The sequence below is a fragment of the Dipodomys spectabilis genome, unplaced genomic scaffold (assembly GCF_019054845.1).
Source record: "Dipodomys spectabilis isolate Male_0828 unplaced genomic scaffold, ASM1905484v1 ptg000095l, whole genome shotgun sequence".
NCBI classification, from domain to species: domain Eukaryota; kingdom Metazoa; phylum Chordata; class Mammalia; order Rodentia; family Heteromyidae; genus Dipodomys; species Dipodomys spectabilis.
The window spans coordinates 25,537,321-25,662,823 of record NW_024870772.1 but is presented as its reverse complement, the minus strand read 5'-3'; the positions used below and the strand labels follow the sequence as shown (position 1 = coordinate 25,662,823).

Sequence of the window (125,503 nt, the reverse complement as noted above, 5' to 3'; positions counted from 1 at the left end):
CCCAGTCAGACTCTGAGGTCACCTCCAAATCCATATGGCTACTCCTCCTCCCATCCTCTCCATATATTAACCTCAATCCTGCCATAAGTTGCTCCTTCCCTTGCCCTCCCTTCCTTTCCTTCTCTGTGAGCCTTCTACCACGTGCAGGCTGGCAATATGCTTTCCCCCCAATAAACTCTTTTCTGCTTGAACCAGGTGGCAGTTTCCTTTTGGCTAAACCTTACAAGATACAGATAGACAAACACACAAAATGAGCTAGAGAAAGAGTGCTGTTTATATATGTATATGAGCATACCTATGCTTTTAGGTGGATCAACAAACTCTGATGGAGGAGTTTTGTAAGAAAGGTTACCTGTAGTTAATCAAGAACTTGTACATGTTCGACTCAGTCCCCACAATGGCTGCCAACCATATCATGATCAAAATGGGGGAAAGAGAAGACACTGAGCCAAGTAGAGTTACCTCCCTTATCTACAAAGGATATGTGCTGCAAGTTCTCTTCAGGCTCTTCTTTCATTCAGGAATTCCACAGAAAGATGGCAGACAAAATGGGGGTGGAGGTTCTGTTTAGTTAAAGCTCTCTATCCACAAATTCACCACCAGATGAAACAACTTATAACAGCACACCATTCACTCATCATTGACAACACAGACTGAAAAGTAGCACCAGCTTCATTTTGTTCACATTTAGTCCAGCAGTACAACCTGTATTGCTATTCTATTCCCCAGTAATAGCACCTGTCACACAGTCTTCAAAGGAAAGTTAATCATTGAACTCTCCTCCAGTGGCAGCACACAGTGATATGCAGTCCAACAGTGGGGCTGCTTAAACACTCTAGACAACAGTGGTATCTGGCTGAGGATGGCCACATCTGGCCACTCAAGGCCACACGTGGACAGTCTCATTACACGGATACACTGAGCCAGCACTCACGGTCCTTGGGAAAAGACAGTTCTGCTCCTTTGCACAACCACTTGGCATTGGTTCCAAATAAACAGGCACTCCTAGACTCCTTTGAACTGGTTAGTTCAACTGTCTAGTTCCCTCTTCTAAATAACTTAAAACCTTTAACATGTGCTGTTTGTCTCTCTGAGAGTCACCATTTTTAGCTCATTAAAAAATAAATCCTTGCACAAAAAAGGGAAAGCAAGCCATCTTTACTCCTTGTTTCGGGGTATGTTCATTTTTTCTTTGCCACTACTAGGGATGGAACTCAGGGATTGGGTATGGTCCCCTTGCTTTATGAGCTCAAGGCTACAGATTGACTCACACCTCTATTCTTTGTTGGTTAATTGGAGATTAAGAGTCTCAGAGACTTTCCTGCCTGAGCTGGCTTTGAACCACAATTCTCTGATCTCAGCCACCTGAGTAGCTAGGATTACAGGTGTGAGCCATCATACACAACTTTCAGGAATATTCTGAGTCCTTTCTCATATTTACTGTTACTAAGTTGAATCAATATTCCATTCTCTGAGCCCTGCCTGCTTGTCTTCTGTTTACACACTCGCTTCATTTATGCTAATTTTTTTTGTGCTTCAGACCAGCCCTCAGCTGGTTCCTTTCCATCTAGGCCCATCCTACTTCCCAAAGCTCCCCTCAGACACTGAGCCCAGTTTGGGTGGTGTTTATCTTCTTGGTCCAAAGATTCTAAGATAAAAATGCCATGAAAATCTAAAGTATAAACCTGATTGGCTTTAGTAGACAAAAGCTCCCTTTAACGAAGTTGTAAAAGTCAATTGAGTTCGTGGACTAAAGCATTTTAGTCCACGAACTTATTTCAGGTTTGATTGTGTGGTGGTGGTGGCTGACATTGTATTTACAAAATGACATGTCTTCCTCCTGCTTCTGTCCTTGCAACAAATTAAACACCTGCAAGGAATAAGTACTATGTATACTATAGTGGAACTGGCCTTTGTAGAGAGAATGATTCACCTGCAATGAATGCTTACCAGAAAGCATGTGGACCAAGGGCAGCATAGAACACAGGCAACAAGAGGTACACAGTGCTATGAGTATTTAGGGAGACTTCTCTGGGCAGGTTACAGAAAAGGACATATCAAGGGGTCAGTGTTAGGTCTGCCCAGCTGAACAGCCCCCTCTCCCCTTCCTCTTCATGAAAGACAGCACATAGCCTTACCAGAAATCACCCGCTCAAAACCAGTAATCACCTCACTTATCAATCACTTGACTGTGAGGAGTTCACAGAGGATCCCAGGCTCTGAGGTCACTTCCATATCCACTGAGGTCACTTCCTGAACTTCCCTGGTCTTGCCTCCTTCAGCTAATGAAAGATTCCCTAGGCTCTGAGATCACTTCCACATCCTCTGTGATCATACCTCCCGCCTTGCCCTATATAATGCCTCTCAACCATAAGTCCCTCCCTCTTCTCGTCCTCCTCTTCTCCCTGTCTTTTTCTTCTCTCTTTGCATGCTCCATCTCATTTAGGCTAGCAGTTTGCTCTCCCCCCCAATAAATTCTTTTCTTCCTGAACTATGTGGCAGTCTCCTTTCTGTGAACCTTATAGCCAGGCACAAAGATGTAGGACTTCAATAATGGGAGTGAGGAAGATGAAGAAGCAAAGGCCAGAGATGTGCTCAGATAGGTCACAATGTAAGCTGGCTCTCTTCAAGGCAAAGTTGCTATAGGGCAGAGACCCCTCAAGGTCTAGCATACCAACTGGTTATCCAAGTTATAGTATCTATTGACTTAACCCATACAGACAAAAATAAGATTATCTATGAAACAAAACTAGTTAGGGGCCACATCAGAGATCTGCACAAAGTTACCTGATACTAAGTTGATGTTATGCTGAATACACAGATAGTTAGAAAGGGGTTTTGGAAACAGAGACAAAGAAAAGGGACAAGCCTTCAGAACTTGGCCCCCCAGCCCTATCAAGGGTTCTGGTTCTGTAAAATGCAAAATCAGAGATTATTGATTATTAAAAAATAGGGCAAAGCATTTAAGGTAGAACCTCTTTGTAGAGAGAAACTCCAGGTTAATTATTAAAGGGAAATTCCAGAGGTAAAGACCCAAAGTGAATTAGGGAATGAAATAATAAGTTAAACATCAGATTCCTGAAATGTGGTAAATAACAGCAGAATTCAGGAAAAACCCAGAAACCCAGAAGGTGGTTTTGCTTTAGGCTTGGTAAATAGGAAGTTTGGAATGTGTGAAATATGTCTTGCTTAATAGGAAGCTTGGGACAAGTTGTGGTAAACATCATTTAAACCCCTGACAAAGGGAAAATCCGGAATGTGGTCTTTGCTTCCGACTTACTGCTTTGTTTATTAGAAATTGCTATTTGTGATTATTGACTGCTGATTCTGCTTCTGTCACATATACCGCCACCTGCGTGTGGCCCTTTTCCTTTTATAAGCCATGCTGTGGGAGAGCTTGGCTGCTAAACTCCACTACCCAATGAGTGGGGTGTAGTCACTGCATAGCTAATAAAGACTCCTTGCCCTTTTTTCTGAGTCGGTGGATGTTTTTGCAGGAACCAGGATTCTAGAGTCCCACTGAGTCATGAGAATGAGAATGTTGTCCTCTTCTTTTGGCATTAGGCATATCTGGTCCTTAGTCTAGTTATATAGCCACATCTATTTACACTATATCCACACTCATTAGACTTCTAACACAACAGGAAGAAGGCCTGGATGGAGGATGATGGGAGAAGGTTCCTCATTCCTTTGGCAATGAATGAGCTGGCCTTTGCATTGAGGAAAAGAAAGGGGAACTGCACTTGGCAGAGACTATGTGGCCCTTCCCAGCACTTTTGTTCCTATAATGCCACAGGCTCCTTGATGCCCTGGGTGTTCACTCAACCAACAAAGAGTCAGCGGAGGGGTGGTGTATGTACAAGCCATCAAGCAATCAGCACCAAGTCCTAGGGAGGAAATTTGGAAGAAGCCTCATATTAAAAAAAAAAAAAAATGACCCAAAGAGGACTCCATTGGATTCTTCTTTGGGCTCCTCTCCACACAAGAGTCTGCTTTCAAGGTTTTCCTTTAAATTCTCAATAAACTTGCTTTGTCTTCATTACTTTCTTACCCTTTGTTTATTTAAATTTAGTTAATAGTTTCCTATCTTTTAATTATTTAATAATTTAAAAACTATTAATTATCAATTATTTAAATGATTGTTTAATTATCTCCTAGACAGCATCAGTTTTACCCAACTGAGCCTCCTTGAGCCCTGTCACAATGGATTCTTTCTCTGTGAAAATGTTCCCTTCCCTCAGAGAAGATTCCCCTCCCCTCAAGCAGAACCACTGTCGTTCTTTCAAATGTCCATGGGGAGGAAGCAAAGCTGATTCCATGGACAGGTAGGTCGGGGGTGGGGGGAGGGGCTGCAAGATGACAATCCAGTAGGCAACTAAGGGTAGAACACTGACCTTCTGAAGACTCATGAGGAAGCCAGTTGAATATGTCAAGTGCCTAGAAAGTTCCCAGAGCCTTCCAATAGCTCACAAAGTGCTTGCCAACACCACAGGAACATCCTACACCCTCACATTGCCCCACAAAGCACTTCACCATGGGCCTTGACACACAAGTCTAGGCCCCATCCCTCAGAAAGCCAAGCAGACACCAGGTACAACTTTCCTGCTTGCTACTCAGTAGCTAGGATGACAGGCTTAAGCCACTGGCTTCTAGTTAGACTGTAGATTTTTATCAAAGCTACTAAATTCATCTGTGGTCACACAAAGTTAACTTGCAACCTCAAAAAAGAGAGAAGTGGTGAGAGGGAAAAACTGGGAGAGAGCATGAGGGAAAGGGTGACATTCTTCAAAAAGGAATGCACTCTTATTTAACTGAAACCCCTCGGGACGTCACCTTTATGATAACAAAAAAAGAGACAATATGGGAGGGAAAAACTGGGAGTGAAGGAAAGGGTGACAATGTCCAAGAAAAAACATATTCTTTACTTGACTTATATAGCTTGTAACCCCTCTGTATAACATCTTTATAATAACATTTTTTTAAGGAGACAAATGGAGATGTAGCTCAAATAGTAGGCTGCAAGCTTTGAGTGAAAAAGCTAAGGAACAGTACCCAGGCACGGAGTTCAAGTCCCAGTACTGACACAAAAGAGAGGGGGGAGGGGAAGAGGAGAGGAGAGGAGAGGAGAGGAGAGAAGAGAGGAGAGTAAGGTGCTGGTGGCTCATGCCTATAATCCTAGCTACTCAGGAGGCTGGTATCTGAGAATCACAGTTTGAAGCCAGCCTGGGCAGGAAGTCTGACAGACTCAAATTTCCAACTAACCAACAAAAAGCCAAAAGTGGAGCTGTGGCTCATGTGGCAGAGTACTAGCTTTGAGCAAATTAGTCAAGGGACAGCCCCAGGCTGTGATTCCAACGCCTCAGTACTGACACACTGACACACACACACACACACACACACACACACACACACACACACACACACCACAGAATTAGAGCCAAGTCTTCAGTGAAAAAGCTAAGGGAGAGAGAGTTCCGGGAAGATGGCGGAGGAGAAGCTGGAATCTGAACAAGCTCTCGCATAGAAAGCAGTTTTAGAGTTCCAGTGAACAGTCCTAAGCCAGAGAATCACACCAAGTGTGCCATCACAGGACAGAGAGTTAGTCAAGAGAGGGGAAAGCAAGGCAAAGAGACACATCTGAGCGCCTGCCAGCAACTGCCGCGGCGGCGGCAGGGTCATGGCGGCGGCAGGGTCCGGGACACAGAGAGTCCAGGACGAAGGGGCCAGACGGAGCGGACGAGCGGATTCTACTCAACACTAGCAAGAACCGACAAGGAGCGGACATCTTCATCCTGCAGTTTGCAGACCAGAGACGACCCAGGATCCAAGACTCGGCGTGAGTAGAAGCCCGACATCCTCACTCCTTCTCAGGGAGCAGAGGAGGGAAGGCCACCCCTCCCCCCACCCAGCACCGGTGATCTCCATCTTGGATACCGACAAAGCTCGGAGGAGCGGCTAGCTCCAGCTCAGGCCTTGGAATAAAACGAGTCATTTAGCAGGTCACAAGAACTTAACGGCGAAGTGACCTCACAGACTCAGTTCCATCCAGGGAAAAGTCACCCAGCTCAGGCGCCAGCCATTGGAGTGGCTCTCCTCACTGGGTAACCAGAGCCAGAGGCTGCCCCTCCCTCTAGCAGCCTCCACAATCAATTGAAAAACAGAAACCCTGAGAATGGCTCCAGGCTGGGCTCTGTGAGTTTTTTCACAAAATAGCCCCAGGGAAAAGCTATTGATTGTTGAAAGGCCTCAATTCTACCCAGAACCTAGCCTCACCACTGCATCCCCCTCTTTTGTGATTCTCAAAGCAGATCACCCTCCCATTAAACTAATCTGGGAGGGGGATCTCAAAATCTTGGGTAAAGCAGAGATTTTTCTGCCTGTTCGAACAAACTGACTTAAGAAACCAATCAAGCCACAGGACCTCAAGCTGACCAGAGACTCCAACAAGAGGCTGGTTACAGACAAAAGGGAGATACAGGATTCTTCCCACCCCTCCCCCCCCAAAAAAAAAATCAAAGAACTTTTTTTTTTCTTCTTCTTCTTCTTTTTTCTTTCTTTCTTTTTTTTTTTTTTTGGTACCTTATATATATAAAAATTTTTTTTCCTTTTCTAAAACTTTTATTAATCTTTAATTTTTGCCTCTTTTGGAAAAAATAATTGTTTTCCAGTAACTTTTTTTTTTCCTCTTAAAATTTTTATTTTAGGAATACGTGAATGTGCGCTTTCCTTTCTTGTCTTCTTTCTCTTTTTCTTTCTTTCTTATCTTTTTGTTTTTTGTCTAGCTCTACTGAACTTCTGATCTTTTCTTCTCCCTTTCCTATCCGTTTCACCTTTTCCTCTCTTTTGTTCTTCTTAATGTGACTTAACTCTTGTCCTGCACATCCTCAGATAAACCCGTCGTTAACTAGTAGACCCTATCCCCCATTGTATACACACTTAATCCACAAATTTATTACTCAATTCAAACCCTCTGAGACTTAAATTCCTTAATAGCAGTACTACCTCTTCATACCTATATAATATTTTAAGCATTTCTTTAAGTTTTTCACATCTCCTCTATGTCCCTCCCCATCTCTCAATATATTCACATTCCTCTCTAAATAGATGGTCTTTTAATCTCTATAATAAACATTAATTTTTACGTTTCTATTTTTTTTTTCTGGTCTCTTTCCATTTCCCTTTCCCTTTCTTCTTTCTCTCTTTCTCTCTACTTGCATCCTACCCAACCTATTTCCTGCATTGTGATTAGGACATAGTTAACTCTCCCTGTGCCTCCCCACACCAATCTATCCCTATTTTTTACCCACATCTCTCCCTAACCCTAATAATTTCTGGTTTTCCAAATTCTTCTCTGCGGTTCGAAGTCCATTAACATATAGTTGTTTGATGTTGAATAGATGTATCTGTTGAACTAGATTGTATCTGTAGACTATTGACTGTACAAATGCAAACTTTGGTTGATGGTTGCCTTAAGATAGTGTTCTAGCACAAAACTGGTGCTATCTTCATCTCAAATGGGCAGAGTAAGCCAGAAAAACACAAGAAAAATGGCAAATTTGGGTATCTCAATTCCCAATCTTGATAATCAGGGGTCAGAACAGATAATGAATAATCCAGAGGAGAGTTCCCAAATAGCTCTACAAACACTACTGGCAAACATGATAAATGAGAAGTTTGACAACTTACAAAGGACTCTGTATGAGCGTGATAGGGAGAGAGAGGAGGCATCCCAGAAGTTTATACAGGAATATAATAAGCGTGAGGAAGCTACTCAAAAACTGATACAGGATTTGCGTGAACAACAAGAGATTACTCAAAGAGAAAGGGAGGAATGGCGTGAGCAGGCTGAGAACACTCAAAGAGAACTGCAGAAATCCCACGAACGGGAGGAAAGAGAACTGCAGGAATCCCACGAACGGGAGGAAGCTAATCAAAGAGTAATACAGGAATTGAGAGACCAGATAGAGAACACACAAAGATCACTAAAGGCATTCATGGAATCCATTAACAAAGAGCTGAAGGAAGTCAGGGAGATCACAAAGGGAATGCTGAATGGAACCCAACAGAAGGAATGGGAGTCCAAAGAAACCATAACCAATCAACTAAGTGATTTGAGAACAAACACTGAACACCAAATTAAGGAAGTAAAGAAACTCATACAAGACCTAAAACAGAGCTTCAACAAAGAACTTGAAGCCATCAAAGCTGACCAATTAGAAGGAAAAGAGATAAAAAACAAAGTAGAGTCTTGACAGCAGGTTAGACCATGCAGAAGATCGAATCTCAGGGATTGAAGACAGCCTAGATATTATAGAGAAAGAACATACAACCATCCAAGACAAGTCCAAGAAATATGATAGATCTATCCAACACCTGGAAGACACCATCAGAAGGCCTAACCTAAGGATAATGGGTGTAGAGGAGCACCTAGAAACAGAAGTTAATGGTCTAGGAAATTTGTTTAACAGGATCCTAGCAGAGAACTTCCCAAACATGCAAAAAGATAGGCCTATTCAGATACAAGAATCCTTTAGAACCCCAAATAGACCAGACCAGAATAGGACATCCCACTGTCACATTATAATCCACACAGGATCAACTCAGACCAAGGAAAAGATCCTTAAAGCTGTCAAGGAGAAAAGGGTAATCACCTATAAAGGGAAACCAATTAGAATCACCTCAGATTTCTCAGCAGAGACAATCAAAGCAAGAAGAGCCTGGAATGATGTATGCCATGCCCTAAAAACAAACAACTATCAACCAAGAATACTGTACCCAGCTAAACTCTCCTTCATAACTGAAGGCCAAATAAAAACCTTCCATAGCAAAGAAAAATTGAAACAATACATCTCCACCAAACCAGCCCTACAAAAGATTCTTAAAGATGTCCTACACATAGAAAACCAACAAGACCGCAATAAAGGCCAAGAAACTGCACCCAAACTGAGAATCCAAGAACCATAGGAAGAACCCAGTTTTCGCAGCCCCTAAGAAGGTGGATAACATGGCAGGAACTCTCAAATACCTCTCAGTCCTATCTCTTAACGTTAACAGACTGAACTCTCCAATTAAGCGACATAGACTATCTAGTTGGATTAAAAAACAAGACCCTTCTATCTGCTGCCTGCAGGAGTCAGATCTTGCCCGAAAAAACAAACACATTTTCAATGTTAAATGCTGGAACAAAATCTACCAAGCAAATGGCCCCCATAAACAGGTGGGAGTTGCAATCCTAATATCGGATAAAATAGACTTCAAATTAAAATTCGTGAGAAGAGATAAAGAAGGTCGCTACATACTAATTAAAGGATCTCTCCTTCAGGAGGATATTACAATTCTAAATATCTATTCGCCAAACAATGGAGCACCCAAATTTATCAAAGAAACACTACTTTCCCTCAAATCCCATATAGATCCAAAGACATTAATTGTTGGGGATTTTAACACACCACTCTCCCCACTAGATAGATTAACTCAGCAAAAACTCAACAGAGAAACCGCAGATCTAAACAGCTGCATAGATCAACTAGACTTAACAGACATCTACCGAACATTTCACCCAGCAGCATCAGAATACACGTTTTTCTCAGCAGCACATGGAACGTTTTCTAAAATAGACCACATTTTAGGCCACAAAGCAAACTTGTCTAAATTCAGAAACATTGAAGTTATACCTTGCATTCTCTCTGACCACAAGGGAATAAAATTAGAACTCAACACCAAAAGCCACCAAAGAAAGTCCGGTATCACATGGAGGCTGAACAACACACTGCTGAATCATGAGTGGGTCATGGAAGAGATTAGAAAGGAAATTCAAATGTTCATGCTATTCAACGAAAATGAACACACAAATTACCAGCTCCTCTGGGACACAGCAAAGGCAGTACTCAGAGGCAAGTTTATAGCTCTGAGCTCCTACATCAACAAATTGGAGAGATCTGAAACTAACAATTTAATGACACATCTAAACCTCCTTGAAAAAGAACAGCAAGATAAACCCCAATCCAGTAGATGGAAAGAAATAATCAAAATTAAATCAGAACTAAATGAATTAGAATCCAAAAAAACTATAGAAAGAATCAACAAAACAAAGAGTTGGTTCTTCGAAAAACTTAACAAAATTGACAGACCTTTAGCTAATCTTATCAGAAAAAGAAGAGAACACACCCAAATTAATAAACTCAGAGATGAGAAAGGAAACATCACCACGGAAACAACCAAGATTCAGAACATTATAAGGGAATACTTCTCAAAACTTTATGCTAATAAGTTTGAGAACTTGACAGAAATGGACCTCTTCCTAGCAAATATTGACATGCCAAAACTAAACCAAGAGGAGTTAAACTATCTTAACAGGCCCATATCAAGCATTGAAATAGAAACAGCAATAAGAGACCTCCCAGCTAAGAAAAGTCCAGGACCAGACGGTTTTACAGCGGAATTTTACAAGGCCTTCAAAGCAGAGCTCACACCAATTCTCCTCCAACTCTTCAATGAAATTGAAAGAGAAAGCTCACTACCGAACACATTCTATGAAGCCATCATAACCCTCATCTCAAAACCAGGCAGGGACTCATCAAAGAAAGAGAACTATAGACCCATTTCTTTGATGAACATTGATGCAAAACTTCTCAACAAAATTTTGGCCAATTGACTTCAACAATTCATCCAAAAAATCATACACCACGATCAAACAGGATTCATTTCAGGGATGCAAAGCTGGTTCAATATACGCAAATCAATTAATATTATTCATCACATCAACAGGAGCAAGAATAAGAACCACATGGTTATCTTAATAGATGCAGAAAAAGCATTCGACAAGATCCAACACCCCTTTATGATGAAGGTTTTGGAAAAATTAGGAATCCATGGAACATTCCTCAATACAATAAAGGCTGTATATGACAAACCTACAGCCAGCATTATACTCAATGGTGAAAAACTAAAGCCATTTCCTCTTAACTCAGGAACAAGACAAGGATGCCCACTCTCTCTACTTCTCTTCAATCTAGTATTAGAATGCCTAGCTACAGCAATAAGACAAGATGCAGACATAAAGGGGATCCAAATAGGGATCTTGTACTTAAAGAATCCCATAGACTCCACTCCCAAATTACTCAAGCTGATTCAAAACTTTGGCAAAGTAGCAGGTTATAAAATTAACCCCCAAAAATCAATGGCTTTTCTGTATGCCAACAATGAGAAAAGTGTGGCTGAAATCAGGAAAGCAACTCCATTTGTAATAGCATCACAAAAAATAAAATACCTAGGAATTAACTAAAGAAGTGAAGGACCTCTATGATGAAAACTTTAAAATCTTGAAAAAGGAAATCAACACAGAACTTAAAAAATGGCAAAACCTCCCATGCTCCTGGATTGGAAAGATTAACATCGTGAAAATGGCAATACTTCCCAAGGCTATCTACAAATTCAACGCAATACCTATCAAAATTCCACCCTCATTCTTCAAGGAAATAGAAGAGGCAATCCAAAAATTCATATGGAACAATAAAAGACCCCGAATAGCAAAAACGCTCCTCAACGGAAAGAACACTGCTGGAGGAATATCAATACCAAACTTCAAACTCTACTATAAAGCCATAGTAATCAAAACAGCTTGGTATTGGCATAAGAACAGACCTCAGGACCAATGGAATAGAATTGAAAACCCAGAAATGAACCTACAGACCTATAGCCATCTAATCTTCGATAAGGGAGCTAAAACAATAGAATGGAAGAAAGACAGCCTCTTCAGTAAATGGTGCTTGCAAAATTGGTTAACTACATGTAGAAAACTAAAGCTAGATCCTTATATATCACCCTGCACCAGAATCAACTCCAAATGGATCAAAGATCTTGAACTCAAAGCAGACACTCTGAAAACATTACAGGATGGAATAGGAGAAACCCTAGGTCTCCTTGGCTCAGGCCAAAATTTTCTGAATAGAGACCCGGAAACACAACAAATCAAAGAAAGGTTGGACAAATGGGATTGCATAAAGTTGCAGAGCTTCTGCAGGGCAAATGACATAGCTAGCAAGATGAATAGAAAGCCCACGGATTGGGAGAAGATCTTTACTAGCCATACAACAGACAAGGGTCTCATATCTAAAATATACTTGGAACTCAAAAAATTAAACCCCCCAACAGCAAATCCTCAAAGAAACAACTGCCCAATAAATAAGTGGGCGAAAGACTTAAAGAGAAACTTCTCTGAAGAAGAAAGAAGGATGGCCAATAGACACATGAAGAAATGTTCAACATCCCTAGCCATAAAAGAAATGCAAATCAAAACAACATTGATATATCACCTCACTCCAGTTAGAATGGCAAAAATCAAGAACTCTAACAACAACAGATGCTGGAGGGGATGTGGACAGAAGGGAACCTTACTGCATTGTTGGTGGGAGTGTAAACTTGTTCAACCACTTTGGAAAGCAGTATGGAGGTTCCTCAAAAGACTTCACATAGAACTCCCCTATGACCCAGCAATCCCACTTTTGGGCATTTACCCAAATGTTTACAAACAAGACCACACTAAAGCTACCAGCACAACTATGTTTATTGCAGCATTATTTACCATAGCTAAGATATGGAACCAACCCAGATGCCCCTCAGTAGATGAATGGATCAAGAAAATGTGGTATATATACACAATGGAATTCTATGCCTCCATCAGAAAGAATGACATTTCCCCATTTGTTAGGAAATGGAAAGGCTTGGAAAAAATTATATTAAGTGAAGTAAGCCAGGCCCAAAGAAACATAGGTCCCATGGTTTCCCTTATTTGCAATATCTAGTATATGTATGAGTCAAGTGGAAAAGGTCAGATAATGTGATGTTAGGAAAACGAACCCTTAAATATGTATTTTAATGTTTTTTTTCTTTCATGCATGTGTTTCTAACTCATTTATAAGATTATTTCTTTGTTGCTTTGTATGTCCCTCCCCCACAGTGTAACCCCCGCTTTCACTATATTAGATGTCAATATAACTTGTGGAGGAGATGGGGACAAACACGTCGTTTAAGGATTCAGGTGGACCTGTTGCAACAAAGAGAAGTACAAAATGTCATGTCAAAAACGAGCTTTACAATGTCGGTGTGGGGGGGGAGGGGGGAAGGATTGGGTGGGGGGGAGGGGGGAGGTTGGGAAGGGAGATGAAGGATAAACAAAGGAGGAGGCTGCAATGCTTGGTAAGAAATGTATGCATTATCCTGCCCATGTAATTGTAACCCCTCTGTACAGTATGTTCTCAAATAAAATAAAATTAAATTTAAAAAAAAAAAAAAAAAGCTAAGGGACGATTCCCAGGTCCTGAGTTCAAGCCCCAGTACACACACAGATACACACACACACACACATACACACAACTAGAGCCAAGACAGTCTTTTTTTTTTTTTCAATTTTGTCCTCTCAAGAAACAGCTAACAGGGCAGTATTTGTGTAGACTTGTATTAGGAAAGTCCTTTAGCAGCTTTGACAAGAAAGTTAATAGATAAAGCACAATCCTGCAATGGGGCTAAGGATGCCAGGGAGGCCGGGCGCTGGTGGCTCACGCCTGTAATCCTAGCTACTCAGGAGGCTGAGATCTGAGGATCAAGGTTCAAAGCCAGCCCGGGCAGGAGAGACTGTGAGACTCCTATCTCCAATAAACCACCAGAAAACCGGAAGTGGCGCTGTAGCTCAAGTGGTAGAGCGCTCGCCTTGAGCTGAAGAGCTGAGGGACAGCGCCCAGACCCAGAGTTCAAGCCCCACGACCGACAAAAAAACAAAAAAAAAAGAATAAGCACTAATGCAAATCACTGTGGACTGATAGTTGACTAAAACTCCCATAGGATCTTCTATAGTCATATAATTTATCATCCACACTGAAGTACTTTTGAAAATAAAATAGAACAATCCTAAATAATTATTCTGAGAGAAGAGATATAAACGAGAATGCTTGGGCCAACCAGCATGCATGGCCATCCTGTGTATTACGTAGCATGGCCTCACATGGAAGTCTAAGCTCTGCCACCCAGGACCCATGGTTCCAACTTATACATGAACCACTGATTGCCTCATTCTATGAATAATTTTCTCTCAATTATAAGGTAACAATGATAATTACTTCATCTTATAAAAGTAACTTAAGAAGAGGTACAAAGCAGCAGAGATGTGGAAAGTAGTTCAGTATCTTACTATTACTTGTTTAAACCATCTTCCATCCAGTAGGATATTATTTCTAACATTATTTAACATCATCTACAAAGGTTGTAAGAATCTGGCTTCTAAATAAATTTCTAAGAAAGGGATTTATTATCAGAATCAGCAACCTCTGTTATCCACCACAGCCAAAGTAGAAAGACAGAACTGTTTCTCAGTGAAATCTCAGTTCACCTCATGAAACAGATTTCTATGAGGGCAAATCCAATAAACTGCTAGAATCTTCATATACGTTCAAGCTATCACTAGCATAACTCGATCCCCAAATATGTGGCCTGACTCCAAGAACAGTATTATTTTCTCATCTACAAATGAAAGATTCAGGATTTTTACAGGGCAAATTTATAAATGAGTAATGAGTTGACTGGATTCTCCAAAAGCTAATGCTTATAGCCATTCCATTCACATGCTAGTACATTCAGTTAGCAGCTCTTTCTGAGTTTTTGTTTTAATGACAGTACTGGGGCTTGAACCCAGGGTCTGGGCACTATCCCTTAGCTTTTATGCTCAAAGCTGGTGTTTTACCACTTGAGCCACACCTTTACTTTAGCTTTTTGGTAATTAATGGGGAATAGGAATTTCATGGACTTTTCTGCCTAGGCTGGCTTCCAACCACAATCCTCAGATCTCAGCTTCCTGAGTAGTTAAGACTACAGGAGTTAATCACCAGCACCTAGCTATAAATAAATATTTTTTTAATCTAATTTGCCATGTGAGGACAGGGCTATGAGGCTAAGCATGTTATAATAGGCTGGACTACCTGCTGTTCCATGACCTATTTCTATAATTCTCAAATCTCCTTTATCCAAGAAAGCTTAAACACTCCTTTCATCATCTTTTCTCTGAAACCACTGTTAGGAAAATGGAGGAGAAAGTACAAGCCAGACTCATCTCAATACGCCAGGACTGGTTATTGAGGAACAGCAAGGGGCAGCAGCCTTCCCACAGAATAGGGGGTTGTGTGAGGTGGTGGGGCTGGAGTTATGCTTTTATGGGGTCTGAGCAAGGAGAATGAAGTTATTGAAAAGGCTATTGAGGCTTGGGAGGCAGGGACTATCTGTTAGGCCCACAATGGAATGTTCATGGCCAAGCTTAGGTCAGATGGTCCTGCCTGCACATCAAGCACATCCGTACATACCTGGGTTTTTGCCTGATGTCCCTACGTACCTGGGATAATAGGGTGGGGGTCAATCCTTCAGCCACCATAACAGCTGATGCCAGGCCTTATCAGAATCCTAGACAGAGCTGGTGTAATGCATTAAATGGCACATCTGACTAGAACCTGAACCTGGGAGGCCAGGACAGCATTTAGAAGCAAAGAAAAATGACCTCAACAAAATACTGAGATGCTATGAGAGCCCAGGAAAGATTTACTTCTTGAGTAGTTCAGGGAAGTGTTTTCATTCTTTTATGGCAATGGAGAGTCTTCCCTCCACAGACTAGGTCAGAGTTTGGCAAGGTGAGAAGATCAGTGGCAAGTAGGTGTTTATCTCCCCACTAGGTGTGTATGCTCAGCTCTGGGACACTCCTACGGGTTGGAATGCTGGGCAGTCAAAAGCTATCCAATCAGAGACAATATGCAAGCATTTGAGGCTGACTGGAAAAAAAAAGGCTATGTTTTTCTATTAAAAGTCAACACAGGCAGAGGCTGGTGGCTCACATCTGTAATCCTAGCTACTCAGAAGGCTAAGATCTAAGGATTGCCAGCCAAGGCAGGAAAATCCATGAGACTCTTATCTCTTAACTACCAAAAAGCCAGAAGTAGAGATGTAGTTCAAGTGGTAGAGTACTGTTCCCTTTGTTTTTTTGGGTTTTGTTTTTGTTTTTTTGCCAGTCCTGGGGCTTGAACTCTGGACCTGGGCACTATCCCTGGGTTTCCTTTTACTTAAGGCTAGAACTCTACCCCTTAAATCACAGCACTACTTCTGACTTTTTCTGTGATCAATTGGAGATAAGAATATCACAGACTTTCCTGTCCAAGCTTGCTTTGAACCACTATCCTCAGATCTCAGCCTCCTGAGTAGCTAGGATTACAGCTATGAGCCCAGCTTAGAGCACCATTCTTGAGCAAAAAAGCTAAAGGACAGCACCCAGGCCCTGAGTTCAATCCCCAGTACTGATACACACATACAAAGTCAGCCCCAAGTATCCTTTTCTTCATCCAATAACAGAAAAGATGTAGGGCCTGTGCTTGAACTCATCCCACCCTTTTAAGGTTTCCTAATAGTAATAACTTGCCTCACTCTGGACACTTATGGTAAGTCTGATTCACTGCAAGCAGCAGTAAATGAAATGGAAGGAACTAAAGAAATGGATGTGGACCACACATGTGCAGGAAGAAACCTTACACTGTAAGGCAGAACTAGCTCACTGCAGGGCAGACACGAGTGACACCCAGTACCAGAACGGCTGCTAAAGGACACAACCTCAAGACTCAATCCCCAAGCTCCAAAATCAGAACCTCTGAGGCTCAGGCTCAGGCTCAGACACTGGTAACAGGCATTCTTAAGTAAACAGGGATTCTGTGTGTGTGTGTGTGTGTGTGCACGCGCGCATGCTGGAACTAGGGCTTGAACTCAGGGCCTGGGCACTGTCTCTTAGCTTTTACACTCCAGGCTGGAACTCTACCACTTGACTCAGCTCCACTTCCAGCTTTTACGGGGTTAACTGGAAAGCAGAGTCTCATAGACTTTTCTGCCTAGGCTGGCTTCAAATCTCAATCCTCAGATCTCAGCCTCCTCTATAGGTAGAATAACAAGAGTGAGCCACCAGCACCTGGTTTCAACAGGTATTCTTAAGCATACCAAAATCGAGAGCTGGGAGTTAGCTACTCTGCTGCTAAGTTCAAGCTACAGTCATCTCTTTTTTTTTTTTTTTTGTCAGTTATGGGGCTTGAACTCGGGGCTTGGGCTCTGTCTCTGAGCTCTTCTGCTCAAGGCTAGTGCTCTACCACTTTGAGCCACAGTGCCACTTCTGGTTTTTGAGTGGTTCATTGGAGATGAGTGTCACAGGGACTTTTCTGCCCAGGCTAACTTTGAACCGCAATCCTCAGATTTCAGCCTCCTGAGTAGCTAGAATTACAGGTGTGAGCCATTGGGTGCCTGGCTTGAAGTTGTCTTTACTTCTCTTTCTATCATACAGCCATGACAAATAAAGATAGAAGGCTCAAAGAATGTGTGACTATTCAGTGAAAGGACCAGTAATGACTGGGATGTTGGGATTCTGAAGGAGTATGGAGAAGAGCATGAGTAGACATCAGCGCCCTGTTGCTCTGTAGGGAGGCTCACAAAGGAATATGTTGTCAGGCCTTGCAGGTTACTCAAGTTCTAGTTAGAACTTCTTGGAGCTCAACGTAGGGCTATTTCTCAAGAAGGGACATTGCAGAGCTTGGTTCTGTCTACTAATCCCCTGGAGCCCTAAGGTTATAATTGCCTGATTGCTACAAAAGGATGTGCCTTAAAGCAGCAATACCATATTCCCTTACCTCAAATTCCCTATTTTCGTATTTCATCTCTGTTGTAATTCTCAAGCAAGGGTTTTCTGGGATTGAGCTTGAAAATTAGTGGAATAAATTGCTGGAACACAGTTGGAAGTCAAAGGGTCAAAAGAGTCCACAGGGTTCCTGCTTGGACCCAAGAAAGGTGAAGTGGTTTTGAGGTCCAGCTTCCTTATCCTAAACAAAAATGATCAGGGGAAAATTAGGAAATTACCAAAAAAAAGTCCTTCCTACTCCACTCCTAATTTCCAAGGAAAAAGCCATCTACTTCCTGAATAACTTGGGTACTCTGCTTCTTCCAGGATAAATAGCTCTTTGAAAGCAAAGTAACAATGATCTGAAAACTGCTTCCCAAAATGAACAACAAAAACTCAAAGCAGAAATATGATATGGGTCTGGCGCCATCTGGTGTGTTTGAGACCAATATGATGGTACATTCTACTATATGGTGACACATAGAAGACAATGTGTGAGCATTACAATAGCATCAAATTACCACTGCTGTCTATGCTGCCAATTTTGGAGCTGGGTACCAGTAGTTTATGCCTGTAATTCTAGCTACTCAGGAAGCTGAACTCTGAGGATCACAGTTTGAAGCCAGCCTGGGCAGGAAAGTCCATGAGAATCTTATCTCCAATTAAACACCATAAAACAGCAAAATACATACTAAAGCTGGAAGTGGAGATGTGGCTCAAGTGGTAAAGCAGGAGCATTGAGTGAAAAAGTTAAAGGATAGTGCCAAGGCCCTAAGGTCAACCTCTAGTGCTGATTATTTTAATTGCCACTTACTATTTTTATGGCTTTTTTTTTTTTTTTTTTTTAGAGCTGAGGACCGAACTCAGGGCCTTGCGCTTGCCAGGCAGGTACTCTTCCACTGAGCTAAACCCTCAGCCCCAACCACTAACTATTTTTAGTAAATATATATATATGTGTGTGTATATATATATATATATATATATATATATAGCATTGTATGTATATATATATATATAGCATGCACAAGGTTTTATTAAAACAAAAAAACAAAAAACAAACAGTTAAAATACACACAATCCTTTCTTAAAGGCATAATGAAATTCTATCATGAAACATTTTTATCTATCTGTAAATGACATTGTACCAATATATAAAGGGTAAACCAAAGTTTCCAATACCATTTACCCAAATTACTAGGCTCCTGTGTTCTCACTTTCTGGTACTTTCTCTCATGAAAATAGCACAACAAAGCTGAACTCAAAAGAGAAATGAAAAACTTACGGACAATATTAAAGTGGAAAATATTTAAGGAATAAATATGGCTTGAAATTGGAATAAATTGTAGAAAATAAATAAGATGAATGCTTTGGAAGATGTTTCTTAAATAATATACAAAATCTTAATAAAAATGGAAAATACTGATGAAAAGTAAACATCTTTGAACAGAAAGAGATTTAAAAACAGCCTGGAAGTATACACATGTGATAGAATTTAGAATAAGTAAAAAATATCTGCAAATCTGTAAGAAACAATCCCAAAGATAAAAATACAACGTTACCAATTAGGGAAACATAAAAAAGCCCACCAAGAAGCTTTAAGGTACATTTACTGTGTTACCAAAAAATAAAAAATAAGACAGCTGCTAATCCTAGTGTTTTCATAGGATCATACACTTCAGGCAGAAGTAAATAGAACACAAGACTCTCCTGATAATCTAAAACAGAAATTTTCTTTCAGGTAGTCTTGGGACTTGAAAAATAAACTTTGAATAGTCAGGTAAAATACAGACCAAGAAGTTAAAATAATTGTAAATTCAGTGTCTTAGGGCATCAAGAAGAAGAAAAAAAAGAAGTCTGGAAAAACTAATCCCTAACATATGCCTCAAAAAGTTGCTATACATAATGAAAGGTAGTAAACATTAAAACTTGCAGAAATCAATGACTCAGGAATGTAGGTTATATAAACAATAAGTGACTTTAAAGTATCAGAGTAAAAGATAAAATAGAAAATATGAGAAAAAAGATCAGGAAAATTTGAAAATTAAAAAAAATGTGATCAGTGAAGTTTTAAAATCAATAGTCATATTAAACAGTAGATTAGATCCAGCAGAAAAGAGTATTAACTGGAACATATATTGCAAAAAATTAGTCAAAAGACAGCACAGAGAAACAGAATAAGAAAAAGAGGTGGCCAGTGACTCACAACTATAAACCCTTGCTACTTTAGGGACTGGATGGAAAGATTATGGTCCAAAGCCAGCCGAGGCAGAAAAGTCTACAAGAGTACATCTCAGTAGAAGAAGCTGGGCATAATGGTGCATGTCTGTCTTTCTAGCTATAACGGAGGCTGAAAATAATGAGATATATCCCCAGGCACATGCCCAGGTAGGGAGTAAAACCAAATGTCAATAATAAGCAGAGCAATAAAGAACTGAAGGTATGGAAGGTACAGCGCATGCCTAGCAAGTGTGAGGACCTGAATTCAAACCTTAGGACTGAAAGAAGGGAAGAGGGAAAGAGAGAGGGGGAAAGAAAAGGAAGGAGAGAAAGAGAAAGGGAGGGAAGGAAAGAGGAAAAAAGGAAGCAAACTAGAAAAGAAAAAATATTTAGAAAATGAAAATGAATACAATACAGAACAACGGAGTCCTTTTTCTAAGAAGAAAGTAACAAAGAAAGAGATAATGGAAGCTGGGCTCCGGTGTCTCATGACTGTAATCCTAGTTATTCAGGAGGCTGAGATACGAAGATCATGGTTTGAAGCCAGTCTGGGCAGGACAACCTTTGAGACTCTTATCTCCACTTAACCAGAATACAACTTGAAGTAGTGGTATTGTTCAAATGGAAGAGTGCCAACCCTTGAAAAGAGAAAGCTAAGAGAGCACCCAGGCTTGAGTTCAAGCCCAGTACCAGTGCATATGAGCACACACAAATGCACACACACACACAATAGATAACTCTAGAAGCTGAGAATGATGCTATACACCAGTGTTCCCAGTCACTGTAGAAGCTGAGGGAAAAGGTCCCTTGAATCCAGGAATTTGAAATCAACTTAGGGAAGATAAAATCTTAATTCAAAAAGCAAAACAAACAAAAAGTATGAGAGATACCGTGCTGGAAAAGAATATTGGTGCTACATGCTACTAAAGTAGCACAAGCAGAGATATCTCTGCATATTGGGGTGTTACATAGGAAGAACATCAACACTAAAGGCAAAATTTTTACTTTTGCAGAAAGACATCCTACTCATAGGAAGCCAAGTAAGCAAATGTACTACCAGGCTTTATTCCTGCTACTGCCTTCATTATGATTGGTCACAAATTAGGTTCACAATCTTGCATGATTGGCTAGTTTGTAAGGGGTCAAAAGTGTATGTATCTAGGCCATTAACCAAAACCAGGACACCTGATCAATGCAGGCACTGGTCAGAAAAACAATTCTTACTCATCTCACTCTTACGACTTAAACCACGTGTCCAGCCCTTAGAAAAACAATTCATATAACAGATATGACTTAACAAAATAGCTTCTTATAAAATGGCAGCTACTCTTAAATGGCAGTGCTTATGTCAAGCAACACACTTTTACAAGAAAGATTCTAATTCCTACAAGGAGAAATGAGAAGGTTTCAAAATTAGAAAGCTGACTCACGCAGGATAAAGAGAATACAGGTTGATGAAAAGGTAGGACTGGACTTTGCAAGTAAGAGGAACAGGGAATAGTACGTACACACTAAACTGTAGAATAGAATAGTCAACACATTACGTGGAATATTGTCTTAACAAATGTACAAGAACTTTTTTTTTAAGCAGGGATAAGCAAAGGTTTTCATTGTGATTTCTATGCATACATTTAGTGTACTTAGATCAAATTCACCTGTTCTGTGATCCATCTCATTATTGTTACAGTTTTAGTGGATTTCATTATTCTATTTTCACCCATACATATAAAATACTTGATCACATAGGAGTAAGCCTTTGAACAGAAAACCTTTTGTTATTTTCTGAACCCAGAGTTAAGCAGGTAGGTGCTATGCCACTTAAGACACATGCCTTAACCCCTTTTGTTCCCTTTTTGACACATTTACACGGTACAAACACAAAGTATATAGGGAACAAAAGAAAATTCTACTCTCCATTTATTCTGAGCAGCTGAAGGCCATCTTGCACCATCTGGTGCTTTTTAGGGAATACACCTGACAGTTTGCTGCCAAATGACTTCCTCGTTCACACAACTATCCCTGCATTCCACTGCTTTAAAGGGCAAAGTCCAAATTCCATAGCTCAACAGTTAAGCCTTCAAAATTCTTCCCCAATATACCTCTCCAAAAATTCTGAAGAAGCCACAGCATCTCCTACCTATAGTTCCTCCTCCCTTGTATATTCTTTTACCCTGGAATGCTTTATTTTCTGCTTATTTCTATAATGGTAATAGTGATATTACATAATTTAATAATATAATAAAAATATTATGTCCATATAATAGTTGTATTGTTCTTGTGCTGGTACTGGGGCTTGAAATCTGATCCTTGATGACATCCTCTAGCTTTTTTGCTCAAAGTTAGTGCTCTACCACTTGATACACAGCTTCTCTTTTGGCTTTCTGGTAGTTAATTGGAGATGAGTCTCATGGACTTTTCTGCCCAGGCTGGTTTAAAACCAAAATGCTTACATCTCAGCCTCCTAAGTGGAATTATAGGCGTGACTTACAGGTGTGAGTCACCAGCCCCAAATTTCCTACAGTTTTTAGATACAGTGTAAACCCTATACGTGTAACAGAAGCCTTTTCATACCGCTGGAGACCATATTCACTGCATCTCTTCAAGTTACGGTAATTCTTACTGCTTCTAAGACGCGTGGGGTACTTACACGAGCTGCCTCTGAAGTACACAGCTGCATGTCTTTCAAGCAGAAATCTTTCACTGATAAAGTCTTAGTGTCCCCCCAGCCCCAGCTCACTACCTTCATAAATTAGGTTCAGCAAGGGTTACCAGTGATGATCTCCTCTTCGCTAGAAATTGTTCACTGGATCAACCCAAAAGGTAGCTCCAGATTGCCTCTCCCACACTGACTACCATTAGTCAAGCTCTCAATACCACAAACCCAGGGTTTATGATGGCCCCCCACATATACTGGTGAAGGGGGGCTGCTTCCATAGAAAGGATTGTTCGCTGCTTTTGAACTCACCTACGGTTTAAGAAATAATACAGAAAACCTGAGTTTAATGAACCACGCAAGGTGAAGGCGATCTGGTTAAAGACTGGAAATAGTCAATGGTCCGGGGTCTGCCCCAGGGCATCCTTCCTGGAACCCGGCCCCCCTCCCCCACTCCCGCCTCCGCCCCCCCAGAACCAAACTGAAAACAGCTCGGACGTCATCGCAGAGCCCACGCGCTCTCCTCGGCCCCACCCTCAAGGCGGGCTCTCACCTCCTGGCCTGGTGATTGGCTACCTGTGTCCACGAGCCTCCAATGATTGATCACTGCCGCCAGGGCCGCTGGGATTTGCACACGGCGCAGGTCCTCACCTCAAAAGGAGTGATGGCGGCAGAAGCCTCGAGGGCTCGGCTTGCCTTGACTCCCTACCAGCAGGTTGGATGTAAGAGTCACCCGTGGAGTGCAGCTGAGATCCAGTGCACAGGGTGTGGAAGAAGGGTGTCCAGTGCTTCTGGTGAGGTGCCCCAGGCTTGCTGTGTGTTCCCTCCCCTGGGCAGGCTGCCCCCCCTCCGCATGGTAGCTTGGCCTCTTTGAGGGCGGGGGGAGGGGGGGGCGAGAGATCCGCGTGCCCTGAGGTCCAAGGAAAGTGCAGCGTAGGCCCAGAGCCACAGCCCAACCCTGAAAGGGCTTCTGGGACACCCCACTCGGCCCATAGCTTCCCCCGCTGCTCCGGCATCCAGGCCAGGAGTGCTCACTGGGCCTGCATCGACCCTTCTCAGGACTATCTCAAAACTGAGGCAGGCAGGTCTGTAGCTTCGTGGTGTAAGAACATTCCGAATCCACTCTTCTTTAGAGATGTAGGAGGTGTTAAGCAGACAATAATAGGACACGGGAATTTATAGCTCTCCGTTTTTGGTGGGGATTTTGATCACACAGCTGCTGCTACATAGAAAAGGTAAATGAGGGAATAACAGACTAAAGTTCTTAAACATGACCTAAAAACCAATGATTCTTCCATACTCAGGGATTACAGTTTTTAGAAATACTCAGTTGGAAGATTAGGAGTTTATATAGAATTATGAAAGCGCTTTGCAAGCTAAGTATACCATAGGTTATTTCAGCTTGTATAGCATAGAAGATTTTATAAAAGTTTTGAATTTTGATTTGTTTGCTAATATCTCTGGAGTTTAAATAGAGGTGTAAAAGACAGCATGGTTGTAAGCACATTTCAGTTAGTTACTAGGAAAATTACAATGCTTTTTAAAAAAATCAAATTGGTGCAATTATTGTTACTCAATAGAAACTAAACTTTTTGCTAGTAAAAATGACTGATTTTTTTTTTGGTTTCCTTTTCTCTTGCCAAAAAAAAAAAAAACAGTCTTTAAAATGCAGTAGTTTGAAGTTATATAACTAAAACATGTTATATTCAACTTCGAATTCTGCTTGGTATTTTTTATATCTTGAGAATAGATTTGCAACCAAGGTTTTGGTATTTCTTTCCACAAACAGTAGGTTTGTGAAAATGATCTTATGTGGGTTCTATATGTATGGTAATATTTGGTTTGTCTTTCCAAATGTGTTAGATTATTATTAAAAGAGCATTCATGCAAGTGTTTCATATTGACTTTTCCCTAACCACTTTACAAGATGGAAATCACAAAGTAGTCAAAGGTAGTAAGATTAAATTGAAAAAAGGCTGGAGTTGGAAACAGAAGTTTGCAATCTGTGTCACACCGCTTAATTAGCCAAATCACCATGTTCTCTCTCTCTCCTCTCTTCTCTCTCCTCTCTTTTTGCTGGTCATGGGGCCTGAACTCTGGACCTGACACTGTCTCTCAGCTCTTCAGCTCAAGGCTAGCACTCTACCATTTGAGCCACAGCACCACTTCCAGCTTTTTCTGCTTATGTGGTGCTGAGAAATCGAACCCAGGGCCTCATGTATGCAAGGCAAGCACTCTACCACTGAGCTGCCTTCCCAGCCCGTTTTCTCATCTTTAAGATGGATATAATAATCTCAACCTACTTAGTTGTGATACTTACAAAAGTAGATGAAATATGTTAGAGCACTTCGTAAGATTATAAAATATGGCAAATTCATAGTAGTACAGATACAAAATAACTGACTTAATAATAATCTGCAGAGCTCTGCCTGATTTGCTTGTTGACTTTTCCTCTTCCTGCTGACTTTGTAGCTTTCTCTTTGAATTTTCTGTTTAAAATTAATCTATTTCTTTCAAGTGCTGGTGGCTCATGCTGACTTGAGAAACATGGTTCAAAGGGAGCCCAGGAAGAAAGTCTTGAGACTGTCTCCAATTAACCACTCCCTCTCCCCCCAAAAAAGCCAGAAATAGAGCCATGGCTCAGGTGGGTAGAGTGTGGCTTAAGTGGTAGAACACTAACCTGGAGCAAAAAAAACCCAGAAAAACCGCTCAGGGACTGTGCCCGGTAGCCCCTGAGTTTAAGCACCAAAACAAGCACACACACAAAACCCACAAAAAAGTCACATATTTCTAACTAAAGTAGGTATCTTTTCCTAGAAAATAGAATTCTTTGGGAATTTGTCCTAAGATCATTACCTGCCATTCATATTCACAAGCTGTGGAAAAGTTTAATTGATGATAGAATTTCATCAACAGGTCGCCACCATGATCTTCAGTGTGGACATGCTTTTTGTGAACTGTGCTTATTAGTAACTGAAGAATACAACACAGTTAAATGTCCCGATTGTGAGGTAAGGTCATATTGAATATTACAGCCTAATTTTAAAGGTAAAAGTGTTAAGTAAAACATTTCTTCTAGTTAGAACCTAACTAGAGTAGCACTTTGGTTGTTCAGTAGATTCGGTGGTTCAGTCTCTAAGCAAAGTAGCCTAACAAGATAAAAGTTTACCCTTATATTTTAGAACATCTCAAAGTGGGGAGGAAAGGAATGGTAGGGGAAAAACAAAGGAGGGGTAACAATGCTCGATAGGAAATGTACTCATTACCTTGCTGATGTAATTGTAACCCCTCTGTACAGTATCTTTACAATAATATATATATATATATACATATATATATATATATATATAAAAACTTCAATAAACTTTTAACCAAAAAAAAATTGAGGTCATATCATGTACACATTTTGCCTCTACACTATGTGGAAAAATTACCTTATTTCAATGGAACATACTCCTTTCAGAAACCTTATTCCTATCTGTCTTTTCCACACCAATTCTATAAAAGCCAGTTTTGAGCCCTTCTCTTGCAATCTTTGTGTATCATCAAATTTACATTTGTAGAAATGTCATACTATTAAAAACCAGGAGGGGTGACACTGTCCAAAAAGAAATGTGCTCATTTACCTGACATATGCAACTATAATCTCTCTGTGTATCACCCCTATAATAGCAATTAAAAAATTAACATATTTCACTGTTGAAAAGATAAAAAACAGGGAAACAAGACAACTGCCTAATGTTAATATTTACTTCAGAGATACTAAATACAAATACTTTCATGAGCACTAAAATGTATTGACCAGTAAGAATGAGAACAAATTAATAATCTATTATTTGGAGTTTGGAGTCTTTTTGTGTGCACTTGGGTTTGAACTCTGGGCCTTAAGCTTGCTAGGAAGGCACTCTGCCATTTGAGCTACGTTCCTACCCTTTTTCAATTGTTTTTCCAGATAAGTTCTTGTGTTTTTGTCTGGAGCTAGCCTCAGACCTGATTATCCTACCTATGTATTCTAGTAGCTAGGATTCAAGTGCATGCCACCATACCTTGATGGTTGGTTGAGATGGAGGTCTCATTAACATTTTACCTGGGCTGACCTGGAAATTCTGTCATCTCAATTGCTACCCCCTGTGTAGCTAAGATTTACAGGCATGAGCCACCTTGCCCAACTCAAAGCTGTAATCCTAGCTAGTTAGGAGGCTGGGATCTGAGGATCACAGTTTGAAGCCAGCCCAGGCTGAAAAGTCCTTGTGAGACTTATCTCCAGTTAACCACCAGAAAACTGGAAGTGGTGCTATGGCTCAGTGTGATATCCTTAAGCACAAGAGCTAAGGGACAGTACCCTGGTCTTGAGTTCAAACCCCACGACCAACAAGAAAAAAAAAATTAAGCTGGGCACCAGTGGCTCATGCCTATAATCCTAGCTACACAGTAGCCTGAGATCTGAGGACCACAGTTGGAAGAAAGCCCATGAAACTCTTATCTCCAGTTAAGCACCAGAAAACCAGAAGTGGCACTGTGGATCCAAAGTGGTAGTGCTATCCTTGAATGTAAAAGTCCAGGGACAGCACCTAGGCCTTGAATTCAAGCCCCACGACCAACACAACAACAACAAAATTAGCAAGGCATAGTATCTTATACATGTATTTGAGATTGGGAAAAATCAAAGTTTAAGGCTAGCCTGGGCAGAAAAATTCTCAGCATTCCTTTTCAACTGAGAGCAGGTGCAGGGATGCATACTTGTTATTCTGCTTACACCAAGAAGCCTAAAATAGGTATCATGTCACAGGCACGCCCCCAAGCAAAATTCAAGGCTGTGGGGGGAAGGGGGGAGGAGGTGGGGAGGGAAGTGATGGTAGGGGGAAAATAAAGGAGGAGGTAACAATGCTGGCTATAAAATGTACTCATTACCCTACTCATGTAACTGTAACCCCTCTGTACAACATTTTTACAATAAAAAATAATAATAAATTGAGACTATGTCCAAAATAACCAGTGCTGAAGGTCTGACTCAGTGGTAGAGTATCTGCCTAGCAAGTTTGAGTCCCTGAGTTCAAACTTCAGTACTGCCACCACAACCAAAAAATGCTTTAAAAAATTTACTAGATAGATCGGCATTTATTACAAATATAAATGTTGTTAATATGTTCCTGGAAAGTTGACTTTGTCTCTCAGTTCTTTGTCTGTAAACCACAAACAATTGCTTTCAATGCCAATACAGTAGACAATATGGAGGCATAAGACCTAGAATACTGTTCTTGTTTTGTCAGTGTCCTCATTTGTAATAGAGATAACACCTGCTCTAATAATTGAATATGATGTAAAGAGTAAAATAAAAGTTCTCTACAATCTTCCCAACCACTAAAAATAACCCTTCATTATTTAGTTGTGGATTAATTGGTTTACAGGGTAGACATAGAAAAAATACTGTAATTTATGAAATGTTTCTTTGTTTCTTGTGTGTGTGTGTTTTTTTTGAATTCAAAGCCGTGAACTTGTTAGGCAAGTTCCCTACACCTTCAGACAAAGTCAGCCTAAACATACATTCTGTTTTGAGTTTTTTTAAGTTTTAATGACAACAAAAATGTACATATTAGATGACTATTTTGAAATTACAGGTTACATCTTTTGTTTTGGGAAATTCCTATATCCTTCCCTTTTTTTTAACATGGGGTTCCTCAGATGTAACAGGTTAAATACTTAAGAGAAAGCCCTCCTATAATTGTGATGGTAGCCCCTGACAGATTCAATGTTGTGGTGAGGGAAGAATAAGCTAAAAGGAAGAAGAAATCCTCTGGGACCATCTCTGCTCATGTCCATCCTGTTCTGATGTTCAAAAAGTAAATTTTATGATAACCTTTTTTTTTGCCTTTTGTGCTAGATGGTTTCATGTTTCGTGATTGCAAATCATATTTCTTAAAGGCTTCAGATAAAATCAGTTTCTATTTATAGATCAAGGTTTTTATTTTAGGGTTTTGGTAAGTCTGTTTTACTATTTTGACTAGTCTTATTCTAGCTCTTTGGGAAGTGGGCTTATTCTTCCCTTCTCCACCCCAACTCCACGTGATCGGCATGTAACTATATCTAGATTATTCAAATGCACTTGCTGGTCACTATTTAAAAGTCGTTCAAGAAACTTTGAAATTGTTACCATTCTTATTGTAAGTCCTGGTGTGTGTGTGTGTGTGTGTGTGTGTGTGTGTGTGTGTGTGTGTGTGTGTGTGTGTGTGTGTGTGTGTGTGTGTGTGTGTGTGTGTGTGTGTGTGTGTGTGTGTGTGTGTGTGTGTGTGTGTGTGTGTGTGTGTGTGTGTGTGTGTGTGACTGACTAGGGTTTGACTGGAGGGGAGAGAGAGAGACTAGGGTTTGACTGGAGGACTTGGGCTTTTAGGCAGGTGCTCTACCACTTGGACCAATCTTAGCCCTCTTTTACTTTAGTTAGTCTTAGTATAGGATCCCCTATTTCTGCCTGCGACCAGTCTTAGACCTCAATGTAAGATCACAAATGCAAAACACAGTGCCTGGCTTTACTGTTGAAAAGGGAGTCTTCCAGGCTGGCCTTGGTATCCACTGATCTTTGCCTGTTGAGTAGCTATGAGTAAAGGTATGAGCCTTTGCTTGACTTTGTTTACTCTTTTAAAGTTTAGATTCTTAGGGAATGATAAGTAATGATTAGATTTTTATTTTGAGAATATAGTATAGAGAAAAGCGGAAGAATCTAGTCCAAATTAGTTAACAATTTAAATTTAAGGAATGTAATTGATTTTGCATGATACGTGTCCTCTAAAAAGTGAGATTTAGAAACTTTTGCATATGATTTATTTGTAATGTATCTTTAATGTGGAATGCTTAACCTAGGTGGTACTATATATATATTTTTTGCCAGTCCTGGGCCTTGTACTCAGGGCCTGGGCACTGTCCCTGATCTTCTTTTGCTCAAGGCTTGTACTCTACCACTTGAGCCACAGTGCCATTTCCTAGGTAGTACTATTTATTTCAAACTTGAGCCAAAAGTTCAAGATTAATAGAAGTACTTTTGTTACTCGGGTTTGGTAAATGTGGATTTGTTAGCCAATCTTTATTTTTTCTAGTTATATGTTTTTTGATGACCTTCTTGTTTATTATATTAATGGTTAATAATAACCACTCTAACTTTATACAGCAAAATGGCAGCTTTTGTTCTGTGATAGGATCATGCTAACATCTCTGATTTTTCCTTTTTTTAAATCTGATTACGAGAGTAAAAGATAATTCTTTCGACCAATAGACAACACATATTATTAAAATCCCATGAGAAATACTACTACATAAAATTTGCAACCTATAAAGTAGAAGAAATCATAATCCTATGATGTTGGATGGTAAAGCCTTGTAAAGCATATCATTAAGTCAGACCAATAGACAAAACATTTATTAAATTTGGAATGTAGAGGAGGAAAAAAGATGTGAATGTGGAAGAGGGACATTTTGAGAATGGAAAGATTAAGGGAAGAAAAGAAAAGGGAATAAGGGAGAATTATAGGTGTTTGAATATGACCAAAGTATATATAAGTATTAAAATGTCACAATGAAACTATTATACAATTAATGGACACTAATAAAAATGACCACATATAAATGACAAGGTGTAAGGAATAGAATTGTTTTACAAGTCCTAAGGCTTGAATTCAGGGTCCTGAGCTTTTGTGCTCAAGGCTAGCATTCTACCACTTGAGTCATAGATCCACTTCCAACTTTCCTTAGTGTGGTTAGTTGGAAATAAGAGTCAAATGGACTTTCCTGCCCAGGCTGGTTTCAAGCCATGACCCTCAGCTTTTACCCACCTAAGTAGCTAGGAGATTACAGGTATGAGCCATCAGAACCTGGCCTCATATAATTTTAACTGAAATTTGTTCAGTCATTTATATTTAATATTTTCTTAAGCTATCTTGAAGAAACATATCAAATATGCTTGCAGGAACATTAGACTATACTATGAAATGCTAAGCCAAAAGGGGATTAACTAGAGGTGTAAATTTTGTAATTAGAAATTTTAATATAATTTGTGTTTAGTCCCTAATTTTGTGGGAGTGTGCTTAAAAATACTGTCCATTATGATTTATTAAAAGTAAAACTTTAAGGTAACACAGCTAGCACATCAAAGTTGTGAAATAACATTTTGTTCCCCACTAAAAATGTATATTTCCTAAAATTTAGTAAAATTTCCTAATATTTAGTAACTGCCTTTCAACATTCACTATAAGATTGTAATGGCTATATAATAAACCTTTACATATAAATGCAATAATTTTCTTAACTGATACAGTAATCCCTTCATGAATACACATTTAGTTAACTTTAAAATCTTTTTCACTATAATTTTTCACATTTCTCAAACCCTTCCAAAACCAAAAAAAAGTTATCAGTAAGGTTGTCATTTATAGATCCAAAAGAAATCCATGCTTGGACTTGTCCTATTCTTTTCATATAGTAATTTGATGGATAAGAAAAAATGACTTGTTTTAAATTGTAATTCATGTACTACTACTGAAATTATGAAGTGTTTTATATATCTGACTTACAGATTTTTAAGTTATTTTTTGCTTTATATATATTTTATTCTTAAATAGTTGTACAAAGGAGTTACAATTCCATAAGTCAGGTTATGAGTACAATGTTTCTTAGTATTACCCCTTCCTTAGTTCTCCATTTTCTCCCTCCTGTCCCTACTCTGAAGTTACATAGTTTAATTTTTACATAATATTAGTACCTTGAATATTTTACATAATATTAGTACCTTGAATATAATGACTACATTTACTCACCCTTCCTCCTCCAATTCCTGTGCCTATTCACCCAAAACATGTTTCCACTTCTTGGTATTTATATTGATAAACAGTACCTTAGTTGTTCAGGGTGTGTTTAATTGTGTGTGTGTGTGTGTGTTACTGGGGTTTAAACTTAGGGCCTTATGTTTGTTTGTCTTGTTCTGACTGGAACTGTAGGTTTGAATTTGGGCCTGGGCTCTGCCCTTAGCCCTTTTGTTCAAGGCTAGTATTCTACACTTTGAGCCACTTCTGGTTTTCTGGTGGTTAATTGGAGACGAATCTCACAGATTTTCCTGCCAGGCTGGCCTCAAACCATGATCCTCAGATCTCAACTTCCTGAGTAGCTAGCATTTCAGGCATGAGCCACTAGTGCCCAGCTTTGACTGGAACTCTTTTTCACTTAAGCCATGTCTCAAGGCCTGAAATTTGCTAGCTTTTTTTTTAGAAACAATATCACAGACTTAAGTAGTGATCCACTGGGTAATTAGGATTAGAGTAATGAACCACTAGAGCCTGGCTCTTTTGTATTTTATATATTGGAATGTGAGTGTATAGCTGTTTTTTAGAATGATCACCTGACTTTCCCATACCACTTAATAATCCTTCCACTTAATTGAATGGACACTAGTATTGAAATGACACTTATATTCCATATTAAGTTCCCATAGGTAAGCCTTTTTAAAGACTTTATTCTGCTAATTATGCCAGTGAAACTTTAGTGCTTTAATTACAGTAGCTTTATAATAGTCAATAGAAATAAATAGGGATAAATCTCTATTGTTGTACATTAAAAATCTTATGACAGGCTGGGTATCGGTGGCTCATGCCTGTAATCCTAGCTACTCATGAGGCTGAGATAAGAGGATTGAAGTTCTTAACCAGCTCTATGAAACACATATCCAAATAACTACCAAAAAAGCCAGAAGTAGAGGTATGGCTCATAGGTAGATTACTAGCGTTAAGCACAAAAGCTCAGGGACAGTTAAATGCCCAGGCTGAGTTCGAGCCTAGGACCAGCACACATACATCCACATCTTAAAATAGCACGTTTTCTTATGTAAACTTAATAGAACTATATAATGTATTAGATGCAATTTAGGATATTAAGTCTACAGAAACCTGCGTGATTCCCTTATTTATTCAGTTCCTGGAAGTGGAGGAGTGTTAAGTGGTAGAGTACCAGCCTTGAGCAGAAGAAAACAAGCAAGAGCACAAGGCCCTATGACCAAGCCATAGTACCTGGAAAATTTTTGTTTTATGACCTCCAATAAATTACTATTAAAGTTTATACTAGTTATTTCTAGAAAATTTGTAGTTTTGAATATGTAACAATGTTATTGGATACTTTTATAGTAAATTTTAAAGTATTTTACAGGTATTTATTTCCCTTAGAATTGTAGAGGAATGAAATAGTTTATTTTTAATATTTGACAGGATACTGATTTTTAGATATTAAAATGGGGTAAAAATATCTTGAATACATACTTTTTCCTTTGATTTAAAGGAGATTTCATGATGTATAAGGTTATCAGTTTTATCTTTGAATGGCACACTGAACATAGTTGTTTGAATTATTAATAAATGGGATTTATTGAATACCTTTGTGCTTATTTTTATTTTTAAATCTTTTGTTCCAAGGTTGCTACAACAGTAAATACAAGACAAGGATACTACCCAACAGACGGTAGTAAAGAAGATTCTTCTATGGACAAAGTACAACCCAAAATGTATGTTCTTGTGTGCATTTATTTTATATTTAAAGTTCAAAATATTTCTGAAATAATTTTAGAATTACTGGTAAAATGTCATTTTTAGATAAGTATGTCTAATCTATTATGTGTACCATGTTATATAAATTCATAATTTGTGGTTCTTCAAGAAGCAACATTAGTTTATTTACAGTGAAGAAAAAAAGATTTGCTACATCCAAATGAGAAGCTCAGAAAACATTACTAGCAAAAACCTTTTACTGAATGATGAAAGTAATTGACAGAAAAAAAAAAATACTTATTTTTCTGTTGGTCTAAAGAGTGGTGATGTATAGAAAGGACATAACTTTGGGATTCTTTTATTCATTTTTCCATCTTTTCATAAGAATTTGGAACATGTAAAGATTAATGTTCTCTTCGAATTAGTAATAGAGATTGTTTTTAAGAAAACAGTACCTGGGCTAGAGACAACCATTATGTTTCTTTGTAGTGTATTTAGTTGTTTATATTTGTTTCTCCCTTCATAGTCGGCCCATTTCTCTATCCCTGGTACAAGATACAGAGTAATCATGTATCTTGTAATCATGTAACAGGTTTGTGAGATGATAAAAACATAGTATTTTGACACATGGTATTTTAATATTTGCCATAGTTTTTCTGAAATCGCATAATCTAAATTTACCTTTAGAGATGGCTCTGGGCTGAAATATGGTATCAAAATGGTAGAATTTAATTTTGTAACTTTTTTTTTTTGCTGCTATTGAGGCTTGAACTTACAGCCTGGCACAGGGCCTGAGCACTGCCCCTTAACCTTTTTCACTCAAAATTTGTACTCTACCACTTGAACCACTTTCTGTAATTTATTTTTTATGACAGTAGAGGGACTTGAGCTCTTCCTTGGCCTCTTAAAAAATTTTTTCGTTACTAAATAGTTGTACAAAGAGGTTACAATTCCATAAGTCAGGTTATGAGTGCAGTGCATCTTGATCAATGTCACCCTTCCATTGTTCTGCACCATAGATGGTATTTTAATGTATGTTTAATGTCATTACTATGCTGGGAATAAAAAATATAGCATCTTCCAAGGAACAATCTCATTTGAAACTTCCTAATTGTATAAAAGATACAAAGTGACGCATCCCAACTCCTCACATTGCAATTCATTTTATCTCTTACAGATTCTCTCATAACATCTTCTATTTTATAACCTGTCTTCTGTTATTACCAGATCATTCTCTTGTTCTGTTTTGTTTCTTTACCATTTCTAGACTCTTCTTTGTGATATATCTATTTCTTCATTGTTTACCCAATTAAAATCTCAAATTCTTTAAACTAGAATTTTTGGCTTTTCACATGAAGACCACAGTTTTTCTCTTTTCAGACTGCAATAGGTGCTTAGGAAGGAATCAAAAAAGCTGGGTTACATCTATAGTCCTAGTTTCTCAGGAGGCTGAGATCTGAGGATCTCGTCTAAAGACAAATTTAGAAGCTCTCATTTCTAGCAGAAAACAAGTACTAAATGTGTGGCTGAGAGTGTGAGGTCCTGAGTTAGGCCTCAGTGTTGGCATACAAAAAGGAGAGAGGAGCTTGGTGCCAGTGGTTCACGCCTGTAATCCTACTTCAGGAGGCTGAGATTTGAAGATAGTGGTTCGAAGACAGCCCAGGCTGGAAAGTCCATGAGACTCACTCCAATAAACTACTCAGAAAAAGCTAGATTGGTGCTGTGGCTTAAGTAGTAGAGTGCTAACCTTGAGTACAAAGAAGCTTACGGACAGTGCCCAGGCCCTGAGTTTTCAAGCCCCAGGACTGGCAAAAAAAAGGAGCCAGGGAGGGAAAGAAGAATGATTTATAGTTCTTTGAATTGAAAAATCACTTAGCTAAGATTGGCCACTGGTATTGACGGAACCAGATTAAGAACTTAGGTATATTGAATGGCACTACTTCTTGCCAATTATATTAATATATTTTATCAGTTAAATTCTTCCATGAGCTTTGTGCCAGTGATTAGAATAACCTTTATTAATCCTAGCTCTTTGTGAGTCATTGGACATAGGTCTTGATACCATGAAGTAGATTCTTTTTTTTGTCAGTCGTGGGGCTTGAACTCTGGGCATGAGCGCTGTCCCTCAGCTCTTCAGCTCAAGGCAAGTGCTCTACCACTAGAGCTACAGCACCACTTCCGGTTTTCTGGTAGTTTATTGGACGTAAGAGTTTTACGGACTTTCCTGTCAGGGCTGGCTTTGAACCGCGATCCTCATATCTCAGCCTCCTGAGTAGCTAGGATTACAGGTGTGAGCCACCAGCACCCCACAGTAGATATTTTTAAATCAATTATAGGGCTTCCAAATTGAATACTTGCAAAAGTCAAGCAGATGACCCCTAAGTAACATAGACTGAGTTTAAACAGTAAATAGTAAGTAGTGTGAAAGAGGAAGAAGGTTTATCCTCAACAGAGGTGGCATGCAGCCTCTATACTAGCCAATTGTTGGTATGTATAAAGACCAATCCAATCTTCTTTGCTTCCCCTAAGACAAACAAGATGCAAGCCAAATCAGATAGTACTCTTGTCTAAGTACCTGTGTTAGCACTTTTAGAAGTAGATGAGTTTAACCAGAAAGTCTCCAAATTTGTTTCACATTGCCACTTTTAAAATTAAATTCTCCGTGCATATTTAATTAGTGAAAATTCTAGTTTTTAATGAAATTTGACTTAAAAGTTTATGTATTTTTAAATTGCATTATTTTTCAACTGATTCATCTTTAAATTTTGAAATCAAAATTAAATAAGAGTAAGTACTCAAATATGATTTCAAAACATGAATATTACCAGGAATGGTAGTAGACACCTGTAATCTCTGTGCTTGCAATAGTGTAGAAAGTTGGAGAGTTGGAGGCTGGCTCAGGGTACTTAGTAGTAAGACTCTGTTGCAAAAATACAACAGAAAACAAAAACATAAATATTTACTTTAAAAAATAATAGAACGTTTTAAAATTATTTGGTCTCGTATTTCTCTTTATAAGAAAAAAATACTATACTTCCATAAATTATATGTTTATTAATTTATGATTATGATTAACAGACACTTTTTCTTGCCGGTAGAGATAAGATATAAAGATAAAAATTGGGAAAATTGGCTTCTGTAGAAAGGAGAATTTACTTTTCTTTACAATTAACATTTAACATTATGTGTTTATAAATCATTGAAGCATATCAGTATACATGTAAAACCTATTTCGATATTTTAGTTTGTGTGTATGTCTTATTTTAATTGAGCTTAAGATACTTCATTATTGATATTGCTACCAAAACAGGTTAAAGAGATGACTATGACATTAAAATACAATATATAACTTCAAGCCATTATGTTTAGGAATTGGTTAAGAAATTGAATTCCTAATTAAAATTAAGTTTATATGAAAGCATACTTATTCTTGAATTCTCTAAAAGATAATCAGAAATCTGTTGTTGTATATGCCGTATGAATTTTTGATAGACAATGAAAAAGCCGATTTAAACATGTTAACATTCCTGATAGCATTTCAAATAATGTGCTTGACTTTTCACAGACTAAAAAATTGCTCTCCAGACATAAAGAAGGCCGATAATCAGCTAAATATTGGTGTAGAACAATCAGCCTCCATACAAAAGACTTTTTTGAACTCAGCCATGATATCGGTATGAAAAATGGTGATCATGAAGTACAATGAATCAAACATTTGGCTCTATCTTTGGTAGCTTTACTTTTTCTTCAGGTTTCTGTAATTGTAGATTCTTGGACATTTAAGGAGAATAGAGGTAAACCAACTCTTTGCTTTGCCCATTGTTTTTCTCTCCAATTGCACAAATCCTAACCTATGCTTAAACATTCCTCTTTTCTTCTGTGGCAGCCCTTTGACTCTTCTGTTTTTTTTAACTACTTGAATGTATCATCTTCCCTTTAAACTTAAGTTACCAAATTCGGATTTTATGAAAACTATGTACCAAGTACAAGTTTCTAAATTCTAAATGTAGTTTTGCAGTTATTCTAATGGCAGTCTAAAGGCTTTATTGCATTTGTTGTTGATATCATTGTTACTGGAGAGTGAATTTTACCTGTTCTTGATAAATTTTCTTTTTTTTTTTTTGTCGGTCGTGGGGCTTGAACTCTGGGCCTGGGCGCTGTCCCTCAGCTTTGTAGCTCATGGCGAGCGCTCTACCTCTTGAGCTACAGCGCCACTTCCGGTTTTCTGGTGGTTTATTGGAGATAGGAGTCTCACGGTCTCTCCTTCCCGGGCTGGCTTTGAACCTGGATCCTCAGATCTCAACCTCCTGAGTAGCTAGGATTACAGGCGTGAGCCACCAGCGCCCGGCTTAAATTTTCATACTATATTAATTTGAGATTAGAAATACAACAGACTCTAAAATGCAACTGAATAACTTGGAAGTTTTTGTTACGATTATTAAGGAGTTGGGAAAGTGGAGTTGCTCTTAATCTTGGTTTATTTTAGTTCCAGTTTAAATCTTCACAGAGCCACTATAATTTTCGTATGTGTACATTAATTGACATGGTGTGTCTAAGATAATTTTTAGTTTAAAAACTGGATACAAAGCATATTCCCCAAAATAGTTAAAGGTCAGATATGGTGAGCAACTGAGGCAAGAGAAACACAAGTTAAGGCTAACCTGGACTACATAGCGAGGCTCTTGCTTAAAAAAGTGTGTGTATATTCAAAAAGTATATGTATATTTTTAAGGTATGTGTTTCATACATGTATTCAAAAAATATGCTTGCTCTCTGTATATGGTCATAAAAGTATGTATATAGATATATGTAGGTAGGTTGAAAATCTTTTTAGGAAAACAATCTAATATGCTATAATCAAAGGTGTGAAATGTGAATGGTTTGTAGTTCTAGATAAGCAAGATTAGGATTGTCATTGTTGTTGCTTGTTTTCAGAATTTGCAGTGACTCTGTATTGGGCTTATAATACCAAATGGTAGCTTGGAGGTTTTGTAACTATAATATATTGTATCTGAACATCTATCTTATGTAATTGTTATAAAGGCGGTGTACAAAGGGGTTTACACTTACATAAGTCAGGTAAAGAGTGCATTTCTTTTTGGACAGTGTCGCCCCTTTTCTCTCAGTTTTTCTCTCCCACCTCCACCCACAATTATATTTTCTAAATACCTATTTTTACATTTTGTATATGGTTCCCTCTTAGGAAACTAAAACTACAGAAGAAATTGATGAAGCATTGAAAATAGCAGGCTGTAATTTTGAGCAATTAAATATTTCTATAAAAGTAAGTATTTTGGATGATTAAGATTCATCATAAAGTGAAGCATTGTAATCCGTTTGAATGTGTTACCACTGATGTTAGAATTTAGCATTGATAATCTAATAATAAACATACAAAAGAATGGAAAACTCCCCTTGTGGACTGCCAAAATTAGATAGTTGTTCATTAAGAGCCTAAAAAAATTGGAGATTATTAAGGAACCATGAAGTTTACTTTTCTGTGAGCTGAATGTTGTTCTTAGAAGCATCACAGATAAATCTTTCTAGCATTTGTTCATTGTCATTATGAGCCTTTTCTAACTGGCAAAAGATAGTTACTGACAAAGAACAAGCTCTTAAACACCCAGCAATGATCATAGAGCTTGAACTCATGGCCTGGATGCTGTCTCTGAGCTTTTTCACCCAAGGCTAGCACACTGTCACTTGAGCCAAAGCTCCACTTCCGGCTTGTTTAGGTGGTTCATTGTAGATAAGAGTCTCACAGAGCAGGCACCAGTGGCTCATGCCTATAATCCTAGCTACTCAGGAGGCTAAGATCTGAGGATTGCAATTCAAAGCCAGCTTGGGCAGGAAAGTCTGTGAGATACTTAATGCTAACCACCAGAAAACTGGAAATGGTTCAAGTAGTAGAGTGCTAGCCTTGAATAAAAGAGCCCAGAGGCAGTGCCTAGACCCTAAGTTCAAGCCCCATAACTGACAAAAAGTAAAACATCTCTCAGAATTTCCTGCCTGAGATGGCTTTGAACCACCATCAGATGTTAGCCTCCTAAATAAGCCAAGATTATAGGCATAAGCCACCAATGCCTGACTGGACAAGACATTTTGATTAGCTAATAGTCACTATAAATAGTCAGGTTTCTAAACAGAAATGAAAGGAACTTGAGGCAAGCGTCAAGTAGTAGAGTTCCAGTCATGAGTAAGAAAGCTAAATGAGAGCACAGACCTTGAACTTGTCTCAGTATCAGCACCACAAAAAGAAATATGAAAAGAGGACAGAGAATTGTAAGAAAAACATTGAGAAAAAGGAAAAAAATGAATGCTACGTGTGATGAAAAGCAGTTATAAGGTAATAAAATACTTAGTGTAATAAGAAAAGCAAATTTGGTACATGAACTGGGATAAGACTTTTAACATCTGAATTTGGAAGGGGTACAATTCAGCCCCAAACAGGCTACCTTCTTCCCCTTTCTTTTTCAAAGAGAAATTGATTTATCCCATCCCAACTTTCTCACAGTCTTAATACTTGTTCCAGCATCAACTATGAATCTAAAGTCTCATCTAAACATCTAAATCAGAAGAGAATCAGGGTGGTACTCAGTATGATTCATGGGCAAAATTCCTTTTCAGCTATAAATCTGAATTCAGCCAAGTTCATCTGTTTCTAAACCACATTAGTCAGGCCAGTGATGTAGCTCAGAGGTAGAGTACTTGCCTAACATGCTCAAGGCTTTGGGTTTGATTCCTAGCACTAGAAAGAAAAAAAAGTATAAAATAGAGGGGTTATTAATCCCAAGCAAGTTTTAAAGTTTTTAAAAGAAGTGCAAAGAAACGTGGAATAAGGTAGCATTTTAATTTAAGTGTTTCTAAGTTGTCTTTGGATGTATATATGTAGAATTCTGCCACAAAGAAAGTCAGTAGTACAAAATTACTTATGTCCTGTGATGAAAAAAGTTCAAAAATCTCTCCAGTGGATATTTTAGTGGGAGAGATTACCAATAAAAATACAGAAAGATGTCATGCTGGTAAGTAGAGGACACGAAGTTGAACTTTAACTTATTTTGTTTATTGTTGCATCACCTATTGTGCAGTAATTTTGAAATGTCTAGAAGTTGTTTTTAACTTTCAAAATCACACTGTAACTTCTACAAAAAGGAAAAAGTACCAAAATTTAGATCTTCGAATTATTTTCCTAGGTGCTTGAACAAACACAAAGCCAAACAAAGAAGGAGACCAATCATCTTATCGAGGTTGTTGAGAAACAGTTTGATAAGCTTTTTGCTTCTCTTGATTCTAGGTAATGTAACTGGAGTTTTAAACATTGACTTGTTATTCTATTCATTTGTTCATATTGAAATAAGTAACTTTTAAACAATTTGTACTTTCAAATTTTTGGTTGTTTACCTACCCAAAGCTAAATAAATGACTTCAGAGTAAACTACTTACTTAAAGCCATTAGTACTGAAAAACATTTTTCAAAACCTAGCTTATGTTTTAGAATTCAGTCTATCTGAAACAATACAAACATTATTACTACTACTTAGGTCTATCATTTTCTCATGTGCTTATTTGCATAAAGCCTTTCTGACAGGCAACACTAAATGGCATCATTGGTTTTTTTCAAAGCTCTTTGATAAATATTATTTTAAAACACATTGTGGATTCTCTCCATTAGGCATTTCAAGGAACAGGCTCATAAGACTTGTGACATATTCAGATAGTACATAGTAATGTTACTTGTCCATTTACCTATTAGATAAATACTTAATTTCTAAGTACTCTGAAGGCTGAAGCAGAAAATCACAAGTTCAAGACTAGACTAGGCTTGAAACCTGTCTCAAAACAAGAACAAAAAAACCCTCCTTATGGTGCTGGCACATAGGCTTAATCTGTAATGCATAAATGTTATTGAACAAACCCACAGTTGGGTTTTCTTAGCAAGTGCTATTCACAAAGTTATAGCTATAGCCCTTGGTTGAAAGATTAATAGTATCTTACATTTATTCTTTAATTATTTACACATTCAAGTGATAATATTCAAGTCTTCTAATCTCTAATCCCCATACATCATGTACAGGAGTCATTTTTTTGCCTTTTAATGGAAAAATATGCACAAAATTTATACTTCTAATCACTTTCTTCCTTTGAGCCATAATTACATTTCTTTGAAACTATTTTTAAATGTGACAGTACCAAGGCTTAAACTCAGGGCCTGTATTCTCATTTTCTTGCTCAGGCTAGTGCTCTACCACTTAAGCCATACTTCCAGTACAGCATTTTGCTTGTTAATTGGAGGTGGAGTGCCATAGTCTCTTATACCTAGGTTGGTTTTGAACAGCCAATCCTCCAGGTTTCAGCCTCTAGAATTATAGTATGAGGCTCCAGAGCTTGGTATCAAACCACTTTTAAGGGTACAGGTTAGTGGCATGTGGTAATTCTGTGTTTTAAACTTTCTGAAGAACTGCTAAACTTTCCCATGGTGGCTATATGTACCATTTTACTTTTCCCTCTAGTATTACACAAAAATTCCAATTTCTTTCATTATCCTTTCCCCCCTCCCCCAGTTCTGGGGCTTGAACTCAAGCCCCTGAGCTTTTTGCTCAAGGCTAGTGCTTTACCATTTGAACCACAACACCACTTCCAGCTTTTTTAAAACAGTTTATTGGAGATAAGTCTCATGGACTTCCCTGTCTGGGCTGGCTTTGAACTGCAATCCTCCTATCTCAGACTTATCTTTTTCTTTTTTTTGTCGGTCTTGGGGCTTGAACTCTGGGCTTGGGCGCTGTTCCTACGCTCTCAAGGCCACAGCGCCACTTTCATATCTCAGACTTCTGAGTTACTAGGCTGAGAGGTGTGAGGCACAGTGCCCAGCTCCTTACCCTTTTTTTTTTTTTTTTTCTGGTACTTGGACTTCACCTCAGCTTGAAGACTTTTTTTTGTGGGGCTCAGTTATGAGTACAATGCATCTTGATCAATGTCATCCCTTCCATCAGTCTTCCTCCATCTCTCCCAGCTGGCAATTTCAGTGATTGTATCTTCAAGTTGGCTGATGTGTCCCCCTTTCTCTCTCCTCCCTCTTTCCTCTAGCACAAGCTACCTTTAAATCCACAGTAATCCTGAGTAAGAGTGCTAGGATTACGCCCAAGCATCACCATGCCTGGGTGATTCTTCTTCTGCCTATTCAGACATGTAGTTGAGCCACTCTAGTAGGTTGGGTTTGCGTTTTTTGGGGTTTTTTTGCTTCAGTTATTATTCTTTTCAATATAAAATGTAGTCTGTCTGGATCCTTTTTTCTTTCTATATTAAAAACATATTCTTACCATTTTATGCCATTTTTCTCATTTTTTCAGTTCATTGTTACGTTTTCCTTTAACTTTGGGATTATTAAGACTATGATTTTGCATCTCTTTACTAAATCTAATGGCCGTGCTTCTTCAGGAAAATTTCCACCATAGCTTCTTCCTTTAAATGGGCTTATTTGTTCTTGTTATTATTCTTGTTCCTTTGTATTCTGGTGATGATTGTACTGAAACTTGGACATTGGAAAACTAGCAACCTTCTCTTTACAGTGTGGGTTTTTTTCTAAAGTGTTTCTCCATTTGAATAGCTGCATACTCAGCCTATTTATGTTAGCCCAAAGTGAAGGCTTAATGTATTCTCAGATCTTTGCTTTGCTTTTTTTTTTTTTTTTTAGTGGTACTGAATTGGAACTCAGGGCCTTGGACTTGCTAGGCAGGTTCTCTTACAACTTAAGCCTTGCTCCCAAGCCTTGCTCATGCCCTTATGCTTGCCCATAGTCCTTCCCCTCTGTCCTCAAGCACTTTTTTGGTATATATTTTTTATTATAAAGATACTGTACAGAGGGGTTACAGTTACATGAGTAAGGTAATGAGTACATTTCCTATTGAGCATTGTTACCTCCTTTGTTTTTCCCCTACCATCCCTTCCTCCCCAACTCCTCCCTCCCCCACTAAGTTGTGAAGTTCCTTTTCAACATAGCACTTTTCCCCCCTTTGTCTTTCCCTTATTACTCCCCCTTCCTCTCCCCATTTTCCTCCCCCTCTCCCTCTCCTTCTTCCTCACCCTCTTCCTCCTCCTCTCTCTTTCCCTTCCCTTTCCCTTCTCCTTCCATTTTCTGTAGTTAATTTCAAATAAGTTGCTGCAGTTTTTGCACTGATCACCCTGGGACTTTGATCCTCTTTCTTTCAGGCTTCCAAATAGATTGGATTTTGGTGATAGATCACAACATTGGGCTTGTTGATTAAGATGGCACCTCACTTTTGCCCAAGCTAGCCTAAAACTTCCATTGTCTCCATCTGTGCCTCCTGAATGGTTGGACTTACTGTGTGAGGCACTACACCTGGCCTTTTCTCACGTGTGTCTGAGCATGTGTCTTTCTGGACCTAAATACAGCTTTTTTTTTTTTTTTGGGTCCGGTCGTGGGGCCTGAACTCTGGGCCTGGGTGCTGTCCCTCAGCTCTTCAGCTCAAGGCTAGTGCTCTACCACTTGAGCCACAGCGCCACTTCCACCTTCTTTTTCCCTGCTTATGTGGTGCTGAGGAATCGAACCCAGGGCCTCAAGCATGCAAGGCGAGCACTCTACCACTGAGCCACCTTCCCAGCCCACAGCTTTTTTTAAAAAAATAAGTTTTTTATTGCAAAAATACAGAGGGGTTACAGTTACATGAGCAAGATAATGAGTACATTTTTGGGGGGGGAGGGGTCCGGTCATGGGGCCTGAACTCTAGGCCTGGGTGCTGTCCCTCAGCTCTTCAGCTCAAGGCTAGCACTCTACCACTTGAGCCACAGCACCACTTCCGGCTTTTTTTTCTGCTTATGTGGTGCTGAGGAATCGAACCCAGGGCCTCATGCATGCAAGGCAAGCACTCTACTCACTGTGCTACTTTCCCAGCCCCAATGAGTACATTTCTTACCAAGCGTTGTTGCCTCCTCCTTTGTTTTTCCCCTACCACCATCCCTTCTCTCCCATCTCCACAACTACACCCCCCCTACTGCGACTCCCCCCCCCCCCCCGACTAAATTGTAAAGTTCATTTTTCGATATAGCATCTTGTACATCTCATGTTGCAGTGGGTCAACCTGTATCCCTATTTAAACAATTTTTTCCCTTCCACTCCTCAAATTATACCAACAGCAAATGCAGTGAAAACGGGTTATACCCTGGGGGAGGGACATACAAAGCAACAAAAAAAAATCACGTGGTACCTTATAAATATGTTAGAAACAATAGCAAGAAAGAAAAAACCACTTGTGTCCTTATCTTGGGGTTCATTTCACTTAACATCATCTTATCTGACCTTTTCTGCTTGTCTCAGACATATACTAAATGAATGGATCAAGAAAATGTGATATCTATGCACAATGGAGTTCTATGCCTCCATCAGAAAGAATGACATTACCCCATTTGTTAGGAAATGGAAAGACTTGGAAAAAATACCATTAAATGAAGTAAGCCAGGCCCAAAGAAACATGGTCCCATGGTTTCCCTATTTGCAATAAATACAGCTTTTAAAATTACCCTGTATACACAGTGACTTTGACCTTTGCAGTTTTGCAGTGAGTTTTTTTCAAGCTTCTCTGAGGCTTCAAGTGTGTCTTTACATGTAATCTCTTGCCCAGGCATCTGCCCTGCCTTTTCTGAGCAGTACTTACTGTTCTTCCCTGCCTGACACCTAAAACAAATACCAGTCCTTTCAGGCATTGCCACACCTGTTAAAACGTTGGCAATCAGGTAGCAACTGTCTACTCCTAACAGACTGAAAAAGGAGACAAGTAAAAATGCCACTGAATTTCTTGCCATTTTGATTGTGGCCTTCGTTTTGTTTTTGTTTTGTAATGGTGCTTGAACTCAGGATCTGGCTGCTGTCCTTGAGCTCTTTTTGCTCAAGGCTAGCATTCTACCACATTAAGACATAACTCCACTTCTGTTTTTTTGTTTTTTTTGGTTTTTTTTTTGGTTGGTCATGGGGCTTGAACTCTGGGCTTGGGCGCTACCCCTGTGCTCTTGAGCTCAAGGCAAGCACTCTACCACTTGAGCCACAGCACCACTTCCAGTTTTCTTGTGGTTAATTGGAGATAAGAGTCTCATGGACTTTTCTGCCCAGGCTGGCTTTAAACCATGATCCTCAGATCTCAGCCTCCTCAGTAGCTAGGATTACAGACGTGAGCCACCAACGACGGGCTCCACTTCCATTTTTAGGTGGCTAATTGGAGATAAGAATCTCAAGGACTTTTCTTACTCTGGATGACTTCAAACTGTGATCCTTAGATCTTAGCCTCCTGAGTAGCTAGGATTATAGGCATGACCCATGAGTGTATGTCTTGTTTTGAGCATTTTCTTTAAAAAATTTTTTTAAAATATAAATAGGGATACAAGTAGACCCATTGCAACAATGAGATGTACAAATCGTTATGTCGAAAAATGAACTTTACAACTTTGAGGGGGGGTTTTGGGGGGGAGGGAGGAGATGGGAAGGGATGGGAAGGGGAAACAGGAGGAGGCAACAATGCTTGATAAGAAATGTACTCATTATCTTGCCCATGTAATTGTAACCCCTCTGTATGGTACTTTCACAATAAAAAAAAACATTGTTATTGTAAAGGTGATGTACAGAGAGGTTACAGTTACATAAGTCAGGTAATGAGTACATTTTTTAACAGTGTCACCTCTTCCCTCATTTCCTCCCAGTTTTTCCCTCCCATCCCCCTTAGGCAAGTTGTATAGTTCATTTGCAACATAGTATCTAGTGAATATCATTACTGCATCTGTTTACCCTTTGTCACACTATTTCTGTGTTCCCCTTACCAGTCTCAAAACCCACCAAAGTCTCATACAAGACAAAAGGTACAGAAATTTAAAAAAAAATGACAAAGAGGAAAAATAAGAAGCAAAATAGCACAAAACATCTTGTTTCCATTTCTTGGAGTTCATTTCGATAAACATTTTATATGATCATATTCCCATAGCTATTGAACCTTTGTGTTTCACTCCTAAGAATATCCTTCTTTGGTTTCACTGTGTGAATGTATAAAGTTTCTATCATTTATCATGTTCAAGTGAATTTTTCATTTTTAACCAAGTAGTGTGTTTACTTGTACATTTATAGAAACTTTCTAGTTACAACAAATGAGTAAAACCATGCAGCCTTGTTTCTTTGGGTCTAGCTTACTTCACTAAATATAATTTTTCCAAGTCCTTCTACTTCCTTATGAATGGTGCAAAATCATTCTTTCTGATGGAAGCATAGAATTTCATCATATATATATATATATATATATATATATACATATATATATACACCATTTTTCTTGATCCATTGATCTATAAATCTACTGAGGGTGTCTGGATTAATTCCATATCTTGGCTATGGTAAACAATGCTACAATGAACAGTGATGGCAGCTTTAGTGTAGCCTTGTTTGTGGTCTTTAGGATAAATGCCCAGGAGTAGAATTGCTGGGTCACAGGGAAGCTCTGTCTCTAGTCTTTTGAGGACCCTTCATCCTGCTTTCCAAAGTGGTTGAACAAGTTCACGTTCCCACCAATAGTGTAGTAGAGTTCCTTGTTGGCCACATCCCTGCCAGCATCTGTATTGTTAGTTTTCTTGATAATGAGTTTTCTTGATAATGACCATTCTAGCTGGGTACAATCTCAATGTTGCTTTGATTTGCATTTTTCATGGCCAGAGATTCTGAACATTTCTTATTCTAGTAACCATTCTTCTTCTTAGAAGTCTCTTTAAGTCTTTAGCCCATGTATTCATTGGGTTGTTGTTTCTTTGAGGGTTTATTTTGGGGGGCTTAATTTTTTGAGCTCTATTTTTTAGCTCCATATTTTAGGTATGAAGTCCTTTTCTGATGTATCACTAGAAAGCCCGTTCTGTGGGCTGTCTTGCTAGCTGTGAAGAAACTCTTCAGTTTAATGCAATCCCATTTATCCAGTATTTCTTTTTTTCTAATGTGATTCTGGATCTTAGGAAGTTTTGACCTGTGCCTAGGAGCGCTAGTGTTTTCCCTACCCCTTCCTGTAATATTTCCATGGTGTCTGATCTTATATGGAAGTCTTTGATCCATTTTGAATTGATTCTGGTGCAGGATGAGATTTGAGGACCTAGCTTCAATTTTCTGCATGTGCATAGCCAATTCTGCCAAAACCATTTGTTGAAAGGCTGTTTTTCTTCCATTCTGTGTTTTTGGTTCCCTTATCAAATATTAGATGACAGTAGGTCTGAGGGTTTATTTCTGGGTCTTCTATTTGGTTCCATTTGTCCTCAGGCCTATACTTGTGCCAGTACCAAGATGTTTTTATTACTATAGCTTTGTAATAGAGTTTGAAGTTTGGTATTGATATTCCTCCAACACTTTTTCCTACTAAGGATTGTTTTTGCTATTAAGGGTCTTTTATTATTCTATATGAATTTTCAGATTGCTTTTTCTATGATACTTAAGAATGTTGGGATTTTGATGGGTATTGCATTAAATTTGTAAATAGCTTTGGACACTATGGCCATTTTCACAATGTTAATCCTTCCAATCCAGGAGCCTGGAAGGTTTTTCCAGTTCCTCAAAGCTGCTTCAGTTTCTTTGTTCAGATTTTTAAAGTTTTCATCATAGAGGTCCTTCACATCTTTGCTTAATTACCAGGTATTTTTTGAGGCTATTACAAATGGATTTGCTTTCCTAGTTTCAGCTTCACTCTTCTCATTGTTGGCATACAGAAAAGCTACTGATTTTTATGGATTAATTTTATATTCTACTACTTTGCCAAAGTTTTGGATCAGTTCAAGCAATTTGGAGAAGGAATCTACAGGGTTCTTTAAATACAGGATCATGTCATCTGCAAAGAGGGATAACTTCGTCTTTCTCTGTTTGGATCCCCTTTATATTTATTTCTCACCTTATTGGTCTTGCTAAGAATTCCAGTAGTATATTGAAGAGGAGTGGAGAGAGTGGACATCCTTGTTTCATTCCTGACTTTAGAGAAAATGGTTTTAAATTTTCACCATTAAGTGTAATTATTATGTTGAAGAAAGTTCCATGGATTCCTAGCTTCTCCAGAGTGCTTTTCATAAAAGGGCGTCGAATCTTGTCTTAATTCTTTTTGTATATCTATTGAGATGATATGTGGTTCTTGTACTTGCTACTGTTGGTGTATTTAAGTACATTGACTTATGTATATTGAATCCTCTTTTCATCCCTGGAATAAAACCCATTTGATCATAGTGTATGATTTTTTTTGGTTAGTTGTTGAATTAGATTGGCCGGAATTTTATTGAGAAGTTTTGCATCAATGTTCATCAAAGAGATGGATCAATAATTCTGTTTTTTTGATGAGTCCCTATCTGGTTTGGGGATGTAGGTTATACTAGCTTCATAGAATGAGTTTGGTAGTGATCATTCTCTTCCAGTTTCATTGAAGAGTTTGAGAAGTATTGCCGTGAGTTTTTATTTGAAGGACTTAGAAAATTCAGCTGAGAATTCATCTTGTCCTCGGTTTTTCTTGGATAGGAGGTCATTTATTGCCATATCAATTTCATTACTTGTTATGGGCCCATCTAGTTGGTTTAAATCTTCTTGGTTCAATTGAGGTATAATTATTCACTAGGAATTCTCCCATTTGTTACAGATTCTCCAGTTTGTTGGCAAAAAGGTTTGCAAAGTATTCCCTTACATTCTGAATTTGCTTGTTTCTATCATGATGTTCCCATTTTTGTCTCTTAATTTTATTTATTTGTGAAGGTTCTCTATAATTTTTTTGGTCAGATTTACTAAGTTTCTGTCAATTTTGTTAATTCTTTCCAAATAATCAACTTTGTTTTGTTCTATGTTTTTTTACATCTATAATTCATTTATATCTGACTTAATTTTTATTATTTCCATCTATTGGTTTGGGGTTTGGCTTGTTCTTTGTTTTTCAAAGAGCTTGAAGTGCATCATTAAAATGTGGAATTGAAATTTCTCTAATTTGTTAATGTAGGCACTCAGAGCTATAAATTTTCCTCTGAGTACTGTCTTTGCTGTGTCCCAAAGGAGCTAGTATCTTCCATGTTCATTTTTGTTAAATTCCATAAATGTTTGAGTTTTAATTCTAATCTCTTCAATGACCCACTGGTCATTCAGCAATGTGTAGGTTACTCTCCCTGAGTTAGAGAATTTTCTGTGATGACTTTGCTGTTGAGTTCTAATTTTATTCCATTATGGTTATGGTTGACAGGATACAAGGAATAATTTCACTTGTTTTGAATTTGCAGATTTGCTTTGTGACCTAAAATATGATCTATTTTGGAGAATGTTCCATGGACTGCAGAGAAGAATGTATATTCTAATACTAATGGGTGAAATATTCTGTAGATATCTGTGAAATCTAGCTGGTCTGTGACTTAACATTTCTTTGATTAATTTTTGCCTGGAAGATCATCTATCCAGGGGTGACAGTGATGTGTTGAATTCACCAACAATCACTGTATTTGGATCTATGTATATTTTTAGGTTAAGTAGCAGTTATTTGATGAAGTGGGTGCTCCAGCATTTGGTGTATGGAATTGTTATCTCCTCCTTTAGGAAAGTTCCCTTTATCAGTAGGTAATGTCCTTTTTTCCCTTCTTACTAATTTTAGTTTGAAGTCTATTTTATCTGATATTATTATAGCTACTCCAGCCTGCTTATGGGGGACATTTTCTTGAAAGATTTTATTCCAGCTTTTCACTTTGAGAATATGTTTTTGTCAATAAGATGTGTTTCTTGTAGACAGAAGATGGATGGGTTATGCTTTTAAATCCCACTAGCCAATCTTATGTTGTTAATTGGAGAGTTAAGTCCATTAGTATTGAGAGTTAGGACTGTGAAGTGTTTTCTAACTCTTGCCAAGTTATCTGCCTTCTTAGGGATATGCCTATTCTTCTCTCACTATATTTATCTGGTTCTCTGGTAAGGGGCATTTTCTCTGCCAATATCATGTTCTTGTTGTCTTGTTCTTTGTTTTCTCATTAATCATTATTTATCAGCAATCTTTTTAAAGCATTTTGAGAACTGTCTTCTATGTCCTTGAATGTTTGCTCTGTTGCCTGGTTATTTCTGTGGGAATTAAGCTTCTTGACTTGCCATTTTTCTTGTTTTTTTAGTTTTGTCTGCCCTTTTAGAAACCCTTTTGGTTTTAATTTGGTGGGTGAGGCTGTGCTCTAATAGGTTGGTAGATTAACTGGCCTATGGTTTGATACTCTGTTGGGATTTGGTTTTCTGGAATCAGATGTTGTTGAGAGCGGTAAGGGAAGGCTTAGAGTTTAGTTGTGTTGAGATGCTGTGATGTTAACACTTGTCTGAATGAGACATTTGCTCACATCACAAGTACAGAGTTCACTTTTACAGGTTCTGTGACACAGGGAGCCACATCAGGAATGACAGGAACACTAGAGGAAGCAGTACATAGTGTTATTTCATGATTCTTGAAGAAGCTGATTGGTAACTCTAGGAAGCATGGCTGCAGCACTGTGAGGCTCTTGGTCCCCAGGTGGTTGGCTGAACCTGGGGCTTATCACAGTAGCATTGCATCCAAGTCAGGCTGCACTTCCACCAGACCTTTTCGTAGTTCATATAATCATTGACGGTTTTACAGAGTTCCTGCAAGATTGTATTAGCTAGTTTTGTATGGTAAATGAACATTTTGAATTTAGTTTTCAATATAGATTAATTTCTGTGTTAAAGTAATTCCATATGTTACAGAAAAGATTTTTAGTTAGAAGTAATGCTGTAACAGTATAACTTTTCTAAAGGAATATTTTAGCAATTACAGTTAGTTGGAATCTTAAGTTCAGATATGGTGATATCTGTTTTTAACTCTCATTAAATCTATTTAATAAACATTTGCTAATGGAAATTTTAAAATCAAAAGTAAATCTTTGTAAAATGTGATTACAGATGTGTATCTGTAAAGGAATAAGAAACTTTAGGATAGACCCAGTGGCTTATGTCCTATGATATGATAGCTTTTCAGGTGGCCAAGATGTGAGGATAGATGTTTAAAGCCAATCTAGGAAGACAAATCTGAGAGACTCTTCTCTCCAGAAGTAGAGATGTTGCTCAAGTGGCAGAGCTCTAGCCATACACCTGTGAGGGGGAAAAAAATCTAAGAGCAAGTGAGAGGCCCTGAGTTCAAGACACAGTAATGGGACTTAAGAAACACAGCCAAGCAAAACAAAGCAAAGCATAGCAAACAGGATAAATAGAGCCAGCATTTTTCTTGATGTTATGTATAATGGCCTAGAGTTACATTTACCTCTAATTCTGTGACAATTACTTGTGATACAACTGTATTACTTTACAAATTTGGTGTTTCTCTAATTATAAATACATAGATGTAAACTATAAAACAGTTCTGTTCAATGATCAAGTGAAAATACCATGTGATAATTTACTGAATTGCTTTCAGTTACTACTTAGTTAATATGACTCATTTAACCATTTTAATTTATTAACTAATGATATTACTATTTCAAATACTGTTCAGTCATTATAAATACATATTTATACATATGTTTACAAAACACTGCAAAATAACTTTCATGTCTTAAAGGAAAAAGATCTTGTGTGAAGAACTTGTAAGAACTACAGATGATTATTTATCAAATTTAGTATTGACTAAAAACTACCTTGAAGAGAAAAAAAATGATTTGGATGCAGCTATGAAAATAGCAAGAGAATTGAAATCAGCACCTTCTCTGAGAACATACTGTGACCTCACTCAGGTAATTTTAATAGTTCATGATGTTAAATTAGTTCAGTGGGAGCTCATTTCATAAACTTTTGAGTATGACATTTAGGACTTAATGAAAAATTTGTTTTCCAGACTAACCTATGTAGATACTTCATGACTTATGATAGAATATGTCTCAAGAAACCCATTGTAAGTTGAAAATACTATTAAGTCAAAAGGACACTTAACATAACTAAACCAAATATAGCAGCAACACAGTACACTGTAGAGTATAGGTTGGTTATTCTCACAATTAAAGGGTTCTTTGCGACAGCCCAGCATTGTGAATGGGGGTCATAACACATATCAATAGCCCAGGGAAAAGATCCAAATTCAAAAATCACAGTATGGTTTCTACTGATTATATTGCTTTTACATTCATGTAAATTTGAAAAATCATAAGGTAAACTATCATAACTCAGGGATCATCTATGTTCACATTTATAGAGTTTTTGTATATTTGAATTCTGGGACAAACTATTAAATTTGGTCTTTGTTTTTATTGCCACTAAGGAAATGGTGCAATATGTGATCTGAGGGCCAGTTGGATGACACCGAGGTGAAAGTAGGTTTTATATTAGTCAGTTTTCTATCACTAGAACAAATACCTGAGAATATCAACTTCTAAAGAAAGAAGCTTTATTTTGGCTGTTTTGAAGGTTTCAGTCCGTGGTTGGGTGGCTCCTTTGCTTTGGGTCTATGGTGCCAAATCATGGTGGGAATGTTTAGTGAAGTCAGAAGCATTAACCTCAATAATTAGGAAGCAAAAGGGGGAAGGAGCTGAGGACCCACTGTCCCCTTCAAGGGCACTCCCCCCTTACCTGAGTCCTCCCACTGGACCCCACATCTGAAAGATTTTTGTCACCTCCCAAGCACATGTTGGGGATTAAGCATTTACCATGTGGATCTTTGGGGAATTCTAAAGGTCCAAAATATAGGACATGAATTTTTAAAAAAAGAGGATAATGAGACTAGCAAACCAAATAAAATTCTACTTTTTCTCATAAGTAATTTTAACCTAAAATTTCAAGATTCCATTCAGGCTTTTCTCTCCTTACATTTCCCAGAATGTACACTTCAGAAGACAAGTTGATTGGTCTATCTTCTATCATCTAATCTTGTACCTAGGAGATAGAATTGGGAAAAGTTGAAATTTCTTTTTTTTTTTGGCAGTACTGGGATTTGGTCTCAGAGCCTCTTACTTCTTGGCAGGAATTACACTGCTGAGCAATACTTCCAGTGCAAAACTTCTTTCTTATAAGACAATTTGGCTGGTCAAGACTAGCCATAGATTCTCTGGATTTCTGCTTTATCATCTAGTATAGATACTGCTTTATTGAACTTTGAATTTTCAGAGTCCTGTTTTCCAAAGACAATGAAATATGTGCACTAGACTGAAGTAAAACATTTGAAGTCATTTCTTTAACTGCCGTCAATGTCTTAGCTTTAAATGAAAAGTATAGAACTTTCTTAGTTGGTCTTGTCTTGATCCAGCTCCGTTGTGGATGTTATAACCTATGAGACACTGGAAAGAAGGTAAAGGTGATAAAGTTTCATCTTCTAGTTTAGTTAGGAAGATGAGGCAAAGAAAAGAGATAGAAGGGCTGGGAAGCTGGCTCAGTGGTAGAGCGCTTATCTCACATGCATGAGGCCCTGGGTTTGATCCCTCACCACCACATAAGCAGAAAAAAGCCAGAAGTGGCTCTGTGGCTCAAGTGGTAGGGCACTAGCCTTGAGCTGATGAGCTGAGAGACAGCGCCCAGGCCCAGAGTTAAGCCACTATGACAAAAAGAAAAGAGAGATAGCATTTGAAAAGAGTAACACAGGCACTAGATGAATCTAAGAATTTTCTCTGATGGAATAGTTATACCCATTCATTAGCTCTTACCTGTTGCTTTCCAGAACACATTACTTCATTTTTATTGTTATTATAAAGGTGATGTACAGAGGGGTTACAATGTTACATAAGTCAGGTAATGAGTACATTTCTTTTTGGACAATGTCACCTCTTCCCTCGCTCTCTCCTAATTTTTCCCTTCCATTCTACCCACAAGTTGTATAGTTCATTTTCAACATAGTGTCTGAGTACCATTGCTGCATTTGTTCATCCTTTGTCCCTCCATTTCTGTGTCCCCCTGTACCTTCCCAAAGATGGATAAACAAGAAAAAAGAAAAAAAAAACCTCTTATTTCTATTTCCTGGAGTTCATTTCAGTTTTACTTAAACTTCTTTAGGATAAAAAGTCATGAACATTGATTTGTTTGCAATCAGTCCTTAAATTTGAGTACCCAAAATTAAGCCTTAAATTCATTAATGAAAGAAGTAACCGAAGATAGTTTTTCTTCCTCTTTCAGCAATATTTGTGAAAAAGGAAAATTTATGTATAAATAACACATCTCTTTTAATTATAGATTATTCGAACTCTGAAATTAACGTTTGAGAGTGAATTATCACAAGTCAATTCTCTTAAGCCAAGGAACCCTCCCAGGTGAGTAAGTCATAATTCAGGCAACCATAGCAAGTAGAAAACGATTTCATCCTGAGTTTATTAAGATAGCAAGCAATATAATTTAAAATTTGGAATCATAAATGTTTCTCAAGATAGCAACTAAATTAAAAAATTACAATTTATGATAAATTAGAACATTTTCTATTTATTTTTTGTGCCGGTACTGGAACATGTACTCAGGGCCTCGGCTCTATCCCTCAGCTTTTTTGCTGAGGGGTAGCACTCTACCACTTGAGCCACAGCTCTATTTCCAGCTTTTTTAGTGATTAATTGGAAGTAAAGTCTTAAGACTTTCTTGCCCAGACTAGCTGTAAATCTTGATGTTCAGATCTAAGCCTCCTGAATAGCTAGGATTATAGGCACAAGCCACTGGCACCCAGCTCATGTTTTATTTTTAATAAGCTGTTTTGATATCAGCAGATGATTTTTGTTTAATCAGTAACTTACAAGATCAGTTATATGCCAATGTTTTATTTTAGGTTGAATATGAATTGCAGTGAAATTATCTGCATGTTCAGTAATATGGGAAAAATTGAATTTGAGGCCCCAACAAAGTAAGTATTTATAAATTTTTATACAAATGACAATATGTGAGTTGGAGCTTGATTTAAGTTGTAGAGCACTAGCCATGAGTGGGGGAAAAACGCCAAGTGAGAGCATGAATCCCTGAGTTCAAGCCTCAGTACCAGCACACAAAAATGGTATATTCATGTATGGTAATTTCCACAAGGAAACACCCTATTACGAATTCTGTTAACTCAAAAATAAAATTAAAGAATGACAATATGTATCTGACAGTACTTGTGTTATACGAAAGACAAATTGATTGTTATTTACAAGTTGAGAAATAATTGAGTTTACATAAGTAACTTCTCCATGCAGTTTTGGTGGGGGTTTTAGTTTTGGTTGGATGGTTAGTTTTTTGTTTGTTTTCTGATCATAGGGCTTGAACTGAGGGCTTGGGTGCTGTCTTTGAGCTTATTTTGCTCAAGGTTAATGTTCTACCACTTTGGGCCACAGCTCCACTTGCAGTTTTTAGATGGTTAATTGGAAAAGAGTCTCATGGACTTTCCTGCCCAGACTTTCTTTGAGCCATGATCATAATCCTCAGATCTCAGCCCCTTAAGTCGCTAGGATTATAGGTAGAAGCCACAAGCACCTGGTTATATACAGTGTTTTTAAAGGGCCTAGAAGGGATCACTATATAATGGTATACATGTTGAAACTCAGTCAACAAACACTGAACACTGATTTTTGTACTAGAAAATAACATCCTAGATTAACATATAAAAATAAAATGCAACTGGATATGATTGTTGACACCTATACTTAGTTCTACTGGTTATACTTACACTGGTTCACACCAGTACTTAGGAAGCTGAGGCAGGAAGATCTTGAATTCAAGACCTGCTTGGACTACCTAGTAAGATCTTACCTCAAAATGCCAAAAACATAACTAAAAAAGATGTGTAATTGCTGTTGTAGTATAAACAGAAATTGTGCTGAAAAGAAGGGCTGATGAGTTGTTGGTGTAGAGGAGAACTGGAAAGATATTTTCCCTTATCCGTGAAAATAACTAGCAAGTTTAAAGGACAAAAAGAGAATGGAGATAGACATCCATAAGAAAAATACATAGGCAGTGAAATAGAATGTTACATTCTGAATTTTTCCATGCAAAACTAGGAGCTAATTCTTTTTTTTTTTTTTTTTTTTAATTTTTTGGGTCCGGTCGTGGGGCCTGAACTCTGGGCCTGGGAGCTGTCCCTCAGCTCTTCAGCTCAAGGATAGCGCTCTACCACTTGAGCCACAGCGCCACTTCCGGCTTTTTTCTTTTTGCTTATGTGGTGCTGAGGAATAGAACCCAGGGCCTCAGGCATACAAGGCAAGCACTCTACCACTGAGCCACCTTCCCAGCCCCTAGAAGCTAATTTTTAAGACTTTGTATGCTTTGTGATTGTGTTGAAACTTTTATATCCTAGGTATGTTCTATTTGATATGGTCTTCTTTTTGTGCAGCTATAACAAAATACATGAAAGTAGATAACTTAAAAGAATAGGAATCTATTCACTCACAGTACTGGAAACCAATTAAATGACAATGTTCTGGAACTGTCCAGATAGGTGAAGTAGATATGGAGTAAAATGAACAAATAATTGGTTAGCTATGGGCTAGTGGTTACTGAATAAATACATCCAATGGATTCAGATTAATAGGATTATTAGTAGTCTCAAATAAGCTTTTCAGTGCTTTGTACTCTACATTTTTTTACACTTTATTTTTAAGGTGCTGAACAATCTTTAGTGTGTGTCACAAATGAACTATCATGTGGGAAATTTTCTTGCAGATAAATATTAAAGTAGCCAAACTCTGTTTTGTTTGGTGTTATTTGTGGTTTATTTTTGTTCTAGTCTTGGGTCTTGAACTTGGGACTTGGATGCTGTCTCTGAGCTTCTTTTGTCAAGACTAGTGCTTTACCACTTGATCCACAACCCCACTGTCAACTTTTTTGGTAGTTTATTGGAAGTAAGAGTCTCATAGACTTTCCTATCTGTGCTGGCTTTGAACTGCAATCCTCAGATTCCAGCTTCTTGAGTAGCTAAGAATACAGGCATAAGCCACTAGCTCGTAGCATAGATATTTTCACCAAGAAAATGAAGTTGGAGAATAGTCAGAAGAAATTAATAAAAGTGGACCTTGTGATACCTACTCATCACACTAGAAAAGGAAAAAAACTGACATGTCTATCCTTACCAGTGATGCCTCTGCACTTCCTTTGCAAATGGAGACCAGTGACATATATTCAGAAGAGAAAAACATTCCGCCACAGGAAGAAATGGTTACAGTGACATCTCCCAAAACAGTTGCTGTGCTCCCTCAAATAGGATCTACCCCTGATGTAATAATTGAAGAAATCATTGAAGAAAATATAGAATGTAAGTGAAGATATAAAAGTGGGGGAATTTTTTATCTGTAGTGGAGTTAATTGGTTGCTTTGTTTCATGAATTTAACAGAAACATACTGCCGTGGTAATTTATAGTAATTATATGCATTACGAACTAGAATTTGTGGATTCCATACCCTACTTAACATTTATCAAAGATACATTTTTAATTTTGATGTATTAGCTAACTTCTGGGGTACAAATTCAATATTTGGTTTAATTGGGGGTATTTGACTTTATAAATGAGATGATTTATGAAAGCAGTTTCACCAGTTCTTGAGTTAAGGACAGCTTGTCTTAATCTTGGTTCTGATGAACTATCATGAATATAATTTTATAACATTTAAACATATCACAGTTTGACAAGTTGTTAGTATTTTGCCAGTTAACACAGGAGTGAGAAAATACGTAGTTCTCTACTAACAATCTACTTTAGAGTAATTTTTTTTATCATTTTTTGTTTTATGCAGAATGACTTTTCCTCCCACTGTTTGGGTTTGAGCACTCTGCCTGTTGATCTACATTTCCAGCCCTCAGAATGACATTTTGATTACTAAAACAGGAATATCTTATTATTACTAATACTTTAATACTTAGGATAACCTGTTATACTTTATTCTTAACAAGGGGTCTTGCCTTTCTAGTATTTTTGTCAATTCAAGTATAGTTTTTTAGAAATTAGTGTGTCACTGGCAACATTAACAAAATTAGCATAATTACCTTTATTTCTTATTTTGGTAAAGCATGCTTCACAGATAATTTTGTGGAGACTAATAGCTATTCAAAAGAGCCTCACTGGAAAGAGTCACCTATTCCTGTTGGATCCAAAGCAGGTATTGTTAAAGCAGGTACTGTAATATCTGTCTGAGCTTGATGTAGTAGAGTTTAATATTTTGAGTAACTGGTTTTTTGTTGTTGTTGTTTTTTGTTTTGTCGGTCACAGTGCTTGAACTCTGGGCCTGGGCACTGTCCCTCAGCTCTTCAGCTCAAGGCTGTTGCTTTACCACTTGAGCCACAGCGCCACTTCAGTAGAGTTTCATATTTGTATGGTAACTTTTACCTAGTTGTAGTCAGTAGGCAAAACGCATGTTAAACCTCTTACCTTTTATATTTTTAATTTTTACTTTGTTGCTGTAACGGTGATGTTCAAAAGGGTTATAGTTATTTAAGTCAGGACATGAAAACACTTCTTTTTGGACAATGTCAACCCTTACCTTGCTCTCTCCCAGTTTTTCCACAAGTTGTATAGTTCATTTTCAGGATAGTGTAAAACCTCTTCCCTTTTAATGTCCAAAGTTTTGACCCTGATAGAATTACTTTCAAATTTATTTATATAGTATTTCTTGTAGCTGCAACTTGAGCTATGCATATTTTACCCCATTTTCAGAATGGATTATATTCTTTGTAGTCTATATTAACTAGATAGTTAAAATGATTCTGTCATTATCTATACTTGGCTGTATTCAACTCCGTGCCTTAAATACATATCAAAATACTCTGAATTGGGGCTGGGAAGGTGGCTCAGTGGTAGAGCGCTTGCCTTGCATGCATGAGGTCCTGGGTTCGATTCCTCAGCACCACATAAGCAAAAAGAAAAAAGCCGGAAGTGGCGCTGTGGCTCAAGAGGTAGAGCACTAGCCTTGAGCTGAAGAGCTGAGGGACAGCGCCCGGGCCCAGAGTTCAGGCCTCACGACCAGACCCCCCCCCCAAAAAAAAAGAAAAAGAAAAAAAAACAAAATGCTCTGAATTTGCCAGGCGCCAGTGGCTCACACCTTTGATTCTAGCTATTCAGGGGGCTGAGATTTAAGGATTGCAGTTTGAAGCCAGTCCTGGCAAAGAATGTATGTTAGACTCCTATCTCCAATTAACCACCAAAAAGTAGGAAAGTAAAACTATGACTTAAGTGGTAGAGCACTAGCCTTAAACATAAAAGCTTAGGGATAGCACCCAGGTCTTGAGTTGAAGACCCAGGAGAGGGGAAAGAGGGAGAGGGGGAGAATGAGGAGGAAGGGAGAGAACCATCCACATCCCCATCCAAAATGTCCCATATGTGCTGGCAGCATAGCCCAAAGTAGATCACTTGCCTAGCATTAGCTCAAAGGAGAGCAATTGTTTAGCATACATAAGCCCTGAATTCTATCCTTAGCACTACAAAAAAACAAATTGTTTTAGGATTGGGCTCTCTCATAGTGCTTAAGTATGCTAGAATTTCATTTCCACAAGCAACTTAGGGAATATTACAATTGCTCACCTTTCCTGAATTATTTCCTAGATCATTGTTTTAATAATATGGTTTAAATATCGATTCCTGTCCAGGTTATCCCGAGCTAGTTTTTGTAAGCCATGTAATAAATCCTTGCCACTTCTACATTCGGAAGTATTCACAAATAAAAGATGCAACAGTATTGGAAAAGAAAGTGAATCAAATCTGCACTACAAGTTTACACCTTGATCCTTCTGATATCTTGGAGCTAGGTAATAAATTATTACTCAAAGTTAAAGTATCAAGTTTATATAAATATTGTAATATTTGACCAGTCTCATAGACTTGCTATAATACAGATTTTTTTTCTTGCAGTCAAAACATAAATACAAAAGTAAGAATTATTTAACACTGGTTAAATTATTTAGCTAAGTTTTAAAATTGAATATTGGTACATCTTTAGAAAGATAAACACAAAATTTCCAGTATGGATTGGAGTGAATTGTTTTTTAAATTACAAAACTTAAGACAAATTATGTAGGCCCCACCTCTTGTCTCCAGAATGATTCCTTTGTGTCACTCTAGTCTCTTGCTTTCCTCATGTACATGTTGAACACTTTAGAGAAACTTAATGGTACCCATTCCTAGGGCCCTTTGGAGGGTAATTCATCAACACCATCTCTGTTCATTCTAAGGGTATGCACTTACAATGCCTTGGATTTTTAAATTAAGTATTACCTTAATACTATTTTTTAATTTATACCCCAAATCAATAAAAACTCAATTTTTAGTTTTATTATCATTTTCTGTAATGTGATGAAGCAATGATTTATTTAAGGGAGTATTTTTCTGAATGCATATATATATATATATATATATATATATATATATATATACACACACACACGTGTATGTGTGTGTGTGTATATATCTAATAATGAAGTATTGCCTATTTCTGATAGTTGTTTAAAGGAGTAGTTAACTCTTATTTATGTAGCATTTCAGAATATCAGAGGACTAAGATCTATATAAACCTCTTGACAAAAATTTTTGTCTGAAAAAAATTTGGGGGCTGGGAAGGTGGTTTAGTGGCTTAGTGGCCTAGCATGCATGAAGCCCTGGGTTTGATTCCTCAGTACCACATAAACAGAAAAAACCAGAAGTGGCACTGTGACTCAGGTGGTAGAGAGTGCTAGCCTTAGGCAAAAGAAGGTCAGGGACAGCGCCCAGACCCTGAGTTCAAGCCTCAGGATTGGCACACAAAATTTTTTTTTTTTAGTTTTCTGTATCTAAGAGGAGGGAAATGTACTATTAAACATATTACAAATGCTTTTCTGAAAATTAATATATATACAGAATGCAGTTTAAGTTCAGAGAACATTCTAAGCCATACTCATTGTTTTAAGTTGCTAATGCTAATTGTTCACAAAATAATTATAGCTGATTTAAATACTTTTTTGTTGGTGGTGATCATGAGGTGCTGTCCCTGAGCTCTTCAGCTCAAGGCGAGTACTCTACCACTTGAGCCACAGTGCCACTTTGGTTTTCTAGTGGTTAATTGGAGATAAGAGTCTCACAGACTTTCCTGCCCAAGCTGGCTTTGAACCATGATCCTCAAATCTCAGCCTCCAGAGTAGCTAGGATTACAGGCATGAGCCACCAGCGCCCGGCTTAAATGCTTTTTTATATTTGGAGAAATACATGACAAGCGAAGGAAGATGATGGTGCTTTATGGAGAGAAGAGGTCCTTTGTATTTGAAGAATAAGAAATAGCTTCAACAGACTTTACCAACTGCATGAAAGAAAGTAAAATTAAGAGAATATTGGTTCCATAGAGCATGAAAACAAGAAGGGATAATTCTAACCAGAAAACCACCTAAATTCTCAGTTTTTTTTGTGTCTGTATGCTGGTCCTAGGGCTTGAACTCAGGGCCTGGGTATTGTCCTAGGCTTTTTTGTTCAAGACTAGCACTCTATCACTTGAGTCATGGCTCCACTTCCAGCTTTTTAAAAAAAGTTTGGAGATGAGTCTCATGGGCTTTCCTGCCTGGCTTAGCTTCAAACCATGATCCTCAGATATCATCCTCCTGAGTAGGTAGGATTATATGAATTCTTACTTTTTAACTTAGGCCCAAGATCTGTAAAGATGAAGATGGATCAAGACGGCAGCTGTGGAATAAAAATGCTGTCTTCCCTGTGGCATATCTTTTCTTTCTCTGCCATATTTCTTTTCTAATAAACTTTTCTATCATACTTAAAAAAATGTAAAGGCTGAGAAGGCCATATGTGCTAGTAAACAATGAGAATTAAAAGGGCCTGCAATGTACTTTTCAACCATCCTGCTTTTATTACATTTAGAGGGGATTGTACAGTATCCTGTATTTAGTCAGTGGTCAGGGCTTACGGCATTTCTCTCCAATGCATGGCTTGGGTAAGAGGATGAATTTCAAGGTAACAAGTGTTTTCTTGCTACCTCTTAGACATATGCATATGGCTGGAGCTACATTTGCAAATACAGCTTCTTGCCTTTGTTGAGATAAAAAAGGGGGATGTGCCGGGCGCTGGTGGCTCACGCCTGTAATCCTAGCTACTCAGGAGGCTGAGAGCTGAGGATCGCGGTTCAAAGCCAGCCCGGGCAGGAGAGACCATGAGACTCCTATCTCCAGTAAACCACCAGAAAACCGGAAGTGGTGCTGTAGCTCAAGCAGTAGAGCGCTCGCCTTAAGCTGAGGAGCTGAGGGACAGCGCCCAGGCCCAGAGTTCAAGCCCCACTACTGACAAAAAAAAAAAGGGGGGGATGTTCCCTTTTTTGCCATCATAGAACTCATGGTTGACACCCTTGTAACAAAAATCAATACTTCAGGAAAAATGCATAATAAAGTTTAAGAGAAGGAGTAAGAGTAAGATTAATTAGTACATTGTATGCGTGTATCGAAATGTCACAAGAATGTACAATTATACATTCATGTATGCTAACAAAAGTCTTAAAAACTTTGGAGAGAGAGCCTCTCTCTGAACTTGAAAGAGAAACAAGTGAAGGTGAGAGAAAAATTGGTTCTGAGAGTATATCTTTAGCTCAGCATGTCACTTAATGTAGTTATCAATTTTGGGGGCCCCACATTTCATTAGTGTTACTGTGAAAATGGGAGCATTGACAATTTATAAGAAGTTTCATATCCAAGCCTTTTTGTTAGCTTAAAAAAAGGTTTATTTAACAAAGAGAAAACAAACACTGCTCAGGATAAACAGCAGGTCCAGAAACTGGTTGTCCCTAGGCCTCTTCTTTAATCTTTTTTCTCCTAATTAATTTGTAATCTGTCTAGTCCCACCATAAATTATTACTCTTAACACTAAGTCCTTAGTTTGTTTTCCCCTCTCTGAATGTTAAATTTGGCATTTCACATGCTGCCTTTCATTTTGTTATTCTTTCCTTTGCTAAAGAAGAAAATTGTTTCTTATAATTAGTGTATACCCAGAGTGGTATGGTTGGGTGTGCACATACATCTACAAGGCTAGATGATCTTTAGTGTCCCAAATACAATATAGTACAGAATTTTATATGCCTTTATTCCTTGATAGTTTTTTGTTTTGTTTTTTTGGCCAGTCCTGGGGCTTAAACTCGGTGCCTGGGCACTGTCCCTGACCTTCTTTTGCTCAAGGCGACCACTCTACCACTTGAGCCACAGCACTACTTCTAGCTTTTTCTGTTTATGTGGTACTGAGGAATCAAACCCAGGGCTTCATGCATGCTAGGCAAACACTGTACTACTTGGCCACATTCTCAGCCTGCCTTGATAGTGTTAATATCAAACAGTCTTTTTTATCTAAAGAAAGCATGAAGCATAGTTCCTCACTGAGTAGTGACTATGTTCTTTGTGCGTTTATCTCCTCAGTTAGCTTGCAGATTTTTGGTGTAACCGTTTTAATAGTAATCTTCAATTGTTATAGCGTTAGTATTATTTCACCAGTGAAAATGTCAAGGCTTAGTTGGAGAGCTATACTATGTGTTTTTGTAAATTAGAACATTATTAGATGTTTTTCTTCATAAACATTGATAATAATTTGTCTCCCACGTTATTTAGGTGCAAGAATATTTGTCAACAGTATTGAAAATGGAATGTGGTGTCGAGGAACTATCACTGAATTAATTCCAATAAAAAGTAAAAATACTAGAAAACCTTGTAGTCCAACCAAGTTCTCAGTTCACGAAGTTGCACTAATACAAATATTCATGGTAGATTTTGGAAATTCTGAAGTCCTAATTGTCAGAGGGTATGATCCTTTGTAATTATTATGTGTTCCTAGCATGTTTAGAAACATTTGGGAAGTGGGAAAGTAAGAATGGAGAAAATTAGAAAAAATTGAAGAGTAACTTGTCATTCTTCTAAGACATACATTTTATTGTTTTCGTTTATTTTTTTCTTTTTTTAGGGCCTGCCTGCCGGCCTTCCCTCCCTCCTTCCTGCCTTCCCTTCTTCCCTTTCATATGCTCTATTTTAATGGAGCACTCCATATGTATACTACTAAGTAAGGAAAATATTGTTGATATATATTACTAAATGAGAAGCTTAGAAAGGAACTTTTTTCAGAGCATGTACTAATTAATGTCTTTTGAATAAACAGTTAACATTATGACTGGATAAAATTTTTGATCACATATATAATTTCTTTGAAGAATTAAAAAAGTGGCATACTGCCTCTAGGTATTAAAAAAGTTTTTCTATGTCTTCTAAGAACCTGAGACAGGGTCAGACCCTGTTGGCTCACGCCTGTAATCCTAGCTACTCAGGAGGCTGAGATACGAACTGTGGTTCAAAGCCTGCCCGAGCTGTAAAGTCCATGAGACACTTATATCTAATCACCAGAAAACCAGAAGTGGTGCTCTGGCTCAGAAGTGGTAGAGTACTAGCCTTGAGTGGAAAAAGCTCAGGACAGCGCCCAGGCCCTGAGTTCAAGCCCCATGGCCAACAGAAATAATAACTGAGGCAGTGGTGGTCCACACTTGTAATTCCAGCTATTCAAGATGCTGAGAACTGAGAATCATGTTTCAAAGCTAGCCGGGGAAAGAAAGTCCATGAGATTCTTATCTCCACGTAATCACCAAAAAGCTAGAAATAGAGATACAGTTCAAGTGGTAGAGTGCCAGCCTTGAGCAAAAAAGCTAAGAGACAGTGATCAGACCCTGAGTTTTAAGCACTAGTACAGAGTAAAAACGGAAATGGTTCTGTAGTTAAAAAAAAAAGTTAAAAAAAAGTTACCATCTATAAGTTTATTTAGTGGTCATAGCTTAATCTTTAAACTGAATGAGTATATGAATATATGAATGTTCAAATACATCTGTGATTTTATTCTAAGTATAAAAGTATGCTTTTAGGAACTAAAGTAAGTTGATATGATAATAAACTTGGAACATAACTTTCTAGATAATTTAACTTATCCTTAGAGATGATATCTTTTAAGGATAAAATAATCTTCAGAGTTTGAATTGTTATTTTCAATAAACAATATTTGAATTTTTTCCTAGAGTTGGTGATACTTATATGAGACCAGAACATGTTACTGCACAGCATATTACAGTAAATGATTTATGTCTGGCTCTAAGGAAATATGAACTGTACAATGAAGAGCTGTTGAAAGACATCCCACCCTTAGCACACGCATGCTCCTTGAAAGATATTGTTCCACAAAATTCAGTAAGACATTTTTTTCTTCTACAGATTTAGCGGTGTATTTACTATAAGGTTTTTGATTAAGACTCAACCAGTTATCATGATAAATATAGTTTGTACAATGAACTATTGGTACCAATAAAAGAGGAAATTGAACTTCAGCTTCCATAATTGAAAATATTAATTAATAGAAAATTGAGTTGAGGGCTGAGAAGGTGGCTCAGTGGTAGAGTGCTTGCCTTGCAAGCCAGAGGCCCTGGGTTCGATTCCTCAGCACCACATAAGCAAAAAGAAAAAAGCCGGAAGTGGCACTGTGGCTTGAGTGGTAGAGTGCTAGCCTTGAGCTGAAGAGCTGAGGGACAGCGCCCAGCCCAGAGTTCAAGCCCCACGACTGGACCCAAAAAAAAAAAAAGAAAATTGAGTTGAATAAGTCTGAACTTAATTGTAGATGAAATCCAAGTAAACTATTACATTTTGGAGTCAATTATATAGAGAAATAAGTTTAAAGTATGGTAAAGTTAATTTTTTTTGTCAGTCATGGGGCCTGAACTCTGGGCCTGGGACCTGTCCCTCAGCTCTTCAGCTCAAGGCGAGCGCTCTACCACTTGAGCCACAGCACCACTTGCAGCTTTTTCTGCTTATGTGGTGCTGAGGAATCAAACCCAGGGCCTAATGCATGAGAGGCAAGCATTCTACCACTGAGCCACTTCCTAGTCCTAAAGTTGATATTTCTAAACATTATTTCCTGTTTCCTTGACATTTTGGTCATTATTTTTTGCCTATATTACATTCTGCTTTGAATGTACCCGCAGAAAAGTTAAGCTCCTTGGAAACTGGAATTGTGCATAACAATGTACAGTATCACCATGAAGTACAAGAAAGCAGGAGTCTCTATCTTCACTCCTCATATTCCCAACATTCAGCAGATCCTCACCCTCATAATAACCATGCAAAGCATACTTGAGATAATGAAGAAATGAATAAACTAAAAGATAGAAAAAATAGCATTGCTGTTTTCCTTAAGACAGTGACATTGTTAGTTTTCCTTTTTTTTTTTTTACACATCTCACTGTATAGCTGTGGCTGGTCTGGAACTTTCTGTGTAAAGCAGCCTCCCTAGTAGTGGGATTATTATTGTATGCCACAAGACCTCACTTGCATTTTGTTTTTTATTCTTGAGGAATTTGTGGGTTTGATCATAGAAATTTGCATTGAATATACATTTGAATGCTTAAAGATCAACTTAAAACTTTTTCCATTTGGGTGAAAAAGGTAGCATATATATCATATACTGTTAGTATTAAAGCTAGATTAACCAAAAATTATTAATATTCAACTGTAAATTTATATATTATTACTTTTTGAATTTTCATCACTTAGGAAAACATTCTTGTTTAATATTTTTAAATATAATTTTTGTGTTAATCTTTAAAAATGAAAGTGCCTAGAAGCACCTTGAGACTATTTATGAAGTATGCATACATGTTGTATATGTGTAAAGACTGCCTTTGAGTCTCAGCTGTTTTTTGTTGCTTTTTTTTCCCCCCCAATTTGTGTTTCTTTTGATAGTTGGGGACAGGACCTTGTTATCTACCTCGGCTAGCCTGGTGTTAAAGGCATACACCACCACACCTGGGGTTTTTTTGTGTGTGGGGGGGGGGGGTTAAAAATTCTTCTTCTTAGCAATACTAGGGATTAAACACAGGGCCTCCTGCTTGCTAGGCAAGTGCTCTGCCACTTTAGCCCTGCTTCCACCCTGTCTTTCCATTGATTATTTTCAGCGCAGCGTCTCACTTTGTGATTGGGCTGGGCTGAACTGCCATCCTCCTACTTGTACTTTCCCGTGTTAGTGACAATGACAGGCATGTACCACGGCACCCAGCCATTTGTTGAAATAGAGTCTTGTGAACTTTTTAAAAAAATTTTTTTATTAACTTTAAGTGGTTGTACAAAGAAGTTCCCACTCTTCAAAACAGTATATGAATACAAAGTGTCTGATAACATTGTCACCCACCCCTTCTCTCACTTTACTTTTTTCTTCTTAATTGATATTAAGTGATTACATAAATTTCACATATTTCACAGTATTGTGGAATAGTGATCATTAAAGTCACAAACACATTGTAACCTTCACAAGGAAAATTGTCATTATCATGGTCTATAAAGTGTATGAATTCTATAAGCTTTGACAATACAATTATTTCTCCCACATCAGGTGATATTTATATTTCTTTCTTTTGCTTAGTGTAGGCTGTTCCTTCATTCCCTCTAGTTCCTTCCTTACTATCACTGTCTTTGGGTTGCTTAGTTCATTTTTATCTATGTCCAGTGCAGCTGATGGGCCCCTCTGTTGTATGTTTTCCCATTTCCCACTGATTCTGTGTCCTCCTCCTAGCTTTCCTCCATTGCATGCATATATATGCCATATATGTGGTCAATAACTCGGAGTCATTATCAGTGATACCACAAAATGAATGGCAGTCCTTTGTTTCTCGAGTCCCATTTACCTTGTTATCTCTCCTTGCATTTTGGCTTTAGCATCCAAGACAAAGAATTTTTTTTTTGTCAGTCTTGGGTCCTGAACTCTGGGTCTGGGCCTTGTCCCTCAACTCTTCAGCCCAAGGCTAGCACTGTACCACTTGAGCCACAGTGCCACTTCTGTCTTGTAAACTTCTTTGAACTGGCCTCAAACTGCTATCCATGTCTACTTCAAGAAACTAGGATTACAGGTATGAGCCACCATATCCAGCTCAGTTTCTTGTATTTTTTAAGACAGGATCTCACTATGTGTTCAGACTTGCTGCAAATTCTCTTGATTGTTTCACCTCATTTTTCCAAGAATCAAGATTATAGGCATATGCTATCCCACTTGAGTTCAACTGTTTCTTTTCTTCCTGCATTTTTATTATCTTTAGTTTTACAGCAGGATCACCATTCAAGAAACCAGCTTATAAGTGCAGTGCATCTTGATCAGTGTCACCCCTTTCATCACCCTCCTTCATCCCTCCGAACCCAATCCCTATTTCTTAAAATATGGCGTTGGTTCAGTGTCTAGGCTCTTAAGTTGCAGATTAGTTAGTATATCCAGATACTGTAACATTAGAGGTAGTTAAATTACTCACTAATTTGGAATTTTACTTCTTTTCCAGAGTGAAGGCTGGAAAGAAGAAGCAAAAGTAGAATTTTTGAAAATGGTAAATAACAAGGCTGTTTTAATGAAAGTTTTTAGAGAAGAGGATGATGTGCTTATTGTAGATCTACAGAAACCACCAACAAATAAAATAAGCAGTGATATGCCTGTATCTCTTAGAGATGCATTGGTTTTTATGGAACTAGCAAGGTAAGTAACTTGTTGGAATTTAACATTCTTCAATATTGTAGCTAAAAATAGGAACAGCAGGTTTTACCTTAAGAAACCATGGGCTCTGAAGTAAACCTCAACATATCCTTAGAGGTTAACAATATTGTGAACAGGATTTCTAGGTCTAATTGTGAACATCTCACTGTTAAATTTGATTTGAAAGGAGAGATAATTTAGGATGTCTTAAAAAATATGTTTAGGGGGTTGGGAAGTTGGCTCAGTGGTAGAGCGCTTGCCTTGCATGCCTGAGGCCCTGGGTTCGATTCCTCAGCACCACATAAGCAAAAAGAAAAAAGCCGGAAGTGGTGCTGTGGCTCAAGTGGTGGAGCGCTAGCCTTGAGCTGAAGAGCTGAGGGACAGCGCCCAGGCCCAGAGTTCAGACCCCACGACCGGACCCTAAAAAATAAAAAAAAATATGTTTAGGTACTAACATTTTTTGAGACTCATAAGCAGCTCCCTTAGAGTTCTAGGAATTAACAGTTTCGCTATTCCAAATTTAAAATAACTTTTAGAATGATATCCTGATCACTGATCTATAATTAGCAACATTAATTAATGTCAGAACCTTTAATACTTAGCTTCCTTTTCCTTCATTTCTGAGGAATAAACAGTAAGATGACATAAGTAGCCAGAAAGGTAATGGAAGATGCTAACTTTCAGTCATGGGTGATTACATGACTCTAGAAACAACCTAACTAGGTCTTCAAAAATAAAAGTAATGTCCAGGACCGGGAAAGCTCACAGATACTCCTTGCTGGCCTAACTGAGCACATCCTATAGACCATAGATATCAATGCAGTCAATTCAGAGATAAAGTAGAAACAGTACTTTCAGTTCAAAAATGTCTTGACACTAGTTAGAAGGCTAATTACTGAGTTCTTGTTTAATTTGGTTTAATAATTAGAAACAATACCAAGAAATACAATAAGAAATCGGAAAGGAACTACTTTTTATAAATGAATCAGTCTATGTAGGATCTCTGTTCTTCAGATCAAGTCACTAAGAGAGCAGAGACTTGAAGAAAATGGCTTTTGTTTATTATGCTTTTAACTAGGTTTAGGTCACAATCACCAAGAAGTCACACTGAAAAAAATATGACTTTACCTTATCATCCACCTATCTTGCCTAAAGAAATGACAGATGTTTCCGTTATGGTTTGTCATATAAATAGTCCTGCAGATTTCTATCTCCAATTGGTAAGTATACAATGTTCGTTTGAGATTTTTTTTTAAAAAAATAGTAATGTATAATGAGAATGAATGTCCAATGTGAATATTAGCTAGAACAAACCACTGACAAGCCTTTTACACATTTAAATTTCTTAGGAACTGCAACTTAAAGAGGTCCATAGGGAAAAAAAAAAGAGGTCCATAGGATTCCTAGCAAATTGAAAGAATTCTTCCTGCTTTAAGTTAATGAAACGATGGAGGGAAAGAACAATGAATGATAATGTACCAATGTGCTTGCTAACCTCTGAACTCTAGAGACTAGGAAAGCTCAGAGCTAGCAAAAGAAAGTCATATATTCTTTTGACTATGAACATACAATTATTTACTTATAATTAACATTTTTACTGAGACCTCTTATTTGCTAAGTAGTCTTAGGAATTTGAGCTCTCCAAGTTGATTAAAGGTTTCTCAAATTGAACTCGGTTGGATATATTCCTGATAGGTTTGTTTAGATAGCTAGTAATAACAATTAGTTCATCATTTCTCAGTTTTCTATCAACTGACTCATCCTTTATGAGTTAGTCTTTAGAGTGTAAGCCTTTGTGTGAATTAACTTAATAACCATAAGAAGCTAGGTTCCAGTGGCTCATGTCAGTAATCTTACTACTCAGGAGGCTTCACTTCTGGCTTTTTGGTAGTTACTCAGAGATGAGTCTCATAGAATGCCTAGGCTGGCCTAGAACCATGATCCTCAGTTTCCCTATGTCCTTAGTAAGTTACTTACTGCCTTTTTTGGTCTGTCATGGGGGCTGAACTCTGGGCCTGGGCGCAGTTCCTCAGCTCTCCATCTCAAGGCTAGTGCCCTGCCATATGAGCCACAGCGCCACTTCCAGCTTTTTTCTGCTTATGTGGTACTGAGGAATTGAACCCAGGGCCTCATGCATGCTAGGCAAGCACTCGACCACTGAGCCAAGTTCCCAGCCCTGCTTTTTATTTTGTAAGTGTGTGCCAGTACTGGGGCTTGAACTGGGGACCTGGGCACTTCTTTTAGCTTTTTCACTCAAGGCTGGTGTCCTACCACTTGAGCCACAGTTCCACTTCAGCTTGTTGGTGATTAATTGGAGATGAGTCTCACAAACTTTTCCTGCCTAGGCTGGCTTTAAAAAAAAATTTATTGTAAGGGGATGTATAGAGGGGTTACGTGTCAGGTAATAAATACATTTCTTTTTGAACAGTGTCACCCTCTCCCACATTTACTCCCAGTTTCTCCTCTCCTGACCTCCTCCCCATAAGTTGTGTAGTTCATTTCTAACAAAGTGTTTAATGCGTATCACTGCTGAATTGGTTCACCCTTTGTCCCACCAATTCTGTGCTTCCCTTTCCCCTCCCTAAATCAGATAAACTTACAAGACAAAGGATACAAAAATAAAAAATAGTGACAAAAGGGAATAAACAAAAGAAAAAAGAACCGCAAATAATACAGTTAAAAAACCCTTGTTTCCATTTTATGAAGTTCATTTCAATAAGCATCATTTCATATGATCCTATAGGGCTGGCTTTGAATCTTAACTCTCAGTCTCCCAAGTAGCTAGGATTACAAGTGTGAGCCACTGTCTCCAGTAAGTGGGGAGTGGTAGCCTACTGGATTTTTATCTGCATTTCCCTATTGACTAATGATGTTGAATATCTTTACAAGTTTATGTTCTATATGTATATATTCTATGAAGACATATCTACTCAGTCCTTTTAACAGTGTTGAAATAAACTTTGTTAGATTGTAGTTCTATACATTCTGCTAGGCAGGAGCTCTACCATTTGAGCCATGCCTTCAACTTCACTCTGAATATTTAATCCTTGTCAGATATATATATATATATGTATATATATGACTTAAAAGCATTTTCTCCTATTTGACTCTATTCAGAGTGTCTTTGATCCACTTGTTTTTAATTTTATTAAGTACAGTTTATTATTTTGTTGCTTATACTTTTGATGTCATAGCCAAGAAATTATGCCTAATTTAATATCATGATGCTTTTCCTCCATTTTTTTTCCCTAAATTCTGTATGTTTTGGTTTTTTAAATGCTTAGAGATTGAACTCGGAACATCTAGGGAAGCCCTTTACCAGTTGTAACACTTGATGGGCACATGGGCTAATGCCATAATTTGGCTATTGTGAATAGTTTAATTATAAACATGAGTATACAGTTATCTCTATAGTATTTGTACTTTGGTTCTTTTGAATATATACTCAGTGATATGGCTGGATCAAAATATTTTTAATAGTTTGAGAAATTTCCATACCAATTTTTTTATTTTTTATTTTATTTTTATTTTTTATTTTTGTTGGTCATGGGGCCTGAACTCTGGGCCTGGGCACTGTCTCTCAGCTCTTTAGCTCAAGGCTAGTGCTCTACCACTTGAGCCACAGTGCCACTCCCAGCTTTTTCTGTTTATGTGGTACTGAGGAATCGAACCCAGGGCCTCATGCATGCGAGGCAAGCACTCTAATACTGAGCCACTTTCCCAGCCCCCATACCAATTTTTATAAGTAGCTGGACTAATATTCATCCCAGCAGTAAATGTTTTCCCTCACTCCCTCAGCATGCATCCTGGACAACTTGTTGCTGTTTGTTTTCTTGACGAGAGTAACATGAAATCTCAATGTGTGGTTTCAATTTGTATTGATGGCTAGGGATGTTGAACATTGTTTTTCATGAATATATTGGCCATTTGTATTTCTTCACTGAAAAAATGTTCAGCTCATATACTCATTCATTGTTTGGATTACTTGTTCTTTGGTTTAATTTTTGTGTTCTTTACATATTATTCTGAATATCAATCACATGTTGGATGAATATCCAACAGATTATCTTTCATTCAGAAAGTGTCTTTTCACTCTGTTGATGATTTTGATGTGCAAAAGCTTTCTAATTTGATGCAGTTTATTTTTTATTTCTGCTCCTCTTGAGATTTTAGAATCCTGTTTACAAAGTTATTGCCTATATCTTTATCGTTGAGTGTTTTCCTAGTGTTTCCTCTGGTAATTCTTAAGAAGTCTAATTTTGTACAAGAAGAGAGATAGGGATCTAGTGTTAGTCTTCTATATCTTTGGCTATCCAGTTTTCCCAGTCATCAAAGAGAGCGTGTCTTTTTTTCTCCAGTATATGTTTTTGGTACCCTTGTCAAGAATCAGATGGCTGTACTTGCTTGGACTTATTTCTGTCTTCAGTGAGTCTTCTGTCCATTGGTCTGTGTGTAGTTTTTGTTCCAGTACTGTGCTGGTTTTGTTACTAAGGTCACTTGTATAGCACGAATTTCAAGAAACTGTGAAAGGCCTTTGGGTACATGATAAAAGAGGAAGAGACCTGAAGATTTCTGAGATTCATCTTCAAATCTCTTTTCCACTGTCCTGATTTTAAATATCTGGGTTTTTGTTGTTTTTTTTATTGTCATTTGTTTTGTCTGGTTTTCTTATTTATTTATTTTTTGGTCCGGTTGTGGGGCCTGAACTCTGGGCCTGGGCACTGTCCCTCAGCTCTTCAGCTCAAGGCTAGTGCTCTACCACTTGAGCCACAGCGCCACTTCCGGCTTTTTTCTTTTTGCTTATGTGGTGCTGAGGAATCGAACCCAGAGCTTCATGCATTGCAAGGCAAGCGCTCTACCACTGAGCCACCTTCCCAGCCCCCTGTTTTGTCTAGTTTTTATGTTGGTACCAGAGTTTGGACTCAGGGCCTAATCGCTGTCCTATAGCTTTTTTTTGCTCAAGGCTGATGCTCTGCCATTTGAGCTACAACTTTTCTAAGACCTTTTTGCTGGTGAATTAGAGATGAGAATTTTACAGACTTTCCTGCCTAGGCTGACTTGAAACTGTAATTCTCAAATCTCAAATTAGGATTAAAGGTGTAAACTACTAGAGCCTGGCTCTGGTTTTCTTTTATCCTAGCTCTTAGCAAGCTGTTTCTTAGTTACACCTTGCATGCTTTTTCTTTGCTCTCTTGAGCAGCCTATCCATTTTCCAAATTTCTTACCCTAGTTCTTTTTGCTCCTGAGTTTCACTATTAGACTCAAATCAACCACTAATATCCCTGAAACCGTCTGAATGCTTTGCTGCTTTGAAATTTCTCCTCCAAATAAACTACTCCATCATTGTTAATACCTTAAAGTCTTAGGACATGCAGGTTTTTATCTATAGTGTAACAAAATGGCATCTTTTCCAGTTTTCAGTAAAATCCTGATTTCTATTTGAGATATTTCTTAATCTCCTTTGTTTTCAGAGTCCTCATTGGAATTACTCTTATCACTCTGCTTAATAGCACTCTATAGTTTTCCAGCCTAGTCCTCCTGAGTCTACTAACCTCTGTGAACCAGTTCCAAAGACATGTTTACATTTTATTTATAGCAATAGCACCTCTTCTTAGTATCAGTTTTCTCTATTCTCTCTCTCCTTGATTCCACTCCCCCCCATATTTAAAGATTTATCAGGCATTGACACATACTATGAAAGATACTATTCCCTTTTTTGTTGACAATAACATACTACCACAGACTAGTTACATTATAAAGAAAAGTGCATTTTGTCTCACAGTAGGAAGTCCAAGGTTAAAAGGCTTCATCTAGTGGTCCCAATGTGGTATAAAGCAAGAGAAAAGGAGCACACTTATGCTTCCTCTGTTCTGTCCCCTGCGTCTTATAAAACCATCAGGAATCAGTCAGGATGGCTCTATCCTTAAGTCTGTAAGTTCTTCCCAAAGGCCTACCTCTAAACACCATAGTTGTATTAAGTTGCTGCCTTTTAGTACTTGCAACATATTAAACCTTGGAAGACCCTTTGAGGCCATATCTGACTCTTGCCCTAGGCATCTAAGTTCATAGTATCTTCTGTAGCTTTTACTGCCTGTTGCCTACCATTTTCCCCACCTGTGTTGTAAATTAACATGAATCAAAAATAGTATCTTGCATCAGCCCTGCAAATACCCTTTTAGACAAATTCCAATACAAGTATTCAGCATTTTGGATATTAGGTAAGTATATTCTGTCTGGTTCAAGGAAGGGAACCAAGATCTGGACTGCTACTACACAAGACCATGACCAGAGCTAGGAAAGTGGCTCAGTGGTAGAGTGCTTGCCTTGCATGCATGAAGCCCTGGGTTCGATTCTTCAGTATTCCATAAGCAGAAAAATCTGGAAGTGGCCCTGTGGCTCAAGTGGTTATAGCACTAGCTTTGATCTGAAGAGCTGAGGGACAGTGCTCAAGCCCAGCATTCAGGCTCCACAGCCAGCAAAAAAAAAGACGATGACCAATGATATTTTCAGGGAGGCTATGCAAGAGCAAGTAGGAAATCTCCTGTTAAAAGATGAAGTTTTGCTGTGTACCAGTGCTCATACCTATAATCCTAGCTAAACAGGAAGCTGAGAGCTGAGCATTGTGGTCAAAGTGAGCCTGGGCAGAAAAGTCCATGAAACTTTTTTTTTTTTTTTTGGGTCCGGTCGTGAGGCCTGTACTCTGGGCCTGGGCGCTGTCCCTCAGCTCTTCAGCTCAAGGCTAGCGCTCTACCACTTGAGCCACAGCACCACTTCCGACTTTTTTCTTTTTTGCTTATGTGGTGCTGAGGAATTGAACCCAGGGCCTCAGGTATGCAAGGCAAACGCTCTACCACTGAGCCACCTTCCCAGCCCCTCCATGAAACGTTTATCTCCAGTTAACAACATAAAACAGTTGGAAGTGGAGCTATAAATCAAATAGTAGAGTGCTAGCCTTGAGCAAAAAGGCTCAGGAGCAGTGCCTAGGCCCTGAGTTCAAGCCCCAGGCCCAGCACACACACACACAAACAAATTAATTTTTCTTGACTGGACTTACTCAATTTCCATAAACTTTTGACTGTTTTCCAGAGCTTTCATAAAGTTGACTCAGCCAAATTCTGTGTTTGAATAAGAACTTGAAAACTCCCTAATCTATTTTGGTATCATTTCTCTGCTGAATTTTAAAAGTTATCTTTGATTATTAATGAAAGAATATTAAAATCTCCTTAGATAGTTAAACGTTTTTAAATAAAATACTACTTGGGATGTGGAGGCAGGAGCAAATTGGAGGCCAGCCTATGCAGTAAGACCCTATTTCAAAGATAAAATACAAAGCAAAAGAATTGGAGCATGGCTCAAGTAGCTGAGTAGCGTTGCCTTGCGTTGTAGTCCCCTGGTTCAATTCCCAGGTCCACAGAGAAGTTTGGGGTGGGGGAAAGGAGTAATCTAGAAATTCAGAATATTTCTTTTTTTTAAATTGTGAACATACTGTACAGAGAGGTTACAATTACATGGGCAAGATAATGAGTACATTTCTTATCAAGCATTGCAGCCTCCTCCTTTGTTTACCCTTCCCATCCCTTCCCAGCCTCCCCCCCCTCCCCGGTCCCCCCACCCAACCCTCCCCCCCCCACCAAAGTTGTAAAGTTCGTTTTCGACATGACAACTTGTACTTCTCATTGTTGCAACGGGTCCACCTTTATCCTTAAACGACTTGTTTTTCCCCTTCTCCTCCACAAATTATACTGACATCAAATATAGTGAAAGCAGGGGTTATACTGTGGGGGAGGGACATACAAAGCAACAAAGAAATAATCTTATAAATGCATTAGAAACAAATGCATGAAAGAAAAAAAAACATTTAAATACATATCTAAGGGTTCATTTTCCTAACATCACATTATCTGACCTTTTCTGCTTGTCTCAGACATATACTAGATATTGCAAATAAGGGAAACCATGGGACCTATGTTTTTTTGGGCTTGGCTTACTTCACTTAATATAATTGTTTCCAAGTCTTTCCATTTCCTAACAAATGGGGCAATGTCATTCTTTCTGATGGAGGCATAGAATTCCATTGTGTATATATACCACATTTTCTTGATCCATTCATCTACTGAGGGGCATCTGGGTTGGTTCCATATCTTAGCTATGGTAAATAATGCTGCAATAAACATAGTTGTGCTGGTAGCTTTAAGGGATAAATGCCCAAAAGTGGGATTGCTGGGTCATAGGGGAGTTCTATGTGAAGTCTTTTGAGGAACCTCCATACTGCTTTCCAAAGTGGTTGAACAAGTTTACACTCCCACCAACAATGAAGTAAGATTCCCTTCTGTCCACATCCCCTCCAGCATCTGTTGTTGTTAGAGTTCTTGATTTTTGCCATTCTAACTGGGGTGAGGTGGTATCTCAATGTTGTTTTGATTTGCATTTCTTTTATGGCTAGGGAGGTTGAGCATTTCTTCATGTGTCTATTGGCCATCCTTCTTTCTTCTTCAGAGAAGTTTCTGTTTAAGTCTTTAGCCCACTTATTTATTGGGCAGTTGTTTCTTTGAGGATTTGTTGTTGGGGGATTTAATTTTTTGAGTTCCAGGTATATTTTAGATATGAGACCCTTGTCTGTTGTATGGCTAGTGAAGATCTTCTCCCAATCCGTGGGCTTTCTATTGATCTTGCTAGCTATGTCCTTTGCCATGCAGAAGCTCTGCAACTTCATGCAATCCCATTTGTCCAACCTTTCTTTGATTTGTTGTGTTTCTGGGTCTCTATTAAGAAAATTTCGGCCTGGGCCAAGGAGACCTAGGGTTTCTCCTATTCCATCCTGTAATGTTTTCAGAGTGTCTGCTTTGACTCCAAGGAGAAATTCAGAATATTTCTATTTGCATCATTATTTTAAAACGGATTCTGCCTCATTTTCCCCCATTTGAATTAGAGTTTAATATATACATATATATACATTTTTGGGGGGGGGGGGTGTGGTCATGAGGCTTGAACTCTGGGCTTGGCACTGTCCCTCAGCTCTTCAGCTCAAGGCTAGCGTTCTACTGCTTGAGCCACAGTACCACTTCTGGTTTTCAGAGTGGTTTATTGGAGATAAGAGTCTCAGTCTTTCCTTCCTGGGCTGGCTTTGAACTGCAATCCTCAGATCTCAGCCTCCTAAGTAGCTAGGATTATAGGCGTGAGCCACTGGTGCTGACCTTTTTGTTTAAATAGGTTGTTGGGCTTGAACTCACGACTTGGGTGCTTTCCTGGAGCTTTTTTGCTCAAGGCTAGTGCTCTACCACTTTGAGCCACAGCTCTACTTGTGGTTTTCTGGAGATTAATTGGAGATAAGAGTCTTATGGACTTACCTGCTCAGTCTGGCTTTGAACCAAGATCTTCAGATCTAAGCCTCCTGAGTAGGGTTACAGGTGATGCCTGGCAAGTTTAATAGTCTTTTTTTAACTTTAATGATAAGCGTTTGGAGAACTGATTAACTATACTTGATTTTTGGGGGGTACTGTAGGAATATAGAAAGAATTTTAAAGACCATCAAATAACCCCATCTAATAAAAAATTTAGTAATGTAACCTTACTGTATTATGATTTGAAAGTCATCATTTTACTTAAAAACTATTAGATGAATGATTGATAAGAAATTGGACATGAATTAGTTGGTGATCATAAGGGAAAAAATATAATGAGAAGTCAAAATGATCACTCCAAACAATAGATGAAGTTTAATACATGAAAAACCATATAGACTGACTAATGGGCTGTAATCTGTAATCCTAGTTATAAGGGAGCTAGAAACAGGAGTATCACAGTGTTCAGCCAAAAAGTTAGATCCTGACTCAGTGAAAAGTTGATAGTGTATATATCTATGATGCCAGCCAGGGCCAAATGCAAGACCCTATAGAAAAACTAAAAGCGAAAAAGACTAAAAGCATGACTCAAGTGATAGAGTATTTATCTAGTAAGCATTAGACACTGAGTTCAAATCCTAGCTCTGGGAAAAAAGTAGTCATAAAGTATTACATTTTCTGATTTACTACAACTTGTATGCTCTATAATGTAGTTTATCCAAAAAGGTTTAACATACATTCATCAAACCTTTGGATATAATACTTATCTTTGGGAACATTCAGCAGGTAGCTCCTGCTCAGTGGAAGAATTAAGCTAAATAACAGCATGATGATAACCACATAATTTCAGAAGGTGACACATTCTGCCTACAATGTGCTAGCCTAATTGTGCTAGCTTATGAGAGACTTATAAAGCAAACAGCCAGAAACAATGTGGAATCGTCCAGATAGGAAAAAATTAATTATGTTCTAAAAGTACTCGTTGAACAGTTAGAGAAACAGGAAGACTAACAGTTGAGAGGAAAATGTTTTTTATTAAATTGTATGTGTAAGTCTAGTTTTGATAAAAGCAAAAGTTTAAAGGTACAGTAGATGTATATATGTATAGAGAAAAAGTAGATAAGCACTAAATTATATAACAATGTTATTTTCTCATCTTTTCATAAGCAAATTTCATGCTATTTAAATTATTTAGCATAATTGATAAATTAATGCCAGTTTTAAGGTTTCTTAATAATATGTTCAACATTTAAATTTTAACATACTATAAAATTACAGTGCTTTATTCCTTTCTTAGATAGAGAACTTCGATTTTTTGTTTCTATTGAAGACAGTTGAGGAATTCTATAAAGGTGAAGATGGGGAAAGTCTGGAAATCCTTTGTCCAGTTCAAGATCAAGCCTGTGTAGCTAAATTTGAAGATGGAGTTTGGTACCGAGCAAAAGTTACTGGTAGGAAAGTGCATGCTATTTTCACAGGAAATATTATGCTTCAAAACAAGTACTTTTTAGTTGATTAAAAGCTTTGCAAGTAGTATTATTTGATCTTACCATTTACTGTACCTTTCTTTAGAAAGATAGTAGTAATTTTGGGAGGTCAATCTTAGACTTCTAACATTAATCATTGGGAATCTGGCTAGAAAACTATATACATACATTAAAAAAAACTAGTAATAGTATAGAGAAGTAAAGTGACCACTAGCTTCATAATACCTGCTTGTAAAGGTACAAATTGACATTACTCTTTGTGTCCTCTTCGTCTCCTTTTTGATTTACTATTCCTCTTTCCTGGAAATTATTTGCTAATTGGTCCAATATCTTTCTCTACAATTCTCATATCCTCAAGTGAATGAATGGAATTTAACTCACAAAATAATAAAAAATTAATAGGATTAGAACCAGATGATTCATGAAAATGAAGGTACTAGCTAAAAGAGACTTGGCTAAGAGAACAATTCCCTATCACTCTTCATAGTTTCAGAAGGTGGATATACTATAGGCAACTTAGTCCATGTATTATGTTTTGCTAATGGTTTTTCATCAATAAAATTCAAGTTGAGACTTGGTCTTCAATGTAGCAGTACTGACAGGAGTAGCCTAGTGAGAGATGTTTGGGTGATGAGAGTGGAACTTGCATGAATACATTAATGCCTTTTGTGCAAGAGTGGTTCTAGCTTATGAAGGACCGGATTGATTAGTTATTCAGACAGTGGATTGTTACAAGTCAGGTATTTTCCTCATTTTGCTTTTTTTACATATGCCCACTTTCCCTTAGACTTTTCTTAAAATAAAGCCAAACAGATACTGTTGCCACAGGCTCTAGGATCTTGAGCCAGAATAAACCTTTCCTTTGTAACCTACCCAGTATCAGGTATTTTGTCATAGCATTTTGTCACGTATTTTTAATACGCTTTCTAGCTTGAATATATGTATCATCTTATTAGAAGGATGAAGTTAGTTTATCTTGACATTTTAAAATGTTTTTCCCATTATTAAAGTAATCTAAAATCCCTACGATTAATTTCTAATATATAAAAAGTCCATATCTTATACCCAGACTATTTAGTCTTCCAGCCTAAGTTTTCTCTTTTGTCATTGCCGATTTAAATTTAACTAGCAGTTAGTCTTTAAATACTTTTAAAATATAGTTCTTATGAACATCTTGGTCTATTTGTGATAAAACAATACCAAAGACTGAACTTTTTAAACAATAAAAAATTATTTCTCACAGTTTTGAACATTTGGAAATCCTAAATCAAAACCCTGGCTGGTAAACCTCATGTCTCTGACCTAAGATATATCCTTTTTGCTCTGTCTGCCAAGTCAAGAAATACTATATTCTTTTTTGTGTGTGGGTGGGTTGTGGAGCTTGAACTCTGGGCTTAGGCGCTGTCCCTCAGCAGTTCAGCTCAAGGCAAGTGCTTTACCACTTGAGCCCCAGCACCACTTCCCGTGAGAGTCTCAGACTTTCCTGCCCAGGCTGGCTTTGAACCATGACCTTCAGATCTCAGCCTCCTGAGTAGCTAATATTACAAGTGTGAGTCACTGGGGCATAGCAATACTATGTTCTTAAATAGCAGAAGGCTAAAAGGTTTAAGAAAAGGGTCAAACTTCTCTCACTCAGCAACTAAGGAAGGAGCCCTCAAGATACAGTCGCCGCTGCAGGCCAAATGTCGTAACAGTGCCACATTGAGAACTAAGTTTCAATAAGAATTTTGGAGAGGATAGAAATATTAGCACAATAAGAATTTTGGAGAGGATAGAAATATTAGCACTCAACATACTAGTGTGTAGGTGTATGTGTATATGTATGTGTATATACATACATATATAGATGTATACACGCCCAAGCTGGGTTTGAACCACCATCTTCAGGTCTCAGCCTCCTAAGTAGCTAGGATTAAGGCATGAGCCACCAGCTCACTCTGTACATTTTGATAAACATGGGACAAATCAGAACATTGTTTTCATGGCACTGCAAGTCTTGGCAACTACTTGTAAGTGGGAATTGTTGCCTTCAGGGCAGTTTTTTGAGAACAAAATGACATCTAAAATATTTGAAGAGTAACATTCAGCAAGATGTAGCTTACATGGTGACTTTGAGGGTGGAAATGGAACTGCATTTGTGACTCAGTTCATTTTCCTGCACTTTCTATAGCTCTGCTGAACTCAATCTTTGAGATCATATTTGGTAACTTATTTTATTTTCTAATGTCTGCTTAATTTAAAAAGCTGGATTGTGCTAAAAGACGTTAATAACATGCCACTCCTACCCTCAAATCCAGTTACTTTCCATTTTTATAGCTGTTTAGGTTATTTATTTTGCTTCGGTGTTTACTTGTGTTAATTCTTTTTAATAATATGTATTACTTCTGTCCCTGCTCCAGATCTGCATAATTATTATTTACTTGGTATTCTGTAAGTCTTAGATCTCTCTATAACCATTTCTTCCTCCCTCTCTCTGCCAGTCTTGTATCACAGATTCACTTAAATCCATATTCTATGTAAATATTTTCATTGCTACATCTTAAAATATACTTTGTTTAATTCTGACTTAATAATTATGCCTATTTTCACTTATTTTCCTTTACTTTGTAGTTATATTTTCCTGATACTTAAAAACAACTTTCCACATGATCAGATTTTTTAGGTGTTTGTTTGTACCATGAAACGGTCTTCTAGAATGATTAGCCCTTAGTTTTACTACAAATCTGTTATTCTGGAAACTTCTTTCACATGGCAATGTACATTGTTCTATATTGGACCTCTTGTTTTCTAGACACCAGTTTCACAACTTGTATACTCCTTTCTTTGGGTTATCCCCTCCCAGTTGTTTCCTCAGAAAAGAAATAAGTAAAAGGCAAATTTGAGACTTCCCATGGCTACTGGTTCGGTTGATAATTTGGGTGATTATAACAACAATAATAATAGATTAAAAATAGTGTTTGTTAAATTCTATCACATACCCTTGGTTTTGCTTGCTTAAAATTACATCTCCAAGTATCTTGAACCAAGGGTAAAAATCTAACGGCACTGGAAGAACTAAAATATTTGTTTTACCTGGAGATTAAAATGGGGAAGCAACCACATGGTAGCCTTACCCCTGTAATAACATGTCTCTGTAGTTATATCACAGGTGTTCACTATTATGGGGTCTAAGTTGTATGAAGTGTCCTCTTAAGTATCAGTGCTGTGCCATCAGCTTCTACATGCCAATAGAAATGCTAATCTTCATTCTCATATTGGAATGCTACCTTATTTTTCATTTTACCATAATAGTCTTTAAATTTGAAATATCAACAAGTTCCATAACACACTGTACATAGATGTGTTGTGAGAGAATAAAGTCAACCATATATTTTGAGTGATTCCAAAAAGGTCAGTGTTTAAAGCACAGAAAGCAGTCTGGTAGAAGTCTGTACAGTTGTGGTTTCTAATTATACAATTTTTAAAGGACTGCCTGGACATCGGGAAGTTGAAGTTAAATATGTAGACTTTGGAAATACTGCAAAAATAACCGTTAGAGAGATGCGTAAAATAAAGGATGAGTTTCTGAATACTCCAGAGAAGGTAATCTACTTGTTCTGAGTTCTACAAATATGAAAGTACTTTTAGAAGTCCTTTGCTTTTTCCTCCATTGGAAGCATTTCTGTTAACCATCATTCTTGTCTCTAAATAGGTTCTGATAGAAGGGCTATAGGTAAGTATCACTAGATACTATGTAAGAAGTATTATGTGGAGGCTGTGGGGATTGCAGCTCAGTGGTAGAGCACTTGCCTAAACATGTATGATCCTAAGCTCTGCAATAATAAGTATATGGGGCAAATAAATATTCATTATAAATATTTTATGTTTATTTCTAAGTAGTTCCTGGTCTGCAACTTTTAATATATCATTTTGCAGTATATAATGTGGAGGGTTTCACTTTCATGGCACACTGATTGAGAAAAAGTTCATTTCAAAAGTATTGTGATTTTAAGTATATGTATATATACACACACACACACACACACACATAAATATATGTATATATATACCTGCAATAGAAAGAGCAATGTGGAAGAATGTGTAAAAACACTTGAACTGCTGATCTCTGTGAAAAGGAATGTCCAAAGTAGAATAAGGAGGCTTATTTGTAATTTATATTTTCCTATATTATTTAAATTTTTATAAGAAAGATTAGATAAAAAATAGTCCATTAAACCTGCTTTTCTCACTTCTTTCTAACTCTTTAAATGAAAATTTCTAGTATATGAATGTGCAGTACTTCATCAAATATTTAATTCCAATCATTTATAAAGTACTTTCTTATAAAAAGCCATCACACATTTGTTTCTAAATGCAACCACAAAGATTAATTTGTGTTTTGGCAGCTTTTTTTCAGGGCCAAGGATGCTTGGCAAGTACTCTGCCTCTGAGCTCTATGAAGATAACTTTTCTACACTTACCTAGTACTTTAAAAGTACTAAAAGTACTAAAAAGCCCGAAACTAAGTTCACTTAATGGTGGGATTTTGTTTGACACAGGCAATTAAATGTAAGCTGGCATACATTGAGCCATGTAAAAGAGCAGCACAGTGGTCCAAAAAAGCTAAAGAAAAATTTGAAGAAAAGACTCAAGATAAATTTATGACATGCTCAGTTATTAGTAAGTTATTTCCATTTTACTATATAATTACACATAGTTTTATAATAAGGTTGACACTATAGTTTTTGTCTTATCTTAAGAATAAATTTAATGTGGTACAAGTAGTAATAAGAGGTAACATTTGAGATAGGAGGAACGGGATTGTATCTTTAGCTTTAGATTCAAAGTAGATAGGTATGGTAGTGTCAGCTCTTGAGAGGCTGGGAATAAGAGAATCATTTGAGCCCAGTAATTTGAGGCCAGCCTGCATAACATAGGAAAATCATTTCAAAAAACAAAGATCAAGTCCCCTTTGACAATGCCTCTTGAGCTCAAAAGCCATATATATTAGCTTCATTTATTTGTGTGCATTTTTGCTGAAGCTCTATCTCTGTCCTTGTCATATTGATGCTAATGTTTAATTTCCAGGCAAGTGAGGGGAAGTGGTACATGACTGGTGAATAGGTTTTGTTTCTTGGTGGGGTTTTTTTTTGTGCTTTGGTTTTTTGTTTATAGGTTATCTGCATATTTTTTCAACAGAACAGTTTGGATCCAAAATTTTGGCTGTCCACTAGCCCACAATTTTCTGAAACAATAGGTTCTCAGAATCTTTAAAGCAAGGACATTTGAATTTAATCCGGAAAACAGTTAAAATGGCAAAGGTTCAAAATACATACAGTATATTTGTTCCCTATTGGAACAAAAGACTTCATATAGGAGGAGTATGAAACCAAAGAACTAAAAGAGTTATAAAAGTAGGATTATATAGGTTTAATATGACAGCATTACTTAGTTGTTCCTGGTAATTTTCTGAGCCATGGAAAAAAAGTAGCTGACATGGGCTGGGAAGGTGGCTCAGTGGTAAAGCGCTTGCCTTGCATGCATGAGGCCTTGGGTTCGATTCCTCAGCACCACATAAGCAAAAAGAAAGAAGCTGGAAGTGGCGCTGTGGCTCAAGTGGTAGAGCACTAGCCTTGAGTTGAAGAGCTGAGGGACAGCGCTCAGGCCCAGAGTTCAGGCCCCACGACCGGACCCAAAACAAACAAACAAACAAAAAAAGTAGCTGACATGTACTCTTACAAATGGGTAATGTAGAATATTACTGTTGATATTTTTAATTTGGAATCATTCTGAACAGCTATCAGCCACTCATTTAAAAGTATGGGCATATAGTCATCTCAGTGCATACTTTTGACAAGTATTTCCTAAACAAATTCTGGCTGTCATTTATTGAGCAAGTTCTCTGGGCTGTGTACTGTATAAATAGATACATGAAATATAAATCTTGGCCTCAGTTAATTACTAGTCTATGATATACATCTAACAAGCCAATTTAGTTTCTGGAGGAAAAGTTACATGGTTACTCCTATAAAGCAAAAAGACAGAAATATCCTGTTAGGAGTTCTAGATTGAGTTGGTTCTGTTCTAGATTTTGTATTCTTATTTAAAAAAAAAATACTAAGACAAACTGGGTGCTGGTAGCTCACACCTATAATCCTTGCTACTCAAGACTGAGATTTCAGGATTGTGGTTCAAAGCCAGCCTAGGCAGGAAAGTCCACAAGACCTCTCTCTCTAATTACCAAAAAAAGCCAGAAGTGGAGCTGTGGCTCAAGTGGTAGAGTACTAGCCTTGAGCAAGAAAGTTCAGGAACAGTGCCCAGGCTCTGGGTTGAAAGGCCCAGGACCAACACCCAGAATCCTAAGACATTTTTATACTTGGAAAAGCTATAAACCCTCACAAATAATTACTAGCCTGAATATTCACTTTGCCCTTTTAAGAGTTGATTGAATTTAGAGCAATCTAAAACTACAAAAAATATTTCTGATGGATGTTTGTTTTTCTGAATTTAAAAGCTTTATACTGTTTTAGCTCAAGCCCTAGCAAATAGCACACAATAACCTAAAACCATTTTTATGCCATAATACAGATAATACTACTTGAGAGTACAAATGCTGTTTTAACTAGAGAAACTAACCCTTTATCAAGAAACTTCCTTGCATACTAAAGATAGAAATTGTTTCCAATTTTTTCATTTTCTTATGATACCTAGGTTTGATGTTGGGACCTCAGGCTTGCTAAGAAGACACTTTACCACTTGAGCCCTGTTTCCAAATATTTTTTATAGAAAATTGCCTCATTTAGTGTGTTTTGCAGTACATTACTGCATTCATTTTTTCCCTAAAATGAATCTTATGCTTTTACAGAAATTCTAGAAGATAATGTGCTGTTAGTTGAGCTTTTTAATTCTTGCTGTGCTCCTGGGATGATTCCTACTAGTATTAATGACCAACTTGTCAAAGAAGGGCTAGCATCTTACGAAGCAGGGTAAGTAAGTACACAGGTAAACTTACATTCTTTAGTAATATTTCAGTCACAGAAGAGAAACTGGAATTTCCTGTTTCTACATCAAAAGGAAAAAAAGTGGAGAAGAATAATTGAGTCATTGGTTTGATGAGTAGAATAGCTTTTCCTTTCATCTCTAAGGGACTTTAAGAAAAAGGCTTCTCAAGATTGAGACCAGCATCTTATTTCCAGGTCAAATGTCTGCTTTGGCAGCCCCATGTACTTGTCTGAGAGAGATGGAAAGAGAAATATCAAGGTATAGAATAAGCATAGTGCTAGAGTAGTCCACATTCCGATTTGGAGAAATGTAAACATTCCTGTTTCAAAGGGAAAGTTTAAGTATAGCCAAGCTTAAGCCCTTGTGCTCATTCCCACCAAAGACTGGTAGAGGTAGTCCCAGTGGTAGAGGTAATCCCAGAAGCAGAAGGGCAGAATGGCAGCAAGAAAGAATGAGAGAGTTTGTAGAACAAGACCAAGAATCCTTCCACAATACATTTTTGCAATGTTGGATGTTCCCTAAAAGGTTCTACAGAAATCCCATGCATAACCTCAAGAAAGCCAGTATTTGGATAGTACCCAGATGTAATGCCCATCAGCATAAGCCAGAGAGATAATGACAACCAGAACCTGCCTCTCCTCCTAGTATTTATTGTCTGTGTCCATTCCCCCATCTACCCTCATACCGGAGGAGCAGGAAGAGAGTAAGGGCCTCTTCCGTTCCCCCATCTCAAATGAAGGAGGAAAGAAGAGCAGACATTTAAACTATATTGTACTTACATTTTTTTCTTATTAAACTCAGGATTACCAAGTTATATATACACAGTTAAACAGTAAAGTTTTCTTTAAGATGCATAGTTAAATGTATTTGGACAGGCATATTGGGTCATGTATCTATCATCTCAGTCAAGAGTTTTTTAAATGACTAAATTTAGTAATTGTTATAAACATTACAATAAGAAGCAGTAAATTATAGCTGAAACTTGTTCATCTTTAAACCTAAGCGAGTAACAGCATAAATATTTTGCCAGTTATGTTTCCTGCTAACCTTTGCTATTTTTTTCAGTTATACCCTCAAAGATAACTCTAAAAAGCATACTGAAGTATGGGATCCTTCTCCAGAAGAAATTATTTCAAATGAAGTAAACAACTTAAATCCTGTGCCTGTAAAATCTCTACCTAATGAAAATTTCCAGTCATTCTATAATAAGGAACTGCCCGTGCATATCTGTAATGTAGTATCTCCTGAGAAGATTTATGTTCAATGGCTACTCACAGAAAACTTACTTAATAGGTATATAATGAAACCATATTGCCTACAGTTTTACTCTTCCTATGTTTTGTTGCACAGAAATAAGTGTATAATTTTAAAATTAATAAGTTTATTTCAGCTAGAGGAGTCTTTAAACTGTTGAAGTATAAAGTAGATCTGTTCATTATTTTTAGTGTTAGAATTAGTTCTAGTGCCTACCCCTTGGTAGTTGTATTTGCATGTTGGAGATAACAGTGGTAATGATATGGATAATCCTTTCATGTCTTGGAGATTAATTCTAGTACAGAGATGAACAAATAGTGTGGCAGCTTGTGGTAATGTGCATTTGGGGAAGAAGGCAGCTTTACAACAAAGCACATCTCATAGAGACAGTGGCGTTTGAAAAGGGCCATGAAGGGCCCTGTGAGCATCTCAGGGAAGTTCATCTTGGACAGAGGGAAGAGCTAGTTTGAGGTGGGAGTATGCTTTGTACCTTTCAAAGAACATGGTGCTCAGTTTGGCTGGAGTAGAATGATCAAAGGGAAAAGTCAAATATGTGAGCAGGGACAGAATGGGAATACTGGGGAAAGTGAAGGAAGAGGTGACATTGTCCAAAACAGAAATGTACTCATTACATGATTTATGAAATAGTAGCCCCTCTGAACAACACCTAAAAATAACAAAATTATATTTAAAATTTTATATTACAAAATTTAATCTTTTTTATTATAGTTTAGAAGAAAAGATGACAGCTACTTACAAAAACTCAGAATGGGAACCTACTAAATGGGAAAGTGATATGCATTGTGCTGTTAAGGTCCCAGATAAAAATCAATGGCGAAGAGGCCAGATCATCAGAATGGTTACAGACACACTGGTAGAGGTAAAGGCAGAGTTTAAAACATGAAAGTGAATTGATTTTCTTTTTTTCTTAGATTATTCAGTTTTTATTATGCTTTTTAATTCACCAAAAATCATTAAATGTTTGGGCTGGGAAGGTGGCTCAGTGGTAGAGTGCTTGCCTTGCATGCCTGAGGCCCTGGGTTCGATTCCTCAGCACCACATAAGCAGAAAGAAAAAAGCCAGAAGTGGCGCTGTGGCTCAAGTGGTAGAGCGCTAGCCTTGAGCTGAAGAGCTGAGGGACAGCACCCAGGCCCAGAGTTCAGGCCCCACGACTGGACCCAAAAAGAATAAATAAATAAATAAATGTTGTCTTTCCATACTTAAAATATTGTTTTTGTAGGTCTTGCTATATGATGTGGGGGTTGAACTAGTAGTGAATATTAACTGTTTAAGAGAACTTAAAGAAGATCTCAAGACAATGGGAAGATTATCTTTGGAGTGCTCTCTTGTTGATATAAGGTAGTTTTATGCTAAGTAAATTAGTATTTTACTTATTGAATGTTAGTCATTTAAAATATTGTAATAGTTTTCTGTTTTAATTTTGCTAATATGAAACTTCCATAAAATCTGGTTAATTCAGAGGTTTAAGAGGAAGAAAATAGGACTGGCACACACCCATAATCCTAACTACTCAGGAGGTGAAAGTAAGAGGGTTGCAATCCAAAACAAGAGGTAAAAGCATAAGACCTGATCTGAAAAAACAAACTAAAAGCAAAAGGAAGTGGTAGAGCACCCACCTAGCAAATAGGCCTCCTAAGAAGGAAGGATAAATATTTGGGGCCTGTAACTGTAGTGGTATTAAGGAAATAGAAGTAGACTTAAGATGAAAGGTACCTAGATAGAATTCAAACTGTGGAGAAAGACTTTAGAACAACAACAAAGAAGAAATAAAATTTATTTCCTAAATATTAAATTGTATGGAAAGCTAAATATATAAATTTTAGAGTGAGTTATGGAAGATAAAGGAATATTAATATGTCATGTTTTTAAGCCTGCTGGAATCTCACTATAAAAATGGTGCAGTGTAGCATTATTTACCATAGCTAAGATATGGAACCAACCCATATGCCCCCTCAGTAGATGAACAGTCAAGAAAATGTGATGTGTGTGTGTGTGTGTGTGTGTGTGTGTGTGTGTGTGTATACACAATGGAATTCTATGCCTCCAGAAAGAATGACATCACCCCCATTTGTTAGGAAATGGAAAGACTTGGAAAAAATTATATTAAGTGAAGTAAACCAGGCCCAAAGAAACATAAGTCTGATGGTTTTCCTTATTTGCAATAACTAGTATAAGTCTAAGACAAGCAGAAAAGGTCCAAAACTAAGTACATATGATCATATAAGGTGATGATAAGTGAAATGAACCCCAAGATAGGGACACAACTGTTTTTTTCTTGCTTGCTATTGTTTTTAACGTACTTAAAATGTACTATGTGATTTTTTTTGTTTCTTTTTATGTTCTCCCATGGTATAACCCCTGTTTTCACTATATTTGATGTCAGTGCCCTGCATCTTATATATACATTTCTCTAATTTGGGGAGGGAAATAACAAAATGCTTAAATAAGGATACAGGTTGACCCATTGTAACAATGAGATGTACAAGACACTATGTTGAAAACGAACTTTACAACTTAGGGGGAGGGAGGAGTTGGGGAGGTGGGGCAGGAAGGGATGGTAGGGGGAAAACAAAGGAGGCGGTAACAATGCTCGATAGGAAATGTACTTATTACCTTACTCATGAAACTGTAACCCCTCCATACAGTATTTCTATAATAAAAAAATATTAAAAATAGTGCAGTTTAGCCAGGTGCCAATAGCTCACACCTGTAATACTAGCTACTCAAGAGGCTGAGATCTAGGAATCTCAGTTTGAAGCCAGCCTGGGCAGGAAAGTCTGTGAAACTGATCTCCAATTAGCCATCAAAAAAAGAAAAAAGCCAGAAGTGGAGTTGTAGCTCAAGTGGGAGAATGCGACCAGCCTTAAGCAAAAGAGCTCAGAGACAGTACCCAGGCCCTGAGTTCAAGCCCCACAATAGACACATATACAAAAGTGCAGTTTATATAGTAAAACTGTAAAACCAAAGACCACACAGTCATTATCTACAACAAAACTTGGTGACAAGTCTAAACAAGAAAGAATGACTGGAAAGTAAAACAGTCTAGAGTGGGTAGAAGCTAGCAGGTAAGAGAAAGGGCTGACAGATGGTGAATGAGGATGAATATGGTCTACAGAATTTATTTGCATGCCTGAAAATAGAACAGTGAAACCTGTTGAAATTGTTTTAAGAAAGGAGAGTGTGGTAAAGGATTGTGATCGAGGGAGAAAGGTTAATGGAATGCATTGTATACAGTAATTCCCTGCCCCCCCAGTAAAACTAATATATGGGAGTAAAGAAGAAAGCTTGGCAACAGGTGACCCCTGTGAGCGCCCAAATATCACCATGTGGGGTATATGGTAAACCTGGAAGGAAGGCTGACTAGGATTGTGACACTCTGAACAGTAGCATTTCATTGAGCATGCTGGCTCATGTGAGAGGGAAGTGATACTGGATGCAATTCATAGCTGAATGAGAAGTATGTAATGGTCAAAGTTCCATGATACTGAAGGCTTCTGAGCTGTATGACTTCTTAGAGGAAACTAGTCTCCCTTTCTATGACCCCCACACTGAGGAAAACTACCAATTCTATTTGAGAAAGATAGTAGATCCAAATTGAAGTAGGAGAGAGAAGCAGAGGAACAAGATCTCAGAATATGAGGCCATATCTTCTGTCACTTAGGGAAAAGCAACAGAAAATTTTACAGTCATTAAGCTAGAAAAGCAACTCCTAAACATGAAGGAAAGTATTTCCTGTAAAACATGAGCAGGGGAATAAACTTCAGTCAAATATTTTTCAAATGATGTTTTTAAAAAGCCAAATACATACTCAAAGGCAGTGAAAAAATCTACCAAAAAAGGCACGTACAAACTATAATCTGATATTTCAAAATAAACTAGAAGAAAATGAAACTATGCTAGATGTTTTGAAAGCACATTAGAATTAGAGAACTCAGAAATATGATTACTAGAGAAAAGGGAAGATTTGAAAAGTGGCGACAGAACTCAGGAAAGAATTGCAAGTGAAATAGCAATAGTAGACTTAAGTCTAATCCTAGCTATTTGGGAGGCTGAGATCTGAGGATCCTGGCTCAACAGCCTGGTGGGCAGGAAAGTCCATGAGTCTTATTTCTAACCACCAAAAAGCTGCAAATGGAGCTGTGGCTCAAGTGGTAGAATGCTATCTTTGAGCAAAAAAAAAGCACCTCAGACACACAAAAAAAAGTACAGTAAAGTAGAAAAAATACAAAAGCAAATAATGCAATTGATAAAGAACTTCCCTGAGACACTTATATCCAACTAAACACCAGAAAAACAGAAGTGGCGCTATAGCTCAAGTGGTAGAGCACTTGCCTTGAACCGAAGAGCTGAGGGACAGCGCCAAGAGTTCAACCCCACAACCGACCAAAAAAAGGAAAGTCTAATAAGCCTTGTACTTCTGGACCCTGGACTCATTACATTACAGATACCATCTCACTTAATCCTCACAACACACCTTTAAGTTAAGAATAAGATATTATCTAAGGAACAATCTTAAAGAGATTTTTTTTTATCCAAGGTAAAATAATCTAACTGCCTAGTATTTTAAACTTATCTGAATCCAAAACTAGAACTTTATACTAACACACTGCTTTTTTTTTTTTTTTTGTCGGTAGTGGGGCTTGAACTCTGGGCCTGGGCTCTGTCCCTCAGCTCTTCAGCTCAAGGCGAGCGCTCTACCACTTGAGCTACAGCGACACTTCCGGTTTTCTGGTGGTTTATTGGAGATCAGAGTCTCACGGTCTCTCCTGCCCGGGCTGGCTTTGAACCGCGATCCTCAGATCTCAGCCTCCTGAGTAGCTAGGATTACAGGCGTGAGCCACCAGCGCCCGGCACTGCTATTTTTATCGAGATAAAATAATCATCATAAAATTGACTCTTGCTATCCTAACTGTATTTTGTAATCTTAAAACATTTTTATTGCTGTGCAACACTCACCAGAACATTTTCATGTTCCCTACTAAAATTCTACATTCATCATACTGGAGCTTGAACTCAGCCTCTTACTTGTTAGGAAAATGTTCTACCACCTGAGCAACAGATCCAGCCTCTTTTTGCTTTTGCTTTGGTTATTTGGATTTTGCTTAATATCTGGGCCAACCCAAGCTGCAGTCCTTTTTGTGGTTCCCCCCTTTTTTGGGGGATGATGGGTATCACCACTGTGCCTAGCCATTGAGTTTCCCTATTGCTGGTAGTACAGGACATACTACTCCACCCAGTTACTGGTTATATGAGGTCTCAAGAACTTCTGTTTGTCTGGGTGAGCCTCAAGCCATGACCCCCCCCCCCAATCTCTTATCTCTCAAATAGCTGAGTTTATAGGCTTGAGCCACTGCATCTGGCACAATATTTTTTGATGTGGTAAATACCTTTAGATGTCCAAAAGTTAGTATTTATGTGTATACATAATCATAGAAAAGCCTTACTATTAGACTGATTTTTATTTGTAAAGATCTGAATAGAGTTGCCCTCCATATCTGCAAGTTTCATATACTGGATTCAACCAACTTCAGACTGATTTTAATCTGTACTGAATATCAACAGACTTCTTGCCTTGTCATAACTCCCTAAACAATGTAGTACAGCAACTATTTATATAGTATTTTTATTTTGATATTATATGTCATCTAGAGATAATTTAAAATAGAAGGAAGGATATGCATGAAGGTGGGTTCTCTGTTTATATAAGGGACTTAAGCGTCTGTGGATATTGGCAGCCAAGAGATGGCATGGAATTCCCCCTAAATACCAAGGGGTAGTCATAAATAGTAAGCCATAACTGACTTAGAGGAATCTATCAATAATTTAAGATTCTTAGATTAAGCTTATCGTAAGAACACTCACACAGTTACTCAGTTTCAACTCTGCATACTAAAATAGATGATGAAGCTGAGTACTTTTGATTAATTTGCCCAAGATTATTTGAACTGCCTGTGGTGTGTGTGTCTCTGTGTGTGTACGTACCAGTCTTGTGGTTTGAACTCAGAGCCTGGGAACTATCCCTGAGCTGCCTTTGCTCAAAGATGGCACTCTACAATTTGAGCCAGAGTTCCACTCAAGACCAGAACTTGAACTCAGTACATTTTTGCTCATTGGCTGACACTAGCAACTGAGCCATGACTCCAGCCGTTGGCTGTTTCTTTTTAGTAGTTTATTATTAGAGATAAGAGTCACACAGATTTTTCTGCCCAGGCTGGCTTTGAACTTCATTCCTCAAATCTCAGTATTCTGAATAGCTAGCAAGCCTGAATCACTGGTGCCCAGATTTGTCAAATTTTTAATGAACATCTTTACTATGCATTATTATTTACCATTCAATCTTTGACCAAAGAAATAAACTCTATAGTCTGCTAATTTTTATAATCATTCAGAATTATATGGCTAAATTAAAAGTTTTGAGTAATTTTTTGAATCTGTAGTTAAATCACAATTTAAAATAATCATTGAAAGTTTTGAGCTGGGTGCTAGTGCCTCATACTTGTAATCCTAGCTACTCAGGAGGCTGACATCTGAGGACAGAGGTTCAAAGCCAGCCTGAGTAGGAAAGTCTGTGAGACTCTCATCTCCAATTAACCATCAGAAAACCTGAGGTGGCACTGTGGCTTAAAAAGGCAGAGTGCTAGCCTTGAGCACTTTCGCTCAAGGACAGCACCCAGGCCCTGAGTTCAGGCCCCACAACCAACAAAAAAGTTTTGTAAACTATGGAGGTTTATATTTATGGATAGTGACTCAGATTAGATTTGAATTACATAAACTTCCAAAAATGTGGAGTAGGCTTGCATTTTTTTCCATTAAGTATTTCTGTAATGGTTTTCATGTACCTGGCATGGTGCTAGACATTAGGGGAAAATGATGATAGGAGAGCATATCGACTGTGCTCCCAGTGTTTTTTATTTGTTCACATATAGGAAATGTATCATGACTTACTGCACCTATGTTTTAGGAGTTGTCATGTAGCTGCAGAAAAGATACACATAAATAAGCATTGTGATTGGACTTTAAGTAAACAGGGATACACCAAAGGCCATGCAGAAACATGAATCCAGGTTCACATTTATTTCTTACTACGTGTATATATATATGTGTGGTTCAGACTGAATATGCATGTGTTTGTGTATAATACCTGTATCTTCCAATATGCTAGGCTATAGTTAGAGCATCTGTAGTTATTTTTTATTTTAGACCAACTGGCGGGAGTGACAAGTGGACAGCTACAGCTTGTGATTGTCTTTCTTTGTACCTCACTGGAGCCATAGCGACTATAATCTTACAGGTGGGCAGTAGGGTAAGCAATTACTGCAGATATGTATTGATTGTATCACTAATGTTTTCCATTATGTCAGTTTCTTTTCATTGTTTTGTTTTGGTGGGATAGGGTCTTACATATAAACCAGGCTTGCCTTAAACATGTGATTTTTCTTACTCAGCCTCCAGTTTTACTTGAGAAAGTAATAGCAAGCTATCTGGATTTTATTGCAAGCTTTGTTGTCTATGTCATCTATTCATAATAGATGTTCAGACAAATGATTATATGAATGAGTCAAAATATGTCTTGGCCAGGCAAGTAACTTATGCCCATAACCCCAGCTACTCATAAGTTGGAGACTAAGAGAATCAAGATCCAAGGCCAGCCCAGGCAAAATGATGGCAACCAACAAGCCAAGCATGATGGTTCACCCCTGGAATCACAGTTATTAAGAGATAGTAGGTAGGATGCTTATAGTCTGAAATAAAAATGTGAGACCCTAGCTGAAGAAATAAAGCTAAAAAGAGCTTGGGGAGTGCCTTCCTAGTAAGGATGAGACCAAACCTCAGTACCAAAGAAGCATTTTCTAAAATAATCCACTGACTTGTACCTAGTATCCTAGCTACTTAGGAGTCTGAGATCTGAGGATCACAATTCAAAGCCAGGCAGGCAGGAAAGTCTAAGATTCTTCAATTAACCACCAAAAAGCTGGTGGTAAAGCACTGGCCTTGAGCACAAAGCTCAGGGACAGTGCCCAGGCCCTAAGCTCAAGTTTCACAACTAGCACAAAAAATAAAATAGGCTTGATTTGAAATTTTTGCATATTAAAAATACATATATGTTAGACTATACTTCTGAATCCTTTTGATAGCTTTTTACCAAAATGAAAAACTAGGACCTAATGAAGTAAAAAGTAATTATAAAGCTGGGTGTACATGGCTCACCCCTGTAATCCTAGCTACTCAGAAGGTTGAGATCTGAAGTTCACAGTTTGAGGCCAGCCACTACAGGAAAATCCATGAGACTCTCACCTTCACCTAACAACCAAAAAGCTGAAAGTGGGGCTGTAGCTCAAATGGTAGAGCACTGGCCTTGAACAAATAGAGCTAAGAGATGGCATCCTGTTCAAGCTCCAGGATTGACACACAAGAAAAGTAACTATAGGTGACAAAATGAGTATGTATGTATGATATGTCAGTATGGACTTGAGAAGAGGCATCTATTACTTTAGAATACTTAAAAATCTTTTCACTTTTTCCTCATTTGAAAATGTTACTGAATAGATTAGAATTTTCTTACACAATTTTCCATGTTACCATGTTTGTTGTGCTTTCTCCATTTTTATTATTTTTCCAGATACAAAATAGATTTTTCGTATTTGCTCTAATTTTTCATAAGGAAAAAGTCACACTGTGGAAAGTATAACGTGGTTCTATCATTTATAAGGAGTTTAGGAGATTAGAGAATTGTTCATTAGTAGTGTGTCTACCTCATTTGGGTTGGAAAGAAGTTGTTTTAGTACCATTGGGGGGGGGAGTACATTTCACCTGATAATAAAGACTTCCTCATCCATTTCACAAAAAAAGAAGACCTGAAACTAAATGGAAAATTAAACAAAATTATCCCTATTGACGCCATATGTTTTCCATCTGGTGTATTTAAATGTCAAAATATGTTACTCAGTTGGGCTTTTTCTTTTACTTGAAGAAATGTAACATAATTGTAATCTTACAAGCAGTATACTTTTGCATTTTTGTATCTCATATTCTACTTTTAAATCTCTGCAGGAAAACCACACAACATGGCCATTACCTGTGAAAATTTACTGTAGAGATGAAAAAGGAGATCGAGTTGATGTTTCTAAATACTTGATTAAAAAGGGTTTGGCTTTAAGAGAGAGAAGGTATCGAATTTTGAATTTTTCTTGACATCATTGTGTGATTTGACACTTTTTTTTCTTGCCTACGTAAATCCCCATGTACTTTCTTTTCTGTTGCTGTTGTTCTGGTCCTGGAGCTTAAACTCAGGGCCTAAGCACTGACCTCAACTTTTTGGATCAAGGCTAGTGCTCTATCACTTGAGTCAGAGCTCCATTTTGGGCTTTTTTGGTAGTTATTTGGCGATATGAGTCTCACAGACTTTCCTACCTGGGCTGACTTTGAACTGCAGTCTTCAGATTTTACCCTCTTGAGTAGCTAGAATTACAAGCATAAGCCACCATCACCCAGTTTTTCCATGTACTTTAAAACCCAGATTGCATCTTACTTGCCCTCAAAGATTTATAAATTAACCCCCCATGAGCCAGCTCAAAATTGCTCATTTCTTTATTCATAGTCACTAGCTCATGTATACTGGCTTTTATACTTTCCCCTTTTTCTCTGTCATTTATATTACAATACCTTTCAATGCCGAAGGAAAAGAAAACCGGTGAGTACCATATCTGAGTCCTTTGGGCATCCTTTTCTTTAAAATGGTTAGCCTTTATGTTGGTACATAAGGCTAGTTGGTACATATAACATGTATTTATGCAGCACAAAAATGAGCAGCCAAAAAAGTAATGGACCTATTTAACGATTTTTTCAGGTACTAAATTTTGGAGTTAAGCAACATTGGTCTAAGGGAGCAAAAGTAAAATGTTGCTGTAGCCCTAGGTTTCTCTTCTCTCTCTCCTAGATGTGGAGATACGTTGTAATCTCAAACGTCTGTTCCAGGTAGCTGCTTTGTGCTATACATGCCAGATCTCTTTACATGTAATTGCTTTAAAATCAGTCCTGATGAGATAGAATGAGAAGTCAGCCACAAAATGTAGCCAAGGCTAGGTGGTCTGATGTGGTAGGTAAATGAGACCAGAGCTGCCTGGGCAGATAGCCTTGCTTCATGTTTTTAATCCTACATGTGGGCTCTGTTTGCTTTAGGTTAAAGTAATTCTTGATAAATAGTTCAAGTAAATGCTATGGATGTTATCTGCACCAATTTTTTTTAACTACTGTTACATCATGAAAACTAGTAGTAGTCTTAACGTGCAGGGCTTGGGCGGAGACGTTGGAGATACGATATAGTTAAATGGAGGCATGATGTAGCTATGTCAACAGTGCTCCTTAAAGAAAAGTACAAGAAATTAAACAAAAAGCTATAATTTGCTAAAACCCAGCCAATGTTAATGTTGCATTCTAGAATTTTAATTTTTATAGTAAAGCTTGCTTTTTCTTCAATAAACAGACAATAACACAAAGTTTTAGAAATCAACTAAATATACCTGCATCTAATAACGAGTACCTTTTTTTTAAAGTGACATGAGCCAGGTGCCAGTGGCTCATGCCTGTAATCCTAGCTACTCAGGGGACTGAGATCTGAGGATCACAGTTCAAAGCCAGCCTAGTCAGGAAACTCTGTGAGACTCCTCTCTCCAATTAACCACCTGAAGACTGGAAGTGATGCTCTGGTTCATGTGGTAGAGCGTTTGCCTTGAGCCGAAGAGCTCAGGAACAGCACCTAGGCCCAGAGTTCAAGACTTACAACTAACAAACAAAAATAAGTGACTTATGTGTTCTTTTTGTATCATTTTATTAGTGTTACTAACTTCGCCATATGTACTGTTCTAACTGTAGACTATATTAGAATCAACTTGAAGGTGTTGTATTTTCCAACAGTATAGTACTTGAAGTAAACTTACTAGATTTTAAGAGCGAATAGCATATAAGTATGAATAAGTAGTTTAAAACGCCTAAGTGAAATTACATTGGTTTTTCCCCCATCACTCTGATTTATAATTTAAAATAACTTGTATTGTAACTTAAATTATTCTTCCTTTCATATAGAAAACTAGGCAAATATATCTTATACTTGAGCAAACATTTTCTTTAAATCTTAGGTAAGTTTGAAAGATTCTTTTCATATGTTTCTCAGATTTTTACACTTGTTACTGTTTGATATGTTCTTTTATGGATATTACAGAACTAATAAATCAGATCACAACCGTTCATCTGATAAGTCTCTAGAAACGCCTCTGGAACAAGGAGACTTCATCATTCCTGAGTGTAATAAATTTAACACTGACAAAAAAGCTGCTGATACAATCAATGAACCAAAGATATCTGAAGTGAAAGAAAAAATGCCAGAAACAAGAATCACTGGATGCTATAAACCACCAGCTATTCCTAACATGGACGTGTTTGAGGCAATAGTCACTTGCATTGGTGATGATGGAACTATATTTGTGGTCCCTAAATCATCAGGTAAGGTCTTCTTCGTTAAGAAGGATTTGTTAGTAACTCTGGGCCTAGAGGCTCAAGTTCTGTAGTGTGATAGACACAGTTGGAATACTTGAACTTCATTTTCAAATGCTTGCTAGGACTAAACACTTGTACAATGTATCCATATAAATTGCTTTTAACACTGACTAGAATATAAAAGCTATCTGAGTTTTTTCCATTTTATTTTTTTCTTTTAATTTTATTGTCAAGGTGATGTACAGAGGGGGTACAGTTCTGTCAGTAAGGTAGTGAGGACATTTCTTGCTGAACTTCTTACCCCTCCCTCATTTTTTCCCTCTTTTCCTCCCTCCCATCCCCCCCAAGTTATACAGATCATTTCCCACCTAGTTTCTTGTGAGATCACTGTTGCACTGGTTCCCCCTTTGTCTCGCCATTTTTGTATATATAAACATATACAATACCTAATGTGGCAGTAGTGTGTTCATAATTATGAATGCTATTTTCAGTATAAGAAAAAAGGAAATGCTGGGTGCCAGTGGCTCACGCCTATAACCCTAGCTATTCAGGAGGCTGAGATCTGAGGATCACGGTTCAAAGTCCGTGAAACTCTTTATTTCCAATAAACCACCAGAAAACTGGAAGTGGTGCTGTAGCTCAAGTGGTAGATCACTAGCCTTGAGCTGAAGAGCTGAGGGACAGCGCCCAGGCCCAGAGTTCAAGACCCACAATTGACCAAAAAAAAAAAGTAACTTGTATGTACAAGATGCAGGGCACAGGAATCAAATACAGTGGGGAGAGGAAGGGAAATAACAAAATGCTGAAATAAGGATACAGCTTGACCCATTGTATTGATGAGATGTACCAGACAATATGCTGAAAACCTTACAACTTGGGGGAGGAGGGAAGGAAGGAGTTGGGGAGGTGGGTAGGGAAGGGATGGTAGGGGAAAAACAAAAGAGGGGTAACAATGCTGGCTAGGAAATGTACTCATTATCTAACTCATGAAACTTTACCCCCTCTCTACAGTATCTTTACAATAAAAAATATATATATATATATATATATATATATATATTTTTTTTTTTTTTTTTTTTTTTTTTTTTTTTTAAAGCCAGGCACTGGTGGCTCACACCTGTAATCCTAGCTACTCAGGATACTGAGATCTGAGAATCACAGTTCAAAGCCAGCCCAGGCAGGAAAGTCTGTGAGACTCTTATCTCTAATTAACCACCAGAAAACCGGAAGTGGCCCTGTGGCTCAAGTGGTAGAGCATTGGCCTTGAGCTGAAGAGCCCAGGGAGAGCACCCAAGCCCAGAGTTCAAACCCCATGACCAACCAAAAAAAAAAATTTTTTTTAATCACAAAAAAGAAAAAAGTAACTTGAAATTTCCATTTTCAGTTTAGTGACAGATTGAATAACATTTTCAGATGAAATAAAATACCCTTGTTATTTAACATTTACTAAGTTGACATGAAAATAAACAGGATATAAAACCAGTGTGAAAACATTGGAAGTTAGACCTGTCTCCTCTGGGTTGTTTCAGGATTGTATGTAAAACCCTGAGCTTCCTCTCTGATAACTGTACAAAATTCAAGGTAAAGGAAAGGCTCCTTCACTCAAAGTGAGAAATCTAAACCAAAGCCCTCACATGAAGATAGAATCCTAAAGAAATCCTCCCACAGTTCATAATTAAAGTCAGAGTGCTCACCATCATTATGATTTGTTATGATTATTAACGACGGTGACTTTTAAATTATTGTGGAAGTCCTGGTCAGTTCCAGGCAAATGAGACACAGTTTGGGAAAACAAAGCATAAAGGAATGTGGCATGGCTAAAATGGTAGTGAAACTGCACAGCAAATGTGAGGCACTGATTTCAAATCCCAGGACTTCCCCTTCCCCAAGAAAAAGTATTTTAATAATTTGAAGGTGAGAAAAATATTTGTAAGCTTAAAAAATTAAGGGAAGGGCTGGGAATGTGTCTTAGTGGTAGAGTGCTTGCCTAACATGCATAAAACCCAGGATTCAATTCCTCAGTACCACATAAACAGAAAAGGCCAGAAGTGGTGCTGTGGCTCAAGTAGTTGAGTGCTAGCCTTAAGCAAAAGAAGCTCAGGGACAGTGCTCAGGCCCTGAGTTCAAGCCCCAGACTGACAAAAAAAGGACAATAACAAAGGACTGAATTACTTGGTTAGATAGAAATAGGAACTTCCATTGTTGAAAGGTATTATAAACTTGTGATAAACCTTTCCATACAAAGAATACTTAGGAAAACTGGAGAATTCAAATGATGGGAAGTACTATTGTCAGTGTCCTGGGTTTCATAGTGTGCTGTAGTTAAATGCAAGGTGTTGCTGACAGGAGCTGGGTAAAGGGCACATGATACCTTCCTATCTACTAGCTCAATTTCCTGTATAATTACTTCAAAATAGCTAAAAATTGTGTAATGTTGTAGGTGTGAAAGAATACATATAAAGCACTTACATAAAAACATTAAAATGAGTAGCTATATCCACATACATGCAGGATAAGAAACATTACTAGGCCCTTAAAAGACCTATGCACAAGAACTTGACCATATCCCTGTATTGAATTTGACACTTTCATTCCTTGCTTCTCTTTTCCTTTTTTTTGAGTCAGTCATAGGGCTTGAACTCTGGACCTGGACACTGTCCCTCTGCTCTTCAGCTCAAGGCAAGTGCTCTACCACATGAGCCCCAGTGCCACTTCCAGTTTTCTGGTGGTTTATTGGAGATAAGAATCTCAGAAACGGGCTGGGAAGGTGGCTCAGTGATAGAGTGCTTGCCTTGCATGCCTGAGGCCCTGGGTTCGATTCCTCAGCACCACATAAGCAAAAAGAAAAAAGCTGGAAGTGGCACTGTGGCTCAAGTGGTAGAGTGCTAGCCTTGAGCTGAAGAGCTGAGGGACAGCGCCCAGGCCCAGAGTTCAGGCCCCACGACTGGACCCAAAAAAAAAAAAAAAAGAGTCTCAGAAACTTTCCTGCCTGGGCTGGCTTTGAACCGCAGTCCTCAGATCTCAGCCTCCTCAGTAGCTAGGATTACAGGCGTGAGCCACTGGCACCTAGCAGGGCCTGCATTTAAACAAGTTTGGAGGTTCTCTGTGAAAAAAAGAATAGAAAAAAAATCACAACGTATTTCTGGAGGCTCAGGACCCTTTCAGAGATGGCTTTAGGTTCACATGCAAGTGCGTCCTGAATATAATGTGGGTCTATGCAAAGACAGTGCTTCTGAATTTTGGGTACCCTTAGCTCCTACAGATACGGGTATAATAGTTATGAATTTACTGACATTTCCTTACACTTTTCCAAATAGTTTTATTTTTTAAAAGAAAATAGATACATGGCTGGGCACCAGTGGCTCACGCCTGGAATCCTAGCTACTTAGGAGGCTGAGATCTGAGGATCATGATTCGAAGCCAGCCCAGGCAGGAAAAGTCTGTGAGACTCTTATCACCAATAAACTACTAGAAAACCGAAAGTGGCACTGTGGCTAAAGCACTCACCTTGAGCTGAAGAGCACAGGGACAGTGTTCAAGCCCCGAGTTCAAGCTCCATGACCGACAAAAAGAAAATAGGCACATGTAGGTTGACTGTTTTAGAAGTGAACATTGAGTCCTCTAATAATAATACTTAATCCTGAAGCTTTGATACATTTAATCATTGTTTAAAAGCCAGTGTACTGTTGAATGCTGGGTAGTGAAGTAGACACTTTACATGGAGGACTCCTATAGTGCTGATAGCACAGGTAGGTGTTCTCATGACCAGTTACGAAGATGATCTGAGGCTGTCGGAACTACCTGAGATGACAAAACTGAAGAAGGCCTGGGATGAGATTAACTTCAAAGCTGGCTTTCTGTCATATACGTTCTAAGGGGTATAATATAGGCACTATGGAACTACTGGGCCAATTAGTCAAAGAGAAATTAGAATTTTTTTTGGTAGGTCATGGAGCTTGAACTCAGGGCCTGGCACTGTCCCTGAGCGCGGTCTCAAGGCTAGTTTTTTTACCACTTTGAACCACAGCTCTACCCTCCAGTTTTCTGTAAACCTACCTACCTACTACCTACTCAGGAGGTTGAGATCTGACGATTGAGACTTGAAGCCAGCCCAGGCAGGAAAGCCCATGAAACTCTTGAATTAACCACCAGAAAACTGGAAGTGGAGGTGGGGCTCAAGTGATAGAGGGTTAGCCTTGAGTAGAAAATCAGGCCCTGAGTCAAGCTCCACAGGCAACAACAACCAAAAAAAGTTAGATTTTTAGATTTTATTGATTGATATTGTAAAGGTGGCTACATAAGTCAGAGTACAGTGTTTCCCTTCCTTTGCTCTCTCCCAGTTTTACTCCCTCTAGTCCCCGTCTATAAGTTGTATACTTCATTTTCAACCTAGTGTCTAATGAGTATCACTGCTGCATTTGTTTCCCCTTTTTATGCCTACTCAAACTCCAGAAAACAGATTTTTATGAAAGTACAATTATCCTGAATTTTAAAGTTCTTTTTTTAAATCTAAGTTGTCAACTTGTTAAAGATTGTGTTAATGACTTCTTATCAAAAACTGATACATTTTCCTAAATGCTTTCTTTTTTTGGTCGTTTGTTCAGAATTTGAACTAATCAAAATGATGAATGAAATTCAGAGTAACTTAAAGTGCCTTGGCCTTTTGGAGCCTTACTGCTGGAAGAAAGGAGAGCCGTGTGCAGTCCGAGGATCAGATACTATGTGGTACCGAGGCAGGGTGATGGAAGTTCTAGGCGGCACTGTCAGGGTGAGTCCTCATTCAGATATTCTTGCTAGATGCTATAGCAGTGAGTGAGTTTTGAGTCTGAACACATGAAATTTTTACTAGAACATCATCTGATGAATTCCTGTAGTAAGATCAGTCAGATGTATTATGTGTTTATTTGTAATATATTTAGTAATCTGCTTCATCAGAAAATAGTTTCCAGACAAGATTTAATTACTGATACCTCAAGAGATGGGCTGCTTTTAGTAAGTAGCCCTGTGTCACACTGGCATTAAGTAGAACAACTTGGTTTCCAATGTGCTAATTACCTTTCCAGCAAATTTACTTACTGTTCAACTAATCTCATGGTGAGGGCTTTCCCGAAGAATGAGTTAGCACTGTGTCATCTAAAACATTGAGAAATAGATGCCTGTACTGAAAAGTATATATAAAATGTCTCCATCTCTAAACAAAGAAACGATTTAGTAGATGTAGGTGCTTCATGAGATATTTAGTACTTGATAATTTTAATTTGGATTGAGGTATTTGGAGGAAAAACACGTTCTGCTTCTATTGGACAAGGTTTTTTTCTGGGCTGGGCATCACCAATCTCAGTTACTTAGGAAACTGAAGAATTGTAGTTTGAGACCACACTGAGCAAAATAGTAACTAAGGCCATAATCCAGATACATTAATACACATAGCTAAGTCCAGCTACTTTGGAAGCATGGGTAAGCTCCTGCTGTTACCTGGACAAAATATGAGACCCTATCCAGAAAATAAAGCAAAAGTGACTGGAAGTATGCATCACATGGTGAAGTATTTGCCTAACAAATTGAAGGCTCTGAGCTCAATCCAAAGAAAAGTAGTTCATAATGTTGTTTCCTAATAACTATATAACACTGGGGTGGTGGTGGTGGTTGTAGTTTTAGCTTCTTTCACATATAATTTGTTAACTATCCTAGACACACTACTGCTCCCATTTTAATAAGAAAATTGAAGTTCAGGTTCAGTGTCCACAAAGACCATGTTCCTGGCTGCTGGTTGCTGAGGTTCATATCTAGGTATCTGGTTCCTAAACATTTTAGGTCTTGTACTTTTTCTGCTGGACTACAAACTGACAACATTCTTTTTTTTTCTTTTTTCTTTTTGTTGGTCCTGGGTTCTGTCCCTGAGCTTTTGTGTTCAAGGTTAGCACTTGGAGCCACAACACCACTTCCAGATTTCTGGTGGTTAATTGGAGATGAATCTCATGGACTTTCCTCCCCAGGCTGTCTTTGAAGCTCAATCTTTAGATCTCAGCCTCCTGAATAGCTAGGATTATAGGCATGAGCCACCAGTGCCCAGCTTAAACACTTTCAAGTTTGGGGTCCACCCTTAAACATTTGGATACTTAACAGGTTCATGTGTTTATACATACTACATAGTCACTTTTTACATATATTTGAGTGATTCAGATAACCCCTCCACTTTTCTTTATTACAGTAGTGAACTGAAATTCAGTTTTCATCAAATTACCAAATGTGTGTGGTAATCCAAAAACAAGTACAGTGTGAATAAACTTTGTTAAAGATTTCTCCTGCTATCAAAATATCAGCTTAAAGTTGAAGGCTGTGACTCAAAGTGGTATAGTGCTAACCTTGAACAAAAGAGCTCAGGGATAGTGCCCAAACACAGAGTTCAAGCCTCATGACTGACCAAAAAAAAAAAAAAAATGGGAGGAATGTGGCTTAGTGGAAGAATGCTTGCTTAGCATGCATGAGCTCTAGGTTCAGTTCCTCAGTACCACATAAATAGAAAAAGCCAGAAGTGGCACTGTGCCTCAAAGTGGTAGAGTACTAGCCTTGAGCACCAAGAGGCTCAGGTACAAAGCCCAGCCCCAGGACTGGCAAAAAAAAAGATAAAAATATAAGCTTACTTTAACTTATTTTAAAGTATTCTGATAGTCTAATCATTACCTATTACTTTTTCCCATTGTCACTTTACATTTCAGATGTTTAAAATTAATTTTTTCAATGTCCTAGTGTTCCGAGTTTATTCAGTAAGTCAGACACAGTAAGACAAATTTCGCATGTTCTCTTCCATGTGTAAGCTAAAAATAAAAGAAGTCAATCTGTGCAATAGTGATTACAATAGACAAGAAGAGGTGAGAAGTGTTATTTCATTAAGTTAGGACAGAAGAAATAATTGATTGTTCTTAAGATAATTTAGAAATTGTCAGAATAAAATCATTTTAAAAAATGGTTGTAAACTTACAGACATGGCTCATTTAGAGACTCTTTGCTCAAGCCTCAGTACCATAAAAAAAGAAAACTACTGGGGCTTGAACTCACAGCCTAATGCTCTTTGCTCACAAGCTGGTACTCTACCATTTGAGCCACACTTTTCAGACCAGCATTTTGCTGGCTAATTGGAGACAGAGTCTCCCACAGTCTTTTCTTCTGGACTGGTTTCAACCTATAATCTTCAAGATCTCAGCCTCCTGAGTATCTAGGATTAGAGATATGAGCTATTAGCACTTACCTGAGAAATTCTTTTAATGAGACCAGTTTTCTTTTAATCTGATTTAAAGACTATGTATAAGAACGCCTTTTTACAATGAGATTTGATACTCTATAGGATGAGGGAATACAATCTTCTCTTTTATCTGGAAAACATTCAAATTCAAATTCATTAATTCTAGAATGTCTTTGGGAAAAGTAAACACTTTTGAGTAAATGTTTATTTCATGAAAGCAACACATAATTTCTTCAGAAAAGATGAGCTGACCTGGATGCCAGTGCCTCATGCCTGTAATCCTAGCTACTCAGGAGGCTGAGTTCTGAGGATCACAATTTGAAGCCAGCCTGGGCTGGAAAGTCCATGAGACCCTTATCTCCAGTTAACCCCAGAAAACTGGAAGTGGCTCTGTGTCTCAGCACAGTAGAGTGCTAGCCTTGAGTGCAAAAGCTCAGGGACAGAACCCAGGCCGAGTTTAAGCCCCATAACCACCACCATCAACAACAAAAAGTGAACTGATGCTGGATGCTGGTTTCTCACTCTGTAATCCTAGCCACTCAAGAGGCTGAGATCTGAGAATGGAGGTTCAAAGCCTGCCCAGGCAGGAAAGTCCATGAGACTCCTATTTCCAGTTAACCACCAGAAAACCAGAAGTGGTGCTGTGACTCAAAGTGATAGAGTACTATCCTTGAGTGAAATTGCTCAGGGATAGCACTCAGGCCCTGAGTTCAGGCTCTAGAACCAATTGAAAGAAAGTTGAACTCCTCCAAACAAGATGAAACAGTTCTTCATTTTTCCCAGGTTAGACCCAAATGCCTTTCTTGTTGTTGTTGATACTAGAAAATTCCCTCTGCCCACTAAACTCAGAAACCTAATTTTAACTGTAAGTTTTATTTGGTCTCTTTCAGGTACAATACTTAGATCATGGATTCACTGAGAAGATTCCACAGTGTCACCTCTATCCTATTTTGTTGTATCCTGACACGCCCCAGTTTTGTATTCCTTGTCGGCTCTTTTTGACTGTACCCGTGAGTGCCTAGTAATTTGTGGGATGCTTCATTTTAACTGAACGTTTTATATTGATACATTTTAGAAATTAGAATGCAAAATTCCTTTCTCTTATAAAAATGCTATAAATAAGTGCGGTTAGAGGGACTTTACGAAGAGAAACCACAAAATTACACTTTTCAGTATCAAATACAGAATTAAGGATTGGAGATGTGGCTCAGTTGGCATAGCACTAGCTAGTGTGCCAAAGAATAGAGGTACTGACTGAGTTCAAGTCCCAGTCTCAGGCCTAAAAAAAAAGAAAAGGAAAAAACCTTATAAAATTATACTACACAAATAGGAAGGCTTAGATTCTTAACATGTATTTGCTGCATCACATGAAACTTCAAGAAATTTGAAGCTGATCCTCCATTAAAAAAAAAAAGAGTGGTATATTAGCCAGGGAAGGTGGCTTCATATAATCCTAACTATTTAGGAGGCAGAGAATAGGAGATTGCAGTTTGAAGCCAGCCTGGGCGTAAAAGCTTCTTAGATTCCCATCCCAACCAGTGGCTGGATGTGATCGTGTCCATCTGTCATCCCCCGTGATGTGTGAGGAAGTATAAGTAGGAAGATCACAAACTAGGTCAACATGGACATACAGTGAGATCCTACCTCAAAAATTACCAGTGCAAAAAGAGGTTGGGGCAGTGACCAAAATGGGAGAGCACCAAGTTTAAGGTCCTAAGTGTAACACATCCCCACTACCATTAAAAAAAAAAAAAAAGTTGCGTAACTAAAGCTAAACTTGGTGATGTTGAAGGAGTGAACTTTTCTTGTTACAGAGTTCTACGGCTCTGGGATCAGAAGTGGCTTAGCTGGGTGGTGAGGGAGTCCTTAGTGAGTCTGTGCTCTTCATATTCACTAACGAAAGGAGCTCCTAGGACAGGGGAGCTGCTGTTGAAGTGGCTCATCACATGGTAGTTTGGAGAACTCGCTTTTGTGTTGTTGTTGTTGTTTCTGGTGGTACTTAGTATAGAACTGTGGGCCTAGTGCTTGCCAAGTAGTTGTTCTATCACATGAGCCATAGTCTCTAGTCCTTTTGCTTTAGAAAATTTTCAGATAGACCCTCCATTTCTGCCCTAGCTATCCTAGATCACATTCTCCTACTTTTTTGTTGTTTTTGTGCCAGTAACAGAGTTTAAACTTAGAGTCTGGGTGCTGTTAGTTTTTTTCACTCAAGGCTGGCACGCAGCCACTTGAGCCACACCTCCACTTCTGGCTCTTTGCCTGGTTAATTAGATATAAAAGTCTCATGGACTTTTTCACCTGGGTTGGGTTTGAACCACAATCCACAGATCTTTGCCTCCTAACTAGGATTACAGGTATGCACCCAGGTGCCCAGCTCATCTCCTCCTCTTTATGCTTCTTGCACAGTTGGAATGACAGGTATGAACCTCTACACCCAGCTTCTCATTGGTTCAGATGGGAATCTCTTGAACTTTTTGCCCTAATCCACCTGATCTCTTCCTATTAGCTGGGATAACAAGTATGAGCCATTGCAGTCAGCTTTTGTAGACCCACAAAAACTGACAGTCCAGGCTCCTCATTATATATGGACCATAGGCATATAAATGCACTTCACTGACAATTGATCTTTATTGTAAAAGTGATGTCAGAGGGGTTACAGTTACATAAGTAAGGTAATGAGTACATTTCTTGTCGAACGTGGGGAAAAACAAGGAAGGGGTTACAATTTGTGTGTGAGTATGCATGTATGCATGCACACGCTCACTGGTCCTGGGGCTGGAACTCAGGGATTGGGCACTGCCCCTGAACTTGTTTTTGTTCAAGGATAGTGCTACACCATTTGAAGCCACAGCACCATTTCTGGCTTTTTGGTAGTTAATTGGGGATAAAAGTCTTAAAGACTTTCGTACCCTGGATAACTTTGAACTACAATCCTCAGATCTCAGCCTCCTAAGTACCCAGGATTACAGGTTTGAGCCACTGACAGACCAGTAACAATGGTCTTTTTTTTAAAGTTTTTTATTTTTGCTTTCGTTGCAAGTTTATGGTTTTTAAGTATAAAATGTTCTAAGTGAGCCCTATAGGGAGAAGCTAAAATGATTAATTTTTAAAGATCATGGTCAGCTGTCCATGATAGTTTCTTGCATTTTTTGTACTTATGCTGCATAGATTGGCAGAACTGGCAAGCATTAACCACTTATGGCTTCTTCTAAATAATCTTCACTTGCTCCTTGCCTGGTATGAGGTTGAATGTGGAAAATCTTGCCTTTATTTTTTCCATGTAGGTTGGGAATGTCTGGCAGCCTGATGCAATAGAGCTTCTTCAGGAACTACTTTCAAAGAGAGAGGTGGACATCCATGTTGTGGTAATTTGCTTTTAAAACAGTGGCTATTTAAGATTTCATAGGTAACAAAATTTAGGTAACAGAATTGAGGAACTTTTTTAAAGTAATTGTACAAAGCAGGTGCAGTTCTACAAGTCAGGTTATGAGCACAATGCACCCCTTTCTTCATTCTCCTCCATTGTCCCTGCCTTCCTCACCCTCAAGTTATGTAATTCAGCTTTTACATGATGTACATTGAATACAGTGACTGCATTTGTTCACTCTTCTTCCTTCTGTTTGTGTGCCGTACTCGGCTCACCTCTTCCCTTTCCCCACAATACATGTTTCAACTTCCTGGAATTCATTTGTTAAATAATTTCTTGTTCAAAGGAGTTAACACCGTTGAATTCCTCCTTTGACTATGTGTCTCTTTAGTCCACTTATTTCTGCATATATGAATATAACCCTGTATATTCTTTCATGTATACTTGTATTTTAGATTCAGCTTGCCCATGTGACAGAAACATGTGCCATTTGTCTCTCTGAGTCTGAGTTACTTCACTTAACATAAATTTTTCTTGGCCCATTCATTTACCTAAAACATAATATCCTCTCTGATAGATGAGTAAAATTCCATTGTATGTATGTATATATATATATATATATATATATATATGCACTATATATGTCATATATGTGTATATACTCAGCAATATGTATACATATGTATTCACTTGATGAGTAAAATTCCAGTCTCTTGTATATTTATATGTACCATATTTTCTTGATTCACCCATCTGTTGTATTAGGGATATTTTTAGATGAGTCATGTTCTATGTTCCTATAAGACTATAAGTTATTCATTACTGGCTGGGAATGTGTCTTAGTGGTAGAGTCCTGGCCTCACATGCATGAATGTGTCTTAGTGGTAGAGTCCTTGCCTTGCATGCATGAAGCCCTGGGAATTCTTCAATACCACATACAAAGAAAAAGCTGGAAGTGGTGCCGTGGCTCAAGTGGTAGAGTGCTAGCCTTGAACAAATGAAGCTCAAGGAGAGTGTCCAGGCCCAGATTTAAAGCCCTTGGCCTGGCAAAAAAAAAAAAAAAAGTTATTCATTATATGAGGAGTTACCCCCTTGGTTTATTCTCACCTGGGAGAGGACCCACTTTCAGTCTAGTAGAAGTGTATTCTGTTTTGCTTTTTTTTTTTTTTTTTGGTCGGTCAGGGGGCTTGAACTCTGGGCCTGGGTGCTGTCCCTCAGCACTTCAGCTCAAGGTGAATGCTCTACCACTTAAGGCACAGGTTTTCTAGTGGATAATTGGAGATAAGAGTCTCATGAACTTTCTTGCCTGGTCTGGCTTTGAACTGCAATCCTCAGATCTCAGCCTCTTGAGTAGCTTGGATTACAGGTGTGAGCCACCAGTGCCTGGCTGGAAGAGGATTCTCTTTGTAATAAACGTCTTATCATTTACAAAAGAAAAAGTTACCAGTTGAGTACCTAGACATGTTTTAAATGAGTTTAATTTTGAGCAAGTTTCTGAGAACTTTTCTAACCATTAACCTCAATGGTTATGTGAAATATTCATTATTAACAGCTTCCTTATTTGGATACAGGCAGCAGTACTGCACTGTAGAGGTGTTTCTAAATATATTCCACAGGTTTTCAGGCTGCTGCTGTGTCTACAGTATTGGGGGAGGGACAGGCAGCTCTAGGAGCCTGTCCTCAAAGGCAGCAAACCAAGACATGAACCTAAAACGTGCACACTGCAAAGTAACATGCTGAGAACAGGTAACAAGAGACAGATAAAAAGAATAAGTAGGATCACATTTTTAAAAAGATAACATATTTTCCTTAGGGAAATATGGTGGGGTTCTCCTAACAGGAGCAGAAAACATAAAGGCAGAGACATTTTTAAGGAAATAGTATATAACCATAGACAGCAGAGGCTTCTTTGAGGAGGACTAGAAGGAGGAGCAGTCATAAGGATTCAGGCACAGGGGGGATGGTTGGCAGCCAGGTTTCTGAGCAGTGAAAATAAGGCTTATTTTCGGCTGTATATGGACTAGCATGAGAAGAGAGAAAAAATGATAAGGAAAGAGTTTGTGTATTAGAGTAATAAAAACCTAGGAAGAGCCACAAGACCCACTTAAGAAAGCAAGCAGCCGGGTGCCAGTGGCTCATGCCTGTAATCCTGGCTAGGAGGCTAGGGTTAAGGATCATAGTTTGAAGCCAGTCCGGGCAGGAAAGTCTCTGTGAGACCCTTAACTCCATTTAACCACTCAAAAGCTGGAAGTGGCGCTATGGTTCAAGTGGTAGAATGCTTGAGCACAGAGAAGCTCAGGGACAGTGCTCAGGCCCTGGTTTAAGCCCTACAACTGACCCCCAAAAAAGCAAACCACTTACACTGGTAGTAATGAGTTCCTCCCTAGTTGTACACAAGTTGGCATGAGTCACTGAGTATAGGGGGAAAAAAGTTTGCCAAGCTTGCGTTCTAGCTTTCTTTGCAGCTTAGTTTATCATAGGTAGAAGAACCATTTGCAGTGTAGCAGAGATATGTTGGTTTCTCAGACTGTGAATGCGCACACTTGCGTGCTCTTTACTATACACTCTGCCACACATACTTTCTCTGGCCTCACATGCACTGAGAGATGCCACCGAAGGCCGAAGGCAAGGGGAGACCTACCTGAATGCCTGCCTGTCCGTGTTGCTTCCAGTTTTGTAGGAAACCAGAAAACAAAACATTGGCGGGTGCCAGTGGCTCATGCTTACAATTCTAGCTACTCGGGAGGCTGAGATCTGAGAATCCAGATTCAAAGCCAGCTCAGACAGACAAATCCACAAGACTCTTAGCTCTAGATAACCTGCAAATGGCTTAAGTAGAAGTGTGGAAATGTTACAGCACCAACAATGAACAGAAAAGGCAAGGGAGAGCCCACAAGACTCTGAATTCAAGTCCTGGAACTGGAAAAACATAAACTGTACAGCATATAAGGTAGCTGTAAGTGCTTAGAAGAGAAAGGTATACTAAGAAGGAGTGTGGCTGGGGAAGTAGAACACATTAAAGATAGCCATCAGAGCCGGCACTCCTATAATGCTAGTTTCTCAGGAGGCTGAGATCTGGAGGATTAAGTGTTAAGATCAGCCCAGGCAAGAAAGTTCACTAGACAGAATTTGCAAAATAATCAGCAAAAAGCAGTGCTGGAGGTGTGACTTAAGTGGTAGAGTGCCAGCTTACCAAGGATGAGGAGCTGAGTACCTAATACCCTAGTATTACTAACACAAAACAGAACAAAAAACAGGTGATATTTCAGTGAGAGGGGACAACTCATGATGCAGACAATGCCAAGAGTTCCAAGATAGGAGCAGCAACCTGCAGAGGGACTAGCAAGGCTCTGCTGTGGAAATGAATTCTGTTACTTTGCTCCACCTGCTAAGCCTGAAGAACACCGCTCCTCAGGGAACAGAAGGAGAGAGCTCCCCCATGGAGAGAGGAATTTGGACAACTGTGGGAATCATGGAAATGGAGAGAACTTTCCTGCAGGTCACCTGGCCAGTTATGGACATGCTCAGTTCCTGTTCTTTGTCAGTGGACTTAGTGAAAGTTCATTGCTTCACTGCAGAACAGACCCTTTCTCCTACTTAGTAGAAATTATTATATCATCTAGATAGTAAACTATATATAATCTGGTATATAACAAGGAAATCCATATGATATGGACCTGTAAATATATTTTACATCACCAAAGTAGTATAATTGCTGCCACTTAACCTGACAAAATGCCAGAAAGAAAAATCTGTGAAATGAGTCCCTCAGTCACATAACTGTCTTGTACTGCCAATGTTGTCAGAAGCCTAGCTCCACATTTGCTCTCTATAAAAGATTAGATTTAATTGTTTTACTAACCTCCTTCTTTGTTGATATTAAATAGGAATTGCCTGAAAACCCATGGAAGGAGTTGTCTGTTCATCTCTATTTTGGTGGAATGTCACTTTCCCACTTCATGGCACTCCATAAATACTGCACTTTTGAACATTCTGAAGAGATATTTAAAGAAGTAAGAACTATTTTCTATTTTAAAAATCTGTAGAAAGAATTCTGATTAAAATTTTGTATTTTGTTTTCTACCTCAAGTCTTAAATATGGTTGTACATATCTGATTTTAACAGGGAAGTTTAGAATTTGTAAGTTCTTTATTAAGAGCAATAGATAATACTTTGCTTCATACAAGTCCTAAAAAGACTATATTAAGATTCACCTAAGTTTTCTGTACCTTCAAACCTAATGAGCCACTTATGTTATTCAGTGTTGTCTGAATATGGATGCTCATTATGAAATCTACATACAAGGGTGCACTCTCCTCACATAAAAATATTTTTTTTCCTTTGGCTTAACATAGAAGCTTTTATATGATAGGTTGAGCAATCCTAACCCAAAATTCCACCACTGGAAAAGCTCCCAAATCCAGATTTTTGATGCCAACATGATGCTTAAATTGTTTCAGATTTAGGGATATTTCAAATTTTCAGATTAGAGATCCTCAATCAATACATGCATAAATAATCCAAAATAAAAAAACTCCGATCTGAGTCATCTCTGGTCCCAGTTATAAATAGGAGACTCAAAGCCACCTGTTGAACTAGCCAAAACTGTGCTTCTATTTTTTCAAACTACTAAAAATATGCTGCATCATAATAATATACATTGCGGAAGTGGCGCTGTGGCTCAAGTGGTAGAGCCCTAGCCTTGAGCTGAAGAGCTGAGGGACAGCGCTCAGGCCCAGAGTTCAACTCCACGACTGACCAAAAAAGTCTTTCATAATAATATACATGCAAGGTAATTTATTTCTAGAGCCACAATTCATGTGTTACTGTTTTTGTTGCTGCTTTTATATCACCCAAACTGGCCTTGAACTTACAAGTCCTTCTGCCTCAACCTCCTGTGTTACAGGTAATCTACCACCAGGCCTACCTTTGCTAGATTAAAAAAAAAACCCGTTCATCTTAGTGTAGTGCAAAATTAAACATTGAGTGGTCTGGTCAAGATAGAAAACTCTTCTCAGAAATGATGATGTCACTTTGTGGCTATCATCTTCACTGGCAACTTTCTCTTTAAAGCAGAGGTGTGTGTGTGATAAAAAGTACTCGATTTATTAGACTAACGAAAAAAGATTACTTGTTTGTCTTCTAGCAAGAAACATGCTGGCGTATGGCTTAAGTGGTAGAGCACCAGCTAAGCAACAAGCTCACCCCCCCCCCCAAAGGACATTTTAAAGGGAAAAGGAAAAAAGGTCTCTCTTAAGTAATTACCACTAATGTGTCTAGCATCATTGTTGGCATGATAGATTTTGAAATGTAACAAGTAAGGTTATTTAAAATGCAGGTATTCCTGTAGTTTATAACTGAATGAACTTGCAAGAAGGTACAGCCAATTTTGTGAAGATAGAATATGAAAGCGCCGTAAAACATTATACAGCTAAAGGTGATTTTACTCATCTGGTATATTTATATTCTTTCAGAAACCCACAGAATACAATACAAAGTATGAGGAGGAAAAATGGGAAATAAAATTTGAGGTAAGTTGCAACGCAGATATTTAGGAAACTCTGAACACTTTGTCAATGTAAAGGATCTGATAAAAGAATAAAGAAGTAAGAGTTTTCTTTTATAACCACTTTATTGAGGTATTATTTATACATTACACTTTACCTTCTTAAAATGGACAACTCAGTGGTTTGTAGCATTTACGGAGTATTTCAACCAAACCACTAATTCTAGAACATTCCCAAAGGAAACCCTCACCAACAGCAGCCGTACTCTTCCCTTTCCCAACGTCATGGCAACAAGTCAGTTGTCTGCCTCTCTGAATTTGCCTATTCTAGACATTCTATGTAAGTGGAACTATATAGTATGTAATATTTTGTCTCTAGTTTTTCACTTGGCATTTTTTCAAGGTTCATGTCATTGTAGCACTTAGCAGAACCTCATTCCCTTTTAGTGCCAAAAAAATTGCAGTGTGGCTGACTCATCCATCTGCCGCTGGACAGTCAGGATATTCACAGCTTGTGGCCACTCTGATAATGCTATGAACATTCATGTGCAAGTGTTCATGTGGACATGTTTTTCTTCTTCTGGGCACATACTCAGCTGTAGAATTACTGAGTCTTACAGTAACTGTTGAACATTAAAGGACCTGTAAGACAAAAGCAGCTGTACCCTTTTATGTTTACTTGAGGAATGTGAAGAGGTCACATTTTCTGGTACCCTCAAATTTGTAATTTGACTTTTTCAGATACTTGTTCTTGGATTTGCTTCAGTTTAGAAATATCAGAGCCAGGCACTGGTGGCTCACACATGTAATCCTAACTACTCAGGAGGCTGAGATCTGAGGATGGGGCAGAAAAGTTCATGAGACTCTTCAATAAATTACCCCAAAAAAAGCCAGAAGTGGTACTGTGGCTTAAGTGATAAAGCACTAACCTTAAGCAAAAACAAAGTTCAAGGACTGTACCCAGGCCCAGAGTTGAAGCCCCAGGACTGGCAAAAAAAAAAAAGGAAATGTCAAACAGTAATAACCTGATTTATAAATTTCAATGTGATGGCTTTACTGCGTGTTAATTGCCAAATTTTTTAGTAAACTTTTTTTGGAAACTCCCGCTGGACTCTTCAGAGCACATCTTGCCTCTGACCTCTGTATGCGTTTGTTCTAGCTGCTCACTGCCTCAGCCCTTTGGAGGTATCACAAACCTGAGAGAACTCATCTTTCTATGATTTTAACTTAACTCTCCTTGCAATATTTCATATACTTTACTGGGTAGTTGGGTTTTTAAGTAACGACCTGTGCTAACATAAATACTACAAGAATGTACAAAGGAGAAAGGAAATGCCCGTTCTGCCTCTCCAGCACCCACATGCTGTCATTAGTGATTGGTACTGTTGACCATTTGTTAACTGATATTCCAGAGTTATACACACACTATTCCAGAATTAGCATACACATATATAAACACATCATTAACCATGCATGCGCCTTTTGCACAAAACCTTTAAAGTTGAAGGACAAAGGAATGCTAAAGTAAACTTACAGTCATCACATTTCATTCATATTGCTCCAAAAATCCCTTTGCAGTATTCAGGATGTAAGAGAGCTTGTTTTCCTGATCATTGAAAGTACACTGACACCATAATGATTTTTTTTTAATCATGTAACCAATTTTCATCATGGTCATTCTGGCTTACATTGTTTTGTGGTACTTTAGGAACTGCTTTTGTCCGAGACAGAGACTTCTATTTTATCACCGTTCTTGTCTTCATCACTGCCTCCCCCAGAAGAACTGTATCCCGTGCAAGTGAAGCACGTTGTGTCACCTAATGAAGTATGTGTCACCTCTACCTCTTCCTCACTGTAAATAACTCCACGTGGCCCCGCCCAAGCACCATCCCAGCAGCCATTTGATACTTGAGGAGACAGATGTTTCTTAAGCACCTGCTGGGTTCCCAGTGTCCTATTTCCTTACTTAGCCATTTAAGATGGATCTGTCTCCACCTATGAAATTTGATACCCAGCTCCCACCCATGGCTGCTGGTACACAGATGTAATGTTCTTCCATGCTGTCTTCCTTACTGCTCCTCCCACCCTGAGCCCTTTGCCCTTTATGACACATGACTGCCTCCCATGGGTCACTCCTTGTGCTACTCATTGTTACCTGGACTACTGCCTGACACAGAGTGAGTATTCTCTCAGTGAATACTGACAGGCTGAATGAATACATTCACTAGATAAACACACTCAAGCAAATTCAGTTACTTGACAAGAAGAAAGAATGACAAAGCCCTGGCAGTTCTTCCACCCCTTCATACATTAAGCCAATGTCTTACAGAAGAGAAGGGGTTTACTGCCTGAGCAGAGTAGTGTACAACTGCTGTTTCCCATTTTTTTTATTTGTGTCTAACAAATTATCTCCATACTCAACACAAATCAGAGTTGAGAATCCAAAAGCTGCTTCATTAAGTTCAGCTCCATACCCCTCGGGAGGCTGCAATGAAGGTACCCATGAGGACTGCAGAATCTACTTCCAAAATGATACTCTCCACAGGGCCTACTAGGTCTTCCCCTCCCCCTCCCCCTCCTCCCCAGCCAATGCAGTGGTCTGCTGACAGGAACTGTGCACCTCGGGGAGACACAGTCCCTGACAAGTGTAAAGCTGTCCTACAATCTGGTCTCAGCAGTCAGCTCACTGCAGTGGTCCCTTGCCCACGGGCCAAGTAGCCGGAAGCCAGGTTGTGTGGACCTCTCCTCTCTAAGCGGTGCTTAACCACCAAATGCTATAAATGACACAATTGATTTTTTTTCCTCCTTTCCCCATCACTTAGGTCTATATTTGCCTCGATTCTGCAGAAACTTATAATCAGTTAAGCCATTGTAATGACAGAGGACTCAATGGGGAATCGAAATCAGAGAGCCTGGAAGAAGCACTGTGGAGGTTTAATAAGAGTGTGGAGACCTTTGCTCCTCTGACAGATTTTAGAACAGGTACATTTAGGTTTTTAATAAGACCAACTTGTCTTGAGGGACTTTGGAAGCAGGTATTTCTAAGTGTAGGAAAGAATAAATTCATGGGGAGGTAGAGGGATTTTATATACTCAGTCCCAAAGGAGCAGCTCCTTGTTTTGTTCATATCTCAAGGGAAGTCCCACAACCTGTGTACAGTGTGATTCACATTACTTGTACATTTGGTATTTTGTACTTGAACAAAAGTTTTTTTTAATATGGTCAGATTAATGGACACATTGAAAAAAGAATTTATGTTGAAGGAGTTTGTAGGTTAAAATGATCTGTAGGGGGGCTGGGAAGGTGGCTCAGTGGGTAGAGCACTTGCCTTGCATATATGAGGCCCTGGGTTCGATTCCTCAGCACCACATAAGAAAAAAGAAACAAGCCAGAAGTGGCGCTGTGGCTCAAGTGGTAGAGCGCTAGCCTTGAGCTGAAGAGCTGAGGGACAGCGCCCAGGCCCAGAGTTCAGGCCCCATGACCGGACCCTCCCCCAAAAAATATCTGTAGGTGCTCATGCCTATAATCCTAGCTACTCAGGAGGCTGAGACATCAGGATTGTGGTTCAAAGCCAATGTCTATGAGACATTTATCTTTAATAAACCACCAGAAAACCAGAAGTGGTGCTGTGGCTCAAGTGGTAGAGCACTCGGCTTGAGCTGAAGAGCTGACGGACAGCACCCAGGCCCAGAGTTCAAGCCCTACAACTGACAAAATGTTCTGTAGGTGTTCTGGGGGTGGGTTTTGAGGGTTTGCTGGGGCTTGAACTCAGTGCTATCCCTTAGTTCAAGCACTCTACCATTAGAGCCAGATCCACTTCTGGCTTTTTAGTAGTTAATTGAAACTAAAGATATCACAGACTTTTCTGCCCAGGCTGGCTTCAAGTCTCAGTCCTCAGATCTCAGCCACCTGAGTAGCTAGGATTTACAATGAGCCACTGTCTCCTATGTGAGTTCGATTTTGAGGAGACAAAACTTGAACTATGTTTTAAGACTAGAAAGGTAAAACTTGGAGCTACTAATAGCAACTTGGTTATTTCCTAGAAGGTTCTTTTGATGGTTATACATATAAGAACTCTTTCAAAAAAAATCAGTGGTTGGGGATATAGCTCAAATGGCAATAGAGCGCTTGCCTAGCATGTGTGAAGTTTCATCCTCTATGTTGCAAAAAGAGAAATGAAAAAACACATTTGAAATAAGACTTGTACATTAAAGGCATTTAGCATTTCAGTCATTGGTCCACAACTACATTTTTCTTGTGGAATTATGTAGAAGAGTTTGAAGACACAGGGAGAGAAAGAAGAGGAAGTGAAGGAAGACAGGAAACAGACATATCTATCTACTCTGAAAGGTAGAAGAACATGAAGAAAACTACAGACTTAGACTGATTTTCCCAGACTTATTCAATTCTACCATTAACTGTGGTATTTGCTTCTATTGGGTGCCATATTAGGAATATAAAACTGCAATTCTGCTTTTGAGTAATGTGGGTAGAAACATGTAGACCAAGCAGCTCATATTACAGCATGTCATTGAGTGAAAAGAGAAGGATCCGTTAGAGCTTTATAAGTCATGTTGGATCTTTGAAAGAAGAGACTTCTATACAAAAAAAGGCTTAGGGGCAGGGTATAGTGGTACGTGCCTATAATCCCAGCCACTCTAAAGCAGAGATCATGATTGTGATTTGAGGACAACCCAGACAAAAAAAGTTGGTGAGATCTTATCTCAACACAGAATCTGGCTGTGGTGATAAGCACCTATAACCCCAGCTACACAAGAGGATTGTGGTCTGAGTCTGGCCCAGGCAAAATGTGCAGCCCTTTCCAAAAAAGTATTAGAGGAGTGGTTCACAGGTCAAGAGTGCCTGCCCAACAAGTTTAAGGCCCAACTTCAAACTTTAATACCTCTAGAGGGAGGAGAGAGTTCTTTGTGTGTATTCAGGGAAACCTCTAGATAAAAAGCAGACATGAATTAGGGGCATTAAAATTTTACATTGTGTTGAGGTAACTCACTAAGGCTATAAATTGCATAAGAGTTATTTAGGAAACCCTGAAGCTCTACACATTGCAGTGCTGAGTAGAGTAGGTAAATAGTGTAGGCAGTAGCCTGATGCCACTGAAGAATTGAAACAAGAAGTGTACATTTTCATCCTGGTGGTCTGACAGAATGACTGGAGGACACAACGCAGAACTGAAGGCTAGAACAAAAGAAAACCATGCTTAGTATTCAAACTAGGGACAATGAGAGCAGGGCTGATAGCAGGGTGATAGAAGCTATGGAAGTTGGAACTCAGAGCGTGCAAAAGGGCCTTTCTTAAAGCCTTATCCTTAGGAATTAGTAAAAGAGGATTTATAAAATAGAAGCAGAAAAATGAGGCCAAAAAAGGTCAGTTGTTCAGCATTTCATTCTGTGTAGCGTGAAGGAACAATGATTTTTGTGCTTTTCCCCCTTTTCCTGTCTTTACAGACATGCCTTGCCTTGCAAAATATACAGATGGTTTATGGTACAGAGCAAAGATTGTTTCCATTAAGGAATTTAATCCTTTATCTGTCCTGGTGCAGTTTGTTGACTATGGATCAACTGAAAAGTTGTCAGTAAACAGGTAAAGAAAAATATTAATTAAATAAGGATTCTTAGTTTTGTTTGGGGATTCTTTTTGTAGTGCTTTAAAAGAAACCAAACTATTTTAAAGCTGTTTAGAAAGCATCTTTTTGATCAATCCAAACAGAAACATCATGTCCATTAAATAGTAGCATCCCATTCCATTCTGCCCTGCCCTGTGTAATCTGTCCTCTGCTTTATTTCTGTGCCCATTAACTTTCTTAGTGTAGGTACCTCAAATAACTAAATTATGCACTACTCATTGTTGTTGTTTTTGAACTTGAACTCAGAGCACTGGCTCTGAGTTGCTTTTGCTGTACCACTCGAGCCACAGCTCCACGTCTGGCTTTTTGGTAGTTTATTGGAGATTAGTCTCAGACTTTCCTGCCTGAGGTGGCTTTGAAGCTCCATTCTTAGATCTCAGCCTCCTGAGTAGCTAGGATTTACAGGCATGAGCCACCAGTACATGGTCCATTTATTGTTTCCCATCTGGCTTATTTCACTTAGCATGTTTTTGAAATTGATCAGCATTGTAACATGTGCCAGAATTTCCTTTCTTCTTAAAGTCTGAGTAATTTTTCACTGTATGTACGTGCTACATCTTATTTCTTCATTTCATTTATTGTGGGTACTTGGCTCCCTTCCACCTTTTTGCCTGTTGTGGACAATGCTCTCATGAGTACCCTACTTTCATTATTTTGAATGTATACCTGGAAATGGGCTTGCTGGATCATAAGTTCTTAGTCTTCTACCACAGCTGTGTCATTCCACATTCCCACCAACGGTGCCCAAGAACTCCAGCTTTCCTGCAGCCTAACATGTGCTATTTTCCTTTCCCTTCCCTTCCTTTCCTTTCCCCTCCTTCTCCTCTCCTTCCCTCCCTTCCTCCCTTTTTCCCTTCCTTCCTTCCTTTCACCATACTAGTGGGCACACAGTATCTCACTGTGATCATGCAGAAATACCCATTTTGTGTGATTTTTCTCCCATTCTGTAGACCGCTTCTTCATTGTATTGCTACATGTAAGTTTTTTGTTTTAAAGATAAAAGTTAAAAGTTTTCCCCATGTTTTCTGAATTTTATAGTTTTAATTCTAAGAAGATTTGAATTGTGGCATTCTGAACACTTTAAGAATTTCTTTTGTAACAGAATGCGTCAGATTCCTCATCATCTTATGCAGTACCCAGCACGAGCCATAAAGGTTCTCTTGGCAGGGTTTAAACCTCCTTTAAGGGACTCTGGGAAGACAAGAATACCGTATTGTCCCAAGTGGAGCATGGAGGCACTATGGGCTATGATAGACTGTCTTCAAGGAAAACGACTTTATGCTTCCTCCATGGTAAATAACTGCCTTGGTCAAAAGCCATTCTTTAAAAGCCATTCCCTACAACACCTATAAACCTTGAAAAGAACTTTGTTTCTGGGCAACTCTACATGCAAAAAGCTCATAAAGTATTTAAAGATGCATATGCTACAGAAGTAAGTTTTAAGGATTATTCAGATATTTTTATATTTAGCAACCCTTATTAACTCTATAGTGATATGTCATGAATAAGATAAAAATGATCAGTATGCTTACTCTGTAATCAAAGAACTTGTCAGTTACTGAGGGAAACATGCAAAATTATTAACTTACTACTATGAGACAGAAGAATCCCAAAATAGAGGCAGAGGTGGGGTATGCAGGAATGTTATTCCCATATGAGAGATCTGGAAAAGGTGTTAATAGGCACACAGGTAACTCTGAGTAAATCAGTCAGAGAGGTGGCATCTGAACTGCATCATAGAAGATTGAGGTGAGAGATCTGGACGAGAATTAGGATTAGAGAATAGCTTGAGTTCTAATTTGGTTGGACCTGTATCAAAACTCCCCATGGCCTTCTACACAGATTTTTCTTCTACACAGATTTTTCTTCTAGGGCTTAGCAACTCACCAAGCATTAGCTCACAGACACATTCTAGCACATACCATGTGCCTTTTACAAGCAGAATATCTCCCTTCCAGTCTGTTTTGTTTTGTTTTGTTTTGTTTTTTTGGCTTCTGACTAAATATAAAACCTAGAGTCTCCTTCCCGTTAGAGCACTCAGCTGGGGTGGTCACAGGAAGGTCACTGTTCAGGTACCCCTGCTCCTGGCATTCGTGGTCTCATTCTGCTTCCCTCCTTGTATTCCCTGACTGGCCCCATGGCTGAGGTTCCTCCACGCTGGTTATGACAAGGATGAGCTTCATGACATGATGTTGGTTGCTACAAAATGCTCCTTTCGAAAGCTCCATGTGCACATGTCATTCATGCTAGTGCATGTGGCAGTCATGTTTATACTTCACACAGGGTTTCTCAAAAGGAGCCAGTGAAAACAGACATGGTAAGCCCTTATCATTCATTTATTCTAATCTAATCTCGGACCTGGCTCCTGTTAGGAAAGTGCTGTACTACTGAGCTACACCCCTGATCCCTGAATCTTTCTGCTAGATGTTTATTATCTGTGTGAAGGTCTAATTTTAATTTATGCATACATGTATAAAGCTTTAAAAATATAATGAACAAGGATGATGGCCCAAAAGCTTACTGGCTGGCTGCATGCAGGAGAACCTTGAGGTTTAACTACAGATCAGAGAAATTGGACTTGACAAGAAACCATCACAGATGGTTTTGGTGGAGGTACAGTGTGTGAATTAAAACTAAGCCTAGAAAATGCCTTTTCCCTCCTTTGTGAACGGCAAGAGTCAGCAAAGACACAATATCTTTACATTGTCCCCTCATTCCTACATTATGTGTAATATGTCTTTACATTATGTTTATATTCCTGACAACTGATATTTCCATTTTAGGCTCAAGCACCAGAACCAACAGTGACATTATATGAAGATGAGCAGTACCCAGTTCATCTGGCATTAGTAGAAATGGGGCTCGCAGACACAGATGATGTGAGTATGTACTTGGACATCCAGTTACCAAACCGTTCCCCTACGTTACGTTAGTCATGTTAAATTGGTCAGAAATGCATCTTGATTACTCAGAGGACACACAAAGCTCTACAAGAATTTGTCTACCAGGTTTCTTCTTTGGCCCCCTGACCTCTTGAGCATCAGTTTCCAAGACACCCCATTTCTTTAAGAATTCTGGGAATGGCTTTTCTAGTAGCAGATGGGTATGGAGTAGGAGAACAAGACAGTGGGCCCCATAAGTAATTCAGCCTCATAACCATGTGGTAGGCACACAGAATTTCTGAAGAGTCAGGATCGTAGCAGCAGTGATCCAACTAAATGTGAAAATGAAGCAAGTGTTTAAAATTAACACACATTCTGTATTTCAGGTATACAGTGCAGAGCATATGTAGCAGCCCAGAAGAAAATTTTCTGTTACAGATCACTCCAGGCTTAGTTTCTTCATTTTTTTCTGTAATAGTGTTTGTTTTTCCTTTCCCTTATTTCCTACATGTTGAACTGTTGAGAAAAACAATAGTTAATAAACACTTGCTTTCAGACGTTCTCATGTTTTGTTTTAATTTCCAAAGGAAATAATTTTGTTAACCACAACCAAGGAAGCTCCAAGGAGTCTTGTCTCCAAAAAAGAGGAACATTCTACCTAGCTCTTGATTTCAAGTTTGGGCATTCACAAAAAAGAACAGAGTGGGTGCCAGTGCTTCACCCCTGCAATCCTACCTAATCAGGAAGCGGAAATCTGAGGATGGCAGTTCAAAGCCAGCCTGGGCAGGAAAGTCCATGAGATTCTTATCTCCAATTAACCACCACAAAGCCAGTAATGGAGCTGTGGCTCAAGGAATAGAGTGCTAGCCTTGAAAAAAAAAAAAAAAAGTTCAGGGATATCGCCCATGCCTGAGTTCAAGCCCTAATACGGGGGGAGTGGAGGAGATGTAGCACTAAGTTTTTTAGGGCAGCAAAGTGAAGAAAGGAAAGCACACACAAAGCAGAGGAGACACTGGTGCAGGCTCACCCAGAAAGAGGCACATTTGAGTGGTCTACATCAGGGTATTTATGGTAGGTAAAACATTAGATATAGCCAGGCCTTTATTTTCCACAATATTGACACTGGTATAAAAAGGTAATCTCATTGGTTTTTGTTTTGTCTTTTGGTAGTATTAGGATTTGAATGCCCGCCTCCTTGATGAGCAGAAAGCTCTACCACTTGAGCCACACCTTCAGTCCTTGTTTTTAGTGTGTTTTTTTGTTGTTTTGGTCCTGGAGCTTGAACTCAGGGCTTGGACACTGTCCCTGAGCTTTACTGCTTAAGCTAGCACACTCCCACTTCAAGCCTCAGCTCCACTTCACTTTCTGGCGATTAACTGGAGAGTCTCACAGACTTTCCTGCCTGGGCTGGCTTCACACCACGATCCTCAGATCCTGAGTAGGATTGTAGGCATGAACCACCAGCACCTGGCTATCGTATTTTAATATACAGCTCAGGTTTTGCCTGGGTACACTCCTGGATTCTTTTATAGTTCTATCACATCTGAGATGACAGGTATCTCACAAACTTTTCTGTCCAAGCTGTCCTGGAACTACAGTCTTCTCCATCTGTACTCCTACATAGCTGGGATAAGCGGTACATGCTATGGTGTCCATAGCTGAGAAAAAACTGTTTGCCTAGGCTGGCCTCAAACCAACATGCTCCTGATCTCCGTCTCCAAGTAGCTATAATTACAGGTGTGAGTCACATGCCTTGCTGGTATCATTTTGAAATACAAGCATTTACTCATGTATTA

General features: G+C 38.4%; 1 protein-coding gene across 1 annotated transcript; it reads left to right on the top strand.

Annotated features, from left to right (window-relative positions):
* Positions 1–23,214: 23,214 nt before the first annotated feature.
* Rnf17 (ring finger protein 17) lies at positions 23,215–124,264 on the top strand. Its single transcript, XM_042685665.1, is given in 36 exon segments — positions 23,215–23,344; positions 25,467–25,561; positions 32,993–33,081; positions 36,630–36,738; positions 38,268–38,348; positions 40,258–40,358; positions 51,649–51,820; positions 54,240–54,316; positions 54,817–54,891; positions 56,972–57,270; positions 59,596–59,754; positions 63,565–63,754; positions 65,007–65,175; positions 68,301–68,491; positions 69,567–69,708; positions 79,127–79,280; positions 82,783–82,898; positions 83,855–83,975; positions 86,161–86,281; positions 87,363–87,590; positions 88,281–88,431; positions 88,792–88,910; positions 94,773–94,875; positions 96,624–96,739; positions 98,791–99,071; positions 103,670–103,833; positions 107,199–107,318; positions 109,593–109,673; positions 113,563–113,688; positions 115,150–115,206; positions 116,890–117,006; positions 118,004–118,163; positions 120,647–120,782; positions 121,928–122,117; positions 123,609–123,704; positions 124,094–124,264. Coding segments are annotated over 36 exon segments (4,860 nt in total). The 3' UTR covers positions 124,118–124,264.
* Positions 124,265–125,503: the final 1,239 nt, after the last annotated feature.